Raw genomic sequence first — 144,179 nt, forward strand, 5'->3', positions numbered from 1 at the left:
TATCCAGGATCAGGATCATCACTGCTGAGAGAACCTGCTGCTGATCAAGTAAGTGCCTGTTCCCTCATGATACCCTTAACACTGTGCATTGCCTGAGGCCACAGCACCGGGTCAAGCCACCCGTGACATCTCCCTCAAGAGACAGAGCCCATTGGTCCGGTGCTGGGTACCCCGGTCTCCTGGGCGTCACATACACTTAAATCCCTGGAAAAATAAATAAATAAATAAAGGTTCAAAGACCGTAACTCAGGGAAAAAACAGTACATCCAAACATGGGCATCAAGGAAGCAGCATGCATGAACCAGATGACCGGAAATATAATTACACCAGTCTATCTTACATCTAAAGTGCAATAGTGCGTAGTAAGAGGTGCAGTGCTTACCAGCAGATGAGTGGGAACAAGGAGGGGGGTGGATGGAGGGTCCCGATGCGCGTTTCACGGCAACATGGGGCCGCTTTCTCAAGGGAGTGTGTCTCAGGTCCCTACAGGACCTTCAAATAACCCCATGAACTTGATTACATGGCCTGAAGTGGCCAATCAGGACAGCTAGAATCGGCACATGCACACTGCGGCCGTCAGGTCCTGAACTGCGGATAGGGCATCACGGAGAGTGCGCACACACCAGGAGTGAGCCCACCAGGCGGTGCACACGCCGTAGAGACGCCCACCCACAGACAGGAGATAGCGGGCCACAGTGTGATGTGCACAGCCATCAGAGCATGTAAAAGAGCAATTGACTGGATGGCGAAAACACTGTGTAACAAGAAAGAACATAGCTATATATAACTTAACATCACAAAAAACATATACAAGTAACAAGTGTTCAAATCATCCAAAGTCGCTGAGATGGCTGTAATTTTCCCATATGATATGATGAAAGTCCGGGGTCATTTTCGGTCCAAAGAAGGGGCCCAATAGAGGAATATATGAAAGCGTTGCAAATCAGCAGAGTCACAAGCACTAAATAAAGAAAATATAATGTTAAAATAAGATTAAAAACCCAAACACATCCGCGGGGTTGATAGACATGGGGGCATGGGGGAACAGGAGTCTAGGAAACCAAAGGCCAAATATCTGGAGAACTACAAAAAAGGGGCAAAACTTAAAGATTCATTGAGGCCTTTCGGTATCATGGTATCTAATTGGACGATCCACCTTGTCTCGATTTGTGCAAGAAGTTTTTTATTATCGCCCCCTCTTATACCAAGATGGAGGGCATCGATCCCCCTCACCTTCAAAATACTGTTGTCACTATTGTGATACAATTTGAAATGGCGAGGGATTGTATTCAATTCCGAAATGTCGGACACTGTCTTGGCCGCGCCAATGCCCCGCACATGTTCACGTACCCGTACTCTTAGTTCTCTTGTGGTAAGGCCCATATATATCTTGGGGCACGAACAGGTGGCGTAGTATATAACATTAGAAGTACCACAAGAGATACGTTGTCTGATTTTAAATTCCCTTGACCCATCTGATGAGGCAAAGGTAGAACAGCATAGGACATTGGCGCAGGCAAGACAGTGCCCGTATGCAAAAGATCCAAAATGAGGACCACTAGTGCCAAAGGGATTGCTGGGGGCTGGAACATAGTGGCTCCTAACCAGCAAGTCACCAAGGTTTTTAGATTTTTGGGGGGTCATCAAAGGGAGGCAGCCCAGGGAGGCCCTCAGGATGGAATCGGCTCCCAAAACGGGCCAATGTTTGTTTAGAATGGCACGCATATTATGCCACTTTATACAACTTTTTTGTCTTTACAGACAACTTCTATTTACAGAAGCGGGGCAAGGCCATGGGGGCGGCCTGTGCACTCTCGTATGCAAATCTCTTTCTGGGTGCCTGGGAGAGATGCATTTTTGGCGACGGGGGCCCACCGGCCGCCTTCCATGTGCTGTGCTAGTACCGATATATCGATTACATCATTATGTTGCGGGATCGATTGGCCTGCCAGCTCGAGGATTTCATGAGGATATTGAATGACAATGTCTTCAATATTCGACTTACATATGTGACGCCCAGGAGACCGGGATACCCAGCACCGGACCAATGGAGTCTGTCTCTTGAGGGGGATGTCACGGGTGGCTTGACCCGGTGCTGTGGCCTCAGGCAATGCACAGTGTAAGGGGTATTGTGAGGGGACAGGCACTTACTTGATCAGCAGCAGATTCTCCCAGCGGTGACGATCCCGATCCTGGATAGATGGCTATTGTCCAAATGAAAGACTGAGGCACTGAAACGTTTAACCAGTTTACTTTAACATAAAAGGATTTACAACCAGTCCTGTCACCGGAGTCTGTATGGGAACTCTGAGTTACTTTGACCCTGCCGGGGTCTTCGCCTCTTATTGTGCGCAATTTCTGTGTGGCCCTGCTGCTGTATGTGAACTGGCTGCCGGCCCAATCTGTCCCCTCCGGGTCCTGGTTCGACGGGCAACCCGAGTCCTTTTATCGGTTTACCCCCTCTGGGAGTACCGCTGAACTCTGTGTCTGTTGCTGCGTCCGGCCCTAATGAAGCTGATATCACCTCACGTTTTTCCGGTTGCTGTATTATATATAATGAATACAGCCACGGATCCGGTATCCGTCTTTGCGCCTGTTCTGGGTAGTGATTAATGCTACCCGGTTCTCACAATGTCCTTTTTCTCTATCCCTCTTCTCCTCAGGCCGGTGATTTAGGCCTGGTAACAGTCACAGGGCTGTTAGAGATTCAACTGTATTACCTCTCACTTTCAGCTCCTTAGCCCAACTGCCAGTTCTTCTCTCAGACCAGAATGGATCAAGGGGAGTCTCTGGAGCTCCCCCTTCTGGCCGGAGGTGGTAGTGCAGTCTTGCTATTTTAGTATTTGCATTTACTGTCAGTAACTATTTTTGTGGCAAATACCCCTAGGGGTGCCACATTCCCCCTTAGTTAAGAACAGTACTCCGGGACTGTGGGACAATAACATTTTGAAATAACAATTAATATGTACAGAGTCTTAAAAATGAAAAGTTACAAAAACCACTCGAGGAAACAAAAATATAGTTCTGTACAAAGTCACTTCAAATAGCGTCCATTAATACAGTTCTATCCTTGAAGGTACTAGGAAAGGCACTGCACTTTGTGTCCAGGAATTTATTTCCTTTTTTCCAACGGAGTTATCAATATAAAGTCTAAAGAAAGTTCAAAAAGAGCGAGGAGCAAAGTTCAAAAAGCAGTCTTTCCGGAGCTTTGATTTAGTGCCTCCGGGCTGATAAAAAGTTCAAGAATATGCAAGAAGTTCATACAGACAAGTCTCTGTAGGCACTGGGCTTAAACGTTGCAGACTGATAACAATGACTATACTACATTTTCTGTTTAACTATATACGGCATAACATATATACAATTCACATTATGAGCTTTATAGTTGGTAATCTGCATACCTGGCCGGTAATTGACCCTGGGTACTACGCTGTGATCTACGTAATAGCGGTGTCTCTTCATGTGGTGTACTACTGTCTACTGCGGATGTAGTATCTGCCCGCTCTGCTAAAGATAATTCCACGACTATGGAGTTGGCAAGTCCACCGTGAATGGGATTACTCTGACCAGGAATCTGTTCTTCCTGGCCTGGAACCTCCTGTAGTACGGGGTCAGCCTCTTCCTGTCTTGGGACTTCTGGTATTGGGTTCGGTGTTGGGTAAAAGGCCACCATGGGAACCACTACTGCACCATGGTATGTTAGTAGGGTTTTGGGAAAGTCTCCTATACAGGTGTGATACACTTCCTCTTCTTTTTCCTTTACTGGTTGAACCTGTATGGGTTGAATAACTTCTGGTTCTGGCTGGACAACGTCTGGCTCTTTCAATGCTTCCGGACACAATTTAAGATTGTCTCTTGACACTAGTACAGATGTTAAGCCTCCGTTTTTGCTAATGAGACACATTTTAGGATTATCCACTCTTGTTGGTAAAACTGTGTAGGGTACGGCTTCCCACTGATTGTCCAGTTTATTGGTTCGACGATTTCTCTTGAGCACTTGGTCACCCGGTCTTAATGGGGTCGCTAGAGCATTCTGGTTGAAAGTTCGCTCTTGTCTTTCTCTAGTTTGCTGAAGGCTTCTTTCCACACTCTCTTGCACTTGGCGATACTGCTTTTGCCGTATGATATCCCAATTGGAGTCTTGAACTTCTGCGTCTGGTTTCAGAATTCCCATTTCTAGATCGATTGGTAATTGGCCGGGTCTTGCACGCATAAGGTAAGCTGGGGTGCAGTTGGTGGAGCTCACCGGGACATGATTATACAGATCCACCAAGTCAGGCAATTTCTCTGGCCATTGATTCCTTTCTGTCTCAGGTAAAGTCTTTAGTAGGTCTATTACAATATGGTTCATCTTCTCGCATAAGCCGTTTGTTTGTGGATGATAGGCCGTCGTCCGGATCTTTTTGCAACCATACATATTACAGAATTCTCTGAAGATCTCTGATTCAAAGGCTGTACCTTGGTCGGTGAGAACCTGTTCCGGATATCCATGGGGTCTACAAAAGTACGTTTGGAACGCTTTGGCTGCTGTTTTTGCTGTCAGATCTTTTACGGGTACTACTACCAAGAAACGTGAATAATGGTCCACGATGGTCAAGGCATAGACATAGCCGGACCGGCTTGGTGTCAACTTCACGTGGTCCATGGCTACAAGTTCAAGTGGTTGTTTGGTGATTATGGGCTGCAGTGGTGCTCTTTGGTTCTTTTGATCGTTTCTTCTGAGGTTGCACGGGCCACAATTTCTGCACCATTGTTCGATTGATTTTCTCATCCCGACCCAATAAAATCTTTCTCTTAGAAGTACTTCTAACTTTTTCCAACCGAAGTGACCAGCACCATTATGGTAAGCTTCGAGGACCATCTTCACATCTTGTTTAGGCACAATAATCTGCCAAACCAATTCATGTGTTTTCGGATTGGTGTATCTTCTACAGAGCTTCCCTTGATACAGGAACATTTTGCCTCTCTCTTTCCAGAATTGATGCGTCTCTTCTGGGGCATCCTCATCGGGATATGCACTTTGCTCAGTCAACAGTTCCTTCACCAACTTCACAGCCGGATTGCTGTCTTGGGTGTCAGCCCATCTATGGTGTGCTAACAGATTAAAATTCACCTCTTGTTGTTTCTGATAGGTACTTGACTGATGATGTTTTGCCTTGGGACGATGGAAGGCTGGTAGTTCAATTTCTTCAAGCTCCCCCGTTTCCTCTTCTACATCTCTCAAGTGTGGCATCCGGGATAGGGCATCGGCATTTCCATTCTTGCGACCTGCTCGATACTTGATTATGAAGTTGTAATTAGATAACCGGGCTATCCATCGCTGTTCTAACGCACCTAATTTGGCTGTGTCCAGGTGGGTCAACGGATTGTTGTCAGTATAGACAATAAATTCTGCAGCGGCCAGATAGTGTTTGAAACGCTCCGTCACAGCCCAAACTACTGCCAGTAGTTCCAATTTGAAGGAGCTGTAATTTTCTGAATTTCTTTCAGTAGGCCGGAGCTTTCTACTTGCAAAGGCGATGACTTTCTCCCGACCTTCTTGCTTTTGTGACAGCACCGCTCCTAGTCCCACATTACTGGCATCGGTGTAGAGGATGAAAGGTTGATGGTAATCTGGGTATGCCAGAACCTCTTCTCCAGTTAGTGCCTTCTTTAGTTGTTCAAAGGAGTCTTCCCTTTCGTCGTTCCACTGAAAAGGAGGGTTTCGGTTTGAAGGTTTCTTCGTCTGCCCTACCAAGGTGTCTTGCAAGGGTGCTGCCAACTTGGTAAATCCTTTTATAAATCTGCGATAGTAACCCACCAATCCCAGGAATTGTCTCACTTCTTTTGCGCTGGTAGGTCTTGGCCAATCCCTTATGGCGCTTATTTTCTCGGGATCTGGTGCTACTCCCTCCGAACTCATGATGTGTCCCAGGTACTGTACCTTTGGCTTGAGAAGGTGACATTTGGATGGCTTGACTTTCATGCCATACCTGGATAAGGCTTCGAACACTTCTGCCAGGTCTATTAAGTGTTGTTCGTAAGTCTTTGAGTAGACGATCACATCATCTAGGTACAGGAGGACGGTCTCGAAGTTCTTGTGTCCGAGGCAGCATTCCATCAGCCGCTGGAAGGTACCGGATGCGTTCCAGAGTCCGAACAGCATGCGATTAAATTCACATAGACCCATTGGTGTGGTGAATGCCGTCTTTTCCTTATCTCTCTCAGCCACAGGGACTTGCCAATACCCGCTTGTTAAGTCTAAGGTGGAAAAATAATTAGCAGATTTCAAAGCAGTTAAGGACTCTTCTATCCTAGGCAAGGGGTAGGCGTCTTTATGGGTGATGTTATTAATCTTCCGGTAGTCTACGCACATTCTCATGGTTCCGTCCTTTTTTTTGACAATCACTAGAGGGGCCGCCCAGGGGCTACAGCTGTCTCTTATTACCCCGGCCTGTTTCATTTCCCTCAGCATATCTTTTGCACATTGATAGTGAGCGGGCGGTATGGGTCTATATCTTTCTTTTATTGGGGGATGGTCACCTGTGGGGATTGTGTGTTCTACCCCTTCTATCCGTCCGAAGTCCAATGGGTGTTTACTGAAGACTTGTTCATATTCCGTCACTAGCCTATACACCCCTTGTTTTTGATGGGTAGGTGTTGAATTTATGCCCACGTGTAGCTGTTGGCACCAATCCTCCATTTCTCCATCTGAGCCATTGCCTTCCACCTGACAGGTTGGTTCTAAGGGCTCAATGGTTGTGATGGCATTGTTGTCAACAGTATATAGCTTTGCCATTGTAGCATACCTTGGCAAAGTGACCTCTTCCTCTCCACAGTTCAAAAGTCGTACCGGCACTCGTCCCCGGTGTACCTCGACTATCCCTCGTGCTGTGAGTATAGTGGGCCTGCTGTCGGTGTACACTGGTTCTATTAAGGCTTGATAATCTCGTCCCTTAGTACCAATGGCTGCTCTACACCATACCAGCATTTCTGTTTTTGGTGGGATTACAATAGACGTTGGATCACTTACCCTCACACTGCCGATTTCTCCACCTGCAACTTCTACCTGTTGCCTTAACATCAATACTTTTATTTCCCTCCGGAGAACTCTCTGCTGGCAGGATTGGGCAGTTTCAGCAATTTGCTGTAAGACAGAAATGACTTCGGAAAAGCAGTTCTCTAACACATTCATTCCTATCAATACAGTTGGTTCACAGTTCCGCCGGTCAACATCAACAACAATTATACCCTGTTTCTTCAGTTCTACTTTACCAATCTTTATGGTCATCTCCCTGAATCCTAGTTTCGGTACCAACTTACCATTACTGGCCCATATATCTAGTTCAACATCAGAGGGCCCTTTATCAATATCTGCATCAGCCCAGTACCTCTTATAAAGGATATACGGTATAGATGAAATCTGGGAACCTGTGTCCAGCAAAGCGTTGAGGGGCATTCCGTCCAGCACGATAGGGATAATGGGTCGTCCTCCGATGTACCTGTCGTGCCAGGGTGTTGGGCCTTGAAAGTTCATTCCTGCGAAGCGGCCCGCATTCCCAGGGGATTCCCGTTTAAATCACAATCTCGTGCAAAGTGGCCCGGCTGCTGGCAACGGCGGCAAATGGGCTGTCCATCCGGTTGGTAGCGGTCGCGGGGTCGTCCTCTCCATGTCGGGTATCTCCGGGGTCTCATCCATGGAACATCCTCTCTACAGTTTGCCAACTCCATCTTGGGTCCTCTCATCTCCTGCATGGTTTTAGCCATTGAAGCAACAACATCAGCTAAAGAGTCAAGCTTTTGTTGAAGAGCCTCATTAGTACTGGGCCCCAGGGGCTTAGCAATGGCCCCAGACATAGCTGATGTCACTGGCACTCCCTGTTGTTGAGGTGCTTCTGCCATGGGTTGCGCAGGATCCTGATCCCGAGGTGCCTCTGCCAGCTGGAGACGTATAGCGCTCTCCTTTAATTGGGCAAATGTCAATTCAGGGTTCTTAAAAACAAGCATGCTCACATGCCCCCGGTGAGAAGGGGTGTAGAGTCCCTCAATAAATTGATCTCTTAGTAGTTTATCCGCTCCGGTGTTAAAAATGGGTTTAGCCAGTGTAAGTGATTTAAGGGCTTCCTGCAGGTTTAAGGCAAAGTCTCTCACGCCCTCATTAGCTTTTTGTTTGCAATTAAAGAATCGTATTTTAGCTTTGCTGCTGGCCGTGGTTTCAAATGTAGCTTTTAATCCAGCAAATATGCGTTCAACAGTGCCTTTTAGATCAGCTGCCCATGCTGTGACTTCTCGCTTAGCATGGCCACTTAACTGCATCATCAGGAGACTAACACGCTGAACTTCACCCACAGGGAACATGTCAAAATGGGCCAGCATCTTTTCTCTGAAATCGTCAAGGGTATTAGGCTCACCTTCATACATTGGAAGCCATGGGCCACCCGGGGTATATGGCATCAGCACCGGCATGATGGGCGCCACTCCTTGCACCGCTGCGCTGCCGGACTCTCTATTGACACTCTGTCTTTTAGCTGCATTAGCGTTGCCGGGTGCTGCGGCGTCTCCGTGCTGCGACATACTGTGCCCCCTTAGTTAATCCGGACCCTTCCGGTCCTCCGCTTCTGTCGGGATAGTGTAGATTCGTTCCGCTGTGCAGCAGGATCGATTTTCCCCTTGCTCTGATGTCAGAGCGCTCAGCTTGGTGCCGCCCACAATGACACGCCCCCTGCTGCTCCCACCCACCGCGCTCTGTAATGGCGGATTCTGAAGTTTTTCAGTTAGACTGGGGCTCAGGTGATGGCGTAGCTCAATTAACAGTCTCGTGCCTAATGGTTATGAAGTGATTACCTCAGGGGATGGCGGCCATCTTTACTCCATTATAACCAATGGGGAAAAGTCACTTTCAATAGTTTTCAATGGGGAATGGATTTTTCTTTAATAAAGTCAATTTTCAAGATTTTTCATCCCAGTTTTCACAGTTTTGGGCTCCAATCACGGCACACAATACCCGGTATACGGGCTGGCTAGATCCTGTTCGTGACGCCAATTGTGACGCCCAGGAGACCGGGATACCCAGCACCGGACCAATGGAGTCTGTCTCTTGAGGGGGATGTCACGGGTGGCTTGACCCGGTGCTGTGGCCTCAGGCAATGCACAGTGTAAGGGGTATTGTGAGGGGACAGGCACTTACTTGATCAGCAGCAGATTCTCCCAGCGGTGACGATCCCGATCCTGGATAGATGGCTATTGTCCAAATGAAAGACTGAGGCACTGAAACGTTTAACCAGTTTACTTTAACATAAAAGGATTTACAACCAGTCCTGTCACCGGAGTCTGTATGGGAACTCTGAGTTACTTTGACCCTGCCGGGGTCTTCGCCTCTTATTGTGCGCAATTTCTGTGTGGCCCTGCTGCTGTATGTGAACTGGCTGCCGGCCCAATCTGTCCCCTCCGGGTCCTGGTTCGACGGGCAACCCGAGTCCTTTTATCGGTTTACCCCCTCTGGGAGTACCGCTGAACTCTGTGTCTGTTGCTGCGTCCGGCCCTAATGAAGCTGATATCACCTCACGTTTTTCCGGTTGCTGTATTATATATAATGAATACAGCCACGGATCCGGTATCCGTCTTTGCGCCTGTTCTGGGTAGTGATTAATGCTACCCGGTTCTCACAATGTCCTTTTTCTCTATCCCTCTTCTCCTCAGGCCGGTGATTTAGGCCTGGTAACAGTCACAGGGCTGTTAGAGATTCAACTGTATTACCTCTCACTTTCAGCTCCTTAGCCCAACTGCCAGTTCTTCTCTCAGACCAGAATGGATCAAGGGGAGTCTCTGGAGCTCCCCCTTCTGGCCGGAGGTGGTAGTGCAGTCTTGCTATTTTAGTATTTGCATTTACTGTCAGTAACTATTTTTGTGGCAAATACCCCTAGGGGTGCCACATTTATATTTTTGATGAGAGGAAGGTTGACTTCCTGGACGTCCGCCTTGAGGTCAATAGTGACATGCGCATTCAGACGGCCCTCCCATTAGCTCCCACACTGTATAATGGCCCCGACACTTTATGATGGCCCCCACAGTGCTACCCACGCTGTATCTGCGCTCCCACATTGTACGATGGCCCCCAAACTGTATAGTGACCCTCTCATTAGCTCACATTCTGATATTCTGTGCATGCGCTGGTGACTCAGCCAATGCATCACCCTGCCGTTCTGTGGACGCAGGCTTAAAGCGACCTGTGGTCTACAAAACAGAGAGCAGTAGTGCAGGGTGATCGTGTCACTGCAGAGCTTATAAGGGAACCTGCCTTGTAAAGTAATGCTTTTAACCTGCAGATATAGAGTTAATCTTCAGGTTAATAGTGTTGTGACACTGTGCGGTGCCTGCACTGAGAGTCTCGCTGCTGGGAATAAATTAACTTTATTCCTCCCATCAGCCTTGCTCTTCCAGTCACAGGATATATTGATACACAGCACACTCTCTTGATATTTGTATGCAAAAATTATAAAGTTTTATTCACATAACATCAGTATGGGAGCAAAAAACGATATGTACAATGAGCGACCAAATTATATGTTTTTGACGTTTCGACCCTCCCGAGTCTTACTCATAAAGTCTCTTCAAAATGATGGTGTGGAATTGGGATAAATCCCTAAATCGATAAAGGGTTTGCTGCTGGTGTACAGTGGTATAGATAGACAATGTCTATCTATAGGACATATCTATAGGACAATGTCCAAATAGGTATAGGACCTTGTTTATGTTGTTGCTAAGCGGAACTCCCACGCCTTGCTGCTGTCTATCTATACTACTGTACACCCTGTCCCCCCTCTCCCACCCCAAACACCCATCTTCTCTCATTCACCCCCTAGTGCCCTGAGTCCTCCCCCCACAATACCCCCATCGTCTCACATTCACCCAACAGTGACCATGATATGCCTAAATTGAATTAACCTAATAAATTCAATCCATCCCCACTTACCGATGAAGTTTGCAGGCAGTGAGGCAGGACCAGGAAGTGTCCAGATAAATGCAAGGAGGGCACTAGGACCCAGTGTGCCTGAGTTTCTCACTGTGCAGGCTCTGATTGGCTAACTGCAGCTGCTGCCAGCCCAGCCCTGACGAAGCTCCTCTGGTAAGACAGCATCACATACTGCAAGCACTAAGGCTCTGCAGCTTGCCACTGTACAGAGTCTATCATACAGGGGAGCCGGCATTGTGCTGCTCTCTCCCTGATACCTCAGAATTGGCTCCTGGTGAGCCCCTTGTGATGGGGCCCAGGGCAATGCCCCCCTCTGCCCCCAATAGCTACGCTACTGAGTTGCAGGCTGTGGGAACTGCAGCTCTCTGACCTCTGCACTGTGAGAAAAAGTCTCACTGTGCAGAGTCGAGTTTACCGCAGTTCACCAAGAGAATTTCACTGCGGTGAATTCTCCTCTGCACCATGAGAGTTTTTCTCATAGTTCAGAGGTCACCGCAGTTCATTTGCCAGCTCGGAATGCAGCTTCAGTGACTGGCAGTAACCTTGATGAGGTCACCACTAGTCTCTGATGCTACGTTCACAGCAGCTCATTCACAAGTGGTTCTCAGCCTGGACGGCCACATCTTGGCACCATCAAGGTTGAAAACTATTTATCCCCAGACATAGATTATGGCATGGGACAGAACGATGGACAGGTAAGGGATATTGTTGTTTTTTATTTTTGTTTTATTACAGGAGATGGGGGATTCAGTGGAATTAGGTGTTAGGTGAGTATAACTGTGTTTGTTAGTTTTAAATAAAAATGAAAAAGTGTGTTTTGTTTTAATTCAAATAAAAGACTTTATACTGGGTGTGTGTTTATTTACAATATAACTATAAGATTAGTACTGGAAAGGCATCTTCCAGACATCTCTCCATTACTAAGCTGTGGACTTGATGTCACCTGACAATACAAAGGTGATATCAACCCCATAAATATGGCAAGTGGGAAGAGTTGGCCAAAGCACCGGAATTGGCGCATCTATTAGATGTACCTTTTCTGCGTGGATGCAGGCTGCTATTTTTAGGCTGGGGGGCAATATCCATGGCCCTTTACCAGCCTGAGAATACCAGCCCCCAGCTGTCTGCTGTAGCTTGGCTTGTTGTCAAAAGTGGGGGGACTTTTTTTTATTATTTTTATTATTTTATATTTTTTATATATTTTTTAATTATTTTATTATTTATTTAAATACATAATTAAAAAAATACGGCATGGGGATCCCTGTATTCTTGATAACCAACCTTGCTGAAGCTGACAGCTGAGAGTTGCAGCCCTAGCTGACAGCTGAGGGTTGCAGCCCACAGCTGTGAGTTTTGCCATGCTGGTTATCAAAAGTACAAGGGAACCAATGTCATTTTTTTTTAATTATTTATATACAGCGCAGGAGCCGGCTGATGAATACTATCATCATCCGCTCCTGCTCTCACTGTTATTAGCGGTGGAGCTGTATTCCCATCAACTGACACCAGTAACCGGAGGTAAACTTTATACCTCCGATCACAGCTGCACACTCATGCCGTCTTTTGACAGCTTGGGAACCGTGGCTGACTAACCAGCAGTGATAATTTTACCATCGATCACAAGCGGTGATTGCCGTGTTGTCATTCACATGACATTATGACAAAGTCTGGATGTTCGGGTCCCCCATTCTAATGAATGGGGTTCGGGTCCGGGTACTGTTCCGATACCCAAACCCGAACTTTTTGTAACTGTTCGGCTGAACCCACCGGACCCAAACATCAAGGAGTCCGCCCATGTCTAATTGTTAGGTAACATCAAGCCAGCAATTTAGTAATGGAGATGCATCTATAAGACGCTTATACATTGCTATCCTCATTATGATATTGAAAAAAAAAACAGCCAGAATAAAATCCTTTATTTGAAATAAAAATACTCACCATTTTTCTTTTTATTTTAAAATAAAAATCAAAGTTATACTTACAATACCATTCAAAAGTTTAGGGTCACCCAGACAATTTTGTGTTTTCTGTGAAAACTCATACTTTTATTAATCAAATGACTTGCCAAATGAATTGAAAATCTAGTCCAGAATTGACAAGGTTCGAAAAAAAGATTTTTATTTGAAATAATAGTTTTCTCCTTCAAACTTTGCTTTCATCAAAGAATGCTCCCTTTGCAGCAATTACAGCATTGCAGACCTTTGGCATTCTAGCATTTAATTTGCTGAGGTAATCTGAAGAAATTTCACCCCATGCTTCCAGAAGCCCCTCTCACAAGTTGGTTTGGCTTGATGAGCACTTTTTCCGTACCATATGGTCAAGCTGCTCCCACAACAGCTCAATGGGTTTGAGATCTGGTGACTGCGCTGGCCACTCCATTGCAGATAGAATACTAGCTGCCTTCTTCTTCCCTAAATTTTTCTTGCATAATTTGGAGTTGTGTTTTGGGTCATTGTCCTGTTGTAGGATGAAATTGGCTCCAATCAAGCGCTGTCCACTGGGTATGGCATGGCATTGCAAAATTGAGTGATAGCCTTCCTTATTCAAAATCCCTTTTAACTTGTACAAATCTTCCACTTTACCAGCACCAAAGCAACCCCAGACCATCACATTACCTCCACCATGCTTGACAGATGGCGTCGGGCACTCTTCCAGCATCTTTTCAGTTGTTCTGCATCTCACAAATGTTCTTCTGTGTGATCCAAACACCTCAAACTTGGATTCGTCTGTCCATAAAACTTTTTTCGAAATCTTCCTCTGTCCAATGTCTGTGTTCTTTTGCCCATATTAATCTTTTCCTTTTATTAGACAGTCTCAGATATGGCTTTTTCTTTGCCACTCTGCCCTGAAGGCCACCATCCCGGAGTCGCCTTTTCACTATAAACGTTGACACTGACATTTTGCATGTACTATTTAATGAAACTGCCAGTTGAGGACCTGTGTGTCATCAATTTCTCAAACTACAGACTCTAATGTACTTGTCTTGTTGCTCAGTTGTGCAGCGGGGCCTCCCACTTTAGTTTCTGCTCTGGTTAGAGCCTGCTTGTGCTCTCCTCTGAAGGGAGTAGTACACACCGTTGTAGGAAATCTTCAGTTTCTTGGCAATTTCTCACTTGGAATGGCCTTCATTTCTAAGAATAAGAATAGACTGTCAAGTTTCACATGAAAATTCTTTTTTTCTGGCCATTTTGAGAGTTTAATGGAACCAACAAATGTAACATTTCAGATTCTCAACTAGCTCAAAGGAAGGTCAGGTTTATAGGTTCTCTAATCAGCCAAACTGCTTTCAGCTGTGCTAACATACTTGCAGAAGGGTTTTCAAGGGTTTTTTAACCATCCATTAGCCTTCCTTCACAGTTAGCAAACACAAAGTATCATAAGAACACTGGGGTGATGGTTGTTGGAAATGGGCATCTATACACCTATGAAGATATTGCATTGCAAACTAGACGTTTGCAGCTAGAATAGTCATTTATCACATTAACAATGTATAGAGTGCATTTCTGAATCATTTAATGTTAGCTTCATTGGAAAAAAACTGTGCTTTGCTCTCAAAATAAGGACATTTTAATGTGACCCTAAACTTTTGAATGGTAGAGTACCTTATATTCATTCCATGGAAGCCATCATCCCCTGTAAAAAATAGAAAATAAAGATAATACCCACCTAGCACTGGTCTTCTGTAAAAAAAAAAAAACATATCCCTCACCTGTTCGACCTGCTGTCCCACGCTCTAATACATGTCTGTGATAAGTGGTTTTCAACCTGGACGGTGCCAACATGCAACCCTCAAGGCTAAAAACCAAGGGAGAATGAACTGCTTCCAGCGCAGCATCAGTGACTAGCAATGACGTTGAGGTTACCGCAGATCACTAAGGCCGATTTCACACGTCAGTGGCTCCGGTACGTGAGGTGACAGTTTCCTCACGTACCGGAGACACTGACTCACGTAGACACATTAAAATCAATGTGTCTCTGCACATGTCAGCGTGTTTTCACGGACCGTGTGTCAGTTTGGAAAACACAGAGACATGTCAGTGTTCGTGGGAGCGCACGGATCACACGGACCCATTAAAGTCAATGGGTCCGTGTAAAACACGTACCGCACACGGATGTTGTCCGTGTGCAGTCCGTGTGCTGTGCAGGAGACAGCGCTACTGTAAGCACTGTCCCCCTCGCGTGTGGTGCTGAAGCCCCATTAATTTCTTCTCTCCAGCAGTGTTTGCTGTAAAGAAGGAATGAATAATCTTTTTTTTTTAATTTTTTTTTTTTAAATAAAGTTGCCGGTAATCTGCCCCCTCCCTCCCCCTTTGTGCCCCCCACTGGCATTAAAATACTTACCCGGCTCCCTCGGCGCTTACATCCTCTCAGCATCGCTGCTTGTCCTGTATGAGCGGTCACGTGGTGCCGCACATTACAGTGATGAATATGCGGCTCCACCTCCGATAGGGGTGGAGCCACATATTCATTACTGTAATAAGCGGCCCCACGTGACCGCTCATACAGGAAGAGCTGCGATGCTGAGAGAATGTAAGCGCCGAGGGAGCTGGGTAAGTAATTTAATGCCAGCGTGGGGGCGCACAGGGGGTGGGAAGGGGCAGATTACCGGCAACTTTATTTTAACCCTTATCCGGCTGAATAGGTACAATTGTAACTATTCCGTTTTAAAATTGCAATAACTTTTTTTTTAAAAGACGTAGAGGGCTGAAATTTCGTGACATCTCTACATTTTTGGTCCAGAATATGTTGGCCAAATTTCAATAAAATATCTCCACCCGCTTCCGAGATAAGGGGTCGAGATCTTTTTGCATCCATAACAAGCTGCATAGGTACAAATGTACCTCATATATTTTGAATGAAGATAATGCAAGGGAAAAAGCATAAATTTTTTTTTAATGATAATGCTATTTAACTATTATAAACAAGTAAAAAACTGTTCATTTACATTATAAAAGAAAATGTAAGAAACTTTTTTTTATTGATTTTCTTTGCAAGTAATGCATGTTGGCTTTGCTACAGAGTGTTCATCGCAAATGGGTTTCACACAAACCACACAAGACTTTCTAGTCTTGCGTTGTTTTCGCCTCAGGTCTCTGCAGACATAGCAACTACCAACAACAGGGGAGGGTCCACGACTACCATGAGGTATTTTGGGGCCAGCTGCTGGCTGCGATGCTACCACAATGCATCGTCCAAGCACCATTTCTACTGCACCTCGAAGAAAATGGTTTCTCATTATCATTTTGTTTGTACTACGATCTTCAATTGCAATCATACACAGCTGATTTGCGAGATCTTTCAGGAACTTTCTTCGTTGATCCTTTGCCCTGAAGCTTGGATTGTGTTCTCTGTAGATGATGTAGGATGCTAACCCACTGACATCAATCATATTGTAGAAAAGTGCCAAAGTCCAACGTGATGTTCGTCGTTTCACAGTGTACTCTCCCAACATTTTATCCATAACATCAACGCCACCTTTTGTTATGTTGTAGTATTTTATTATCTCTGGCTTGGCTGCTAGTGTCTCTTCAACTTCTCCCGTCATGTGCATAGATGATAGAAGCACGACTGATTTGTTCTTCTTTGGTACATATGAACAGACTGTTGCATCATGATTGTAGGCAAAATTTGTCGAGTATACAGGCCTTTCTTTGGCAGGCTGCATGTTGTTAGGTAGGAACCTTTTGTTTTTTCTCACTGTACCAACTAGTGTCATGTTCCAGGAGTTCAATACCTTAGCTAGTTCCATGGTTGTAAAGAAGTTATCGGTGGTGACATTTCTTCCAGAGCCTTTATACGAGCTCACTAGGTCCAATACTGTTCGTTCTCCAATGTTTACTTGTCGAGGACCATCAGTTGGTTTCCCAGTGTAGAGCTGACCTTGTAAAGGGTAGGCATTTGATGAGTCACAAGCCCAGAAAATCTTTATGCCATATTTAGCTGGTTTTGAAGGTATATACTGGGTAAATTTAGTATGACCTCTAAATGGAAATAATTGCTCGTCGACGGTGATACAATGATATGGCTTGTAGGCTCTCTCCAGATTACTGTTCAGCATTGTCCAGATGTCCCGTATTGGTGCAGCTTTATCTGTTTGCACACGTTCTGTACGTGTATTTTCGTTGTCAAACCTGATAAATCTGAGTATCATCTTGAAGCGGTCACGAGACATGGCTGCACGTATAAGAGGCAGAGCAGCAACATTCCACATTTCCTCCAGATTCTCTTTGTTGGCTCTGTGCACACCAGCAGCAATCAGTATGCCCAAAAATGCATGAAGTTCAGTTTCAGTAAATTGCTTGAATGTTTTTTGTGGTGGCCGTTTGGAAGAATCAGGAAAACGTTGTACCAGTTCGTTGTTGTAAGCATCACAAACTCTCTTGGCCTTTCGATTCGTTTCCCGTAATATGATGTCACACATCTCGGGAGTCATGATGGACTTGAATAGCTCTTTTGCTGTATATAGGTTGCTGATTGCTGCAGGGCCACCTCTTTGTCGTAGGACATTACGAGATTTTGTTTGTGCATTTGGCAGTGGATTACTGCACCATTGAGTTTCATCCTTAGCAGTCCAAATGTCGCCTGCACTTTGAGGCACAGAATCATCCTCAACACTTTCGTCTGATTCGTATTCATTTTCATGCTCTATGACCATTTCTTGTTCAATGTCTGAATCTTCTTCAGTAACATCCACTTGTGGTACATAGTTTTCATCATCAGATGGAACATATGGTTCATCCTCATGCTCAGAATCAGATTCTTCTAGCATTCGCATTATTTCGTCAGACGTAAATCTGTAAATATGAAAAAATGTAAAATAAATAATTTTCCGAAATACTACATTATTGGCTTTTCACAAAATTATACTAACCTGCAAACACGTTTTCTTGGATTATGGCGGAAACTAGATCCAGCATTACTATCACTCATGATGACTTGCTAGATGAATTTTGGCTTCGTATTTTGTGCTGAATATAAATAAAACATCGTAAAACAATATGTAGATACTAATTATTATCCATTTTTCGTATAAAAATTATACCTATAGTGATAAGTTTCATACAAAATATATGTAAGCCAAGTCCAGGCTGAAAGACAATTTGACTGTTCTGTCCCCACATAATGAGAATAAAGGTATAACTGGCTGTTAGATGCTGTGAGACTTTCCTACCTTCGTTTCCAAGAAATTGAAGACTTCACAAGCCTAGAAATGTGTGCTCACAGCAATGAGATGAACAGCAAAATGGCTAATGAGAGGAGGGAGGCAGGAAGACAAGTAGAAGCCACTCCCAGTTTGAATTAACTTAATTGACAGCAACATAAGTGACCAGTAACAACACTGAACAATAGATATCAGCATAACATTTGTAGCTGAATGAACTTTAGTTTCTGAAACCAAGTAAAGTCTTCCCACAGTGGAGGTATATGTGAAGGTACAATTGTACCTATGCAGCCTGTTAAGGTTGTAAAATTATGCAGCCTGACAAGGGTTAAAAACAAAAATAATTTAAAAAAAAGATTATTCATTCCTTCTTTCCAGTGAACGCTGCTGGGAAGGGATGAATACCGGCTTCAGCACCACATGCAGGGGACAGCGCTTAACTCTAGCGCTGTCTCCTGCATGGTCCGTGTGGTCCTCAGTCGGCACACGGGCGGCACACGGCTGCCGCACGTGTGCCACACTAATGTTCAACGTAAGCACATGGACACATGGACACGGATAATTCTGGTACCGATTTTTCCGGTACCGGAATTATCTGGAAGTGTGAGACTGGCTTAAGGCTGCGTTACCATGCTCATTTCACTGCGAGCCAAGCCAATGAACTGTGGTGACCTCAGTGAGAAAAAAAATATACCCACCTAACCCTGAATCCTTGATGAACACATCAGCTTAGTCCTCTCTTATGCTAAGTGGCTAGGCACAGGTGGAGTAGGTAAGATCCTGCTATAATTAAAACCGCCACGGGCTGATCGGTGGAGTGCTTCGTCAGAGATCATCTGCAAACAAATATCAAAAGACTGACCATCACTTCCAAACAAAATATTGATCTGAACAGGTGCATACTAAGAGTAGCCATCTCCATATGTAACTAGCAAATAAATTTGCAATTTGTAACAACATGAAGACAGGATGGGCACTGTTTATAGAATGCCGCTATTTAAATCCTGAATAATATGTGGATATTGGTGCAGTGTTGACAAATATACAATACATTGTACATAATACACCTCAGCTGCTGCAGAACTTCAAAATACATGCCTAAGCTGCTACTGAACTTCATAGTACACACCTCAGCTAATGCAGAAGCTCATAATACACACCTCAGCTGCTGCAGGACCTCATAATACATAAATGAATGAATGAATAATTGAATGAACATTAAATGTTTCTGTTATATAAGCTATGTAAGAAAATGTTAGGATTTTTTCATGGCTAGATGAATTTCTTGGTTTGTGTCCTGGGTTGCAGTTAAGAGCCAGGTTTGTAAAAAATGCGAATTACTTCAGGCAGAAATTGAAGAGGATATGACAAGAAACTGATGAGAAAATTTGATTCATCCATTGTCATTACAGGTATTTACTGGAAGAACAGGTAACAGCAGTGTAGGTGGAAACACTCATCGCTTTCCATGCTTGTCTCCTTTTAAATCCTTGCTTCCCTGCTGGGCTTGCCTTAGGGATTTTGTCATAAAAGAGTAAAGCTCTTTGTGAGCTAATAAATGAATGGGTCCCGGGGCAGTCTACCCTCTGAACATTCAAGGTAGAGTACTATTGCTGTCAATTCCTTGCTGCTGCCCAAATGAAGTAATATCTATGTCTCTGCATTAAAAAAAAAGCATAATTTAGATAATAATTAAGACTCAGATGAAAGAAAATCACATGAGGTCTAAGGAGGTTAAGTATTTCTCTGCCAGGAATTTTACACTGTCATGTTGTTAGAATTTGCTCTGGTTTCAGTTTTTACTCGCTTTAGATTTAAGAAAGCTGATAATTACATTTTTGTATTAGACTCAAAACTATCAAGCCCTTAGAGGGGCAGTAATGCGTAAAAATATTTCACTGCATGGTGTTTGATTCTTTAATTGTCCAATACTGTGACATTTTCCAATATATGCCATATGTAGCATCACAAAGTATGATAGTAAAAGGAATAAGTTTTCTACAAGATCCCTTCTTATATATCCAATCATGACATATGTAATTAATAAAAAGGGTTTAGTGCCCTGTCTCTCTCTCCCCACAAGAACAGCACATGGTATTGGGGGATACGATGGCATCTACTGGAAACAATAGAAGTCAATGATTTTTAGTGGGATCCATGTTAAATTTTGTTTTCCCTGCGGCAGCACAGCAGGGTAAATGATCATTACTATTATGTCTCCCTGGAGGACAACAGTTGACTACGACGTCTTCTTGAAAGGAAATCACCGGTAACCAGTTACTAACTTCGTTGTCTGAAGGGTTGTCTAAACCACATCAGTCCTACTCCAATGATATCAAAGAAATTGCAGAAACTTCCTTCATCATGTATGTAAAGCTAATATGTAGCACTATGGCAGAAGGTTACTTCAAATATGTGTCATTGTTTCTTGCTGCAATTTGGTTTGAATGAAACTTAAAGAATTACATGTCCGGTTAGACTTTTTCAGAAAATGGGACTACGGTATATGCGCTGACCTCTGCTTCTGTGCAAAACTTTATATTCCAGTAAGAGTTAAAAAAAAAATCAGTAATCTGTTTCTAATGCCTGCCGATAGCAATGTGGCAGAAATAACCACACTACTTTTATGTGTACACTCAAGAATCATGTTGGAACAACGCACTGGTCTATTAACCATAAAGGTATTTTAATTACGAGAGAAGAGGAGGTAAAGGAAGTGAAACACCACTTCCGTGATCTACTGCTCCTGTACATTTAGTCAATAATAACACATTTCTGGTTTTCATGTAAAAACAAGTAACCTACTTTTCAGACATCGCCCAAACTAGAATTATTTTATTCAGTATATTTAACCATACAAGCCTGTTTCCTTTTGGTCTAGCAAAAATTGGGCTGAGAGTATTTGGCCATGGAAAGGATATGCTGTCATATTAAATTAGGACCAAAGAAGGTCCACACTATGGACGAAGGAAGTTCAGTTGTTACGTGGCTGATGTAGCAAGATGTTCTTTTCCACACTACGTTATTTCATGCGTGGTATAAACCAATGCTTTATTCTTTCTATACGCAAATAACATTTTCAGAGAAGAAGAGGTCTTTTACTCTAGCACCACCTATTTGTTGTAGTACCTCTGAGTCAATATCTACCTTTTAATGTGCCTTTCCACATGACTTAAGGTAAGAAAGCAAAAGCAAACCAGACACTCCATTTTCAGACACATGTTTCGGGGTTTGTGTCTTTCATCAGTGTAAAGCATGAGATCCAATTTGGTAGGTATGAGGCTTCTGACAGTGGGGCTGAGGGGAATTTTTATCCTTGTGAAGAGTGCCAAGCAATTTGGCAAGGCTTCTTAGAGGGTCGATATTGACTTTAGGACTGCTGCATCCAATTGGTGGTGCTAGAGTTCAAGTCCTCTTCCTTTCTGAAGAAGCAATTTGTATATTAAAATTCCCCAGAGGGGCATTCCATGGCCTATAAATCTCCATAGAAACATTCCCCCTTAGATACCGTGTTTATATAATAATAATAATCTTTATTTATATAGCGCCAACATATTCCACAGCGCTTTACAGTTTAACAGTTTCAAAACACAACAGTCATAAGCAACAACATTAACAATACAATAATTAGAGCAAAATAAGACGACCCTGCTCGTGAGAGCTTACAATCTACAAGTTCACAGATGTCTGTTTGTGCTTTAAGAGTTATGCCAATATTTTCGTTAATAGGGGATGGAAAGTGATGGTAAAGAATTTTGGTTTTACTTTATATTGATGGTGGAGAAAACTTCTTGCATAAGCCAGTAAAAAAGGAATAAAACTATTGGTCCACCTCTCCTCTATGAATACTCCTGATTTTAAATAACTATACAGTAGGATTGACAATAATTTGTATATCTGACTTGATTGATTTCAAATTGTGGCAGTCCAAAAGTCATTCTTGATGCTGCCCCTGTATCAATACAACATGCACTAATCGGGTGAATTTGAAGTACATGAATTAATCAGATTGTGTAAAAGTTGTTATAAATTCTGCTGTATTTTAGGTTGAATTTTCTATGATATGACATTTCTTTAAAATGGCATTAAAATAGCCAGATAATTGTCACTTTAAAATATTCTGGATTATTAAATTACTGGTTCTCGCTTCTCAATGTTAATATGTTTTAGAGAATGTACAAATAAATAAAATGTAATAATAAGTTGTGACTGTGAGCAGACACATGGTAGATGCCATGTCCAACACTGCGATTAAGATGATATATACAGTATAATTAGTGCTCATCACATACAAAGAAAATTATTATAATTAAAGAGGATTGTTAATTTACAATTAAAATTATACCGTCTGAGTATACCAGGACAAATGGGCGTGATTGTTTAATAAGCGTAATTTTAAAAAATTAAAAGAAAGCATGTAATGGAATAAAAGAAAAAACATATTTTAGCTTATTTTAATATTTTAAAATCACACTTTTTAGATAGAAAGAAAAGCCTAAAACTCTATTCTAAAAAAACAATTGTAATTTCCCTACGGAGAAAAAGAAGAATGTTTATTAAGTTATCTTTTCTTTGTTATCTTTCACACTAAAAATGAAATAAATCTAAAACTAAAGATGGCTTTTTCATATTTTAGTTCTACCGTTCTCTATTTGATTGTTAAAAAGTCAAGTATTCTGCAGAGTTTCGTGTGCTATTGTACGTACGTGCACATTTCACAATCTTGGTCAAAGTCTGAACCAATTTTAAACTTGTTTAACAAGGTATTAATACGTGTAATATTACTGTTTAATTTATCCACTAGGTATAATCAATGATCGGTCATCAAACTATAAGAAACAGAAATGTCATGCCTGCTGAGAGGGTTAATTCAGTGGCAATTTCCTTCAATTATAAGACAATTGTCCTTTAAAGTCCCCGTTACAGGATTAACACAGCAGGTTCATTTTCGCTGGATTTACTATGAGTGACATGTAGGGAGAGACATACTCTCCCGCTGGATAATGGGTCATAGAGCAATACCTTCTGTGAACCATTTTCAGCTTTTGGCTCTGTTGACCATGTCACCTCTTTTCAAGTGATCCAGGTGGAGGGCGCCTCTTGCTGTGATCCTTAGTGCTTTCCCCCTCCCTACAATCTCCTTATGCTTCTGATTCATTACTCTCCTTCCTTCTCCATTGTCTACTTATTTCTAGGGTGTGTAAGAGAACATATTCAGTGGATGACCCCGATTCTTTCTCGTGATGGGATCATCTCATGAGTTATGTTAGCCCGCTAATCCAGTAACATCTCCCACAGCTTGGAGGTGATTTCCGGAACTCCTAGGTGCTCCCTGAGGCAAGCATTTCCCATTTATCTAAAGAAGTTTCTGGTACAAAGAAAACAAAAACTGAAAACATGTTATGTATAAATATATCCTTAGTCGCTTTTTTTATTTCTGAATTGTCTCAGACTATTTCATTTTATAAAATTTATAAGAGATGGAAAAATCTAAACAGATCTAAACCACATAAAAAATACTACATTTCACAAGGAATACGTGTGAAAAAGTAAATATAAATTTTGCCCCGTTCACATGTAAAGCGCCATAGAATAAGTGGTGCTATAAAAATGTATAATCTAATATATAATTGCCTAGAATACTACTTCCTGCAATTTGTGCCAACTTCCTGTCCGGAGCTAATGTCCGGAGCTAATGTCCGGAGCTAATGTCCGGAGATAAGTGACGTCAACAGTGTCCAGTGTCTGATTGGTTGCCGCCTGCTGCGAGCGACCAATCAGAAACGTGCCGTACTGTGACACACTCCGCCCGCCATTTTGGTGTGATTTTTGAATTTTTACCTCACAGCAAGTTTCTACTGCGTGGAGGCGGGCCCAGTGACGTTGCTCTTCAAGCTCCTGCCGAATTTCGTCAAAAAAATGATAATACCATTTACCAAAACTATATATATTTAGTTGTGAAGTGGTTCAGTGACATTTTCACACCAATTTTGAACTTTTGTTTGGTGTTTTCTCCATATACTGCCTATTATTTTTGTTCTTTCTTACTATTGTTTATTAATTGTATTATTCTTACATTTGAATAAATAAAGTATATATGGATTCTAGACTCCCGATTCTTTAGAATCGGGCTGCCATCTAGTAATAATAATAATAATAATAAAAAATCTCCTTAGTAAATACAGTAAAGAACAATAAAAAAATAAAGCTTATATATTTAGCAAAATATTACCCCACCTAAATCACAGCCCCCAACCCAAATACCGTAAGCTACATCTACTAAATAATAAAAAAAAGCTATGAGAAAATTATTATGCAGATCATGGACTGATACAACTATGTGCTATCATTTATTCCTTTCTTCCCATTAGAGCATTAGAGTTTTAGAGCTTTGTGGAAGACAGAGAGTACCACCTAGTGGTAAAAATCCTAAATTAATGGCTACTTAAGCAAATAAAACTTCATAAACGATATTTAGGTATACCAGCCTCCTTGCAGTTCTGGACAATTTACCGAAAAATCATGAATATGAAATTACCCGAAGTTTGGAAAATCAGAATTTAATAAAGATGATATGTCTATAGCTCAGAATACTGTTACGAACACAGTAACGCCATTTACTGTGAACGGCACAATAATGGTAACTACAACCTCAGTACAAACTCCTTCAGCATTAAAAATGATCACAGAGTAAAATCTTTTTATTACACAGACTGGTCAAAAGTTTTCTATTTTGATGGGCCATTAGTACAAGCCTGAAATTATAGTAGTACATTATTTGGAAGGACAATTCATTTCCAGTGTCTGATGTGTCCTCAAATGCACAGGATGGGCATCACTAATCTAAAAATTACTATTTTCACATATGCACTGAAATATGATCATGCAAAGCTTCATTTATACTAAATATGAAATTGTTTAAGCTTTGTGGACTATAGGCGGTAACTGAAATCAGACAATGGAGGGTGGCTTGGTCTGCAATTACCATTTCTTATAATCAGTTTGCCTCACTGAGAAAAGATTTTACTAGTGATTTTATTGTGTCGTTTTTAGGTAGGAATGTTTTGCCAAGACTTATTCAAAAAAAGTTGTTTGGTGGCTTTTTTTAAATAAACAAACTGTTGTTGCATTAATTTAGGCATTTTAAAGTGCAATAAAGACACCTGAGGGCAAATGATTAAAAAAAGGCTGCACCTAAAGCAGGCTGCATTTAAATGAATATCAACCTAACACATGAAAAGTGAAAAATAAAAATACCAGGAACAAACAATAAACACTGGAAAAAATACTGATGATTCCTCTTGTGTACCAAAATCTACTTATTAAAAAAACATGTATAAACCTACAGCAAATAAAGGGGGAAACCAAAAACGGTGACAAATGCTAAAATCTATATTTATTGTTCAATGAAACATTACACATTAAATATCAAGATGACAGACCAAAATTTGGGTCTCTAGTGACACAGAGGTTGATACTTAAAAAATACCCCAACAAATATAGTGTCAATGCTAGAGCTTTATTAGAATGGATCCCAAACAGAAAGGAAGGAATGATGCAGTGGTTGTGAGCACGTCAAAGTAATGTTGCCGGGACGCAGTGGGGACAGTGTTCAGCGCTTGTGTCACAGGTCACGTGACCATGCCGTTAAGTCAAATGACCAGTTGCCCAAGAGGCATCGCATCATCAGCGCCTCTACATAGCACTGAAGCAGCGCCTGCTTTGTGCATTCTCCCACTTAGTTGTTCAAGATGAACATGTTTGGAAATAACTTAACCACCCTAGTGTCCACAGTATGCTAACTGCTACATGCATTAATACAGAAAAGTAAAAAAAAATGATTATTCATTGCAAAAATGTATAAGCAAAACCATAATTTGAAATAAGGTGCAATGAGTGGACTAATATTGTACATACCCAGAACACATACAGTGAGGAAAACAGTATTTAGTCAGCCACCAATTGTGCAAGTTCTCCCACTTAAAAGGATGAGAGAGTCCTGTAATTGACATCATAGGTAGACCACAACTATGAGAATCAAAATGAGAAAACAAATCCAGAAAATCACCTTGTCTGGTTTGGCAAGATTTATATTGCACATTATGGTGGAAAATAAGTATTTGGTCATTAACAAAAGTTCATCTCAATATTTTGTTATATATCCTTTGTTGGCAATGACAGTGGTCAAACGTAAGTCTTCACAAGGTTGGCACACACTGCTGATGGTATGTTGACCCATTCCTCCATGCAGATCTCCTCTAGAGCGGTGATGTTTGGGGCATGTCCCTCGGCAACACGGAATTTCAACTCCCTCCAAAGGTTTTCTATAGGGTTGAGATCTGGAGACTGGCTAGGCAACTCCAGGACCTTCATATACTTCTTACAAAGCCAGTGCTTCGCTGCCCTGGCAGTGTGCTTGGGATCATTATCATGCTGAAAGACGCATCCACGTTTCAACTTTAATGCTCTTGCTGATGGAAGGAGGTTTGCACTCAAAATCTCATGGCCCCATTCATTCTTTCATGTACACCGATCAGTCGTCCTGGTCTCTTTGCAGAGAAACAGCCCCAAAGCATGATGTTGCCACCCCCATGCTTCACAGTAGGTATGGTGTTCTTTTTATGCAACTCAGCATTCTGTTTCCTCCAAACACGACGAGTTTTGTTTCTACCAAACAGTTCTACTTTGGTTCCATCAGACATATAACATTCTCCCCATACTCTTCTTGATAATCCAAATGCTCTCTAGCAAACTTCAGATGGGCCCAGACATGTACTGGCTTAAGCAGGGGGACATGTATGGCACTGAAGGATCTGAGTCCCTGGCGGCGTAGTGTGTTATTGATGGTAGCCTTTGTTACGGTGGTCCCAGCTCTATGCAGGTCATTCACTAGGTCTCCCCGTGTGGTTCTGGGATTTTTGCTCACCATTCCTGTGATCATTTTGACCCCATGCGGTGAGAACTTGCGTGGAGCCCCAGATCGAGGGAGATTATCAGTGGTCTTGTATGTCTTCCATTTTCTTATTATTGCTCCCACAGATTCAGCCTTGCCAGCCTGGTGCAGGGCTACAATTTTGTTTCTGGTGTCCTTTGACAGCTCTTTGGTCTTGACCATAGTGTTGTTTGGAGTGTGACTGTTTGAGGTTGTGGACACGTGTCTTTTATACTGATAACAAGTTCAAACAGGTGTCATTACTACAGGTAATGAATGGAGGACAGAGGAGCCTCTTAAAGAAGAAGTTACAGGTCTGTGAGAGCCAGAAATCCTGCATATTTTTAGATGACCAAATACTTATTTTCCACCATGATTTGCAAAATAAATTTTGTCAAATCAGACAAGGTGATTCAATGGATTTGTTTTCTCATTTTGACACTCATAGTTGTCGTCTACCTATGATGTCAATTACAGGCCTCTCACTTTTTAAAGTGGGAGAACTTGCACAATTGGTGGCTGACTAAATACTTTTTTTCTCACTGTACTAGATTCATTATGAAATGTATTTGTTTACATAAAGGTAGACAAAGCATTACTGATAAATACGATGAATCCAGCAGGACTCAGCTCAACCTTTCCATGCAGGAACAGATCAGGAATAGCCGACACTCAGGTGAGCTGACTATTTGTGTGTGGTTTTTTAAAGCATTACTGATGGTATAATCAGAGTAGTGTATGGTATATATAATGACATATACGCTTGATAAGAAGGACAGAAGGAAAGCCCCTTCTGAAGTACATGTAGTTCGGCAATACCCAAGGATCTGGAGGAGATGTTGACCACTAATGATTCTGTTCCTTGGATCTCGTGATTCTCATCTGGTCCGGAGTGTTCCTTCTTTCTGTGGCTCCGTCTGGTTCTCTTTTTGGGAAGCGACGTCGTTGTCCTAAAAAAGGGGCCAAGGAGGAGGGGAGAGTGCTCTTGTCCTGCTCTGAGCCCGAGGTGGTTTAGTCGGTGGAAGATCTTTGATTGCGGTAGGGTTGTCATCTGGATGAGGAGTTCTCCTGCCATTGGTACACCTGGTTAGATTCGTAGTCTATCGTATCCCTGGAAAATTTACTGCGTTTGCGGTTCTCCGTGTCTCTCTTATGTAGGTCCATGCACTCCTGGATCTGAGCATAATTGGTAGGTCTTCAGTTATCTTATCCACCTAGCTCACCCGCTAGACTCACTCACTAATTATTAGCACACTGTTTTTCCTGCAGGCTTGAGCTGCCATCTAATTCTACTCTCTCAGTAGAGTCTCTAGTTTACCACATCCCTCTGTATGGTATGTCATTTCTATTGATTCTATTTGACTATGCCTCGATATGTTTATCTCTTCCATATCAACATTATCGCTATATATATATATATATATATATATATATATATATATATATATATATATATGTATGCAATTGCCACTATGAAAATATGTGAGATAATTTATATATTTTCTTGTACATACTTTGTTTTCCTTTTTTGTCTTATTTTTTGTAATTCTTGTCCTGCCTATATACTTGATATACTGTATATATATGTACATCTTTACAGTAATTGATGAAGGTCTCCGGTTGGGACCGAAACGTTTTTGAAACACACTGGGATTGAATAAAATCACCTTAATCTTACCGCAAAGTTAAGTGCTGGGTTCTGCTTTACACGAGCAAATGAGATGAGGCTGGCCTGGCTACAATATCTCTGTGTTATGTCTTCCTCCATCCCCAGCTGTTCCACATTTTAAGTAGACAAGGAAGCGGGATAGTTGTGCTCACTATGGTGTCATCGCCGCTCTCCATCTTTGTGGAATCTTCAAAGCAAAGTACTGAAAAACAGCATAAAGGTCAGACATCCATGCCCAAAATTCAGTTTTTATATGTGGAGGGTAACCAGAATGCCGAAGGGTGTGTTGGAGGTTTTGCTCATCTACTGGCCTCTTCTGCTCACAAAGCCTTGCCAGCATTTGTAGTGTGGAGTTCCAGTGTGTGATGATGTCGCAAACCAGTCAGTGAGCTGGCACTTGCATGCGCTGCAGTACTGCCAGACAAGTGGCAGCTGTTGCCATTTTGCGGAAATAGACTCTGACATGGCGTACCTTGTCCAGAAGCTCTGGCAAATCTGGATATGTTTTCAGAAACAACTGAACTACCAAGTGTCAAGCATGGTACTTGTGGGAGCTTGCCAAGCTTCACAGCCACCAACAGGTTACGCCCATCATCACACCGACCATGCCTGGTTTGAGGTTCAGCAGCAAAGACCACAGATCTGTCTGGTCTGTTATTCTTTTAAGTAACTCTGCCGTGGTGTGCAGTTTGTCTCAACAAATTTAGCTTCAGCAGAGCCTGTTTCCACTTCTGAGGCAGTGCTTCAGAGCGTCCAGCTTCTGGCTGATGTGGATGACATGCTCTGAGATGCCACATCGGAGATGGAGGATGAGGGGAGGCAGGAGGGGGTTCAGGAACTGCTATATGAGGTGGAGGAAACCCTGATAAAAGTAGGGCTAGCAATCCTTGGTGTCAGGAGCACATGCGCCGTGCCAATGTGTGACTCCGCTCCAGCTTCCACAATGTTCACCCAGTGTGCCATCAGGGAAATGTAGCGTCCCTGGCCACAATGCTTATCCATGTGTTGGTCATTAATTGGACAATGCTAGTATGTTCTTTGGTAAGGGCATGGGTGATATTCCTGAACGCATGCTGGTAAAAGGTGGGGATGCCATACTGGGAGAAAAAGTGGCGGCTGGGGATCAAGTGCTGAGGAACATCTGCCGCTATGAGTCGGAAATCCTCCGTGTCTACCAGCCTAAACGGAAAACATTTCCATGGGAAGCAGTTTGGAAATGTACCCATTTAGCATTTGGGCCTGTGGGTGGGTGGCTTGGAATTTTCTTTTTTGTTCCAAGGCCTTGGGTTGGGGCAGCTGAACGCTGTGCTGGCACAAGGATATGGAAGTGCCTGATGATGGTAAGTCAGAATGTGCAAGGATAGGTGCAGCGCCAGTATTTTGGACAGGGGATTGGGAAGCACCTAGCACAGGGGAAGAGCCTGTGGTGTCACCCAATGGCTCCAATTGTTGGCTCAGGCATTTGGCCCACCGAGCCAGGTGCTTAGATGACATGTGCCTGATCATGGTGGTGGTTAGGTTCTTAGTGGTCAGGCTTCTGCTGATTTTGGCATGGCACAAATTGGAACTGGCCATTTTGTTTTTCTCAGAACTCTCTTTAACCCCTTAGTGACAGAGCCAATTTGGAACTTAATGACCGAGCCAATTTTTACAATTCTGACCACTGTCATTTTATGAGGTTATAACTCTGGAACGCTTTAACAGATCCCTCTGATTCAGAGATTGGTTTTCCTTACATATTGCACTTCATGTTAGTGGTAAAATTTCTTCGATATTACTTGCGATTATTTATTAAAAAAATGGAAAGATGGTGAAAATTTTTTAAATTTTGCAATTTTCAAATTTTGTATTTTTATGCCCTTAAATCAGAGAGATATGTCACAAAAATAATTAATAAATAACATTTCCCACATGTCTACTTTACATCAGAACAATTTTGGAAACAACATTTTTTTTGTTAGGGAGTTATAAAGGTTAAAAGTTGACCAGCAATTTCTCATTTTTACAACACCATTTTTTTTTAGGGACCACATCACATTTGAAGTCATTTTGAGGGGTCTATATGATAGAAAATAACCAAGTATGGCACCATTCTAAAAACTGCACCCCTCAAGGTGCTCAAAACCACATTCAAGAAGTTTATTAACCCTTTACGTGCTTCACAGGAACTGAAACAATGTGGAAGGAAAAAATGAACATTTAACTTTTTTTGCAAACATTTTAATTCAGAACCATTTGTTTTTATTTTCACAAGTGTAAAAACAGAAATTTAACCATAAATTTTGTTGTGCAATTTCTCCTGAATACGCCGATACCCCATATGTGGGGGTAAACCACTGTTTGGGCGCATGACAGAGCTTGGAAGAGAAGGAGCGCCGTTTGACTTTTTCAATGCAGAATTGGCTGGAATTGAGATCGGATGCCATGTCACGTTTAGAGAGCCCCTGATGTGCCTAAACAGTGGAAACGCTCCACAAGTGACACCATTTTGGAAACTAGACCCCTTGAGGAACTTATCTAGATGTGTGGTGAGCACTTTGAACCCCAAAGTGCTTCACAGACGTTTATAACATACAGCCGTGAAAATAAAAAATCGCATTTGTTTACACAAAAATTATTATTTTGCCCACAAATTCTTATTTTCACAAGGGTAACAGGAGAAATTAGACAACAAAAGTTGTTGCACAATTTCTCCTGAGTACGTCGATACCCCATATTTGGGGGTAAACCACTGTTTGGGCGCACGGCAGAGCTTGGAAGAGAAGGAGTGCCGTTGTACTTTTTCAATGTAGAATTGGCTGGAATTGAGATCGGACGCCATGTCGTGTTTGGAGAGCCCCTGATGTGCCTAAACAGTAGAAACCCCCCACAAGTGACCCCATTGTGGAAACTAGACCCCTTAAGGAACTTATCTAGTGTGTAGTGAGCACTTTAAACCCCCAAGTGCTTCACAGATTTTTATATAGTAGAGCCGTGAAAATAAAAAATCCTTTTTTTTCCTCAAAAATGATTTTTTAGCATGCAATTTTTTATTTTCTCAAGGGCAACAAGAGACATTGGACCCCAAAATCTGTTGACCAGTTTATCCTGAGTATGCTGATACCCCATATGTGGGAGGGGCTCTGTTTGGGCACCTATCGGGGCTCGGAATGGAAGTAGCGCTGCTTGGAATGCAGACTTTGATGGGATGGTCTGCGGGCGTCATGGTGCTTTTGCAGAGCTCCTGATGTACCTAAACAGTAGAAACCCCCCACAAGTGACCCCAGTTTAAAAACTAGACACCCCAAGGAACTTATCTAGATGTGTGGTGAGAACTTTGAATGGCCAAGTGCTTCACATAAGTTTATAATGCAGAGTTGTGAAAATAAAAAATATTTTTTTTTCCACAAAAAAGATTTTTTAGCCCCAAGTATTTATTTTTACAAGGGTAACAGGAGAAATTGGACCCCAAAAGTTGTTGCTCAATTTATTCCGGGTACGCTGATGCCCCATATGTGGGGGTAAACCACTGTTTGGGCGCACGGCAGAGCTCAGAAGGGAGGGAGCACCATTTGACTTTTTGAGCGCAAAATTGCCTGTCGTGTTTGGAGACCCCCTGATGTACCTAAACAGTGGAAACCCCCCAATTCTAACTCCAACCCTAACCCCAACAGACCCCTAACCCTAATCCCAACCCGATGCATAATCCTAATCACAACCATAACAATAATCACAACCCTAACCCCAAAACAACCCTAATCTCAAACCTAACCATAACCCTAATCAAAACCCTAAATCCAACATGCCCTTAATCCTAATCTCAACCCTAATCTCAACCCTAACCCTAATCCCAATACACCCCTAACCCTAATCCCAACCCTAACCTTAACCCTAATCCCAAACCTAACCCTAATCCCGAACGTAGCCATAATGCCAACCCTAACCCTAATACCAACTCTAATCCAAACCCTAACACTAATCCCAACTTTAACCCTAACTTTAGCCGAAACCCTAGCCCTAACTTTAGCCCCAACCCTAGCCCTAACCCTAACTTTAGCCCCAACCCTAACCCTAGCCCTAACACTAAATTTAGCCCCAACCCTAACCCTAACCCTAGCCCTAACTTTAGCCCCAACCCTAACCCTAGCCCAACCCTAACCCTAGCCCTACGGCTACTTTCACACGTGCGTCGTGTGGCATCCGTCGCAATCCGTCGTTTTGGACAAAAAACGGATCCTGCAAATGTGCCCGCAGGATGCGTTTTTTGCCAATAGACTTGTATTGCCGACGGATCGCGACGGATGGCCACACGTCACGTCCGTCGTGCACTGGATCCGTTGTATTTTGGCAGAACGTCGTCACAAAAAAGTTAAATGTAACGATTTTTTGTACGCCGGGTCCGCTATTTCCGACCGCGCATGTGCGGTCATAACTCCGCCCCCTCCTCCTAAGGACATAGACTGGGCAGCGGATGCGTTGAAAAACTGCATCCGCTGCCCACGTTGTGCACAATTTTCACAATGTGCGTCGGTATGTCGGACCGACGCTTTGCGACGGCCCCGTACCGACGCAAGTGTGAAAGAAGCCTAACCCTAGCCCTAACCCTAAATTTATCCCCAACCCTAACATTAACCCCAACCCTAAATTTAGCCCCAACCCCAACCCTAAATTTAGCCCCAACCCTAACCCTAAATTTAACCCCAACCATAACCCTAAATTTAGCCCCAACCCTAACCCTAAACCTAAATTTAGCCCCATCCCTAATCCTAACCCTACATTTAGCCCCAACTCTAACCCTAAATTTAGCCCCAACCCTTACCCTAAATTTAGCTCCAATGCTAACTCTAACCCTAAATTTAGCCCCAAACTTAACCCTAAATTTAGCCCCAACCCTAACCCTAAATTTAGCCCCGACTCCTCTCTCCTGCCGGCCGGCAGATCATGGCAGGCGCACTGCGCATGCGCCCGCCATTTTCTTACCAATGAAGAAGCCTGCGGGCAGTAGAGGACGCAGGAGGACCCAGGGACACCGGTAAGTATAACAGGGTCCCTGAATCCCCCTATTTCTCTGGCCTCTGATGATGTGCGATCACATCAGAGGACAGAGAATTATATCGCTTTTTTTTTTGCGGCCGCCGGTAAAGTTAATTACTGGCGATTGCAAAACAGGAGTCGGTAAAAACCAACCCCGATCATGTTCTTTGGGGTCTCGGCTACCACAGGCAGCCGAGACCCCAAAGATCTTCCCGATGCCGGAGCAAGATGGTGGCGCCCATCGGGAGCCACAAGGAGCACCGGGGGAGACAGGTGAGTATCGGGGGGCTATCGGGGACCCCATTTCTCTGTCCTCTGATGTGCGATCACATCAGAGGACAGAGAAATTAGATGGGAATTTTTTTTTTGCGATTGCTGGTAAATGGTTAATTACCGAAGATCGCAACCCGGTGGTCTGTAAAAAAAAACCCGAATCGTGTTCTCTCGGGTCTCGGCTACCCCCGGCAACCGAGACCCCAGAGAAAATCCGACTCTGGGGGGTGCTATTCACTTTTTCCACAGCGCCGTATTAACGGCGCTTTTGTTTAAGTACCCTTAACTGCCGCCGTTAACCCCTTTCTGCCATTAGACGTACTATTCCGTCCATGTGGGGTGGGCCCTACTTCCCAAGGACGGAATAGTACGTCATAGGCGATCGGCCACGCTCACGGGGGGAGCGCGGCCGATCGCGGCTGGGTGTCAGCTGCTTATCGCAGCTGACATCCGGCACTATTTGCCAGGAGCGGTCACAGACCGCCCCTGGCACATTAACCCCCGGCACACCGCGATCAAACATGATCGCGATGTGCCGGCGGTGCAGGGAAGCATCGCGCAGGGAGGGGGCTCCCTGCGGGCTTCCCTGAGACCCCCGCAGCAACGCGATGTGATCGCTTTGCTTCGAGGGTCTCCTACCTTCCTCCCTGCAGCAAGTCACGGATACAAGATGGCCGCGGATCTGGGTCCTGCAGGGAGGGAGGTGGCTTACCAAGTGCCTGCTCAGAGCAGGCACTTGGTAACGCTGCAGCGCTCTGAGACAGATCGGTGATCTGTCAGAGTGCTGTGCAAACTGGCAGATCACCGATCTGTATTGTCAACCCCTGGAACAAAGTAAAAAAGTTAAAAAAATTTTTTACAAGTGTGTAAAAAAAAAAAAAATCCTAAATAATGAAAAAAAAAAAAAATAATATTCCCATAAATACATTTCTTTATCTAAATAAAAAAACAAAACAATAAAAGTACACATATTTAGTATCGCCGCGTCTGTAACGACCCGACCTATAAAACTGTCCCACTAGTTAACCCCTTCAGTAAACACCGTAAGAAAAAAAAAAAGAGACAAAAAACAACGCTTTATTATCATACCGCCAAACAAAAAGTGGAATAACACGCGATCAAAAAGATGGATATAAATAACCATGGTACAGCTGAAAGCGTCATCTTGTCCCGCAAAAAACGAGCCACCATACAGCAACATCAGCAAAAAAATAAAAAGTTATAGTCCTCAGAATAAAGCGATGCAAAAATAATTATTTTTTCAATAAAATACTTTTTATCGTATAAAAGCACCAAAACATAAAAAAAATGATATAAATGAGGTGTCGCTGTAATCGTACTGACCCGAAGAATAAAACTGCTTTATCAATTTTACCAAACGCGGAACGGTATAAACGCCTCACCCAAAAGAAATTCATGAATAGCTGGTTTTTGGTAATTCTGCCTCACAAAAATCGGAATAAATAGCGATCAAAATATGTCACGTGCCCGAAAATGTTACCAATAAAAACGTCAACTCGTCCCGCAAAAAACAAGACCTCACATGATTCTGTGGACTCAAATATGGAAAAATTATAGCTCTCAAAATGTGGTAACGCAAAAAATATTTTTTGCAATAAAAAGCGTCTTTCAGTGTGTGACGGCTGCCAATCATAAAAATCCGCTAAAAAACCCACTATAAAAGTAAATCAAACCCCCCTTCATCACCCCCTTAGTTAGGGAAAAATAAAAAAATTAAAAAAATGTATTTATTTCCATTTTCCCATTAGGGTTAGGGCTAGGGTTAGGGCTAGGGTTAGGGTTAGGGCTAGGGCTAGGGTTAGGGCTAGGGTTAGGGTTAGGGTTAGGGCTAGGGCTATTGTTAGGGATAGGGCTAGGGTTAGGGTTAGGGTTAGGGTTAGGGCTAGGGTTAGGGCTAGGGTTAGGGCTAGGGTTATGGTTAGGGCTAGGGTTAGGGCTAGGGTTAAGGCTACAGTTAGGGTTAAGGCTACAGTTAGGGTTGGGGCTAAAGTTAGGGTTAGGGTTTGGATTACATTTGCGGTTGGGAATAGGGTTGGGATTAGGGTTAGGGGTGTGTCTGGTTAGAGGTGTGGTTAGGGTTACCGTTGGAATTAGGGTTAGGAGTGTGTTTGGATTAGGGTTTCAGTTATAATTGGGGCGTTTCCACTGTTTAGACACATCAGGGGCTCTCCAAACGCGACATGGCGTCCGATCTCAATTCCAGCCAATTCTGCGTTGAAAAAGTAAAACAGTGCTCCTTCCCTTCCGAGCTCTCCCATGTGTCCAAACAGGAGTTTACCCCAACATATGGGGTATCAGCGTACTGAAGACAAATTGGACAACAACTTTTGGGGTCCAATTTCTCCTGTTACCCTTGGGAAAATACAAAACTGGGGGCTAAAAAATAATTTTTGTGGGGAAAAAAAAAGATTTTTTATTTTCACGGCTCTGCGTTATAAACTGTAGTGAAACACTTGGGGGCTCAAAGTTCTCACAACACATCTAGATAAGTTCGTGGGGGGGTCTAGTTTCCAATATGGGGTCACTTGTGGGGGGTTTCTACTGTTTAGGTACATTAGGAACTCTGCAAACGCAATGTGATGCCTGCAGACCATTCCATCTAAGTCTGCATTCCAAATGGCGCTCCTTCCCTTCCGAGCCCTCCCATGCGCCCAAACGGTGGTTCCCCCCCACATATGGGGCATCAGCGCACTCAGGACAAATTGGACAACAACGTTTGGGGTCCAATTTCTCCTGTTACCCTCGAGAAAATACAAAACTGGGGGCTAAAAAATAATTTTGGGGGGAATTTTTATTTTTTATTTTTACGGCTCTGCATTATAAACTTCTGTGAAGCTCTTGGTGGGTCAAAGTGCTCACCACACATCTAGATAAGTTCCTTAGGGGGTCTACTTTCCAAAATGGTGTCACTTGTGGGGGTTTCAATGTTTAGGCACATCAGTGGCTCTCCAAACGCAACATGGCGTCTCATCTCAATTCCTGCGAATTTTGCATTGAAAAGTCAAACGGCGCTCCTTCCCTTCCGAGCTCTCCCATGCGCCCAAACAGTGGTTTACCCCCACATATGGGGTATCAGCGTACTCAGGACAAATTGTACAACAACTTTTTGGTTCCAATTTCTTCTCTTACCATTGGGAAAATAAAAAATTGGGGGCGAAAAGATAATTTTTGTGAAAAAAAAAATGATTTTTTATTTTTACGGTTCTGCATTATAAACTTCTGTGAAGCACTTGGTGGGTCAAAGTGCTCACCACACCTCTAGATAAGTTCCTTAGGGGGTCTACTTTCCAAAATGGTGTCACTTGTGGGGGGTTTTAATGTTTAGGCACATCAGTGGCTCTTCAAACGCAACATGGCGTCCCATCTCAATTCCTGTCAATTTTGCATTGAAAGGTCAAACGGCGCTCCTTCCCTTCCGAGCTCTCCCATGCGCCCAAACAGTGGTTTACCCCCACATATGGGGTATCAGAGTACTCAGGACTAGAGTTGAGCGACCTTGACCTTTTTAGAGTCGAGCCGGGTTTTGCGAAACCCGACTATGTCCAAAGTCGGGTCGAGTGAAATCGGCCGATTATGACGTAAAGTCGGGATCGACCGAAACACGAAACCCAATGCAAGTCAATGGGGCAGCATAGTCGGCAGTGAGTGGGGGCCAGGAAAACACCTAGAGTGCCCATTTTAATGTCAAAACCATCCATTCTTCTTAATGAAGCTTGTCAAGCGTAATTTACCTTATAATAATTGGAAGGCATTTGAAATTGGGGGTCATTTGGCTAAAGTTGTGGGGGGTAGGGCTGGTTCAAGTAATTAGTGGGCCCAGGAAATCTGGACCACGTCACGGCAGTGGAGCAGGGAGAGGTAAGTATTTCAACTTTGCAAGTGCTGTGAACCTGAGCAAGCAGGGGGGGCCCACTCGTTGGCATTGGCACTGGCACAGGGCCCCTCAAAGTACAGCGGTGTGTTTGCACGGCGGGGGCGCCTCCCACCGGCAGCAACACTTTTGCGTACTATGAGAGGCCCTGTGCCAGTGACGTCGCCAACTAGTATTCCTCCCCCCACCTGATGAAGGAACCTGCACTTTCATCTGCACCTTCCTCTTTGTCCCCGTGTAAGGTGGTATGGTATGCGGGAAGAGCAACCTGACTTTCAGCAGGGTCACAATGTTGTTGTGTAGCGTGCACGGGGAATGTTGCGTTATGGGTCAATGTACCAGCAGACTCATCTATCACTGGCTGGGCAATGGGCAGGATGAGGAGGAAACACAGATATAGACCCAAAGAATAAAGTTGGCTAAATGCAGTTCAAAATTGGTAACACAGGAATAACCAGGGGGCATTGCAGTGGAGGACAACTGGAATGAGAGGCTGACACAGAGAGTAGGGCCAAATCAGTAAGTAGTCGAAATGCAGTTCAAAATTGGCAACCGTAGTAAACAGGCGGCACAGCTTTGTTCAGTGGAGGAGAACAGCAAGGAGTGGCAGACACCGATAGTAGGCCCCAACCCAACTAGTAGGCCAAATGCAGTCTAACATTAACAACTACTTAACGAGAGGCTGAAAATGGTATTTCAGGACAGGAAACCAGGAGAACAGCAAGGAGTGGCAGACACCGATAGTAGGCCCCAAACCAACTAGTACGCCAAATGCAGTTGTTCCATTTAACCACAATTTAATGAGAGCCTGAAGATAGAAGCTCAGGAAAGGCAACCTGGGGAACACCTTGGAGTGTAACACACCATCTCTCTCCACCCCATACCCATTTTGTAGGCCTAATGCTGTGTACTTTTCTACAACTACTAAACGAGAGTCGGAAGACCGAAGCAATGGCAAGGAAACCTGGGGAACACCTTGGAGTGTAACACACCATCTCTCTCCACCCCATACCCAATTTGTAGGCCTAATGCAGCCTACTTTCCGACACCTACTAAACGAGAGCATGAAGATCGAAGCTCAGGAAAGGCAACCTGGGGAACACCTTGGAGTGTAACACACCATCTCTCTCCACCCCATACCCATTTTTTAGGCCTAATGCAGTGTACTTTTCTACAACTACTAAACGAGAGTCGGAAGACCGAAGCAATGGCAAGGAAACCTGGGGAACACCTTGGAGTGTAACACACCATCTCTCTCCACCCCATTCCCCATTTTTTAGGCCTAATGCAGCCTACTTTCCGACACCTACTAAACGAGAGCATGAAGATCGAAGCTCAGGAAAGGCAACCTGGGGAACACCTTGGAGTGTAACACACCATCTCTCTCCACCCCATACCCATTTTGTAGGCCTAATGCTGTGTACTTTTCTACAACTACTAAACGAGAGTCGGAAGACCGAAGCAATGGCAAGGAAACCTGGGGAACACCTTGGAGTGTAACACACCATCTCTCTCCACCCCATACCCAATTTGTAGGCCTAATGCAGCCTACTTTCCGACACCTACTAAACGAGAGCATGAAGATCGAAGCTCAGGAAAGGCAACCTGGTGAAAACCTTGGAGTGTAACACAACCTGTCTCTACACCCCATACACAATTAGTAGGCCTAATGCAGCGTAGTTTCCAACAGCTACTAAACGAGAGCCGGAAGATCGAAGCTCAGGAAAGGCAACCTGGGGAACACCTTGGAGTGTAACACAACCTCTCTCTACACCACGGAAGGGCTGATTCTTAGGAAGGAAGGCTGTTGTAAATAAGCATTGCGCGTCCGAGGGTGATTATATTCTTATTCGGTATCTACTCACCCTCGGACGCGCCATGCTTCTTGATTTGTAATTAATGTTTATTTGCAATGTGCTTTTGACTTACTCAATTATTTTTTTAATTATTGATTTTATTAAATTAATAGTTTAACATCTTATTGGAAATAATTTAAAGGAGACGCGACAGGACAACACTCGGTGGATGCCATATCTGTGTTAACAACTCCAAAAAACTTTCAGTTAACTTCTTGCAGGAGAAAGAAATTGTAGCTGTTGGACCTTTGTAGTACAGTTCCAGATATTTGTTGTGTGTTTGTTTTGATTGTTAAAATGTCTGCATTTGAGATCTCAACACGATCTTATTTTTTATAATCAAATTAATTTTTTAAATATTTTATTAGGTTGGTTCAAGGGGTACACGGGCCGCAGTAGACAGGTCAGTGGAGGCCTAGTGGAAGGAGTGACCACAGACAGGCATCGAAGGCCTAAAATAATAACACATGGCTGTAGGCAATTTTAAATTGGTTCCAGGGGTACACGGGCAGCAGTGCCCTGGTCAGTGTAGTAGTAGTTGAAAGAATGGACCGCAGACAGGCATCGAAGGCCTAAAATAAAAAAATTGGGCTGGCTGTAGGCAATTTTAAATTGGTTCCAGGGGTACACGGGCAGCAGTGGTGTGGTCAGTGGAGGCCTAGTGGAAGGAGTGACCGCAGACAGGCATCGAAGGCCGAAAATAATAACACATGGCTGTAGGCAATTTTAAATTGGTTCCAGGGGTACACGGGCAGCAGTGGTGTGGTCAGTGGAGGCCTAGTGGAAGGAGTGACCGCAGACAGGCATCGAAGGCCGAAAATAATAACACATGGCTGTAGGCAATTTTAAATTGGTTCCAGGGGTACACGGGCAGCAGTGGTGTGGTCAGTGGAGGCCTAGTGGAAGGAGTGACCGCAGACAGGCATCGAAGGCCTAAAATAATAACACATGGCTGTAGGCAATTTTAAATTGGTTCCAGGGGTACACGGGCAGCAGTGCCCTGGTCAGTGTAGTAGTAGTTGAAAGAATGGACCGCAGACAGGCATCGAAGGCCTAAAATAATAACACATGGCTGTAGGCAATTCTAAATTGGTTACAGGGGTACACGGGCAGCAGTGGTGTGGTCAGTGGAGGCCTAGTGGAAGGAGTGACCGCAGACAGGCATCGAAGGCCTAAAATAATAACACATGGCTGTAGGCAATTTTAAATTGGTTCCAGGGGTACACGGGCAGCAGTGGTGTGGTCAGTGGAGGCCTAGTGGAAGGAGTGACCGCAGACAGGCATCGAAGGCCTAAAATAATAACACATGGCTGTAGGCAATTTTAAATTGGTTCCATGGGTACACGGGCAGCAGTGCCCTGGTCAGTGTAGTAGTAGTTGAAAGAATGGACCGCAGACAGGCATCGAAGGCCTAAAATAAAAAAATTGGGCTGGCTGTATGCAATTTTAAATTGGTTCCAGGGGTACACGGGCAGCAGTGGTGTGGTCAGTGGAGGCCTAGTGGAAGGAGTGACCGCAGACAGGCATCGAAGGCCTAAAATAATAACACATGGCTGTAGGCAATTTTAAATTGGTTCCAGGGGTACACGGGCAGCAGTGGTGTGGTCAGTGGAGGCCTAGTGGAAGGAGTGACCACAGACAGGCATCGAAGGCCTAAAATATTAACACATGGCTGTAGTCAATTTTAAATTGGTTCCAGGGGTACTTGGGCAGCAGTGCCCTGGTCAGTGTAGTAGTAGTTGAAAGAATGGACCGCAGACAGGCATCGAAGGCCTAAAATAAAAAAATTGGGCTGGCTGTAGGCAATTTTAAATTGGTTCCAGGGGTACACGGGCAGCAGTGGTGTGGTCAGTGGAGGCCTAGTGGAAGGAGTGACCACAGACAGGCATCGAAGGCCTAAAATAATAACACATGGCTGTAGGCAATTTTAAATTGGTTCCATGGGTACACGGGCAGCAGTGCCCTGGTCAGTGTAGTAGTAGTTGAAAGAATGGACCGCAGACAGGCATCGAAGGCCTAAAATAAAAAAATTGGGCTGGCTGTAGGCAATTTTAAATTGGTTCCAGGGGTACACGGGCAGCAGTGGTGTGGTCAGTGGAGGCCTAGTGGAAGGAGTGACCGCAGACAGGCATCGAAGGCCTAAAATAATAAAACATGGCTGTAGGCAATTTTAAATTGGTTCCAGGGGTACACGGGCAGCAGTGGTGTGGTCAGTGGAGGCCTAGTGGAAGGAGTGACCGCAGACAGGCATCGAAGGCCTAAAATAATCACACATGGCTGTAGGCAATTTTAAATTGGTTCCAGGGGTACACGGGCAGCAGTGGTGTGGTCAGTGGAGGCCTAGTGGAAGGAGTGACCGCAGACAGGCATCGAAGGCCTAAAATAATAACACATGGCTGTAGGCACTTTTAAATTGGTTCCAGGGGTACATGGGCAGCAGTGTATGGTCAGTGGAAGTCTAGTGGAAGGAGTGACCGCAGACAGGCTTCCAAGGCCTAACATAACAAACTTGGGCTGGCTGTAGGCACTTTTAAATTGGTTCCAGGGGTACACGGGCAGCAGTGGTCTGGTCAGTGGAAGTCTAGTGGAAGGAGTGACCGCAGACAGGCTTCGAAGGCCTAACATAATAACATAGGGCTGGCTGTAGGCACTTTTAAATTGGTTCCAGGGGTACACGGGCAGCAGTGGTCTGGTCAGTGGAAGTCTAGTGGAAGGAGTGACCGCAGACAGGCTTCGAAGGCCTAACATAATAACATAGGGCTGGCTGTAGGCACTTTTAAATTGGTTCCAGGGGTACACGGGCAGCAGTGGTCTGGTCAGTGGAAGTCTAGTGGAAGGAGTGACCGCAGACAGGCTTCGAAGGCCTAACATAACAAACTTGGGCTGGCTGTAGGCACTTTTAAATTGGTTCCAGGGGTACATGGGCAGCAGTGTATGGTCAGTGGAAGTCTAGTGGAAGGAGTGACCGCAGACAGGCTTCCAAGGCCTAACATAACAAACTTGGGCTGGCTGTAGGCACTTTTAAATTGGTTCCAGGGGTACACGGGCAGCAGTGGTCTGGTCAGTGGAAGTCTAGTGGAAGGAGTGACCGCAGACAGGCTTCGAAGGCCTAACATAACAAACTTGGGCTGGCTGTAGGCACTTTTAAATTGGTTCCAGGGGTACACGGGCAGCAGTGGTCTGGTCAGTGGAAGTCTAGTGGAAGGAGTGACCGCAGACAGGCTTCCAAGGCCTAACATAACAAACTTGGGCTGGCTGTAGGCACTTTTAAATTGGTTCCAGGGGTACACGGGCAGCAGTGGTCTGGTCAGTGGAAGTCTAGTGGAAGGAGTGACCGCAGACAGGCTTCGAAGGCCTAACATAACAAACTTGGGCTGGCTGTAGGCACTTTTAAATTGGTTCCAGGGGTACACGGGCAGCAGTGGTCTGGTCAGTGGAAGTCTAGTGGAAGGAGTGACCGCAGACAGGCTTCCAAGGCCTAACATAACAAAATTGGGCTGGCTGTAGGCACTTTAAATTGGTTCCAGGGGTACATGGGCAGCAGTGTATGGTCAGTGGAAGTCTAGTGGAAGGAGTGACGGCAGACAGTCTTCGAAGGCCTAACATAACAAAATTGGGCTGACTGTAGGCACTTTTAAATTGGTTCCAGGGTAACACGGCCAGCAGTGGCCTGGTCAGTGTAGTAGTTGTAGAAAGAAGGGACCGCAGACAGGCTTCGAAGGCCTAACATAACAAAAATGTCAAAACAATGGTATTGTCAGTGCCAGGCATTGAAGGATGTCAGCGCCTAGACTACACATTGGTGAAGCTGTGAGAGATAATTTTGCTAGTGGTAGAGCACTGTTTGAGCTGGGGGGGGGGAACTGTCTTGTGGCCGGCGGTACAGGCACAGGGCCCCTCATATTACAACGGTGTGTCTGACGTTGGGTGCGCACCACCACCGCCAGAGACACTTTATTGTACTATGAGGGACCCAGTGGCAGTGCCGTCGACCAAAAGCGGCCACACCCACCTCTTCAGACAAACAGCACTCTCAAGGGTCCAAGCGCAAAGTGGCGATAGCACGGCCCCGTGTGGGGAGTTTGGCCATTTCGTGAGGTGGAAACATGTCGTATGCTGGACAATCAGGTGAAGAAAATTACGAGATTGGAAAAGTCATTCAGAATAGTCCACAGGCAAGACCTTTTCATAGGAAAGCTAGGTGTCAGCCGGGCAGGGTGGGGCAAAAGATTTTGAAATCCAGTTGTGGTTCATTTTAATGAAGGTTAGATCATCTACATTTTGGGTAGCCAGACGAGTCCTTTTTTCTGTTAGTATTGAACCTGCAGCACTGAATACTCTTTCTGATAGGACACTAGCTGCCGGGCAAGCAAGCTCCTGCAATGCATATTCTGCCAATTCTGGCCAGGTGTCTAATTTGGATGCCCAGTAATCAAATGGGAATGACGGTTGAGGGAGAACGTCGATAAGGGATGAAAAATAGTTTGTAACCATACTGGACAAATGTTGTCTCCTGTCACTTTGAATTGATGCTGCAGTACCTGTCCTGTCTGCGGTCATAGAAAAATCACTCCACAACCTGGTCAGAAAACCCCTCTGGCCAACGCCACTTCTGATTTCTGCCCCTCTAACACCTCTGGTCTGCTGGCCCCTGGAGCTCGTGTGAGAACGATCACGGGCGCTGTGTGCAGGGAATGCCAGAAGCAAACGGTCAACAAGAGTTGATTGTTTTGTTGCTAATATTAGTTCCAAGTTCTCATGTGGCATAATATTTTGCAATTTGCCTTTATAGCGAGGATCAAGGAGGCAGGCCAACCAGTAATCGTCATCGTTCATCATTTTTGTAATGCGTGTGTCCCTTTTGAGGATACGCAAGGCATAATCCGCCATGTGGGCCAAAGTTCCCGTTGTCAAATCTGCGGTTGTGCTTGGTTGAGGGGCAGTTGCAGGCAAATCTACGTCACTTGTGTCCCTCAAAAAACCAGAACCCGGCCTTGCCACGCCACCAATTTCCCGTGCCCCCGGGAAAGCTTCCTCATTAAAAATATACTCATCCCCATCATCCTCCTCATCCTCCACCTCCTCTTCGCCCGGTACCTCGTCATGTACACTGCCCTGACCAGACAATCGCTGACTGTCATCAAGGCTTTCCTCTTCCTCTGGTGCAGACGCCTGATCCTTTATGTGCGTCAAACTTTGCATCAGCAGACGCATTAGGGGGATGCTCATGCTTATTATGGCGTTGTCTGCACTAACCAGCCGTGTGCATTCCTCAAAACACTGAAGGACTTGACACATGTCTTGAATCTTCGACCACTGCACACCTGACAACTCCATGTCTGCCATCCTACTGCCTGCCCGTGTATGTGTATCCTCCCACAAAAACATAACAGCCCGCCTCTGTTCGCACAGTCTCTGAAGCATGTGCAGTGTTGAGTTCCACCTTGTTGCAACGTCTATGATTAGGCGATGCTGGGGAAGGTTCAAAGAACGCTGATAGGTCTGCATACGGCTGGAGTGTACAGGCGAACGGCGGATATGTGCGCAAAGTCCACGCACTTTGAGGAGCAGGTCGGATAACCCCGGATAACTTTTCAGGAAGCACTGCACCACCAGGTTTAAGGTGTGAGCCAGGCAAGGAATGTGTTTCAGTTGGGAAAGGGAGATGGCAGCCATGAAATTCCTTCCGTTATCACTCACTACCTTGCCTGCCTCAAGATCTACAGTGCCCAGCCACGACTGCGTTTCTTGCTGCAAGAACTCGGACAGAACTTCCGCGGTGTGTCTATTGTCGCCCAAACACTTCATAGCCAATACAGCCTGCTGACGTATGCCAGTAGCTGCCCCATAATGGGAGACCTGGTGTGCAACAGTGGCAGGTGCGGATGGAGTGTTTGTGCGACTGCGGTCTGTGGACGAGCTCTTGCTTCTGCAGGAGGACGAGGAGGAGGAGGAGGAGGAGGGGGTGCGAACGGCTACAGACAACTGTTTACTAGACCGTGGGCTAGGCAGAACTGTCCCAAACTTGCTGTCCCCTGTGGACCCTGAATCCACCACATTTACCCAGTGTGCCGTGATGGACACGTAACGTCCCTGGCCATGCCTACTGGTCCATGCATCTGTTGTCAGGTGCACCTTTGTGCTCACAGATTGCCTGAGTGCATGGACGATGCGCTCTTTAACATGCTGGTGGAGGGCTGGGATGGCTTTTCTGGAAAAAAGTGTCGACTGGGTAGCTCGTAGCGTGGTACAGCGTAGTCCATCAGGTCTTTGAAAGCTTCGCTTTCAACTAACCGGTAGGGCATCATCTCTAACGAGATTAGTCTAGCTATGTGGGCGTTCAAACCCTGTGTACGCGGATGCGAGGCTAAGTATTTCCTTTTTCTAACCATAGTCTCATGTAGGGTGAGCTGGACTGGAGAGCTGGAGATCGTGGAACTAGCGGGGGTGCCGGTGGACATGGCAGACTGAGAGACGGTGGGAGATGGTATTGTTGCCGCCGGTGCCCTAGATGCAGTGTTTCCTACTACGAAACTGGTGATTCCCTGACCCTGACTGCTTTGGCCTGGCAAAGATACCTGCACAGATACAGCAGGTGGTGCGCTAAATGGTGGTCCTACACTGCCGGAAGGGATGTTGCGTTGATGACTAGCTTCATTGGCCGAGGGTGCAACAACCTTAAGGGACGTTTGGTAGTTAGTCCAAGCTTTCAAATGCATGGTGGTTAAATGTCTATGCATGCAACTAGTATTGAGACTTTTCAGATTCTGACCTCTGCTTAAGGAAGTAGAACATTTTTGACAGATGACTTTGCGCTGATCAATTGGATGTTGTTTAAAAAAATGCCAGACTGCACTCTTTCTAGCATCGGATACCTTTTCAGGCATTGCAGACTGAGCTTTAACCGGATGGCCACGCTGTCCTCCACCAGGTTTTGGCTTTGCCACGCGTTTTGGGCAAGATACGGGCCCGGCAGATGGAACCTGTGGCGATGTTGATGCCTGCTGCGGCCCCTCCTCCTCCTCTGCTTCAGAACTGCTGCCGCCTGCACCCTGTTCCCCCAATGGCTGCCAATCGGGGTCAAGAACTGGGTCATCTAATAACTCTTCTTGTACCTCCTGCGCAACTTCGTCTGTGTCACCGTGTCGTTCGGTGGTATAGCGTTCGTGATGGGGCAACATAGTCTCATCAGGGTCTGATTCTTGATCAGCACCCTGCGAGGGCAATGTTGTGGTCTGAGTCAAAGGACCAGCATAGTAGTCTGGCTGTGGCTGTGCGTCAGTGCACTCCATGTCAGATTCAATTTGTAATGGGCATGGACTGTTAACTGCTTCACTTTCTAAGCCAGGGACGGTATGTGTAAAGAGCTCCATGGAGTAACCCGTTGTGTCGCCTGCTGCATTCTTCTCTGTTGTTGTTTTTGCTGAAGAGGACAAGGAAGTGACTTGTCCCTGACCGTGAACATCCACTAACGACGCGCTGCTTTTACTTTTACCAGTTTCACGAGAGGAGGCAAAAGAGCTAGAGGCTGAGTCAGCAAGATAAGCCAAAACTTGCTCTTGCTGCTCCGGCTTTAAAAGCGGTTTTCCTAATCCCAGAAAAGGGAGCGTTCGAGGCCTTGTGTAGCCGGACGACGAACCTGGCTCCACAGCTCCAGACTTAGGTGCAATATTTTTTTCCCCACGACCACCTGATGCTCCACCACTACCACTACCCTCATTACCAGCTGACAATGAACGCCCCCGGCCACGACCTCTTCCACTAGACTTCCTCATTGTTTTAAAAACGTAACCAAACTAACGTTATTTGTTGCAGTCACACAACTTACACGGTGAGCTATAACTTCAGTATGATTTAGCTACCCCTTTACAGGTTGGTGAGACCACAGCGAAAATCAGGCCCAATGTTACACACTCTTTTTTTGGTGGCTGCAAATTAGAGAGATGCCCCACACGCAGGACTGTCACTGAAGCACAAATGTTAATATTAATGTCACACTATTATTTTTTTTTTATTTTTATTTTTTTCAGGAACACTTTAGAAACCCCCCCCCAAAAAAAAAATTGATTTTTGCAGGGAGAATTTAGAAAACAAATGTAACAAACTATATGCTTTCTATGGGCCACTGAGTGAGAGATGACGCACACAGGAATCAGGAGTGGCACACAAGCCCAGAGGCCAATATTTTTCTACCAATGATTGATGGAGTTATTTTCTCTGGTAGATTTTGGAACCCAAATCAAGGAAAAAAAATATAGGCTTTCTATGGACCACAATTGGAGAGAGAGAGAGAGAGAGAGAGAGAGAGAGAGAGAGATGGCACACCCAGGAGTCAAGACTGGCACACAAGCAGAAAGGCCAATATTAATCTCCCACTGTTTTTTTTGGTTGTTTTTTTTTTTTTTTTTTCAGGGAGACTTTAGAAAAAAAAATAATAAAAAAAATATGATTTTATCAGGAAGAATTTAGAAACCAAATAAAATAAAATGATTTTTTCAGGGAGAATTTATAAAACAAATAAAACCAAAAATAGGCGTTCTATGGCCCACTGACTGAGAGATGACGCACCCAGGAGTCAAGACTGGCACACAAGCAGAAAGGCCAATATTAATCTCCCACTGTTTTTTTTTTTTTTTTTCAGGGAGACTTTAGAAAAAAAAATAATAAAAAAAATATGATTTTATCAGGAAGAATTTAGAAACCAAATAAAATAAAATGATTTTTTCAGGGAGAATTTAGAAAACAAATAAAACCAAAAATAGGCGTTCTATGGCCCACTGACTGAGAGAGAGAGAGAGATGGAACGCTTAGTACTGGCACACAAGCCCAAAGGGCAATATTAATCTCCCTTTTTTTTTCCAGGGAGAATTTCTAAAACCCCCCCCAAAAAAAAAATTGGCTTTCTATGGCTCACTATTTGTGAGAGAGATGGGACGCTCAGGACTGGCACAGATGGCACGCTCAGGACTGGCACAGAAGCCCAGAGGCCAATATTAATCTCCCTTTTTTTCTGGGAGAATTTATAAAACCAAAAAAATATTTAAATAGGCTTTCTATGGCCCACTATTTGTGAGAGAGATGGCACGCTCAGGACTGGCACAGATGGCACGCTCACAACTGGCACACAAGCCCAGAGGCCAATATTAATCTCCCTTTTTTCAGGGAAAATTTATAAAACCAAAAAAAAAATTAAATAGGCTTTCTATGGCCCACTATTTGTGAGAGAGATGGCACGCTCAGGACTGGCACAGATGGCACGCTCACAACTGGCACACAAGCCCAGAGGCCAATATTAATCTCCCTTTTTTTCAGGGAGAATTTATAAAACCAAAAAAAAAATTAAATAGGCTTTCTATGGCCCACTATTTGTGAGAGAGATGGCACGCTCAGGGCTGGCACAGATGGCACGCTCAGGACTGGCACACAAGCCCAGAGGCCAATATTAATCTCCCTTTTTTTCAGGGAGAATTTATAAAACCCAAAAAAAAATAAAATAGGCTTTCTATGGCCCACTATTTGTGAGAGAGATGGCACACTCAGGACTGGCACACAAGCCCAAAGGCCAATATTAATCTCCCACTGTATTTTTATCAGGGAGAATTTATACACCCCACAAAAAAAAATACAGAAAAATGAAAAGGCTTTCTATGGCCCACTATGTGAGAGAGATGGCACACACAGGGATGGCACTCTAGCAGAAATGCCAAATTGCCAATCTTAATCTCCCACCAAAAAAAAAAAAAACAGGGAATGTCCTACAATTACTATCTCCCTGCCTGCAGTAATCTCAGCCAGGTATGGCAGGCAGCTACTATCTCCCTGCCTGCAGTAATCTCAGCCAGGTATGGCAGGCAGCAATAAGGAGTGGACTGATGCACAAATGAAATAAAAAGTGTGGACAAACAAAAAAGATAGCTGTGCAGAAAGGAAGGAACAAGAGGATTTGTGCTTTGAAAAAAGCAGTTGGTTTGCACAGCGGCGTACACACAGCAATGCAGCTATCAGGGAGCCTTCTAGGGCAGCCCAATGAGCTACAGCGCTGAGGGGAAAAAAAAAAAAAAAAAAACTTCCACTGTCCCTGCACACCGAGGGTGGTGTTGGACAGTGCAAATCGCTGCAGCACAAGCGGTTTTGTGGTTAATGGACCCTGCCTAACGCTATCCCTGCTTCTGACAAAGCGGCAGCAACCTCTCCCTAAGCTCAGATCAGCAGCAGTAAGATGGCGGTCGGCGGGAACGCCTCTTTATAGCCCCTGTGACGTCGCAGACAGCAAGCCAATCACTGCAATGCCCTTCTCTAAGATGGTGGGGACCAGGACCTATGTCATCACGCTGCCCACACTCTGCGTTTACCTTCATTGGCTGAGAAATGGCGCTTTTCGCGTCATTGAAACGCGACTTTGGCGCGAAAGTCGCGTACCGCATGGCCGACCCCGCACAGGGGTCGGATCGGGTTTCATGAAACCCCGACTTAGCCAAAAGTCGGCGACTTTTGAAAATGTTCGACCCGTTTCGCTCAACCCTACTCAGGACAAATTGTGCAACAACTTTTTGGTTCCAATTTCTTCTCTTACCATTGGGAAAATAAAAAATTGGGGGCGAAAAGATAATTTTTGTGAAAAAAAAATGATATTTTATTTTTACGGTTCTGCATTATAAACTTCTTAGGCACATCAGTGGCTCTCCAAACGCAACTTGGCGTCCCATCTCAATTACAGTCAATTTTGCCTTAAAAAGTCAAATGGCGCTCCTTCGCTTCCAAGCTCTGTCATGCGCCCAAACAGTGGTTTACCTCCACTTATGGGGTATCGGCGTACTCAGGACAAATTGTACAACAAGGTTTGGGGTCCATTTTTACCCTTGGTAAAATAAAACAAATTGGAGCTGAAGTAAATTTTTTGTGAAAAAAAGTTAAATGTTAATTTTTATTTAAACATTCCAAAAATTCCTGTGAAACACCTGAAGGGTTAATAAACTTCTTGAATGTGGTTTTGAGAACCTTGAGGGGTGCAGTTTTTAGAATGGTGTCACACTTGGGTATTTTCTATCATATAGACCCCTCAAAATGACTTCAAATGAGATGTGGTCCCTAAAATAAAATGGTGTTGTTAAAATGAGAAATTGCTGGTCAACTTTTAACCCTTATAACTCCCTAACAAAAAAAAATTTTGGTTCCAAAATTGTGCTGATGTAAAGTAGACATGTGGGAAATGTTACTTATTAAGTATTTTGTGTGACATATCTCTGTAATTTAATTGCATAAAAATTCAAAGTTGGAAAATTGCGAAATTTTCAAAATTTTCGCCATATTTCCATTTTTTTCACAAATAAACGCAGGTAATATCAAAGAAATTTTACCACTATCATTAAGTACAATATGTCACGAGAAAACAATGTCAGAATCACCGGGAACCGTTGAAGCATTCCAGAGTTATAACCTCATAAAAGGACAGTGGTCAGAATTGTAAAAATTGGCCCGGTCCATAACGTGCAAACCACCCTTGGGGGTAAAGGGGTTAAAAGGCGTATCGGCGGTCGTTAAGGGGTTAAAAAGTCCCAGACTGGAGAACACCTAACTCTGTCATGGAGAAATTCAGGAGTGTCGGTGCTCTGCAGAACAATTCCAAGCCTGCTCCCTCTGGTAACCCCACTGCCTCTTCCTATCTGTTTTGGTGCTGACAATATCTCCCCCTCAGCGCTGCTGGCCTCGCTCTGATTGCTAGCTCCTAAGGTAGTTCGGTGATTTTTGTCATCCACTATCTTGTCTTCTATTACTGCACACTGGTTCTACTGACTTTGTGACTTAACAACAACAAGACTTCGCAGCAACTTTGACTGATCATCGTCTTCCTCCTTATCTTATATTTGTAATTTCCCACCATCATGTTCCTATCGCTGCTCTAAGTTTTGTGCATCACTAAACAGCATGTTCTCCTGACCCTCTTGGAGCATGCAGGTTGAGAGGCCACAATCAGGAAATGTTGTGATAAAGAACTCCTCGGAGTGTTCTAATGGTTGATCACTAGCCTCCCGAGACTCAACATTGTGGGAGGAAGGAGAATCAGGGTGAAGATTAAGTGATCCAGACTTTAGGCTGGTGAGACTGGACAATGTAGAAGACTGTGTGGTGCTGCCAAGCCTGCTGGAAGCATTATCTGCTTTCCATCCGACCTCCTGCTTGCACAGATCTGGCTTCCCTGCAAAGTGGGGCAAGAACCTATGTGTCATGGATAGACATGTTTATTGTGCTCCAGCAACAGGCATAGTCACATCTGCCCCACTCGGCATCTGTATGCACTATCACCAGCACTTCCATTTCCCTGTCCCTTAACACACACCTTACGCATTTTGAAATTGCTAGGTCTCTTTTGTTATGGTTTAGAACTAGGAGAACTAAAGAAGGTGAACCCACTGGACAGCGAACCTCCCCAGGACGAGTGGAGCAGGTAGACCACCCCCTATACAGGGAGCGTTAGGAGCAGGCCCAGGAGAGACTACTGCATGACAGCTGGTACCAAAAGAAGAAGGGAAGGTACTGGGGCTAGGCAGGGACGACGAGGAAAACATAAAAGACCACGTGACGCGGATATGGGAGACTGACGAAAGACAGACGGACGATAAGAGACAAACCAGTAGACAAGATGAGAGCACAGGACTATGGATGAGCAGAGGACGGCGGCAGAAGGACTAAGTAGAGGAACAGGAGCACCGAGGAAAAGGAGACGCAGGAGGACCGGAGCTGAAAGGAAAAAAGGAAACAAAAAGTGGTAAGGCACAGGAAACAAAAGCAAGTAACAGAAGACAAGTCGCAGAGAGAACGCTGAGCACGCTTGAGCGGCGTGGGGCCAGAGACACTTGCTAGGAAGCAAATGATAATCAGGCACAGCCGAAAGGAAGAGGCGGCCTAATATGCAGAGCGGCAGCGTACCTTCCGGGTCAAGGTCCTCCAAGGGCATAGAGAACAGTGGAAGGAGCGGCTGATCATGGAAAATAGTGTACGGGTGCGCAGTGAGACATAGTGCGTGCGCGGGACAGGAAGCAGCAGCTGGAGGTGTGAGCAGAGGAGCCGGCGCTGGAGGGAGAACAGGAGCGCGCCGGGAAGTCGTGGAATGGTAAGTGTGAGCGACCAGCAGGGGCGGCGGTGGAGAAGGCTTGACCGGCGGCGACATGACATCTTGAAACCAAGTTTTATTTTTAATACTTATTTTTAATTTTTAAGAAGAATTGACCGCTTGCAGCAATCAAAGTGGGCTTTGGGAGTTTACTCTGTTGAAATATAATGTAAAAGCGTATGGATGACAATCAAATTCAATCCAGAGAAATGTTTCAATGCTTTTTTTCAGTTTCAGAGAGCACAGTAGAACACTGAAGAGTTGAGAAATAAAAGGCTACAAAATTTCTAAAAGCTTTTCATCAGTTTTAAAGATCACAGAAATGTTAACAGAGCACATAACACTGTAGGGTTGAAAAATGGAAGCCTGCAAAAATGTTAACATCTTTTTATCAGTTTTGGAGATCACAGAAATGGTCATAGACCATATAACACTGTAGGCCTGAGGAATGGAAGCCTACAACATTTTTAAAAGCTTTTTATCTATTTTAGAGATTACAGATATGTTTACAGACCAAGTAACACCTTAGGGCTTAGAAATTGAAAGATATAACATTTTAAAAGCGGTTTATCAGTTTTAAAGGTCACAGAAATGTTCGTAGACCAAGTAAGGCTATGTGAACACATTGCGGATTAGCCTTAGGAATTTCTTGTGCGGATTCTGCCTCTCCTGGCAGAAAACACAGCTGCGGATTTGTCGCGTTTTTTGTGCGGATCCTCAGCGTTTTTTGTGCGTTTTTGCTGCGATTTTCTTGCGGATTTGATGTGTTTTTTACCCCTGCGGATTTTTATAATGGAATGGGTACAAAAATGCTGCAGATTCTCAAAAAAGAAGTGACATGCTTCTTTTAAACCGCAGCATTTCCGCAGCGGATTTTGCGCAACGTGTGCACAGCTTTTTTTTTTCTCATTGATTTACATTGTACTGTAAATCAATTGCGGATCTGCAGCATTTCTGCAACCCAAAAAACGCTGCGGATCCACAGAGAATCTGCAACGTGTGCACATAGCCTCACACTGTAGACCTGAGAAATTGAAGCCTACAACATTTTTAAAAGCTTTTTATCCATTTTAGAGTTTACAGAGATGTTCACAGACCAAGTAACACCGTAGGGCTTAGAAATTGAAAGATATAACATTTCTAAAAGCTGTTTATCAGTTTTAGCGATCACAGAAATGTTCATAGACCACGTAACACTGTAGGCCTGAGAAATGGAAGCCTACAACATTTTTAAAAGCTTTTTATCCATTTTAGAGATCACAGAAATGTTCACAGACCACACATCAATGTAGGGCTGAAAACTGGAAGCCTATAAAAATTTTTGAAAAGGTTTTTATTAGTTTTAGAGACCACATAAATGTTCACTGAGCACGTAACACTGTAGGGCTGAGAAATGGAAGCCGAGAAAATTCTGTAAAGCTTTTTGTCCATTTTTAGAGATCACAGAAATGTTGACAGACCAGGTAACATTGTAGGGCTGAGAAATGGAAGCCTGCAACATTTTGAAAAGCTTTTTATCAGTTTTAGAGATTACAGAAATGTTCATAGTTCACGTAACACTGTGAGGCTCATAAATGGAAGCCTACAACATTTTGAAAAGCTTTTTATTAGTTTTAGAAACCACATAAATGTTCACAGAGCACGTAATACTGTAGGGCTGAGAAATGGAAGCCTACAAATTTTTTTAAAGCTTTTTAACAGTTTTAGAGATTACATAAATGTTGACAGACCAGGTAACAATGTAGGGCTGAGTAATGGAAGCCTACAAAATTTTGTAAAGCTTTTTATCAGTTTTAGAGATTGCAGAAATGTTCATAGCTCACTTAACACTGAGGCTCATAAATGGAAGCCTACAACATTTTGAAAAACTTTTTATCAGTTTTAGAGATTGCAGAAATGTTTTGGGCACTGGTGCTCAGGAAGGATATAATGGAACTAGAGAGAGTACAAAGGAGGGCAACAAAATTAATAAAGGGGATGGGAGATCTACAATACCCAGATAGATTAGCGAAATTAGGATTATGTAGTCTAGAAAAAAGACGACTGAGGGGTGATCTAATAACCATGTATAAGTATATAAGGGGACAATACAAATATCTCGCTGAGGATCTGTTTATACCAAGGAAGGTGACGGGCACTAGGGGGCATTCTTTGCATCTGGAGGAGAGAAGGTTTTTCCACCAACATAGAAGAGGATTCTTTACTGTTAGGGCAGTGAGAATCTGGAATTGCTTGCCTGAGGAGGTGGTGATGGGGAACTCAGTTGAGGGGTTCAAGAGAGGCCTGGATGTCTTCCTGGAGCAGAACAATATTGTATCATACAGTTATTAGGTTCTGTAGAAGGACGTAGATCTGGGGATTTATTATGATGGAATATAGGCTGAACTGGATGGACAAATGTCTTTTTTCGGCCTTACTAACTATGTTACTATGTTACTATGTATAGCTCACTTAACACTGAGGCTCATAAATGGAAGCCTACAACATTTTGAAAAGCTTTTTATCAGTTTTAGAGACCCCATAAATGTTTACAGAGCACGTAATACTGTAGGGCTGAGAAATGGAAGCCTACAAAATTTTGTAAAGCTTTTTATCAGTTTTAGAGATTACAGAAATGTTGACAAACCAGATAGCATTGTAGGGTTGAAAAATGGAAGCCTGCAAAATTTTGAAAAGCTTTTTATCAGTTTTAGAGATTGCAGAAATGTTCATAGCTCACATAACACTGAGGCTCAGAAATGGAAGCCTACAACATTTCTAAAAGCTTTTTATAAGTTTTAGAGATCACAGAAATGTTTACAGACCAGGGCTTGGTCCTGATTGGCTCCAGTAGAGGGACGTGGATTTTCCCAAGGCTCCTGGATTGGTGGGGCCTTACGTGACAGCTGTAATGGAGCCGTGTCCCATATAAAGTCCTGAGTGGCCGTGTACCGCTCAATCAGTCCCACCACCTTGTCCAGCATGCCCAGATCCCCTTGCCCTACCCAATGCTGTATGGCTACTGGCAGAGTACTCATCAGCTGGTTGACCACCACCCTCTCCACCATCTGTGCCGGAGTCAAAGTCTCAGGTTGGATCCACCTTTTGACAAGCTGCAGCAAGTCATAAACCTGAGACTGTTCAGGCTGGGCTTCCACAAAAGTCCATGAATACACCCGTTGGACTCTCATGTAAGTATTAGCCCCCAGTCGGGCAAGGATCTCACCTTTTAGCTTGACATATTCCTGGGCGTCCTCCCGACTGAGGTCAAAGTAGGCTTTTAGCGTGTCAACTCTCATGAATGGAGCCACCACTTCAGCCCACTGGGATGTTAGCAGGTTCTCCTGCTCTGCCGTGCGCTCATAGATGGTGAGGGAAGCTACCACATGGTCTTCCGGATTCAAATTCCGCAAAGCGGAGTGGACCTTGCCTCGGGCCTCGAAACGTTCCTGGGTCGGCTCTTTAGGTGCCTCATGCAGACTGCAATTTGCTGCAGCAACAGGTTATTGGTCTGTTGCTGTTGTTGCGGTGTGAGGACCAGCTACCTCAGGATTTCCTCCATTTTGTCCTGGGTTGCAGTGCGGCAGGCCTAATGACAGACATGCAGCTTGCTTTGGGGTATGCCTCAATTCACCCTTCCCGCATTCTACAACCAACTGTAGTGCAGTGGGGTTCATTCAGTGTGTCACACAGTGACCACAGGAAAAGTTCACAGCAAACGTGTTTAATGTCCACACTCACACAGTGTACAACACACTGTATTCTCTGGATCGCAGCCAGGAAACAAAACAGTCGGTGGGAGTTCGGGCAACAGCACCACCGTGTCATGTCGTGGGGTGCCAAGAGTTCACTCTACTGGATCTATGTTAACTCACACAGGCTGAGCTTCTGCAGAGCCGACTGCTCCACCAGTTGCAAACTCCAAACTGACACACACAAACCCTTCCTGCAGGGTTTTCTCTAAACTGGAATCTATGGCAATGGGCCACTTATAAGACCCGCCTGGAGGAAACAAACTGGCCCAACTACCTTCCTGCATTCTGTTTAAATTAAATATAAGTATTTTAAACAAATAATCCTTAATTCTCTATGATAACACAGATAAAACATTAAATTTATTAAATTCAAATATAAGATCATGAGTAGTGTTGAGCATTCCGATACCGCAAGTATCGCGTATCGGCCGATATTTGCGGTATCGGAATTCCGATACCGAATTCCGATACTTCCCGCGTATCGGATACCGGAATCGGAAGTTCCCAGAATTCAAACTGAACGCAGCAGCCAATGAGGAATGAATGGAAGTGTGGGCACATCCTGTTTAGCATGGTGGGCATGTAAGTACTGGCAAGGCTGTGATTGGCTGCTGAAATGATGTCACTCTGCACTATAAAAAACGCTGCCGCCATTTTGCGCTCACTCTGCTGTGATTTCAGTTAGGGACAGGACGCTGTGTTCTAACTGAGGGCCAGTTGAGATAGCTAATTGCTTTATTTTCCTTTCTCAAGGCTAATTTAGCAAAACGCTGTGTGTTCTTCACTGTTCACCTTGCTCTTGCCTTGCAGCGCTGTTTTAACAGCGTTCTGCAAGGTCTCTGTGTGTGTGTGTGTGTGTGCAGCTCACTCTGTAGTCTGTGTGCAGCCATATACCCGGTTGTATTCAGCTCAGGGGGGGTTCACACTGCCTCACACAGTTGTCCTTTTTTGCTCAAATTGCAGCCTGCTGCACATTTTTTCTCAAATTTCCTATTAGTGTTTTTCCACCCGTCTCCAGCTAAATTGTGGAAAAACACTACATAGGATAACCTAGAGGGGTTTTTTTGGGCCTTGCAACGCCATTTACGGCTGTCTGCACGGTCTCTGTGTGAGCGCAGCTCGCCCTGTAGTCTGTGTGCAGCCATAGCCGGTTGGATTCAGCTCAGGGTGCGTTACTGCCTCATACCTTGAAAAATTTTTTCCTTTTTTTCAAATAGTGCAGCCTGTTTAAAATTTAAAAAAAAAATTTCCTATTAGTGTCTTTCCACCCGTCTCCAGCTAAATAGTGGAAAAACACTACATAGGATAACCTAGAGGAGGGTTATTTGGCCTTGCAGCGCCGTTTACGGCTGTCTGCACGGTCCCCGTGTGAGTTAAACTTGCTCTGTAGTCCGATCTGCAGAAAAAAAAAAAAGGAAAGTTCACCAAACACAACTTAGCACTTGTGTAGGCCACATTTGAAAAATAATAAAGTTTAGTCCACACTTTACAACATTAGTGTTTCTTACACCTGTTAGGAGGAGCATTTCAAGAATAAGCACACTAAGGCCTTAGTACTTTTCTGCTTATCTTTATCTGTCAACCAAGATGAAGAGGGCAGGGAGTAAGGCACGTGGGCGTGGGCGCGGAGCAGGGAGAGGAGCAGGGAGAGGACGTGGTGATCCTGTGCCTGCTGCGGGCACCGGTGACTCGTCGTCACTCAGTTTCAGCAGGGAACAGTCCTTCATGCGCAGCTTTGTCGGAGAGCGCCGTGCACCGCTGCTGCGTGAAGACCAAATTGAAGCCGTTGTCGGGTGGATGGCAGCTAATGCCTCGGCATCGACTTCAGTTAGTGCCACATCCTCTCAGGCACAGAGCACTGGAGAGCAGCCATCTGTCTCTTCACCACCTGCCAAATTGGCCAGGCAGTCAGAGAGCCCAGGACAGGAGCCGTCTCTACTTCTGTTCTCTGAATCTCTTGGCTTGGAAACAGGGGGCCAGCCAAGCAGCATTGGAGAAATGGAAGAAGAGGCAGTGTGCAGTGATGCCCAACAGCTTTGTCTCTCTGACTCTGAAGAGGCGGGTGGGCCAGTGGCTCCGGTGACCACAGCGCAGTACGCATCTGATGATGAAACTCAGGTGCCGCTTTTTGGTGCGTACTGTGCTGCCGAGACTACCCAGGAGGAGCAGTTGGTGGCAGAGGGTAGTGGAGATGATGAGGTCGTTGACCCATCGTGGCGTGAGGAACAGGAAGGTGGTGGGAGCAGCTCTGAGGAAGAGATTCCCCTAACGGGCCAAAGAGGGAGAGGGAGGGGGAAGACTGCGGAGCCTGTAGCCTCCACTTTGGCACCCGTTAGGAGCCTGTCTCTTTCCAAAGCCAAAAAGGGCGCTCCCAAGACTTGCAGTGCCTGGTCCTTTTTTGACACAGTTGCAGATGACATTTGTTTTGTCAAATGCAAGCTGTGTCATCAGAAAGTAAAAAGAGGGAAAAATGTCAGCAACCTCAATACCACAAATATGTGGAAACATGTGCGGACCAGGCACGCGGTGGAGTTACAGAAACACACTGAAGATGTAGGCCAACCAACAGCGGCAGCTACCACCTCTTCAGCTCGTGTTGCCTCTTCCTCCAGCTCACGCACAGCTGGTTTGGCTTCCTCCCAGGATCGCCATAGAAGAACCTCTGGCACTGTTGTCCAGAGACCTTGTGTAATTCCACCCACAGCACCACCTTCCCAGTCATCCTCACACTCCCAGTCTACTCTACAGCCATCGGTAGTACAGGCATGGGAGAAAAGGCGGGCATTCTCGGCCAACCACCCCCGAGCACAGGCTCTGAATGCAGGCATTGCCAAACTGTTGTCCCTGGAAATGCTCTCATTCAGGCTGGTGGAGACTGACAGCTTCCGTGACTTGATGGCATTGGCAGTCCCACAGTACAAAGTGCCCAGCCGCTTTTACTTCAGCAGGCAAGCTGTCCCTGCCCTGCACAGGCATGTTGAGGGAAACATAAAACATGCGCTACTGAACGCCGTCAGTAGCAAGGTCCACCTCACCACCGATGCGTGGACCAGTCAGCATGGACAGGGGCGATACGTTTCCCTCACTGCCCATTGGGTTAATGTTGTTGAGCCAGGTACAGATCGTGCGAGTGGCGCAGGACGTGTCCTGCCCACTCCAAGGATTGCAGGAATCCAGTCTGTACGCATTGACTCCTCCTCTTACACAAGTTCCTCAGAATCATCTCTGCAGGAGCCGTCACAGTCCACCTCCACATGGACCCATGAACGTTTACCTATGACCGACATGAGCACAGCCGTGGCCAAACGTCAGCAGGCCGTCTTGAAAATAGTTTCATTGGGGAATCGAAGCCACACAGCGCAGGAGCTCTGGAATGCCATCAAGCAGGAGAGCGATGTGTGGTTACTGCCAGCGAATCTCCAGCCAGGCATGGTAGTGTGTGACAATGGCCGAAATCTGGTGGCAGCTTTGGCCCTTGGCAACCTCACTCACATCCCATGTCTGGCACATGTGCTCAATTTGGTTGTGCAGAGTTTTCTGAGGGACTATCCGGATCTTGATGCCCTGCTGCACAAGGTCCGCCTAGAGTGTGCTCACTTGCGGCGTTCCAGCTTGGCAAGATCCCGCATTGCTGCTCTGCAGCGCCGATTCCGCCTTCCGGAACACCGCATCATATGTGACCTACCTACCAGGTGGAATTCCACGTTACATATGTTGGAGCGGTTGTGTGAGCAGCAGCAAGCAGTTATGGAGTACCAGCTGCATCAGGCGCAAAGAAGTCGCAGTCAGCGCCGATCAGACTTCACAACCACAGAGTGGGGCAATATGAAGGACGTCTGCCAGGTTTTGCGTCCTTTTGATTATTCCACGCGGATGGCAAGTGCAGATGATGCACTAGTCAGCATGACTGTCCCCCTTATCTGCCTGCTTCAGCAAACTTTGCAAGGGTTAAGGGATGATGTTGTGGAAGAGGTGGAGGATGAGGAGTCACCTTTTCCATCAGCTTCTGGAGAGTCAGCGCCACGTGGTTCCTCACAAAGGGGTACGCAGGGGCCACTTTGTGAGGAGGATGAGGAGGAGTCAATGGAGGAGGAAGAGCTCCGTCCAGAGGAGGGAGCGACACAATTGTCCAGTGGTCAGTGTGTACAGCGAGGGTGGGGTGATGACGAGCGGGCAGAGATCATGTCTCAAGCAGGGGACAGCGTTTCTGGGCCAGTTGGCAGTCTGCAGCACATGGTGGATTTCATGCTGCAGTGCCTGAGAAACGACCGCCGCATCGACCACATTCTCAACATGCCTGATTATTGGGTGTTCACCCTCCTCGATCCTCGCTACCGGGACAACGTCCAAAACCTCATCCCAGCGTTGACCCGGGAGCGTAAAATGCGGGAGTACCACGACACACTGGTGAATTCCATCATCTTCTCCAGTCCAACTGACAGGAGTGCTGCTAATGCTTTACAAAGCAGCTCAGTGCGTCGAGGCAGTGGGGGAGGCTCTGCCCAAAGAGGGAGCAGAAGCAGTGCCTCTGCCCAAGGCAAGCCCAGTATGGCACAACTCTGGCACACTTTTGTGTGCCCGCCCCAAATGTCTACACCATCACCGGCGGCTCCAGTCAGCAGGAGGCAACGGTTCCGTCAGATGGTGACAGACTACATGGCTTGCCCTCTTACTGTACTCCCAGACGGCTCTTCCCCGTTCAAGTTTTGGGTCTCTAAGCTGGATACATGGCCAGAGCTAAGCCAGTATGCATTGGAGGTGCTGGCTTGCCCTGCGGCTAGTGTCTTATCGGAACGTGTCTTTAGTGCCGCAGGTGGTGTACTAACAGACCGTCGCATGCGACTATCCTCCGATAACGTTGACCGGCTTACTTTCCTGAAAATGAACCAGGCCTGGATCTCGCAGGAATTTGCCACTCCTCTGCCTGATTAAGTAATTGGGTGTCATCCAGGTCTCCTGCTGTGTTCATCTTTCTACCACCTGAACTGCTATTCCTGGGCTCCAACACCGCCAGTTGCGGCTCAGAAGTGCAGGCTGCACAGTAAAAACATACGACCCAGTGTTATTGGGTTTCAGTAACGTCAGCTGATCCCCAGCTGTGTAGCCGGCAATGTGTCCTGCGACCGCCACGCTGGCACAACAACCTAAATGTAAGGGAACCTGTCCCCCCCCCCCCCCCCCGTCGTTTGTTACTGAAAGAGCCATCTTGTGCAGCAGTGATGCTGCACAAGGAAAAGGTAGCTCTTTTATTTTAGCTCCTTGCACTCGCAGAACTTAACACTTATAAGATGTGTTCACTGATACCGTTATACCGTCCCGGAGCTGGGACTTTCCTTCGTAATGTGACGCAGCACAGCCGTCATTCCTACCCCCTTGGTGCCATGCGCTGCCTCCTCAGCGTTGTTTTAAGCTGTCACGGAGCCTGCGCTGTTCTGTTATCCCTTGGCCATGCCCTATTTGCGCTGCTTGTCTTCTGACATAATTTGGTGTCAGGCTGGCTGCGCCTGTGCGGCTGCGCTGCCTGAGATCCCGCCTCGCAGTGTCTTCTGATTGAATCACACTGCAGACCTGGGATCCATGGGCATGCGCAGTGCATATCTTCCCCTCGGGCTCTCGCTCATCTCCCTCCGCCTTCTTTAGACTGTGCGCCGTCAGCTGATCCCTAATAGCATGCCACGGCCGTGACACCGCACAGTCTGAAGAAGAGGGAAGGAGGGGAGTGAGAGTCGAGGATATGCACTGGGCATGCCCATGGATCCAAGGCCCACAGTGGGATTACGTTAGACGACACTGCGAGGTGGGATCTGGAGCAGTGTGGACGCACAGGCACTGACAGCCTGACACCAAATTATGTCAGAAGACAGGCAGCGCTAATTGGGCATGGCCAAGGGATAACAGAACAGCGCAGGCTCTGTGACAGCTTAAAACAACGCTGAGGAGGCAGCGCACGGCACCAAGGGGATAGGAATGACAGCTGTGCTGTGTCCCATTACGAAGGAAATTCGCACCTCCGGGACGGTTTTACGGTATAAGGGGACACATTTTTAGTGTTTACTTCTGTGTTTGCAAGGAGCATAATTAAAAGAGCAACCTTTTCCTTTTGCATCCTTAGTGCTGCACAAGATGGCTCTTTCAGCTACAAACGTCTTGGGGGGGGGGGTTAAAGGTTCCCTTTCAACTTGCTCCAATCAGGCTTCGGCCTACACTCTGTTCCTCTGCTCCTCCTGCTGTCCCTGGGCTCTAACACCGCCAGTTGGTGCCTGGAAGTGCTGTCTGCACAGTCAACAGTCGCTCCTCTGTTATTGGGGTTCAGTAACGTCAGCTGATCCCCAGCTGTGTGTGCGGCAATACCTCCAATCTGCTCCTCCTGCTGTCCCTGAGCTCTAACACCGCCAGTTGGTGCCTGGAAGTGCTGTCTGCACAGTCAACAGTCGCTCCTCTGTAATTGGGGTTCAGTAACGTCAGCTGATCCCCAGCTGTGTGTGCGGCAATACCTCCAATCTGCTCCTCCTGCTGTCCCTGGGCTCTAACACCGCCAGTTGGTGCCTGGAAGTGCTGTCTGCACAGTCAACAGTCGCTCCTCTGTTTTTGGGGTTCAGTAACGTCAGCTGATCCCTAGCTGTGTATCCGGCAACGTGTCATGCGACCGCCACGCTGGCACAACTAAAATGTAAGGGGACCTGTCCCCCCCCCCCTAGGCGTTTGTTACTGAAAGAGCCACCTTGTGCAGCACTAATACTGCACAAGGAAAAGGTCGCTCTTGAAATTATGCTCCTTGCAAACGCTGAACTACACACTCATGTAATGTGTCCCCTCACACCGTCCAACCGTCCCGGAGGTGGGACTTTCCTTTGTAATGTGACGCAGCACAGCCGTCATTGCTACCTCCTTGGCACCGTGCGCTGCCTCCTTTGCGCTGTTTGAGTCCGTCATGGACCCTGCGCTGTTATGTTATCCCTTGGCCATGCACAGTTTGCGCTGCCCGTCCTCTGACATCATTTGTTGTCGTCCTGGCTGCGCCTGTGCATCCACGCTGCCCGAAATCCCACCTCGCAGTGTCGTCTAATGTGATCCCACAGTGGGCCTGGTATCCATGGCCATGCGCAGTGCATATACTAGCCTCTCACTCCCTTTCTTCACGCTTGTTCAGACTAGGCGGCGTCAGCTGATCCCTAATAGCATGCCACGGCCGTGACGCCGCACAGTCTGAAGAAGCAGGAAGGAGGGGAGTGAGAGGCGATGATATGCACTGCGCATGCCCATGGATCCCTGGCCCGCAGTGGGATTACATTAGATGACACTGCGAGGTTGGATCTCGGGCAGCTTGGACGCACAGGCACTGCCAGCCTGACACCTAAATGATGTCAGAAGACGGGCACCGCTAACTGTGCATGGCCAAGGGATAACATAACAGCGCGGGCTCCGTGACAGAACCAAACAACGTTGAGGAGGTGGCGCACGGCACCAAGGGGGTTGGAATGACGGCTGTGCTGTGTCACATTACAAAGGAAAGTCCCACTTTTGACGGTGTGAGGGGACACATTATATGAGTGTGTACTTCAGCGTTTGCAAGGAGCATAATTTTCGGAGCCACCATTTTCCATGTGCAGTATTACTGCTGTACAAGATGGCTCTTTCAGCAACAAATGCCTGGGGGGGGGGTTAAAGGTTCCCTTTCAACTTGCTCCACTGCAGGCTTCGGCCTACACTCTGCTCCTCTTTGATTCCCTGGGTTTCAACACTGTCAGTTGCCACCTGGAAGTGTTGTCTACACAGAAAAAACACTAGCTGATGTGTCAGTGGGGTTCAGCACCGCCAGCTGTTCCCCTGCTGTGTAGTCGGCAACGTGTCCAGCACAAGCCACGCTGGCACAACAGAACAAAAGCTGCCACCAGTGCAGGCTTCGGCCTACACTCTGCTCCTCTCCTCCTGCTGCTGCCCCTGGGCTCAAACACCGCTAGTTTTGGCCCGGAAGTGCTAGCTGCACAGAGAAAAACAACAGCCAATGTGTTAGTGGGGTTCAGCACCGCCAGCTGTTCCCCTGCTGTGTAGCCGGCAACGTGTCCTGCAAACGCCATGCAGGCACCTGAACTGAAATTAAAGGGAACCAGGCCCCACCCCCCCAGGTGTTTCTATGTATAACAGCCACCTTGTACAGCAGTACTGCTGCATTTGTACAAGGTGGCTGACTTTTTCTCCTTGCCCACATTTAATTAAACACGTACTAAATGTGTCTCATTGAGACCATTCCACTGTCCCTGAGGTGTGACTTTCCTTTCTAATGATACGCAGCACCACCCTTGGTAGCGCTTCCCGTCTTTTGACATCATTGGTTAGCTGGCTGCGCCTGTGCGTCTGCCCTGCTCGAAACAACGCCCCTCGGTGTCTTATTTTTTTGGACAGCGAGGGTGTGATTGATGGGCATGTGCAGTGCATATGTTTGCCTGTGTTCACACATCTCCTTCCACCTTCTTCAGACTGGGTGGCCTCATGGCCGCGGCATGCGATAAGGGATCAGATGAGGCCGCCCAGTCTGAAGCAGGTGTAAGGACATGTGTGAGCGGCAAACATATTTACTGCACAAGGCCACGAATCCCAGCCACGCAGTGTGATTTTTTGAAAACACACTGTGGGTCTGGGATTCATGTCCATCGCTAACCGCAACGGCCGACATGAAATGAGGTCAGAAGACACGAAGCGCTCACAACGCATGGCCAAGGGATAACAATAGCGCAGTCTCCTGTACAGCAAATAACAACGCTCAGGAAGCTGCGCCCATGCACCAAGGTGTTATTTTGGACACCTGTGCTGCGTCTCCTTAAAAAGACAAGTCACGCCTCCACTACTGTTTGACAATATAATGGGCTAAATAGTGTACGTGTTTTATTCAGCGTGTGCAAGGAGCAAAATTAATAGAGCAACCTTTGACTTGTGCAGCATTAATGCTGCACAAGGTGTGGCTCTTGTACCTTGCTACACCTGAGGGGGGGTTAAAGGTTACCTTTAAAATTGGTTCAACTAGGCTTCGGCCTACACTCTGCTCCTCTCCTCCTCCTGCTGACCCTGGGCTCTAACACCGCTAGTTTTTGCCCGGAAGTGCTAGCTGCACAGAGAAAAACACCCGCCATTGTGTTAGTGGGGTTCAGCACCGCCAGCTGTTCCCCTGCTGTGTAGCCGGCATCGTGTCCAGCACAAGCCACGCTGGCACAACCGACCAAAAGCTGCCACCAGTGCAGGCTTCGGCCTACACTCTGCTACTCTCCTCCTCCTGCTGACCCTGGGCTCAAACACCGCCAGTTTTTGCCCAGACATGCTAGCTGCACAGAGAAGAACACCAGCCAATGTGTTAGTGGGGTTCAGCAACGCCAGCTGTTCCCCTGCTGTGTAGCCGGCAACGTGACCTGCAAACGCCACGCAGGCACATGAACTGAAATTGAAGGGAGCCTGCCCCCCACCCCCAGGTGTTTCTATGTATAACAGCCACCTTGTACAGCAGTAACGCTGCATTTGTACAAGGTGGCTGACTTTTTCTACTTGCCCACGTGGAACTCAACACGTACAAAATGTGTCTCATAGAGACCATTCCACTGTCCCTGAGGTGTGACTTTCCTTTCTAATGATACGCAGCACCACCCTTGGTAGCGCTTCCCGTCTTCTGACATCATTGGTTGGCTGGCTGCGCCTGTGCGTCCGCCCTGCCTTAAACAATGCTCCTCGTTGTCTTACTTATTTTGACTGCGAGGGTGTGATTGATGGGTACGAGCAGTGCATATCTTCGCCTGTCTTAACTCATCTCCTTCTGCCTTCTTCAGACTGTGCGGCCTCATGGCCGCAGCATGCGAGAAGGGATCAGCTGTGGCCGCCCAGTCTGATGCAGGTGTAAGGACATGAGTGACAGGCGAAAAAATTTACTGCGCAAGGTCACGAATCCCAGCCCCGTAGTGTGACTTAAACAAAAGACACTGTGGGTCTGGGTTTCATGGCCATCGCTAACCGCACCGGCCAACATGAAATGAGGTCAGAAGACAGGCAGCGCTCACAGCGCATGGCCAAGGGATAACAAGAGCGCAGACTCCTGTACAGCAAATAACAATGCTCAGGAATCTGCGCCCAGCACCTAGGTGTAAATTTTGACACCTGTGCTGCGTCTCCTTAAAAAGACAAGTCACGCCTCCACTACTGTTTGACTGTATAATGGGCTAAATAGTGTACGTGTTTTATTCAGCGTGTGCAAGGAGCAAAATTAATAGAGCAACCTTTGACTTGTGCAGCATTAATGCTGTTCAAGGTGTGGCTCTTCTACCTTGCAACACCTGAGGGGGGGTTAAAGGTAACTTTTGAAATTGGTTCAACTAGGCTTTGGCCTACACTCTGCTCCTCTCCTCCTCCTGCTGCCCCTGGGCTCAAACACCGCTAGTTTTTGCCCGGAAGTGCTAGCTGCACAGAGAAAAACACCAGCCAATGTGTTAGTGGGGTTCAGCAATGCCAGCTGTTCCCTGCTGTGTAGCCGGCATCGTGTCCAGCACAAGCCACGCTGGCACAACAGACCAAAAGCTGCCACCAGTGCAGGCCTCGGCCTACACTCTGCTCCTCTCCTCCTCCTGCTGCCCCTGGGCTCAAACAACGCTAGTATTTGCCCGGAAGTGCTAGCTGCACAGAGAACAACACCAGTCAATGTGTCAGTGGGGTTCAGCAACGCCAGCTGTTCCCCTGCTGTGTAGCTGGCAACGTGTCCTGCAAACGCCATGCAGGCACCTGAACTGAAATTAAAGGGAACCAGGCCCCACCCCCCCAGGTGTTTCTATGTATAACAGCCACCTTGTACAGCAGTACTGCTGCATTTGTACAAGGTGGCTGACTTTTTCTCCTTGCCCACGTTTAATTAAACACGTACTAAATGTGTCTCATTGAGACCATTCCACTGTCCCTGAGGTGTGACTTTCCTTTTTAATGACACGCATCACCCCCATTGTTAGCGCTGCCCGTCTTCTGACATCATTGGTTGGCTGGCTGTGCCTGTGCGTCCGCCCTGCCCGACACAACGCCCCTCGTTGTCTCATATATTATGACTGCGAGGGTGTGATTGATGGGCACGAGCAGTGCATATCTTCGCCTGTCTTCACTCCCCTCCTTCCGCCTTCTTCAGACTGTGCGGCCTCATGGCCGTGGCAGGCGATAAGGGATCAGCTGAGGCCGCCCAGTCTGAAGCAGGTGTAAGGACATGTGTGAGCGGCGAACATATTTACTGCACAATGCCACGAATCCCAGCACCGCAGTGTAACTTTATGAAAAGGCACTGTGGGTCTGGGATTTATGGCCATCGTTAACCGCACCGGCCAACATGAAATGAGGTCATAAGACGGCCTGCACTAACAGGGTATTGCCAAGAGATAACACAAGAGCGCAGTCTCCTGTACTGCAAATAAGAACGCTAAGGAATCTGCGCCCAGCACCTAGGTGTAAATTTTGACACCTGTGCTGCGTCTTCTTAAAAAGAAAAGTCACGCCTCCACTACTGTTTGACAGTATAATGGGCTAAATAGTGTACGTGTTTTATTCAGCGTGTGCAAGGAGCAAAATTAATAGAGCAACCTTTGACTTGTGCAGCATTAATGCTGTTCAAGGTGTGGCTCTTGTACCTTGCAACACCTGAGGGGGGTTAAAGGTTACCTTTGAAATTGGTTCAACTAGGCTTCGGCCTACACTCTGCTCCTCTCCTCCTCCTGCTGACCCTGGGCTCAAACACCGCTAGTTTTGGCCCGGAAGTGCTAGCTGCACAGAGAAAAACACCAGCCAATGTGTTAGTGGGGTTCAGCACCGCCAGCTGTTCCCCTGCTGTGTAGCCGGCATCGTGTCCAGCACAAGCCACGCTGGCACAACCGACCAAAAGCTGCCACCAGTGCAGGCTTCGGCCTACACTCTGCTCCTCTCCTCCTGCTGCTGCCCCTGGGCTCAAACACCGCTAGTTTTGGCCCGGAAGTGCTAGCTGCACAGAGAAAAACACCAGCCAATGTGTTAGTGGGGTTCAGCAACGCCAGCTGTTCCCCTGCTGTGTAGCCGGCAACGTGACCTGCAAACGCCACGCAGGCACATGAACTGAAATTGAAGGAAGCCTGCCCACCACCCCCAGGTGTTTCTATGTATAACAGCCACCTTGTACAGCAGTACTGCTGCATTTGTACAAGGTGGCTGACTTTTTCTACTTGCCCACGTGGAACTTAACACGTACAAAATGTGTCTCATTGAGACCATTCCACTGTCCCTGAGGTGTGACTTTCCTTTCTAATGATACGCAGCACCAGCCTTGGTAGCGCTTCCCGTCTTTTGACATCATTGGTTAGCTGGCTGCGCCTGTGCGTTCGCCCTGCTCCAAACAACGCCCCTCGGTTTCTTATTTATTTTGTCAGCGAGGGTGTGGTTTATGGGCACGAGCAGTGCATATGTTCGCCTGTCGTCACTCATCTCCTTCCGCCTTCTTCAGACTGTGCAGCCTCATGGCCGCGGCATGCGAGAAGGGATCAGCAGAGGCCACCCAGTCTGAAGCAGGTGTAAGGACGTGTGTGAGCGGCGAAAATATTTACTGCTCAAGGCCACGAATCCCAGCACCGCAGTGTGACTTTATGAAAAGGCACTGTGGGTCTGGGATTAATGGCCATCGTTAACCGCACCTGCCAACATGAAATGAGGTCATAAGACGGGCAGCGCTAACAGGGCATTGCCAAGGGATAACACAAGAGCGCAGACTCCTGTACAGCAAATAACAACGCTCAGGAAGCTGCGCAAAGCACCAAGGCGTTATTTGGGACACCTGTGCTGCGTCTCCTTAAAAAGCCAAGTCACGCATCCACTACAGTTTGACTGTACAATGAGCTAAATTGTGTACGTCTTTCATTCAGCGTGTGCAAGTAGACTAATTAATAGAGCAACCTTTCACTTGTGCAGCATTAATACTGCACAAGGTTTGTCTCTTGTACTTTGTAACACCTGTGGGGGGGTTAAAGGTTTCCTTTGAAATTGGTTCAACTAGGCTTCGGCCTACACTCTGCTCCTCTCCTCCTCCTGCTTCACCACGGGCTCTAACATCGCTAGTTTTTGCCCGCAAGTGCTAGCTGCACAGAGAAAAACACCCGCCATTGTGTTAGTGGGGTTCAGCAACGCCAGCTGTTCCCCCACTGTGTAGCCGGCAAAGTGTCCTGCAAACGCAACGCAGACACAAAGCTGCTTCCAGTGCAGGCTTCGGCCTACACTCTGCTCCCCCTGCTTACATTTGCTCCAACACCGCTAGTTGGGGCTCTAGGAAGACAATCTTTAATAGGCAACGCATCTGGGTTCCAGCATCGCCAGCTGGTTCTCGGCAGTGTTTTTGTCACGGGTACTCCCTCGTGCCCAGCCTGGTTCCAGCACCGTCAGCTGTTTCCGGGTACTGTCAAACTCACTGAGACGCCTATGCTTGCCCCGTCGTGTTGCGGTCGGGTTAGCCAACTCCAGGGTGCCTCCAGTTTAGGAGCTTCCTATGCGGGCTGCGTGAATTGGTAGTCAAGGCTGGTTCTGTAGTGCCAGTAGGCCCAGCTCCCCCTGTAGGACTGTTGGGGTTCGGTAACTGCGGCTGCCTCGCGGCCTAGCTGTTCTCTCCTCTCCTGTGGGCCTTCGGGTCCACCACCTGGTTCCAGCACCGTCAGCTGTTTCCGGGCCGAGCCTTTGGCTTAGATGCCTTCTCCTGGGTATCCGAGTTCCGCCAACGCCAGGCGGTCCCTGGTAGTGCTTTTAAGCGCGGGCACCTACAGCTTAGTAACCGGGTTCCAGCACCGTCAGCTGGTCCTCGGTCGTGCCATTGGCTCTTGCACACTGGGGCAACGCATCCGGGTTCCAGCACCGCCAGCTGGTTCTCGGCAGTGTTTTTGTCACAGGTACTCCCTCGTGCCAAACCTGGTTTCAGAACTGTCAGCTGTTTCCGGGTTGTGTCAAGCTCGCTGAGACGCCTATGCTTGCCCCGTCGTGTTGTGGTCGGGTTAGCCAACTCCAGGGTGCCTCCAGTTCAGGAGCTTCCTATGTGGGCTGCGTGAATTGGTAGTCAAGGCTGGTTCTGTAGTGCAAGTAGGCCCAGCTCCCCCTGTAGGACTGTTGGGGTTCGGTAACTGCGGCTGCCTTGCGGCCTAGCTGTTCTCTCCTCTCCTGTGGGCCTTCGGGTCCACCACCTGGTTCCAGCACCGTCAGCTGGTTCCGGGCCGAGCCTTTGGCTTAGGTGCCTCCTCCTGGGTATCCGAGTTCAGCCAACGCCAGGTGTTCCTTGGTAGTGCTTTTAAGCGCGGGCACCTACAGCTTAGTAACCGGGTTCCAGCACCGTCAGCTGGTCCTCAGTCGTGCCATTGGCTCGTGCACACTGGGGCAACGCATCTGGGTTCCAGCACCGCCAGCTGGTTCTCGGCAGTGTTTTTGTCACGGGTACTCCCTCCTGCCCAGCCTTGGTCCAGCACCGTCAGCTGTTTCCGGGTACTGTCAAACTCACTGAGACACCTATGCGTTGCCCCGTCGTGTTGCAGTCGAGTTAGCCATCTCCAGGGTGCCTCCAGTTTAGGAGCTTCCTATGTGGGCTGCATGAATTGGTAGTCAAGGCTGGTTCTGTAGTGCCAGTAGGCCCAGCTCCCCCTGTAGGACTGTTGGGGTTCGGTAACTGCGGCTGCCTCGCGGCCTAGCTTTTCTCTCCTCTCCTGTGGGCCTTCGGGTCCACCACCTGGTTCCAGCACCGTCAGCTGGTTCCGGGCCGAGCCTTTGGCTTAGGTGCCTCCTCCTGGGTATCCGAGTTCCGCCAACGCCAGGCGGTCCTTGGTAGTGCTTTTAAGCGTGGGCACCTACAGCTTAGTAACCGGGTTACAGCACCGTCAGCTGGTCCTCGGTCGTGCCATTGGCTCTTGCACACTGGGGCAACGCATCCGGGTTCCAGCACCGCCAGCTGGTTCTCGGCAGTGTTTTTGTCACAGGTACTCCCTCGTGCCAAACCTGGTTTCAGCACCGTCAGCTGTTTCCGGGTTGTGTCAAGCTCGCTGAGACGCCTATGCTTGCCCCGTCGTGTTGTGGTCGGGTTAGCCAACTCCAGGGTGCCTCCAGTTTAGGAGCTTCCTATGTGGGCTGCGTGAATTGGTAGTCAAGGCTGGTTCTGTAGTGCCAGTAGGCCCAGCTCCCCCTGTAGGACTGTTGGGGTTCGGTAACTGCGGCTGCCTCGCGGCCTAGCTGTTCTCTCCTCTCCTGTGGGCCTTCGGGTCCACCACCTGGTTCCAGCACCGTCAGCTGGTTCCGGGCCGAGCCTTTGGCTTAGGTGCCTCCTCCTGGGTATCCGAGTTCCGCCAACGCCAGGCGGTCCCTGGTAGTGCTTTTAAGCGCGGGCACCTACAGCTTAGTAACCGGGTTCCAGCACCGTCAGCTGGTCCTCGGTCGTGCCATTGGCTCTTGCACACTGGGGCAACGCATCCGGGTTCCAGCACCGCCAGCTGGTTCTCGGCAGTGTTTTTGTCACAGGTACTCCCTCGTGCCAAACCTGGTTTCAGCACCGTCAGCTGTTTCCGGGTTGTGTCAAGCTCGCTGAGACGCCTATGCTTGCCCCGTCGTGTTGCGGTCGGGTTAGCCAACTCCAGGGTGCCTCCAGTTTAGGAGCTTCCTATGTGGGCTGCATGAATTGGTAGTCAAGGCTGGTTCTGTAGTGCCAGTAGGCCCAGCTCCCCCTGTAGGACTGTTGGGGTTCGGTAACTGCGGCTGCCTCGCGGCCTAGCTGTTCTCTCCTCTCCTGTGGGCCTTCGGGTCCACCACCTGGTTCCAGCACCGTCAGCTGGTTCTCGGCAGTGTCTTTTGCTCTTGTACCTTCTGCTCCCCATCCTGGTTCCAGTACCGTCAGCTGGTTCCGGGCAGAGCCTTTGGCTTAGGTGCCTCCTTCTGGGTATCCAAGTTCCACCAACGTCAGGTTGTCCTTGGTAGTGCTTTCAGGCACGGGTACCTCCTGCTTAGTAACCGGGTTCCAGTAACGTCAGCTGGTCCTCGGTAGTTCCATTGGCTCTTGGACCTTCGGCTACCCATCCGGGTTCCAGTACCGTCAGCTGGTTCTCGGCAGTGTCTTTTGCTCTTGTACCTTCTGCTCCTTATCCTGGTTCCAGTATTGTCAGCTGGTTCCGGGCAGAGCCTTTGGCTTAGGTGCCTCCTTCTGGGTATCCGAGTTCCGCCAACGTCAGGCGGTCCTTGGTAGTGCTTTTTAGCACGGGTACCTCCTGCTTAGTAACCGGGTTCCAGTAACATCAGCTGGTCCTCGGTAGTTCCATAGGCTCTTGAACCTTCGGGTAGCCATCCGAGTTCCAGTTCCATCAGCTGGTTCTTGGCATTTTCTCAGCCTTCTTGTACCTTCTGCTACATTTCCAAGTTGAAGACCCTAAAGTCGACGACCCGGAAGACCACCCCGATGACGACGACGACGACCCGGAAGACCACCCCGATGACGATGACGACGACGGCGGAGACGACGACGGCGGAGACGACGACGGCTGAGACGACGACGGCGGAGATGACGACACTGGAGACGACGACCCTGGAGACGACGACATGGAAGACCGAGAAGCAGAAGAACAAGAGGCTGCAGAACAAAGAGCAGAAGAACATTAAGCATAAGACTTAATATCAGAGCAAAAGATATTATCTAAATTATATGCAGAAGAAGACTAAGCAGTGTATGGGGGTGAGTCCGTTCCTCCTCGTGGTGCCCCTGGATAAAGCCTGATGCTGCAGGCCAAACTGAACGCGGACAAATGTAACTTTTGTGACTGGCAGAACGGAAGGTGTAATCTTCCAACTTTTATAGATAACAACTACAGGAATGCCTGTCACAAATGAGAATATGATGAAGAAGTAGAATAGGAAGAATAATAACAGTTGAATAAAATGAATATGTAGAATAGGAAGAATAATAATAGTTGAATAAAATGAATATGAAGAATGTAATAAAAAAAAAAAAAGGTAAAGGATGAAGAAGAAGCTGAATAAGGTGAAGAAGAAGTTGATGTCAAAGATGCTGATGATGATGAAGATGAAAGTGTGGGAAAAGTAAAAAAATAAGAAGGGGAAGGGCGTGGAATAGTGAAACATCAATATCTGACAAAATAAAAAAAAAATTTACATAGTCAATATCTTTGTCACTCCGAACGTCTTTAAAAAAAAAAAAAACATGCTATTCTATTTGATTGGGCTAAACCTCTATGACTTTAATGTCTCCGCCACCTCCCCAAATACATCCTGCATTATTCTTAGTTGTTTTCCTTCATGTAGAATGAACCTACAAGGAAAGAAAGGGTTTATTTTATTTCCGATATTTTGGTCCCATTGACTTGCATTGGGATCGGGTATCGGTATCGGCGATATCCGATATTTTTTGAATATCGGCCGATCCTATCCGATACCGATACTTTCCGATATCGGAAGGTATGGCTCAACACTAATCATGAGACAACTACAAACAGATGTACACATAAAGACACACAACCGTGCACTCTAAGATTTACCCTACTGATAAAGCCTAATAACCAACACCTGCCTAGCAGAGGAGGTTGGCACCCTACACACAAATACGAGATTGGCGCCCCCGCTCACCGTCGTCTGACCCTATGACTCCTACAATGCACCCTATATAGGTGTCACTTATGCTCCAACATTTATACTCAGCCGGAAAAAGGAGAGATAGGCATGGCTAAAGGAGCAGTCAGTATATATACATTAATGCATATATGCATATAGATGTTGGCTAAATTGTGGCAGGGTGAAGTACATGGACTAAGACAAATAAGTGTAAAAACAAAAAAGTGCTCCTGCTTAAAAGTATAAACCTCACTACCTCTGTCCCCTGCTGATACAAAACCTGCCTGACAGTGAAGGTTGGCACCCTACATTACAGCGGATATGTTGCCCCCACTCAACGGCGGCTGACCCTGGGACTCCCTGCTGATAACTAGTAATAGTCCTCGGTTAATTTGTGGCCAGTAACCATACCACACATATAGGCAGGGCAGAAAAGACAAGAAAAACCAGCTTTGATCTTCAGCTGAAGATAGAATTATACTGTATATATACGCCATGATGACAGAGGGTGAGAAACGATACTTATCAGAGATGATGTTTTGTACGCCTCAACGTGTTTCACCACAGCGGATCATCAGGAGGCCATGATATGTAGATGCTGCATGGAATCAGACCTGCTCTCCTTATATACATGTATTAGAATGCTTATGGGCGGTGTCTTAGCAAAACCACTTGAGCTCAAATAGATGCCGCCATGATATCGAAGCCTCACTATTTGTGCCAGAAATACCTGCTGCTGGTCAGTCAACTAGTGGCCACAAACCATGATTAAAGACATGCATGCTAAAGCGGCGCACAAACCCGCTAGTGGAGATGAATTGTCAGTGACGTGTATCATATGGCTCACCTATCCATATCATGCTGTTCAGCAGGAAGTTCTCTCGGCGTGCGTGTCAAGTGGCGCGCCATAGACTGCGCATGTCAAGAAATTACTGTGCGCCCAGCGAGTGCGCATGTCGACCGATGATGACAAATGGTGGCATCAGTTTGTGGAGGTCTGGCACAGATTTATTGATGACATCTTTGTCATATGGCAGGGTACAAAACAAAGGTTCGTTGACTTTGTCCAAGAACTCAATATTAACAATATTGGAATGAAGTTCACCTTTGAGATTGATGATAAGACCCTGCCATTCTTGGACGTGCTAATTCAGAAAAGGGCTGATGGTAGCCTGAAAAGTCAGATTTACCGCAAACCTACCAGTACTAATAGTTTACTTAGGTGGGATAGCCATCACCCTAGAGCCTTGAAACGCGGTATCCCCAAAGGTCAATTTGTGAGGCTGAGAAGGAACTGCTCGGATGTTGAGACGTTCATTGAGCAGTCAGGCGATATGAGGAAGAGGTTATTGATTCTGGATTCTGTCAGTCTCCCTTCTCCTGCAACTCTCTCTCCCTATGCTAAATACAGATTGTATGTGATACAAACCGCAAAGCAAACGATTAGCACTTTCGAGGGGCTGTTAGTATGATTACTTAACTTCAGCACCAGTATCAACACAACAGGCCTCTGATTCGTTATACTGTACACCAGCACTCTCTCTCCAATACGAAGTGTCACAGAGCTGTACAATGGCTTCAGTGTGCTGAGCTGGGTGGAGCCTGTCATTTTACAATGCTTGATGATGTCTTACGGCCAGCCAATCAAAGTAATGCCACATCCAAGATGGCTACAGAATTACAGTGAGTCACAGGCAATGCCCACGTGCTTATTGGCTGCATAACAGGCACGAATTATGTGCGGCCCAGATTTGAGTTTTACATCGAGCACCACCTAGTAACGAGCACATCCTAGCACCGTGATACTTGAGTGATAACCAAGTATCACTGAGCATATTCGCTCATCACTATTCATCAGCTTTTGTCAAATTTTGAATGCTGGACTGTACTGCTGCTGATGTCAGAGCTGACATTGCTGGCCATAAACTGGCAAGCATCTCTTCACCTGCCCCTTCTATTTCTAACATGCTGCTCCTGCTGCAACCACTGCACAGCCATGTCAGCCACACACCTCCTAGCTTCCCACTGTATTTCATACTACTTGACTATACTACTGCTGCTAAGGCTGCTTTTGTTGGCCATAAACTGCCAAGCATTTCCTTCCCTGCCCCATCTTAACTCTCTATCATGCTGCCCCTGTTGAAGCTATTGCACAGCCATGCCAGTCACACACCACCTGGCTGCCCACTGTTTTATAGTACATGATTGTACTACTGATTTTGGGAAGCATACTCCCATGTCAAGATATGAGTTTGAAAATAGGGCTAATTTTTTAAAAGGCTTGATGACACTGTTCTTTCTCCAGAAATAAGGGGATAATTTTTGTACAACTTAATAAAAGACCTTTGTAACTTCCTAATGATTTTTGTGATTAACAAACCAGTTGCAGACCACAAAAAAGGTTTTTCACTTCTAGTTGAGAGGCCATTAGTTTTTCACATTCAAAACAGTACAGTACACAACTTTGGTCTCCCTATGAACCGCTTCGAGACCTCCCACAGTATATAAATATTGATGCTTTCTGGGCTCTTTGCAGCGCCGAAATTTATGGTCCTGCAACTGCTGCGATTCCTGTGTAGAGCAGTAGCTCTGACAGGTGACATCATCGCAACCTGATTGGATCAGGTCCCAATGATGTTAACCCTTTGCTATCTTCTAGATGCCATGATCGCGGCATTTAGAAGATAGCAGAGGTAGACCACTGCTATACTCACCTCTCCGACACCCCCCATGATGAGATCTGATCACATCACAGGGAATCCCGCATTGTCCCGGCAGCCGGAGGTCACGTGATTACTTCTGGATCTGCCAACTACAGTGGCTTGTTAGACTCAGCCAGCAGCTGAGTCTAAGACTATGTCCCCACAGTCAGTAATCGGCAACGCTTTGGATGCAGCACATGTCCACTCCGTCCAAAGCGCTTCCGGCTTTTGAACGCAGGTGATTCCGTTTGTGTTCATTGAACCGTGCGGAATCACTGCGCCCAACACATTGGACTGGTGATATTAATCTTGCGGAGACTGAGCATCTCTGCAAGATAAATAGACATGCTGCAGTCTAGAAAGACGCACTGTATGTCCCAGAGGCGTAGCTAGAGCTTTTGCCGCCCGGGGCTGTTCCCGAGTTTGGCCCCCCCCCCCCCCGGCTCAATACACACAAAGGTTACCAAAAACGGTTTTCCTGTTTTGTAGAACTTAAACTGGGCCTAATGGTGTCACCCCCACATGCCACACCTGTGACTTAATACCACCACACCATGACCAGGCCACATAGTGACCGAATAATACTACATACAAGGGACAAATACCACAACACCATTTCCAGACCACATATTACCACCACATAGTGACTGAATACTACAATACTGATCAGTAATAAAAAAAAAACCACAATACTATCACCATAAGTGCCAGTATTCACAGGAGATCTGTACTTAGTATGCAGTGTCTGTGTAGAGGTAATACAGAGATCACTGGTGACATTATACACAGGACCTCTATATAGTATACAGTGTATAGTGTCAGTGTATAGGTAACACTGACTCACCAGTGACGTCTCTAGGTGAAGTCCTTCATCTTTCATCCAGCACAGACCGCCATCATTCCTTCCAGCCAGGACTCGTTTCTGCAGGAAATAACACAGTTATCTCGAGCTCCGCTTGCAGAACACATTACTTAATTTTTCACAACTTCTACATTACATCACATGAAGAAAAAAAGGTGATATAGTGTCACTCTGCACAGTAACAGGACCGCCCCCCCATTTAAAACAGTATACTCAAAAAATAAAATAAATACATCACTGCAGTAATAATATCCCTTACTTAGCCCCTATGGTAATAATATTCCCCACCCTGGCCCCGTTTCTCATTCCTGGCTCCAGCCATATGTTCTCGCATCCTGCCCTCATGAGTATCCATTCTACCCCATATGATCTCCACATCCTGCCCCACCAGCCTCCATCGTATCCGTCCTGCCCCATGATCCAATCCTGCCCCGTGTCTCCAATCATGCCCCGTATCTACATTCTGCCCATGCCTCAAGTCCTGCCCCCAATGTGTCCAGCATATTACCCCCATGTTGTCCAGCAATCTGCCCCAGTGTGTCCAGCATATTACCCCCATGTTGTCCAGCAATCTGCCCCAGTGTGTCCAGCATATTACCCCCAGTGTGTCCAGCAATCTGCCCCAGTATGTCCAGCACTGCCCCCAGTGTGTCCAGCAATCTGCCCCAGTGTCCAGCCTTTCCCCAGTGTGTCCAGCAGTCTGCCCCAGTGTGTCCAGCATATTACCCCCAGTGTCCAGCATTGCCCCAGTGTGTCCAGCATATTACCCCCAGTGTGTCCAGCAATCTGCCCCAGTGTCCAGCATTGCCCCAGTGTGTCCAGAAGTCTGCCCCAGGGTCTCCAGCATTGCCTCAATGTGTCCAGAAATCTGCCCCAGGGTCTCCAGTATTGCCCCAGTGTGTCCAGCAATCTGCCCCATAGTCTCCTGTATTGCCCCAGTGTGTCCAGCATTCTGCCCCATGGTCTCCAGTATTGCCCCGGTGTATCCAGCAATCTGCCCCATGGTCTCCTGTATTGCCCCAGTGTGTCCAGCATTCTGCCCCATGGTCTCCAGTATTGCCCCGGTGTGTCCAGCAATCTGCCCCATGGTCTCCAGTATTGCCCCAGTATGTCCAGAAGTCTGCCCAGGGTCTCCAGCATTGCCTCAATGTGTCCTGAAATCTGCCCCATGGTCTCCAGTATTCAGTGTGTCCAGCAATCTGCCCCATAGTCTCCTGTATTGCCCCAGTGTGTCCAGCATTCTGCCCCATGGTCTCCAGTATTTCCCCAGTGTGTCCAGCATTCTGCCCCATGGTCTCCAGTATTGCCCCAGTGTGTCCAGCAATCTGCCCCATGGTCTCCTGTATTGCCCCAGTGTGTCCAGCATTCTGCCACATGGTCTCCTGTATTGCCCCAGTGTGTCCAGCATTCTGCCCCATGGTCTCCAGTATTGCCCCATTGTGTCCAGCAATCTGCCCCATGGTCTCCTGTATTGCCCCAGTGTGTCCAGCAATCTGCCCCATGGTCTCCTGTATTGCCCCAGTGTGTCCAGCATTCTGCCACATGGTCTCCTGTATTGCCCCAGTGTGTCCAGCAATCTGCCCCATGGTCTCCAGTATTGCCCCAGTGTGTCCAGCAATCTGCCCCATAGTCTCCTGTATTGCCCCAGTGTGTCCAGCAATCTGCCCCATGGTCTCATGTATTGCCCCAGTGTGTCCAGCAATCTGCCCCATGGTCTCATGTATTGCCCCAGTGTGTCCAGCAATCTGCCCCATGGTCTCCAGTATTGCCCCAGTGTGTCCAGCATTGCCCCAGCCCCAGACAGTCAAACATAAAGAAAAAAAAAAAAAAGTAAAATCCTCACCTCTCCCGTTCCTAGCGCAGGTCCGGTGCAGTCAGCGTCTCTCCGGCTCTGCGACGCTCAGGACAGAGAGGCAGAGCGTCGCGCACAGTAGTGACGTCATCGCGCCCTCTGCTCTGAGACGTCGCAGAGTCAGAGGACGCTGTAGCTGCCGGCGCCGCAGGAACCAGGAGAGGTGAGTATAGAGCGGGGGGCGGGGTCCGGTGGTGGGGGGAGCTGGCCCTGGTCGTGGCGGCGGACGGCGCCGCCCGAAGATTTAAAGGGGAGTCTTTTTTTTTTTTTTCTTCTCCTGCAGCGCCGGCCGCCCCCCGCATTGTGCCGCCCGGGGCGGACCGCCCCCCCCGCACCCCCCTTCCTACGCCACTGGTATGTCCGTCTCTGCAGGGAAGCTGGAGGCGTCCGTGCATGCAACGTGAAGATGGGATTCCTTGAAAATCACATCCACTATACTGTAACATATGGCCGGTGCGGGTTGGACTCTGTGGATGTACGCAGCATCCAACCCGCAGAGTTTACTGACCATGGGAGCATACCCTAACAAGCGAACTGCCTGTGTAACACTGTCAGGTTTCAGACAATGCAATACATGCTTATTGCATTGTAGAAGACCAGTGATCAGAGAAATAAAAATTGAAGTCCCATACAGGGACTAAGTAAAAAAGTAAAAAAAAATGTTTTAAAACTGTAAAAAAATACAAAAATAAATAAAAAAAAGAAGAAAAAATATTAAACCAACAAATGCATATATTTATGTAAAAACTAAAAAGTACACATATTTGGTATCGCCACATGTGGAAAGAGCTGACCTATAAAAATGTCACACTAAGTAACTCAGCTAACTAGCTATCTTCAGTGCAGACTGTAAAAAAAAGCATTAAAAAAATGGAGCAAAAACCTTTGCTTTTTTAACCTTTTGCTGAACAAAAAGAAGAATAAAGCGCGATCAAAAAGTCAAATCGAAATAAAAATGTTAGCAATGAAAATGTAATCTTTTCCCGCAAAAATCAAGCTGCCATAAAGCTCCGACAGCATAAAATAAAAAAGTTATAACTCTCAGAATAAAGCGATGCAAAAATAATTTTTCTATAATATAGTTTTTACTGTGAAAAAGCAGCAAAACATGAAAAAATACATAAATATGGTATCGCTGTAAAGCACTGACCCGAAGAATAAAACTGTCTTATCAACTTTACCACATACGGAACGGCAATTAAAAAAAACTCCCTAAAAAACAATTGCTGAATTGCTGGTGTTTGATCATTCTGTCTCCCAAAAATTGGATTAGAAAGTGGTCAAAAAATGTCATGTGCCCAAAAATGGTACCAATAAAAATGACAACTTGTCGTGCAAAAAACAAGCCATCACATGACTCTGTCAGCCAAAATATGGAGAAATTATAGGTCTCAAAATATCGTGATGCAAAAACTTGTTTTTGCAATAAAAAGTGTCTTTTAGGCTGTGTGCACACGTTCCAGATTTTTCGCTTTTTTTTGTGTTTTTCGCTATAAAATGCAATAAAAACACTTAAAATACGTATACATATGCATCCCATAATTTAGAATGCATTCCGCAATTTTTGTGCATATGTTGCGTTCTTTTTTTTTTACGTGAAAAAAAAACACATTGTGGAAAAAAACGCAGCATGTTCATTAATTTTGCAGATTTTTTGTAGATTTCCCACTATATTATTGCATCCCTGAATCTCTGGAAAAAACACAAAAAATCTGCAAAAAAAGTGCAAAAAACGCGAGAAATATGCAAAAAAAACGAGAAAAATTTGCATGCAGATTTCTTGAAGAAAATATCCAGCTTTGTTCAGGAAATTTCTGCATGAAATCCTGACGTGTGCACATAGCCTTAGTGTGTAACAGCAGCTAAACATAAAACCCTGATATAAATCTGGTATAGTTGTAATCGCACCAACGCAAAGAATAAAGTCGCCTAATCACTTTTACTGCACGAGGAACTATGTGAAAAATAAATAAACCATTTCTTAACTTGCTGTTGATTTGTTCATTTTGCGTCACAAAGATCACAGGAAGGCTCTGTGTACATTTATCCTGCACCCTGCGCTGAGCTCTTCCACCGAGGTTTCCGTGTAAATCTCTGAAATAAGTGATTCAGATGGAACCCCTTGGAGAAAATAATCCTACAAGGAGGCAGATGGAGGCAACGTGGACGCCATCTGACCTGTGATCTTTTTAGTCATACATAAAAGCGTGGTCCGCCAGTTTTGTGCACCTCTGAAAAGGACACCTAAAACAGAGACCAGATGGAGTCCAGAGTAACTCTGCTACATCATTATAGTGAATGGATCCCTTGCTTGGAGGTTTCATCTGAATCACGTTACTCAGAGATTTAGATGGAAACCCGAAAGTACGTGCTCAGTGTGGAGCGCCAGATTAATGTGAACACAAATGTAATGCAAAATGTTCCCAATAAAGTCTTCAACTCATTCCACAAAAAAAGAAAGTCCTCACTCCGGTCTGTCATCTGTTAATGGAAATATAGTGGGCTTCTATGTTACTTGTAGCACAAAGGCTCTGGAAAAGCGAAATGGCTCCTCACCCTCCTAAAAGAAATTCATCAAATTCTGGGCTCCCAAATTCAAATGCCCCCTCCCTACTGAATCCCAGTGTGTTTAATCCAAATTTAGCATCCACATGTTTGGCATTTCTGTAGCAATGAGAACCCGCCTAATTTATGGACTCATGTCTCCAGATGCCTGGGCTTCGCATAATATGCAGGTCACTACAGCGTACTGGTCACTACAATGGCAGTTTGCAATTTTCACTCAGCAACATCCACTGCTGCTTGTTTCTGGAAAACACTTATGGAGTCAAAATCGTCACTACACCTATAGATAAATTGCCAAAGGGGTGTCATTTCCAAAATGGGGTCACGTGAGGGGGGATTCTGCCTTTCCGGCATTAAGGGGCTCTGTATATGGAGTCCAAAAACTATTCTATAATAATTTATTCTCCAAGAGTCAAATAGCGCTCCATCCCTCCCGAGTCTCTCTGTGTGGCAAAGCAGTACTGTACAGTCACATATGGGGTATTGCAGAAATTGTGTAACACATTTTGGCACCATTTTTACCCATTTCCCAGTGTGAAAATATAAAATCTGGGGCTAATACATTTTTTTTTGTGGTAAAAATGTACCGTATATACTCGAGTAAAAGCCGACCCGAGTATAAGCCGACCCCCCTAATTTTGCCACAAAAAACTGGGAAAACTTATTGACTCGAGTATAAGCCTAGGGAGGAAAATGCAGCAGCTACCGGTTAATGTCAAAAATAAAAATAGATACCAATAAAAGTAAAATTAATTGAGACATCAGTAGGTTAAGTGTTTTTGAATATCCATATTGAATCAGGAGCCCCATATAATGCTCCATACAGTTCATTATTGCCCCATAGATGCTCCATATAAAGCTGTGCCCCATATACAATGCTCTGCACCGTTCATTATTGCCCCATAGCTGTGCCATATAGTGCTCTGCACCGTTCATTATTGCCCCATAGCTGTGCCATATAGTGCTCTGCACCGTTCATTTTTGCCCCATAGCTCTGCCATATAGTGCTCTGCACCGTTCATTTTTGTCCCATAGCTGTGCCATATAGTGCTCTGCACCGTTCGTTTTTGTCCCATAGCTCTGCCATATAGTGCTCTGCACCGTTCATTTTTGCCCCATAGCTGTGCCATATAGTGCTCTGCACCGTTCATTTTTGTCCCATAGCTGTGCCATATAGTGCTCTGCACCGTTCGTTTTTGTCCCATAGCTCTGCCATATAGTGCTCTGCACCGTTCATTTTTGTCCCATAGCTCTGCCATATAGTGCTCTGCACCGTTCATTTTAGTCCCATAGCTGTGCCATATAGTGCTCTGCACCGTTCATTATTGCCCCATAGCTTTGCCATATAGTGCTCTGCACCGTTCATTTTTGCCCCATAGCTGTGCCATATAGTGCTCTGCACCGCTCATTATTGCCCCATAGCTGTGCCATATAGTGCTCTGCACCGTTCATTTTTGCCCCATAGCTGTGCCATATAGTGCTCTGCACCGTTCATTATTGTCCCATAGCTCTGCCATATAGTGCTCTGCACCGTTCATTTTTGCCCCATAGCTGTGCCATATAGTGCTCTGCACCGTTCATTATTGCCCCATAGCTGTGCCATATAGTGCTCTGCACCGTTCATTTTTGTCCCATAGCTGTGCCATATAGTGCTCTGCACCGTTCATTTTTGTCCTATAGCTCTGCCATATAGTGCTCTGCACCGTTCATTATTGTCCCATAGCTCTGCCATATAGTGCTCTGCACCGTTCATTATTGCCCCATAGCTCTGCCATATAGTGCTCTGCACCGTTCATTATTGCCCCATAGCTGTGCCATATAGTGCTCTGCACCGTTCATTATTGCCCCATAGCTCTGCCATATAGTGCTCTGCACTGTTCATTATTGCCCCATAGCTCTGCCATATAGTGCTCTGCACCGTTCATTTTTGCCCCATAGCTGTGCCATATAGCGCTCTGCACCGTTCATTATTGCCCCATAGCTGTGCCATATAGTGCTCTGCACCGTTCATTATTGCCCCATAGATGTGCCATATAGTGCTCTGCACCGTTCATTTTTGTCCCATAGCTGTGCCATATAGTGCTCTGCACCGTTCATTATTGTCCCATAGCTCTGCCATATAGTGCTCTGCACCGTTCATTTTTGCCCCATAGCTGTGCCATATAGTGCTCTGCACCGTTCATTATTGTCCCATAGCTCTGCCATATAGTGCTTTGCACCGTTCATTTTTGCCCCATAGCTGTGCCATATAGTGCTCTGCACCGTTCATTTTTGTCCCATAGCTGTGCCATATAGTGCTCTGCACCGTTCGTTTTTGTCCCATAGCTCTGCCATATAGTGCTCTGCACCGTTCGTTTTTGTCCCATAGCTGTGCCATATAGTGCTCTGCACCATTCATTATTGTCCCATAGCTCTGCCATATAGTGCTCTGCACCGTTCATTTTTGCCCCATAGCTTTGCCATATAGTGCTCTGCACCATTCATTTTTGTCCCATAGCTGTGCCATATAGTGCTCTGCACCGTTCGTTTTTGTCCCATAGCTCTGCCATATAGTGCTCTGCACCGTTCGTTTTTGTCCCATAGCTCTGCCATATAGTGCTCTGCACCGTTCATTTTAGTCCCATAGCTGTGCCATATAGTGCTCTGCACCGTTCATTATTGCCCCATAGCTGTGCCATATAGTGCTCTGCACCGTTCATTATTGCCCCATAGCTGAGCCATATAGTGCTCTGCGCCATTCATTATTGCCCCATAGCTGTGCCATATAGTGCTCTGCGCTGTTCATTATTGCCCCATAGCTGTGCCATATAGTGCTCTGCACCGTTCATTTTTGCCCCATAGCTGTGCCATATAGCGCTCTGCACTGTTTATTATTGCCCCATAGCTGTGCCATATAGTGCTCTGCACCGTTCATTATTGCCCCATAGATGTGCCATATAGTGCTCTGCACCGTTCATTTTTGTCCCATAGCTGTGCCATATAGTGCTCTGCACCGTTCATTATTGTCCCATAGCTCTGCCATATAGTGCTCTGCACCGTTCATTTTTGCCCCATAGCTGTGCCATATAGTGCTCTGCACCGTTCATTTTTGCCCCATAGCTGTGCCATATAGTGCTCTGCACCGTTCATTTTTGCCCCATAGCTGTGCCATATAGTGCTCTGCACTGTTCATTTTTGTCCCATAGCTGTGCCATATAGTGCTCTGCACCATTCGTTTTTGTCCCATAGCTGTGCCATATAGTGCTCTGCACCGTTCATTTTTGTCCCATAGCTGTGCCATATAGTGCTCTGCACCGTTCATTTTTGCCCCATAGCTGTGCCATATAGTGCTCTGCACCGTTCATTTTTGTCCCATAGCTGTGCCATATAGTGCTCTGCACCGTTCGTTTTTGTCCCATAGCTCTGCCATATAGTGCTCTGCACCGTTCATTTTTGTCCCATAGCTCTGCCATATAGTGCTCTGCACCGTTCATTTTTGTCCCATAGCTGTGCCATATAGTGCTCTGCACCGTTCATTATTGCCCCATAGCTGTGCCATATAGTGCTCTGCACCGTTCATTTTTGCCCCATAGCTGTGCCATATAGTGCTCTGCACCGTTCATTATTGCCCCATAGTTGTGCCATATAGTGCTCTGCACCATTCATTTTTGCCCCATAGCTGTGCCATATAGTGCTCTGCACCGTTCATTTTTGTCCCATAGCTGTGCCATATAGTGCTCTGCACCGTTCATTATTGCCCCATAGCTGTGCCATATAGTGCTCTGCACCGTTCATTATTGCCCCATAGCTGAGCCATATAGTGCTCTGCACCGTTCATTATTGCCCCATAGCTCTGCCATATAGTGCTCTGCACCGTTCATTTTTGTCCCATAGCTGTGCCATATAGTGCTCTGCACCGTTCATTATTGCCCCATAGTGTGCCATATAGTGCTCTGCACCGTTCATTTTTGCCCCATAGCTGTGCCATATAGTGCTCTGCACCGTTCATTATTGCCCCATAGCTGTGCCATATAGTGCTCTGCACCGTTCATTTTTGCCCCATAGCTGTGCCATATAGTGCTCTGCACCGTTCATTTTTGTCCCATAGCTGTGCCATATAGTGCTCTGCACCGTTCATTATTGCCCCATAGCTGTGCCATATAGTGCTCTGCACCGTTCATTCCCATCATCCGGCTAATGTGTTGAATGTAAAAAAAAAAAAACATACATGCAACATACTACATACATACTGCATGTATACATACAACATACTACATATATACATACAACATACATACAACATGCCACATACATACAACATGCATACATACAACATACATACTACATACATACAACATACATACAACATGCTACATACATACTGCATACATACATACAACATACTACATATATACCTACAACATACATACAACATACCACATACATACAACATGCATACATACAACATACATACTACATACATACTACATACATGCTACATACATACTACATACATACATACATACAACATACATACTACATACATACAATATAGACCAAAAGTTTGGACACACCTTCTCATTTAAATATTTTTCTGTATTTTCATGACTATGAAAATTATAAATTCACACTGAAGGCATCAAAACTATGAATTAACACATGTGGAATTATATACTTAACAAAAAAGTGTGAAACAACTGAAAATATGTCATATTCTAGGTTCTTCAAAGTAGCCACCTTTTGCTTTGATGACTGCTTTGCACACTCTTGGCATTCTCTTGATGAGCTTCAAGAGGTAGTCACCGGAAATGGTTTTCATTTCACAATGAAAACGCTCTGTCAAGTTTAATAAGTGGGATTTCTTGCCTTATAAATTAGGTTGGGACCATCAGTTGTGTTGTGCAGAAGTCTGGTGGATACACAGCTGATAGTCCTACTGAATAGACTGTTAGAATTTGTATTATGGGAAGAAAAAAGCAGCTAAGTAAAGAAAAACGAGTGGCCATCATTAGTTTAAGAAATGAAGGACAGTCAGTCCAAAAAATTGGGAAAACTTTGAAAGTGTCCCCTAGTGCAGTTGCAAAAACCATCAAGCGCTACGAAGAAACTGGCACACGTGAGGACCGCCCCATGAAAGGAAGACCAAGAGTCTCCTCTGCTTCTGAGGATAAGTTTATCTGAGTCACCAGCCTCAGAAATCACAGATTAACAGCAGCTCAGATGAGAGACCAGGCCAATGCCACACAGAGTTCTCTACAGCAACTGTTAAGAGGAGACTTTGTGCAGCAGGCCTTCATGGTAAAATAGCTGCTAGGAAAACACTGCTAAGGACAGGCAACAAGCAGAAGAGACTTGTTTGGGCTAAAGCACGCAAGGAATGGACATTAGACCAGTGGAAATCTGTGCTTTGGTCTGATGAGTCCAAATTTGAGATCTTTGGTTCCAACCATCATGTGTTTGTGAGACGCAGAAAAGGTGAACTTAAGGACTCTACGTGCCTGGTTCCCACCGTGAAGCATGGAGGAGGTGTGATGGTGTGGGGGTGCTTTGCTAGTGACACTGTTGGGGATTTATTCAAAATTGAAGGCATACTGAACCAGCATGGCTACCACAGCATCTTGCAGTGGCATGCGATTCCATCCGCTTTGCGTTTAGTTGGACCATTTATTTTTCAACAAGACAATGACCCCAAACACACCTCCAGGCCGTGTAAGGGCTATTTGACCAAGAAGGAGAGTGATGGGGTGCTACGCCAGATGACCTGGCCTCCACAGTCACCAGATGTGAACCCAATCGAGATGGTTTGGGGTGAGCTGGACCACAGAGTGAAGGCAAAAGGGCCAATTGCTAGCTTCTCTGGGAACTCCTTCAAGATTGTTGGAAGACCATTTCCCGTGACTACCTCTTGCAGCTCATCAATTGAATGTCCGACGGCCGGGGGACAATATCTGATCATACAGACTTGTTCACTGTGCAAGTAGCCCATGTGTTCCTGTTTCCATAATTGTTCTCTTGTGTCTACAAGACTGGGGAGTTCCACCACTCCTCTTGGGCTATCTGCACAAAAGCTGTTCTACCCTGTATGCACACATGGATTTTTCCTCTCTGAACCCTGTTCACACAGGTTATATACAGATGATCAGGTTTTTAAATACATCAGATAGGGATTGCATACATTAGTTAGGACTGCTCTGATAAGGGTATACCGTGAAGATTGGTAGAGCAGCTTAGTATACATTTTTTGCAAAAAACGTATCAACCAAATACCCTGTTTTTTACATCTTTTACTAGCACTTGCGGATTACTGCAACATTTTTTCAAACTGAGTGTTTTTGGTTTTACTATTCTCTTTTGTGTCTTCAGGTTTCTTGGTGGTGTGTGAACATGATCATACAGACTTGTTCACTGTGCAAGTAGCCCATGTGTTCCTGTTTCCATAATTGTTCTCTTGTGTCTACAAGACTGGGGAGTTCCACCACTCCTCTTGGGCTATCTGCACAAAAGCTGTTCTACCCTGTATGCACACATGGATTTTTTCTCTCTGAACCCTGTTCACACAGGTTATATACAGATGATCAGGTTTTTAAATACATCAGATAGGGATTGCATACATTAGTTAGGACTGCTCTGATAAGGGTATACCGTGAAGATTGGTAGAGCAGCTTAGTATACATTTTTTGCAAAAAACGTATCAACCAAATACCCTGTTTTTTACATCTTTTACTAGCACTTGCGGATTACTGCAACATTTTTTCAAACTGAGTGTTTTTGGTTTTACTATTCTCTTTTGTGTCTTCAGGTTTCTTGGTGGTGTGTGAACATGATCATACAGACTTGTTCACTGTGCAAGTAGCCCATGTGTTCCTGTTTCCATAATTGTTCTCTTGTGTCTACAAGACTGGGGAGTTCCACCACTCCTCTTGGGCTATCTGCACAAAAGCTGTTCTACCCTGTATGCACACATGGATTTTTCCTCTCTGAACCCTGTTCACACAGGTTATATACAGATGATCAGGTTTTTAAATACATCAGATAGGGATTGCATAAATTAGTTAGGACTGCTCTGATAAGGGTATACCGTGAAGATTGGTAGAGCAGCTTAGTATACATTTTTTGCAAAAAACGTATCAACCAAATACCCTGTTTTTTACATCTTTTACTAGCACTTGCGGATTACTGCAACATTTTTTCAAACTGAGTGTTTTTGGTTTTACTATTCTCTTTTGTGTCTTCAGGTTTCTTGGTGGTGTGTGAACATGATCATACAGACTTGTTCACTGTGCAAGTAGCCCATGTGTTCCTGTTTCCATAATTGTTCTCTTGTGTCTACAAGACTGGGGAGTTCCACCACTCCTCTTGGGCTATCTGCACAAAAGCTGTTCTACCCTGTATGCACACATGGATTTTTCCTCTCTGAACCCTGTTCACACAGGTTATATACAGATGATCAGGTTTTTAAATACATCAGATAGGGATTGCATACATTAGTTAGGACTGCTCTGATAAGGGTATACCGTGAAGATTGGTAGAGCAGCTTAGTATACATTTTTTGCAAAAAACGTATCAACCAAATACCCTGTTTTTTACATCTTTTACTAGCACTTGCGGATTACTGCAACATTTTTTCAAACTGAGTGTTTTTGGTTTTACTATTCTCTTTTGTGTCTTCAGGTTTCTTGGTGGTGTGTGAACATGATCATACAGACTTGTTCACTGTGCAAGTAGCCCATGTGTTCCTGTTTCCATAATTGTTCTCTTGTGTCTACAAGACTGGGGAGTTCCACCACTCCTCTTGGGCTATCTGCACAAAAGCTGTTCTACCCTGTATGCACACATGGATTTTTCCTCTCTGAACCCTGTTCACACAGGTTATATACAGATGATCAGGTTTTTAAATACATCAGATAGGGATTGCATACATTAGTTAGGACTGCTCTGATAAGGGTATACCGTGAAGATTGGTAGAGCAGCTTAGTATACATTTTTTGCAAAAAACGTATCAACCAAATACCCTGTTTTTTACATCTTTTACTAGCACTTGCGGATTACTGCAACATTTTTTCAAACTGAGTGTTTTTGGTTTTACTATTCTCTTTTGTGTCTTCAGGTTTCTTGGTGGTGTGTGAACATGATCATACAGACTTGTTCACTGTGCAAGTAGCCCATGTGTTCCTGTTTCCATAATTGTTCTCTTGTGTCTACAAAACTGGGGAGTTCCACCACTCCTCTTGGGCTATCTGCACAAAAGCTGTTCTACCCTGTATGCACACATGGATTTTTCCTCTCTGAACCCTGTTCACACAGGTTATATACAGATGATCAGGTTTTTAAATACATCAGATAGGGATTGCATACATTAGTTAGGACTGCTCTGATAAGGGTATACCGTGAAGATTGGTAGAGCAGCTTAGTATACATTTTTTGCAAAAAACGTATCAACCAAATACCCTGTTTTTTACATCTTTTACTAGCACTTGCGGATTACTGCAACATTTTTTCAAACTGAGTGTTTTTGGTTTTACTATTCTCTTTTGTGTCTTCAGGTTTCTTGGTGGTGTGTGAACATGATCATACAGACTTGTTCACTGTGCAAGTAGCCCATGTGTTCCTGTTTCCATAATTGTTCTCTTGTGTCTACAAGACTGGGGAGTTCCACCACTCCTCTTGGGCTATCTGCACAAAAGCTGTTCTACCCTGTATGCACACATGGATTTTTCCTCTCTGAACCCTGTTCACACAGGTTATATACAGATGATCAGGTTTTTAAATACATCAGATAGGGATTGCATACATTAGTTAGGACTGCTCTGATAAGGGTATACCGTGAAGATTGGTAGAGCAGCTTAGTATACATTTTTTGCAAAAAACGTATCAACCAAATACCCTGTTTTTTACATCTTTTACTAGCACTTGCGGATTACTGCAACATTTTTTCAAACTGAGTGTTTTTGGTTTTACTATTCTCTTTTGTGTCTTCAGGTTTCTTGGTGGTGTGTGAACATGATCATACAGACTTGTTCACTGTGCAAGTAGCCCATGTGTTCCTGTTTCCATAATTGTTCTCTTGTGTCTACAAGACTGGGGAGTTCCACCACTCCTCTTGGGCTATCTGCACAAAAGCTGTTCTACCCTGTATGCACACATGGATTTTTCCTCTCTGAACCCTGTTCACACAGGTTATATACAGATGATCAGGTTTTTAAATACATCAGATAGGGATTGCATACATTAGTTAGGACTGCTCTGATAAGGGTATACCGTGAAGATTGGTAGAGCAGCTTAGTATACATTTTTTGCAAAAAACGTATCAACCAAATACCCTGTTTTTTACATCTTTTACTAGCACTTGCGGATTACTGCAACATTTTTTCAAACTGAGTGTTTTTGGTTTTACTATTCTCTTTTGTGTCTTCAGGTTTCTTGGTGGTGTGTGAACATGATCATACAGACTTGTTCACTGTGCAAGTAGCCCATGTGTTCCTGTTTCCATAATTGTTCTCTTGTGTCTACAAGACTGGGGAGTTCCACCACTCCTCTTGGGCTATCTGCACAAAAGCTGTTCTACCCTGTATGCACACATGGATTTTTCCTCTCTGAACCCTGTTCACACAGGTTATATACAGATGATCAGGTTTTTAAATACATCAGATAGGGATTGCATAAATTAGTTAGGACTGCTCTGATAAGGGTATACCGTGAAGATTGGTAGAGCAGCTTAGTATACATTTTTTGCAAAAAACGTATCAACCAAATACCCTGTTTTTTACATCTTTTACTAGCACTTGCGGATTACTGCAACATTTTTTCAAACTGAGTGTTTTTGGTTTTACTATTCTCTTTTGTGTCTTCAGGTTTCTTGGTGGTGTGTGAACATGATCATACAGACTTGTTCACTGTGCAAGTAGCCCATGTGTTCCTGTTTCCATAATTGTTCTCTTGTGTCTACAAGACTGGGGAGTTCCACCACTCCTCTTGGGCGATCTGCACAAAAGCTGTTCTACCCTGTATGCACACATGGATTTTTCCTCTCTGAACCCTGTTCACACAGGTTATATACAGATGATCAGGTTTTTAAATACATCAGATAGGGATTGCATACATTAGTTAGGACTGCTCTGATAAGGGTATACCGTGAAGATTGGTAGAGCAGCTTAGTATACATTTTTTGCAAAAAACGTATCAACCAAATACCCTGTTTTTTACATCTTTTACTAGCACTTGCGGATTACTGCAACATTTTTTCAAACTGAGTGTTTTTGGTTTTACTATTCTCTTTTGTGTCTTCAGGTTTCTTGGTGGTGTGTGAACATGATCATACAGACTTGTTCACTGTGCAAGTAGCCCATGTGTTCCTGTTTCCATAATTGTTCTCTTGTGTCTACAAGACTGGGGAGTTCCACCACTCCTCTTGGGCTATCTGCACAAAAGCTGTTCTACCCTGTATGCACACATGGATTTTTCCTCTCTGAACCCTGTTCACACAGGTTATATACAGATGATCAGGTTTTTAAATACATCAGATAGGGATTGCATACATTAGTTAGGACTGCTCTGATAAGGGTATACCGTGAAGATTGGTAGAGCAGCTTAGTATACATTTTTTGCAAAAAACGTATCAACCAAATACCCTGTTTTTTACATCTTTTACTAGCACTTGCGGATTACTGCAACATTTTTTCAAACTGAGTGTTTTTGGTTTTACTATTCTCTTTTGTGTCTTCAGATTTCTTGGTGGTGTGTGAACATGATCATACAGACTTGTTCACTGTGCAAGTAGCCCATGTGTTCCTGTTTCCATAATTGTTCTCTTGTGTCTACAAAACTGGGGAGTTCCACCACTCCTCTTGGGCTATCTGCACAAAAGCTGTTCTACCCTGTATGCACACATGGATTTTTCCTCTCTGAACCCTGTTCACACAGGTTATATACAGATGATCAGGTTTTTAAATACATCAGATAGGGATTGCATACATTAGTTAGGACTGCTCTGATAAGGGTATACCGTGAAGATTGGTAGAGCAGCTTAGTATACATTTTTTGCAAAAAACGTATCAACCAAATACCCTGTTTTTTACATCTTTTACTAGCACTTGCGGATTACTGCAACATTTTTTCAAACTGAGTGTTTTTGGTTTTACTATTCTCTTTTGTGTCTTCAGGTTTCTTGGTGGTGTGTGAACATGATCATACAGACTTGTTCACTGTGCAAGTAGCCCATGTGTTCCTGTTTCCATAATTGTTCTCTTGTGTCTACAAGACTGGGGAGTTCCACCACTCCTCTTGGGCTATCTGCACAAAAGCTGTTCTACCCTGTATGCACACATGGATTTTTCCTCTCTGAACCCTGTTCACACAGGTTATATACAGATGATCAGGTTTTTAAATACATCAGATAGGGATTGCATAAATTAGTTAGGACTGCTCTGATAAGGGTATACCGTGAAGATTGGTAGAGCAGCTTAGTATACATTTTTTGCAAAAAACGTATCAACCAAATACCCTGTTTTTTACATCTTTTACTAGCACTTGCGGATTACTGCAACATTTTTTCAAACTGAGTGTTTTTGGTTTTACTATTCTCTTTTGTGTCTTCAGGTTTCTTGGTGGTGTGTGAACATGATCATACAGACTTGTTCACTGTGCAAGTAGCCCATGTGTTCCTGTTTCCATAATTGTTCTCTTGTGTCTACAAGACTGGGGAGTTCCACCACTCCTCTTGGGCTATCTGCACAAAAGCTGTTCTACCCTGTATGCACACATGGATTTTTCCTCTCTGAACCCTGTTCACACAGGTTATATACAGATGATCAGGTTTTTAAATACATCAGATAGGGATTGCATACATTAGTTAGGACTGCTCTGATAAGGGTATACCGTGAAGATTGGTAGAGCAGCTTAGTATACATTTTTTGCAAAAAACGTATCAACCAAATACCCTGTTTTTTACATCTTTTACTAGCACTTGCGGATTACTGCAACATTTTTTCAAACTGAGTGTTTTTGGTTTTACTATTCTCTTTTGTGTCTTCAGGTTTCTTGGTGGTGTGTGAACATGATCATACAGACTTGTTCACTGTGCAAGTAGCCCATGTGTTCCTGTTTCCATAATTGTTCTCTTGTGTCTACAAAACTGGGGAGTTCCACCACTCCTCTTGGGCTATCTGCACAAAAGCTGTTCTACCCTGTATGCACACATGGATTTTTCCTCTCTGAACCCTGTTCACACAGGTTATATACAGATGATCAGGTTTTTAAATACATCAGATAGGGATTGCATACATTAGTTAGGACTGCTCTGATAAGGGTATACCGTGAAGATTGGTAGAGCAGCTTAGTATACATTTTTTGCAAAAAACGTATCAACCAAATACCCTGTTTTTTACATCTTTTACTAGCACTTGCGGATTACTGCAACATTTTTTCAAACTGAGTGTTTTTGGTTTTACTATTCTCTTTTGTGTCTTCAGGTTTCTTGGTGGTGTGTGAACATGATCATACAGACTTGTTCACTGTGCAAGTAGCCCATGTGTTCCTGTTTCCATAATTGTTCTCTTGTGTCTACAAGACTGGGGAGTTCCACCACTCCTCTTGGGCTATCTGCACAAAAGCTGTTCTACCCTGTATGCACACATGGATTTTTCCTCTCTGAACCCTGTTCACACAGGTTATATACAGATGATCAGGTTTTTAAATACATCAGATAGGGATTGCATACATTAGTTAGGACTGCTCTGATAAGGGTATACCGTGAAGATTGGTAGAGCAGCTTAGTATACATTTTTTGCAAAAAACGTATCAACCAAATACCCTGTTTTTTACATCTTTTACTAGCACTTGCGGATTACTGCAACATTTTTTCAAACTGAGTGTTTTTGGTTTTACTATTCTCTTTTGTGTCTTCAGGTTTCTTGGTGGTGTGTGAACATGATCATACAGACTTGTTCACTGTGCAAGTAGCCCATGTGTTCCTGTTTCCATAATTGTTCTCTTGTGTCTACAAGACTGGGGAGTTCCACCACTCCTCTTGGGCTATCTGCACAAAAGCTGTTCTACCCTGTATGCACACATGGATTTTTCCTCTCTGAACCCTGTTCACACAGGTTATATACAGATGATCAGGTTTTTAAATACATCAGATAGGGATTGCATACATTAGTTAGGACTGCTCTGATAAGGGTATACCGTGAAGATTGGTAGAGCAGCTTAGTATACATTTTTTGCAAAAAACGTATCAACCAAATACCCTGTTTTTTACATCTTTTACTAGCACTTGCGGATTACTGCAACATTTTTTCAAACTGAGTGTTTTTGGTTTTACTATTCTCTTTTGTGTCTTCAGGTTTCTTGGTGGTGTGTGAACATGATCATACAGACTTGTTCACTGTGCAAGTAGCCCATGTGTTCCTGTTTCCATAATTGTTCTCTTGTGTCTACAAGACTGGGGAGTTCCACCACTCCTCCTGGGCTATCTGCACAAAAGCTGTTCTACCCTGTATGCACACATGGATTTTTCCTCTCTGAACCCTGTTCACACAGGTTATATACAGATGATCAGGTTTTTAAATACATCAGATAGGGATTGCATACATTAGTTAGGACTGCTCTGATAAGGGTATACCGTGAAGATTGGTAGAGCAGCTTAGTATACATTTTTTGCAAAAAACGTATCAACCAAATACCCTGTTTTTTACATCTTTTACTAGCACTTGCGGATTACTGCAACATTTTTTCAAACTGAGTGTTTTTGGTTTTACTATTCTCTTTTGTGTCTTTATATTTCTTATAATATGTAAATAATACGACTACTGCTGATATATTTTCTATAGAATGCTAATAATGTCTTGTCATATGCTGTGTTTACTGATCTGGGGTTACTAGGCAATAGTTAAGGTAAGTATACCTCAGCGCCCTCTCCCCCACACCCACCGACCCTGCCGCCGACCGTGACTCGAGTATAAGCCGAGAGGGGCACTTTCAGCCAAAAAATTTGGGCTGAAAATCTCGGCTTATACTCGAGTATATACGGTAATTATTTTTTCTTCACTGCCCAATGGTATAAAATTCTGTGACCCACTTGCGGTGTTAATATAATCACTGCACCCCTAGATGAACTCATTGAGAGATGTAGTTTGTAAAATGGGGGCACTTACGGGGTTTTCTGCTGTTCTGGCACCTCAGGGGCTCTGCCAATATGACATGGCACCCTCAAACCAGTGCAGCAAAATCTGCACTGTAATATGCTGCTCCTTCCCTATTGAGCTTTGCACTGTGCCTCAAAATAGTTTTTGACCACTTATGGGGTATTGATGTACTCAGGAGAAATTACATAACAAATTGTACTGTTCGTTTTCTCCTATTACCCCTTTTGAAAATTCTCCCAAAAATTTGTGCAATAAAAGACAATATTCTCATAAATAAATTTGATGTTTTATTGAAAATGATAATAAAGTGTATTAAAATTAATTTACAGCTGATAATAGAAGCACATATAGTAAAGGTACAATGAAAGCCCAACAATTAATAATATAATATATCATGCTAGATAATGCATAAAAATTGTGTAAAAAAAAAATATATATATATATGCATGTATAAAAATGTTAAAAAAATACAAAAACCTTGTGAAATGAACAAAGCTGTGCCCCATATACAATGCTCTGCACCGTTCATTATTGCCCCATAGCTGTGCCATATAGTGCTCTGCACCGTTCATTATTGCCCCATAGCTGTGCCATATAGTGCTCTGCACCGTTCATTATTGGCCCATAGCTGCCATATAGTGCTCTGCACCATTCATTTTTGTCCCATAGCTCTGCCATATAGTGCTCTGCACCGTTCATTATTGCCCCATAGCTGTACCATATAGTGCTCTGCACCGTTCATTATTGCCCCATAGCTGTGCCATATAGTGCTCTGCACCGTTCATTTTTGTCCCATAGCTCTGCCATATAGAGCTCTGCACCGTTCATTATTGCCCCATAGCTGTGCCATATAGTGCTCTGCACCGTTCATTATTGCCCCATAGCTCTGCCATATAGTGCTCTGCACCGTTCATTTTTGCCCAAAAATTTGGGCTGAAAATCTCGGCTTATACTCGAGTATATACGGTAATTATTTTTTCTTCACTGCCCAATGGTATAAAATTCTGTGACCCACTTGTGGTGTTAATATAATCACTGCACCCCTAGATGAACTCATTGAGAGATGTAGTTTGTAAAATGGGGGCACTTACGGGGTTTTCTGCTGTTCTGGCACCTCAGGGGCTCTGCCAATGTGACATGGCACCCTCAAACCAGTGCAGCAAAATCTGCAGGGTAATATGCTGCTCCTTCCCTATTGAGCTTTGCACTGTGCCTCAAAATAGTTTTTGACCACTTATGGGGTATTGATGTACTCAGGAGAATTACATAACAAATTGTACTGTTCGTTTTCTCCTATTACCCCTTTTGAAAATTCTCCCAAAAATTTGTGCAATAAAAGACAATATTCTCATAAATAAATTTGATATTTTATTGAAAATGATAAGAAAGTGTATTAAAATTAATTTACAGTTGATAATAGAAGCACATATAGTAAAGGTACAATGAAAGCCCAACAATTAATAATATAATATAATATATCATGCTAGATAATGCATAAAAATTGTGTAAAAAAAATAAATATATATATGCATGTATAAAAATGTTAATAAAATACAAAAACCTTGTGAAATGAACAAAAAATGTTCTAAAAATGTCATACACTATAATTTCTATTGATATTACAAATATCTAGTGTATAGACTTAAATATGTGACAAATATTATATAAATCCTGTCAAAATGTGCAACAGTGCAAGAAAATGTTCAAAAAGTGCTATTGCCACAATTTCACAAAGGTGTAAACCAAATCACAAAGTGCAATAAAAATAAAGTTTACACTAAGTGTATCCCAGTTAGGAGTCACTTAAACCAAGCACTACTGAGCAACAGATAATATAAAGTGCCCTAGTGCCAAAATAAATAAAGGTAAATATTATCAAACATGTACAGGGCTCCTCATACCTAATGTGCTCCTGATCCCATTGATGATGTTTTTGTAGTGTAGGAAAGTGAATTGTGTGAGCTCCTTGAGTTCCATCAGGAGCTTAATGGGGTTTTCCCTGAATTGGGCTTTACAATGACGCACTCAAGTGAACGTGTCCAATTTTTGGACACTATGGTCTATAGAGAGGGCCTATCATTGAAGACAGGTTTATTTGTTAAGAATACTGACAGGAACAGTTTATAATAAGAAGGGCGTCAGTATAAAAGTGCTCAAAACACATATGGCGACTCATAAAGCAAATAACAATATCAGGAGAACCAAGAGTCCAAACTGGCCAAAACGTCACATGAAAATTATATTTATTAGAAAAATCAATTACATAAATACAATAGACAACAATCAATAGTGTATGATAATAATGGCAACTGTATCCAAGTACATCCAAGCATCCAGGTACACTAAACAGGACCAATACGGTAAAAAGTCATATAGTCAAGATGTCTGTATCTATACTATCTGCACATGAGTAGATAGATGTGTGGCAATCAACCTAAATAATATACTCCCAGTGGCCGTATATCGATGGTCACCGCACATCCCACAAGCATAAGTGACATAATCTAAATGGATTAAAGCCATATGAATATATTACCCATGTGTGCAGAGTGGTCCTGAATGGGTCCTGAATGGCGTACCCCAGGAACAGTTTGTTGCATTTTAGTAGTCACCATCCAAGGAAGATGGTTGAGTCACTTCCTTGGAGCCAAATGATGAGGGTTCGAAGAATAGTAGCAGATGACTCAGTCATTACTTGATCCTAGATTGGATGAGATGTGTAAAAAATTTACTAACAGAGGTTACTCGGATAATGAGGTGACAGACTATAAAAATAGGTTAAAGAGTTTGACAAGATTGGACGTAAGAAGGAAGTGTTGTAGTATATATGATAGTATGGCCATGTGGGCGAGACAACTATGGAGGTCCAAGCACGTATTGGTAAACACAAAAGTCCCATTAGGACTAAATTGGTGGAATTACCAATCCCTAAACACTTTATTGACAGTAAACATTCAGTGAGTCAATTGAGGTTAAAGGTACCGTCACACTAAGCGACGCTGCAGCGATACCGACAACGATCCGGATCGCTGCAGCGTCGCTGTTTGGTCGCTGGAGAGCTGTCACACAGACAGCTCTCCAGCGACCAACGATGCCGGTAACCAGGGTAAACATCGGGTTACTAAGGGCCGCGCTTAGTAACCCGATGTTTACCCTGGTTACCATCGTTAAAGTAAAAAAACAAACACTACATACTTACCTACCGCTGTCTGTCCTCGGCGCTCTGCTTCTCTGGTCTGGCTGTGAGCACAGCGGCCAGAAAGCAGAGCGGTGACGTCACCGCATTGTTTTCCGGCTGCCCGGAAGTGTACAGATGCTGAGAAGGGGAGGAGACAGAATTAAATTGTTAAAACAAAAGGAACTTAAGTGGATATCTAAGTTGGGTTCACTTCACCCAAGGGGCTTAAATGTTGACTATAATCTGCAGATATGTGCTTGTTGAAGCGTTGAGATAGTGGATGTGGCTCGTGATTGTTTTTAACTACTTGTTTTATGTAATTTTTTTGATATTTTGGTATTTTTATTTATTTTTTTGTTCGTTGGTTATAGGTTTTAAACGTGTGGATGACGTAGGGACAAGGGGACTTTGTGTCCTGAATTTTTTCCGGGATGACCTGGCCCCCCTGCCCCTGCTCGCTCCTATTGGATCCGTTATATTTATGATTTGTGTTACAATGTGTCACTATGGTGTTGTTTTTCTTCTTTTTCCCCCTTCCTTCCTTTTTTTCTAGATATAGCTGTTGATTATATGATCTGATTTGCTTTTATAGTCCCTATATATTGCAAATATTATGGGTTCTACTACTGTGATTTGCTGTTATATTTCTTATAATATGTAAATAATACGACTACTGCTGATATATTTTCTATAGAATGCTAATAATGTCTTGTCATATGCTGTGTTTACTGATCTGGGGTTACTAGGCAATAGTTGCCATGGATATGGCTATATACTTTTATCTGATAGGTTTAAGTGATGCACTAGAGGGTGTGCGCTTCCTCCTCGTTGGTGCGGCGGCTTCAAGTGGCTTGACACGTGATGCTGTTCTTCCCTTGCGAGTTGGGATTCTAGCGCGCCTGTGTGCGGGCTCCAGGGAGGTAGCAGCGGACATGTGATCTCTCTAGCTGGAGTGGCGGCATCACGTGGTTAGTAGTGTTGAGCGATACTTTCCGATATCGGGATCGGATTGGATCGGCCGATATCCAAAAAATTTCGGATATCGCCGATACCGATACCAGAAACCAATGCAAGTCAATGGGACACAAATATCGGAATGAAAATAAGCCCTTTCTGTCCTTGTACATCCTGTTCTGGAGGGGGGAAGAATGTGGATGGTGCGTGGGCGGAGACTGCGTGTCTGTGTGGGACCGTGTGGGTTCTGTGCGTGCCTCTCAGAGGTCTGTGTGGGCTGCCGGGGGTCTGTGCGGTCCTGCCGGGGGTCTATGCGGCCTGCCGGGGGTCTGTACGGGCCTCTCGGGGATCTGTGCGGCCTGCCGGGGGTTTGTGTGGCCTGCTGGGGGTCTGTACGGGCCTCTCGGGGGTCTGTGCGGCCTGCCGGGGTTCTGTACGGGCCTCTTGGGGGTCTGCGCGGTCTGCCGGGGGTCTGTACGGGCCTCTCGGGGGTCTGTGCGGCCTGCCGAGGGTCTGTGCGTGCGGACTGCTGGGGGTCTGTACGGGCCTCTCGGGGGTCTGTGCGGCCTGCCGGGGACTTTGTGTTTGTGTGCAGGCATCGTCCGATGGGACTACAAGTCCCATCGGGCTATGCCTGCTACAATGGCAGTGATTGACACATTAGCCAATGATGGGACAGTAGTATTCCCATCATCCGGCTAATGTGTTGAATGTAAAAAAAAAAAAACATACATGCAACATACTACATACATACTGCATGTATACATACAACATACTACATATATACATACAACATACATACAACATGCCACATACATACAACATGCATACATACAACATACATACTACATACATACAACATACATACAACATGCTACATACATACTGCATACATACATACAACATACTACATATATACATACAACATACATACAACATACCACATACATACAACATGCATACATACAACATACATACTACATACATTCAACATACATACAACATACTACATACATACTGCATACATACATACAACATACTACATATATACATACAACATGCATACCACATACATACAACATGCATACATACAACATACATACTACATACATACTACATACATGCTACATACATACTACATACATACATACATACAACATACATACTACATACATACAATATAGACCAAAAGTTTGGACACACCTTCTCATTTAAATATTTTTCTGTATTTTCATGACTATGAAAATTATAAATTCACACTGAAGGCATCAAAACTATGAATTAACACATGTGGAATTATATACTTAACAAAAAAGTGTGAAACAACTGAAAATATGTCATATTCTAGGTTCTTCAAAGTAGCCACCTTTTGCTTTGATGACTGCTTTGCACACTCTTGGCATTCTCTTGATGAGCTTCAAGAGGTAGTCACCGGAAATGGTTTTCATTTCACAATGAAAACGCTCTGTAAAGTTTAATAAGTGGGATTTCTTGCCTTATAAATTAGGTTGGGACCATCAGTTGTGTTGTGCAGAAGTCTGGTGGATACACAGCTGATAGTCCTACTGAATAGACTGTTAGAATTTGTATTATGGGAAGAAAAAAGCAGCTAAGTAAAGAAAAACGAGTGGCCATCATTACTTTAAGAAATGAAGGACAGTCAGTCCAAAAAATTGGGAAAACTTTGAAAGTGTCCCCTAGTGCAGTTGCAAAAACCATCAAGCGCTACGAAGAAACTGGCACACGTGAGGACCGCCCCATGAAAGGAAGACCAAGAGTCTCCTCTGCTTCTGAGGATAAGTTTATCTGAGTCACCAACCTTCAGAAATCACAGATTAACAGCAGCTCAGATGAGAGACCAGGCCAATGCCACACAGAGTTCTCTACAGCAACTGTTAAGAGGAGACTTTGTGCAGCAGGCCTTCATGGTAAAATAGCTGCTAGGAAAACACTGCTAAGGACAGGCAACAAGCAGAAGAGACTTGTTTGGGCTAAAGCACGCAAGGAATGGACATTAGACCAGTGGAAATCTGTGCTTTGGTCTGATGAGTCCAAATTTGAGATCTTTGGTTCCAACCATCATGTGTTTGTGAGACGCAGAAAAGGTGAACTTAAGGACTCTACGTGCCTGGTTCCCACCGTGAAGCATGGAGGAGGTGTGATGGTGTGGGGGTGCTTTGCTAGTGACACTGTTGGGGATTTATTCAAAATTGAAGGCATACTGAACCAGCATGGCTACCACAGCATCTTGCAGTGGCATGCGATTCCATCCGCTTTGCGTTTAGTTGGACCATTTATTTTTCAACAAGACAATGACCCCAAACACACCTCCAGGCCATGTAAAGGCTATTTGACCAAGAAGGAGAGTGATGGGGTGCTACGCCAGATGACCTGGCCTCCACAGTCACCAGATGTGAACCCAATCGAGATGGTTTGGGGTGAGCTGGACCACAGAGTGAAGGCAAAAGGGTCAAGTGCTAGCTTCTCTGGGAACTCCTTCAAGATTGTTGGAAGACCATTTCCCGTGACTACCTCTTGCAGCTCATCAATTGAATGTCCGACGGCCGGGGGACAATATTTGTAGCCTGCTATGAATATCAGCCCGCATCTGTCTGCGTAGCCTTTACTGGCTATTAAAATAGGGGGACTCCAAAAAAAATGACGTGGGGTCCTCCTATATTTTATAGCCAGAAAGGCTACTCAGACAGCTGCGGGCTGATATTCATAGCCTAGAGAGGGGCCCCCCTGGCTACAAATACCAGTTCGCCGCCGCCCCAGAAATGGCGCATCTGTAACATGTGCCAATTCCAGCACTTAGCCCCTCTCTTCCCACTCCCGTGTAGCGGTGGGATATGAGGTAATAGGGGGTTAGTGTCACCTTGCTATTGTAAGGTGACATTAAGTCGGGTTAATAATGGAGAGGCGTCAATAAGATGCCTATCCATTATTAATCCAATACTAGTAAATGGTTAATAAAACACACACACATTAGGAAAAAAGTATTTTAATATTCTTCATTTAACCATACTTACCATACTTCAGCGCCTGCAAAAAACGTAAAATAATAAACCGTATACTACCTGTCTGCCATAGTCCAATTAATAACGAGTAGTGTTGAGCGATACCTTCCGATATCGGAAAGTATCGGTATCGGATTGGATCGGCCGATATTCAAAAAATATCGGATATCACCGATACCGATACCCGATCCCAATGCAAGTCAATGGGACCAAAATATCGGAATTAAAATAAACCCTTTCTTTCCTTGTAGGTTCATTCTACATGAAGGAAAACAACTAAGAATAATGCAGGATGTATTTGGGGAGATGGCGGAGACATTAAAGGCATAGAGGTTTAGCCCAATCAAATAGAATAGCATGATTTTTTTTTTTTTTTAAAGACGTTCGGAGTGACAAAGATATTGACTATGTAAATTTTTTTTTATTTTGTCAGATATTGATGTTTTACTATTCCACGCCCTTCCCCTTCTTTTTTTTTACTTTTCCCACACTTTCATCTCCATCATCATCAGCATCTTTGACATCAACTTCTTCTTCACCTTATTCATCTTCTTCTTCATCTTCTACCTATTATTTTTTTGGATTACATTCTTCATATTCATTTTATTCAACTATTATTATTCTTCCTATTCTACTTCTTCATCATATTCTCATTTGTGACAGGCATTGCCGTAGTTGTTATCTATAAAAGTTTGAAGATTACAACTTCTGTTCTGCCTGTCACAAAAGTTACATTTGTCCGCATTCAGTTTGGCCTGCAGCATCAGGCTTTATCCAGGGGCACCACGAGGAGGAACGGACTCACCCCCATACACTGCTTAGTCTTCTTCTGCATATAATTTAGATAATATCTTTTGCTCTGATATTAAGTGTTATGCTTAATGTTCTTCTGCTCTTTGTTCTGCAGCCTCTTGTTCTTCTGCTTCTCGGTCTTCCATGTCGTCGTCTCCAGGGTAGTCGTCTCCAGGGTCGTCGTCTCCGCCATCGTCGTCGTCTCCGGCGTTGGCGTCGTCGTCATCGGGGTGGTCTTCAGGGTCGTCATCTCCAGGGTCGTCGTCATCTCACTGGTTGTCGTCTCTGGTGTCGTCGTCATCTTAGGGGTGGTCTTCCGGGTCATCATCTTTAGGGTCTTCAACTTGGAAATGTTGCAGAAGGTACAAGAAGGCTGAGAAAATGCCAAGAACCAGCTGATGGAACTTGAACTCGGATGGCTGCCCGAAGGTTCAAGAATCAAGAGCCTATGGAACTACCGAGGACCAGCTGACGTTACTGGAACCCGGTTACTAAGCAGGAGGTACCCGTGCTAAAAAGCACTACCAAGGACCACCTGACGTTGGCGGAACTCGGATACCCAGAAGGAGGCACCTAAGCCAAAGGCTCTGCCCGGAACCAGCTGACGTTACTGGAACCAGGATGGGGAGCAGAAGGTACAAGAGCAAAAGACACTGCTGAGAACCAGCTGACGGAACTGGAACCCGGATGGGTAGCCGAAGGTCCAAGAGCCAATGGAACTACCGAGGACCAGCTGACGTTACTGGAACCCGGTTACTAAGCAGGAGGTACCCGTGCCTGAAAGCACTACCAAGGACCACCTGACGTTGGTGGAACTTGGATACCCAGAAGGAGGCACCTAAGCCAAAGGCTCTGCCCGGAACCAGCTGACGTTACTGGAACCAGGATGGGGAGCAGAAGGTACAAGAGCAAAAGACACTGCCGAGAACCAGCTGACGGTGCTGGAACCAGGTGGTGGACCAGAAGGTCCACAGGAGAGGAGAGAACAGCTAGGCCGCGAGGCAGCCGCAGTTACCGAACCCCAACAGTCCTACAGGGGGAGCTTGGCCTACCGGCACTACAGAACCAGCCTTGACTGCCAATTCACGCAGCCCACATAGGAAGCTCCTAAACTGGAGGCACCCTGGAGTTGGCTAACCTGACCACAACATGACGGGGCAAGCATATGCGTCTCAGTGAGCTTGACACTACCCGGAAACAGCTGACGGTGCTGGAACCAGGCTGAGCACGAGGGAGTACGCGTGACAAAAACACTGCCGAGAACCAGCTGGCGGTGCTGGAACACGGATGCGTTGCCTATTCAAGATTGTCTTCCTAGAGCCCCAACTAGCGGTGTTGGAGCAAAGGGTAAGCAGGGGGAGCATAGTGTAGGCCGAAGCCTGCACTGGAGGCAGCTTTGTGTCTGCGTTGCGTTTGCAGGACACGATGCCGGCTACACAGCAGGGGAACAGCTGGCGGTGCTGAACCCCACTAACACATTGGCTGGTGTTCTTCTCTGTGCAGCTAGCACGTCCGGGCAGAAACTGGGGGTGTTTGAGCCCAGGGTCAGCAGGAGGAGGAGAGGAGCAGAGTGTAGGCCGAAGCCTGCACTGGTGGCAGCTTTTGTTCTGTTGTGCCAGCGTGGCTTGTGTTGGACACGATGCTGGCTACACAGCAGGGGAACAGCTGGCGGTGCTGAACCCCACTAACACATTGGCTGGTGTTCTTCTCTGTGCAGCTAGCACGTCCGGTCAGAAACTGGCGGTGTTTGAGCCCAGGGTCAGCAGGAGGAGGAGAGGAGCAGAGTGTAGGCCGAAGCCTAATTGAACCAATTTCAAAGGTAACCTTTAACCCTCCCTCAGGTGTTACAAAGTAGAAGAGCCACACCTTGTGCAGCATTAATGCTCCACAAGTGAAAGGTTGCTCTTTGAATTTTGCTCATTGCACACGCAGAATGAAAGACGTACACAATTTTGCCCATTGTACAGTAGAACTGTATTGGAGGCGTGACTTGTCTTTTTAAGGTGACACAGCACAGGTGTCCAAAAATAACGCCTTGGTGCTGGGCGCAGCCTCCTGAGCGTTGTTATTTGCTGTACAGGAGTCTGTGCTCTTGTTATCCCTTGACCATGCGCTGTGAGCGCTGCCTGTCTTATGACCTCATTTCATGTTGGCCGGTGCGGTTATCGATGGCCATGAATCCCAGACCCCCAGTGTGTTTTAAATAATTCACACTGCGGGGCTGGGATTCATGGCCTTGTGCAGTAAATATGTCCGCCGCTCACAAATGTCCTTACACCTGCTTCAGACTGGGCTGCCTCAGCTGATCCCTTAACACATTGACTGGTGTTCTTCTCTGTGCAGCTAGCACGTCCGGGGAGAAACTGGCGGTGTTTGAGCCCAGGGTCAGCAGGAGGAGGAGAGGAGCAGAGTGTAGGCCGAAGCCTAATTGAACCAATTTCAAAGGTAACCTTTAACCCACCCTCAGGTGTTATAATGTAGAAGAGCCACACCTTGTGCAGCAGTAATGCTCCACAAGTGAGAGGTTGCTCTTTAACTTTTGCTCATTGCACACGCAGAATGAAAGACGTACACAATTTTGCCCATTGTACAGTAGAACTGTATTGGAGGCGTGACTTGTCTTTTTAAGGATACATTTCAAAAACCTGACCGGCACATCCAAACATAGACTAAGTGTGAACAGGTGCTGAACCTAGAGTCGCCAACTCGTATATAGTTATGTAAATAAGGCAGCACACTGCAGCGCTAGAACATAGAAACTTGAAATACAAAATTTGAACTGCATTACTGCACTAGAAATATGACAAATGAGAGGGTTTAGCGCATAAAAATGGCCAATTTTATGTGTACCTGGTAGCCCCTTTACAGCATCTCTCTTATACCAGGTCCTACACTTGCCTTACCTCACTGAGAATAAACGTCTCCATCTGAATGGGTACATGTGAAACCTCTTCCTAGACTCAAATTCTCTCTCTCTATGGAGGGGTATTGGACCTGCTGTAATTAAAACACCTGTGGCTAGGAGGCGGAGTGCACCATCAGAAGGCTAAAGAATACATTTCAAAAACCTGACCGGCACATCCAAACATAGACTAAGTGTGAACAGGTGCTGAACCTAGAGTCGCCAACTCGTATATAGTTAAGTAAATAAGGCAGCACACTGCAGCGCTAGAACATAGAAACTTGAAATACGAAATTTGAACTGCATTACTGCACTAGAAATATGACAAATGAGAGGGTTTAGCGCATAAAAATGGCCAATTTTATGTGTACCTGGTAGCCCCTTTACGGCATCTCTCTTATACCAGGTCCTACACTTACCTTACCTCACTGAGAATAAACGTCTCCATCTGAATGGGTACATGTGAAACCTCTTCCTAGACTCAAATTCTCTCTCTCTATGGAGGGGTATTGGACCTGCTGTAATTAAAACACCTGTGGCTAGGAGGCGGACTGCACGATCAGAAGGCTAAAGAATACATTTCAAAAACCTGACCGGCACATCCAAACATAGACTAAGTGTGAACAGGTGCTGAACCTAGAGTCGCCAACTCGTATATAGTTAAGTAAATAAGGCAGCACACTGCAGCGCTAGAACATAGAAACTTGAAATACGAAATTTGAACTGCATTACTGCACTAGAAATATGACAAATGAGAGGGTTTAGCGCATAAAAATGGCCAATTTTATGTGTACCTGGTAGCCCCTTTACGGCATCTCTCTTATACCAGGTCCTACACTTGCCTTACCTCACTGAGAATAAACGTCTCCATCTGAATGGGTACATGTGAAACCTCTTCCTAGACGCAAATTCTCTCTCTCTATGGAGGGGTATTGGACCTGCTGTAATTAAAACACCTGTGGCTAGGAGGCGGAGTGCACGATCAGAAGGCTAAAGAATACATTTCAAAAACCTGACCGGCACATCCAAACATAGACTAAGTGTGAACAGGTGCTGAACCTAGAGTCGCCAACTCGTATATAGTTAAGTAAATAAGGCAGCACACTGCAGCGCTAGAACATAGAAACTTGAAATACGAAATTTGAACTGCATTACTGCACTAGAAATATGACAAATGAGAGGGTTTAGCACATAAAAATGGCCAATTTTATGTGTACCTGGTAGCCCCTTTACGGCATCTCTCTTATACCAGGTCCTACACTTGCCTTACCTCACTGAGAATAAACGTCTCCATCTGAATGGGTACATGTGAAACCTCTTCCTAGACTCAAATTCTCTCTCTCTATGGAGGGGTATTGGACCTGCTGTAATTAAAACACCTGTGGCTAGGAGGCGGAGTGCACCATCAGAAGGCTAAAGAATACATTTCAAAAACCTGACCGGCACATCCAAACATAGACTAAGTGTGAACAGGTGATGAACCTAGAGTCGCCAACTCGTATATAGTTAAGTAAATAAGGCAGCACACTGCAGCGCTAGAACATAGAAACTTGAAATACGAGATTTGAACTGCATTACTGCACTAGAAATATGACAAATGAGAGGGTTTAGCGCATAAAAATGGCCAATTTTATGTGTACCTGGTAGCCCCTTTACGGCATCTCTCTTATACCAGGTCCTACACTTGCCTTACCTCACTGAGAATAAACGTCTCCATCTGAATGGGTACATGTGAAACCTCTTCCTAGACTCAAATTCTCTCTCTCTATGGAGGGGTATTGGACCTGCTGTAATTAAAACACTTGTGGCTAGGAGGCGGAGTGCACGATCAGAAGGCTAAAGAATACATTTCAAAAACCTGACCGGCACATCCAAACATAGACTAAGTGTGAACAGGTGCTGAACCTAGAGTCGCCAACTCGTATATAGTTAAGTAAATAAGGCAGCACACTGCAGCGCTAGAACATAGAAACTTGAAATACGAAATTTGAACTGCATTACTGCACTAGAAATATGACAAATGAGAGGGTTTAGCGCATAAAAATGGCCAATTTTATGTGTACCTGGTAGCCCCTTTACGGCATCTCTCTTATACCAGGTCCTACACTTGCCTTACCTCACTGAGAATAAGCGTCTCCATCTGAATGGGTACATGTGAAACCTCTTCCTAGACTCAAATTCTCTCTCTCTATGGAGGGGTATTGGACCTGCTGTAATTAAAACACCTGTGGCTAGGAGGCGGAGTGCACGCTCAGAAGGCTAAAGAATACATTTCAAAAACCTGACCGGCACATCCAAACATAGACTAAGTGTGAACAGGTGCTGAACCTAGAGTCGCCAACTCGTATATAGTTAAGTAAATAAGGCAGCACACTGCAGCGCTAGAACATAGAAACTTGAAATACGAAATTTGAACTGCATTACTGCACTAGAAATATGACAAATGAGAGGGTTTAGCGCATAAAAATGGCCAATTTTATGTGTACCTGGTAGCCCCTTTACGGCATCTCTCTTATACCAGGTCCTACACTTGCCTTACCTCACTGAGAATAAACGTCTCCATCTGAATGGGTACATGTGAAACCTCTTCCTAGACTCAAATTCTCTCTCTCTATGGAGGGGTATTGGACCTGCTGTAATTAAAACACCTGTGACTAGGAGGCAGAGTGCACGATCAGAAGGCTAAAGAATACATTTTAAAAACCTGACCGGCACATCCAAACATAGACTAAGTGTGAACAGGTGCTGAACCTAGAGTCGCCAACTCGTATATAGTTAAGTAAATAAGGCAGCACACTGCAGCGCTAAAACATAGAAACTTGAAATACGAAATTTGAACTGCATTACTGCACTAGAAATATGACAAATGAGAGGGTTTAGCGCATAAAAATGGCCAATTTTATGTGTACCTGGTAGCTCCTTTACGGAATCTCTCTTATACCAGGTCCTACACTTGCCTTACCTCACTGAGAATAAACGTCTCCATCTGAATGGGTACATGTGAAACCTCTTCCTAGACTCAAATTCTCTCTCTCTATGGAGGGGTATTGGACCTGCTGTAATTAAAACACCTGTGGCTAGGAGGCGGAGTGCACGATCAGAAGGCTAAAGAATACTTTCAAAAACCTGACAGGCACATCCAAGCATAGACTAAGTGTGAACAGGTGCTGAACCTAGAGTCGCCAACTCGTATATAGTTAAGTAAATAAGGCAGCACACTGCAGCGCTAGAACATAGAAACTTGAAATACGAAATTTGAACTGCATTACTGCACTAGAAATATGACAAATGAGAGGGTTTAGCGCATAAAAATGGCCAATTTTATGTGTACCTGGTAGCCCCTTTACGGCATCTCTCTTATACCAGGTCCTACACTTGCCTTACCTCACTGAGAATAAACGTCTCCATCTGAATGGGTACATGTGAAACCTCTTCCTAGACTCAAATTCTCTCTCTCTATGGAGGGGTATTGGACCTGCTGTAATTAAAACACCTGTGGCTAGGAGGCGGAGTGCACCATCAGAAGGCTAAAGAATACATTTCAAAAACCTGACCGACACATCCAAACATAGACTAAGTGTGAACAGGTGCTGAACCTAGAGTCGCCAACTCGTATATAGTTAAGTAAATAAGGCAGCACACTGCAGCGCTAGAACATAGAAACTTGAAATACGAAATTTGAACTGCATTACTGCACTAGAAATATGACAAATGAGAGGGTTTAGCGCATAAAAATGGCCAATTTTATGTGTACCTGGTAGCCCCTTTACGGCATCTCTCTTATACCAGGTCCTACACTTACCTTACCTCACTGAGAATAAACGTCTCCATCTGAATGGGTACATGTGAAACCTCTTCCTAGACTCAAATTCTCTCTCTCTATGGAGGGGTATTGGACCTGCTGTAATTAAAACACCTGTGGCTAGGAGGCGGACTGCACGATCAGAAGGCTAAAGAATACATTTCAAAAACCTGACCGGCACATCCAAACATAGACTAAGTGTGAACAGGTGCTGAACCTAGAGTCGCCAACTCGTATATAGTTAAGTAAATAAGGCAGCACACTGCAGCGCTAGAACATAGAAACTTGAAATACGAAATTTGAACTGCATTACTGCACTAGAAATATGACAAATGAGAGGGTTTAGCGCATAAAAATGGCCAATTTTATGTGTACCTGGTAGCCCCTTTACGGCATCTCTCTTATACCAGGTCCTACACTTGCCTTACCTCACTGAGAATAAACGTCTCCATCTGAATGGGTACATGTGAAACCTCTTCCTAGACTCAAATTCTCTCTCTCTATGGAGGGGTATTGGACCTGCTGTAATTAAAACACCTGTGGCTAGGAGGCGGAGTGCACGATCAGAAGGCTAAAGAATACATTTCAAAAACCTGACTGGCACATCCAAACATAGACTAAGTGTGAACAGGTGCTGAACCTAGAGTCGCCAACTCGTATATAGTTAAGTAAATAAGGCAGCACACTGCAGCGCTAGAACATAGAAACTTGAAATACGAAATTTGAACTGCATTACTGCACTAGAAATATGACAAATGAGAGGGTTTAGCGCATAAAAATGGCCAATTTTATGTGTACCTGGTAGCCCCTTTACGGCATCTCTCTTATACCAGGTCCTACACTTGCCTTACCTCACTGAGAATAAACGTCTCCATCTGAATGGGTACATGTGAAACCTCTTCCTAGACTCAAATTCTCTCTCTCTATGGAGGGGTATTGGACCTGCTGTAATTAAAACACCTGTGGCTAGGAGGCGGAGTGCACCATCAGAAGGCTAAAGAATACATTTCAAAAACCTGACCGGCACATCCAAACATAGACTAAGTGTGAACAGGTGCTGAACCTAGAGTCGCCAACTCGTATATAGTTAAGTAAATAAGGCAGCACACTGCAGCGCTAGAACATAGAAACTTGAAATACGAAATTTGAACTGCATTACTGCACTAGAAATATGACAAATGAGAGGGTTTAGCGCATAAAAATGGCCAATTTTATGTGTACCTGGTAGCCCCTTTACGGCATCTCTCTTATACCAGGTCCTACACTTGCCTTACCTCACTGAGAATAAACGTCTCCATCTGAATGGGTACATGTGAAACCTCTTCCTAGACTCAAATTCTCTCTCTCTATGGAGGGGTATTGGACCTGCTGTAATTAAAACACCTGTGGCTAGGAGGCGGAGTGCACCATCAGAAGGGTAAAGAATACATTTCAAAAACCTGACCGGCACATCCAAACATAGACTAAGTGTGAACAGGTGATGAACCTAGAGTCGCCAACTCGTATATAGTTAAGTAAATAAGGCAGCACACTGCAGCGCTAGAACATAGAAACTTGAAATACGAAATTTGAACTGCATTACTGCACTAGAAATATGACAAATGAGAGGGTTTAGCGCATAAAAATGGCCAATTTTATGTGTACCTGGTAGCCCCTTTACGGCATCTCTCTTATACCAGGTCCTACACTTACCTTACCTCACTGAGAATAAACGTCTCCATCTGAATGGGTACATGTGAAACCTCTTCCTAGACTCAAATTCTCTCTCTCTATGGAGGGGTATTGGACCTGCTGTAATTAAAACACCTGTGGCTAAGAGGCGGACTGCACGATCAGAAGGCTAAAGAATACATTTCAAAAACCTGACCGGCACATCCAAACATAGACTAAGTGTGAACAGGTGCTGAACCTAGAGTCGCCAACTCGTATATAGTTAAGTAAATAAGGCAGCACACTGCAGCGCTAGAACATAGAAACTTGAAATACGAAATTTGAACTGCATTACTGCACTAGAAATATGACAAATGAGAGGGTTTAGCGCATAAAAATGGCCAATTTTATGTGTACCTGGTAGCCCCTTTACGGCATCTCTCTTATACCAGGTCCTACACTTGCCTTACCTCACTGAGAATAAACGTCTCCATCTGAATGGGTACATGTGAAACCTCTTCCTAGACGCAAATTCTCTCTCTCTATGGAGGGGTATTGGACCTGCTGTAATTAAAACACCTGTGGCTAGGAGGCGGAGTGCACGATCAGAAGGCTAAAGAATACATTTCAAAAACCTGACCGGCACATCCAAACATAGACTAAGTGTGAACAGGTGCTGAACCTAGAGTTGCCAACTCGTATATAGTTAAGTAAATAAGGCAGCACACTGCAGCACTAGAACATAGAAACTTGAAATACGAAATTTGAACTGCATTACTGCACTAGAAATATGACAAATGAGAGGGTTTAGCGCATAAAAATGGCCAATTTTATGTGTACCTGGTAGCCCCTTTACGGCATCTCTCTTATACCAGGTCCTACACTTGCCTTACCTCACTGAGAATAAACGTCTCCATCTGAATGGGTACATGTGAAACTTCTTCCTAGACTCAAATTCTCTCTCTCTCTATGGAGGGGTATTGGACCTGCTGTAATTAAAACACCTGTGGCTAGGAGGCGGAGTGCACCATCAGAAGGCTAAAGAATACATTTCAAAAACCTGACCGGCACATCCAAACATAGACTAAGTGTGAACAGGTGCTGAACCTAGAGTCGCCAACTCGTATATAGTTAAGTAAATAAGGCAGCACACTGCAGCGCTAGAACATAGAAACTTGAAATACGAAATTTGAACTGCATTACTGCACTAGAAATATGACAAATGAGAGGGTTTAGCGCATAAAAATGGCCAATTTTATGTGTACCTGGTAGCCCCTTTACGGCATCTCTCTTATACCAGGTCCTACACTTACCTTACCTCACTGAGAATAAACGTCTCCATCTGAATGGGTACATGTGAAACCTCTTCCTAGACTCAAATTCTCTCTCTCTATGGAGGGGTATTGGACCTGCTGTAATTAAAACACCTGTGGCTAGGAGGCGGACTGCACGATCAGAAGGCTAAAGAATACATTTCAAAAACCTGACCGGCACATCCAAACATAGCCTAAGTGTGAACAGGTGCTGAACCTAGAGTCGCCAACTCGTATATAGTTAAGTAAATAAGGCAGCACACTGCAGCGCTAGAACATAGAAACTTGAAATACGAAATTTGAACTGCATTACTGCACTAGAAATATGACAAATGAGAGGGTTTAGCGCATAAAAATGGCCAATTTTATGTGTACCTGGTAGCCCCTTTACGGCATCTCTCTTATACCAGGTCCTACACTTGCCTTACCTCACTGAGAATAAACGTCTCCATCTGAATGGGTACATGTGAAACCTCTTCCTAGACGCAAATTCTCTCTCTCTATGGAGGGGTATTGGACCTGCTGTAATTAAAACACCTGTGGCTAGGAGGCGGAGTGCACGATCAGAAGGCTAAAGAATACATTTCAAAAACCTGACCGGCACATCCAAACATAGACTAAGTGTGAACAGGTGCTGAACCTAGTCGCCAACTCGTATATAGTTAAGTAAATAAGGCAGCACACTGCAGCGCTAGAACATAGAAACTTGAAATACGAAATTTGAACTGCATTACTGCACTAGAAATATGACAAATGAGATGGTTTAGCGCATAAAAATGGCCAATTTTATGTGTACCTGGTAGCCCCTTTACGGCATCTCTCTTATACCAGGTCCTACACTTGCCTTACCTCACTGAGAATAAACGTCTCCATCTGAATGGGTACATGTGAAACCTCTTCCTAGACTCAAATTCTCTCTCTCTATGGAGGGGTATTGGACCTGCTGTAATTAAAACACCTGTGGCTAGGAGGCGGAGTGCACGATCAGAAGGCTAAAGAATACATTTCAAAAACCTGACCGGCACATCCAAACATAGACTAAGTGTGAACAGGTGCTGAACCTAGAGTCGCCAACTCGTATATAGTTAAGTAAATAAGGCAGCACACTGCAGCGCTAGAACATAGAAACTTGAAATACGAAATTTGAACTGCATTACTGCACTAGAAATATGACAAATGAGAGGGTTTAGCGCATAAAAATGGCCAATTTTATGTGTACCTGGTAGCCCCTTTACGGCATCTCTCTTATACCAGGTCCTACACTTGCCTTACCTCACTGAGAATAAACGTCTCCATCTGAATGGGTACATGTGAAACCTCTTCCTAGACTCAAATTCTCTCTCTCTATGGAGGGGTATTGGACCTGCTGTAATTAAAACACCTGTGGCTAGGAGGCGGAGTGCACCATCAGAAGGCTAAAGAATACATTTCAAAAACCTGACCAGCACATCCAAACATAGACTAAGTGTGAACAGGTGCTGAACCTAGAGTCGCCAACTCGTATATAGTTAAGTAAATAAGGCAGCACACTGCAGCGCTAGAACATAGAAACTTGAAATACGAAATTTGAACTGCATTACTGCACTAGAAATATGACAAATGAGAGGGTTTAGCGCATAAAAATGGCCAATTTTATGTGTACCTGGTAGCCCCTTTACGGCATCTCTCTTATACCAGGTCCTACACTTGCCTTACCTCACTGAGAATAAACGTCTCCATCTGAATGGGTACATGTGAAACCTCTTCCTAGACTCAAATTCTCTCTCTCTATGGAGGGGTATTGGACCTGCTGTAATTAAAACACCTGTGGCTAGGAGGCGGAGTGCACCATCAGAAGGCTAAAGAATACATTTCAAAAACCTGACCGGCACATCCAAACATAGACTAAGTGTGAACAGGTGATGAACCTAGAGTCGCCAACTCGTATATAGTTAAGTAAATAAGGCAGCACACTGCAGCGCTAGAACATAGAAACTTGAAATACGAAATTTGAACTGCATTACTGCACTAGAAATATGACAAATGAGAGGGTTTAGCGCATAAAAATGGCCAATTTTATGTGTACCTGGTAGCCCCTTTACGGCATCTCTCTTATACCAGGTCCTACACTTGCCTTACCTCACTGAGAATAAACGTCTCCATCTGAATGGGTACATGTGAAACCTCTTCCTAGACTCAAATTCTCTCTCTCTATGGAGGGGTATTGGACCTGCTGTAATTAAAACACTTGTGGCTAGGAGGCGGAGTGCACGATCAGAAGGCTAAAGAATACATTTCAAAAACCTGACCGGCACATCCAAACATAGACTAAGTGTGAACAGGTGCTGAACCTAGAGTCGCCAACTCGTATATAGTTAAGTAAATAAGGCAGCACACTGCAGCGCTAGAACATAGAAACTTGAAATACGAAATTTGAACTGCATTACTGCACTAGAAATATGACAAATGAGAGGGTTTAGCGCATAAAAATGGCCAATTTTATGTGTACCTGGTAGCCCCTTTACGGCATCTCTCTTATACCAGGTCCTACACTTGCCTTACCTCACTGAGAATAAACGTCTCCATCTGAATGAGTACATGTGAAACCTCTTCCTAGACTCAAATTCTCTCTCTCTATGGAGGGGTATTGGACCTGCTGTAATTAAAACACCTGTGGCTAGGAGGCGGAGTGCACGATCAGAAGGCTAAAGAATACATTTCAAAAACCTGACCGGCACATCCAAACATAGACTAAGTGTGAACAGGTGCTGAACCTAGAGTCGCCAACTCGTATATAGTTAAGTAAATAAGGCAGCACACTGCAGCGCTAGAACATAGAAACTTGAAATACGAAATTTGAACTGCATTACTGCACTAGAAATATGACAAATGAGAGGGTTTAGCGCATAAAAATGGCCAATTTTATGTGTACCTGGTAGCCCCTTTACGGCATCTCTCTTATACCAGGTCCTACACTTGCCTTACCTCACTGAGAATAAGCGTCTCCATCTGAATGGGTACATGTGAAACCTCTTCCTAGACTCAAATTCTCTCTCTCTATGGAGGGGTATTGGACCTGCTGTAATTAAAACACCTGTGGCTAGGAGGCGGAGTGCACGCTCAGAAGGCTAAAGAATACATTTCAAAAACCTGACCGGCACATCCAAACATAGACTAAGTGTGAACAGGTGCTGAACCTAGAGTCGCCAACTCGTATATAGTTAAGTAAATAAGGCAGCACACTGCAGCGCTAGAACATAGAAACTTGAAATACGAAATTTGAACTGCATTACTGCACTAGAAATATGACAAATGAGAGGGTTTAGCGCATAAAAATGGCCAATTTTATGTGTACCTGGTAGCCCCTTTACGGCATCTCTCTTATACCAGGTCCTACACTTGCCTTACCTCACTGAGAATAAACGTCTCCATCTGAATGGGTACATGTGAAACCTCTTCCTAGACTCAAATTCTCTCTCTCTATGGAGGGGTATTGGACCTGCTGTAATTAAAACACCTGTGACTAGGAGGCAGAGTGCACGATCAGAAGGCTAAAGAATACATTTTAAAAACCTGACCGGCACATCCAAACATAGACTAAGTGTGAACAGGTGCTGAACCTAGAGTCGCCAACTCGTATATAGTTAAGTAAATAAGGCAGCACACTGCAGCGCTAAAACATAGAAACTTGAAATACGAAATTTGAACTGCATTACTGCACTAGAAATATGACAAATGAGAGGGTTTAGCGCATAAAAATGGCCAATTTTATGTGTACCTGGTAGCTCCTTTACGGAATCTCTCTTATACCAGGTCCTACACTTGCCTTACCTCACTGAGAATAAACGTCTCCATCTGAATGGGTACATGTGAAACCTCTTCCTAGACTCAAATTCTCTCTCTCTATGGAGGGGTATTGGACCTGCTGTAATTAAAACACCTGTGGCTAGGAGGCGGAGTGCACGATCAGAAGGCTAAAGAATACATTTCAAAAACCTGACAGGCACATCCAAACATAGACTAAGTGTGAACAGGTGCTGAACCTAGAGTCGCCAACTCGTATATAGTTAAGTAAATAAGGCAGCACACTGCAGCGCTAGAACATAGAAACTTGAAATACGAAATTTGAACTGCATTACTGCACTAGAAATATGACAAATGAGAGGGTTTAGCGCATAAAAATGGCCAATTTTATGTGTACCTGGTAGCCCCTTTACGGCATCTCTCTTATACCAGGTCCTACACTTGCCTTACCTCACTGAGAATAAACGTCTCCATCTGAATGGGTACATGTGAAACCTCTTCCTAGACTCAAATTCTCTCTCTCTATGGAGGGGTATTGGACCTGCTGTAATTAAAACACCTGTGGCTAGGAGGCGGAGTGCACCATCAGAAGGCTAAAGAATACATTTCAAAAACCTGACCGACACATCCAAACATAGACTAAGTGTGAACAGGTGCTGAACCTAGAGTCGCCAACTCGTATATAGTTAAGTAAATAAGGCAGCACACTGCAGCGCTAGAACATAGAAACTTGAAATACGAAATTTGAACTGCATTACTGCACTAGAAATATGAGAAATGAGAGGGTTTAGCGCATAAAAATGGCCAATTTTATGTGTACCTGGTAGCCCCTTTACGGCATCTCTCTTATACCAGGTCCTACACTTGCCTTACCTCACTGAGAATAAACGTCTCCATCTGAATGGGTACATGTGAAACCTCTTCGTAGACTCAAATTCTCTCTCTCTATGGAGGGGTATTGGACCTGCTGTAATTAAAACACCTGTGGCTAGGAGGCGGAGTGCACCATCAGAAGGCTAAAGAATACATTTCAAAAACCTGACCGGCACATCCAAACATAGACTAAGTGTGAACAGGTGATGAACCTAGAGTCGCCAACTCGTATATAGTTAAGTAAATAAGGCAGCACACTGCAGCGCTAGAACATAGAAACTTGAAATACGAAATTTGAACTGCATTACTGCACTAGAAATATGACAAATGAGAGGGTTTAGCGCATAAAAATGGCCAATTTTATGTGTACCTGGTAGCCCCTTTACGGCATCTCTCTTATACCAGGTCCTACACTTGCCTTACCTCACTGAGAATAAACGTCTCCATCTGAATGGGTACATGTGAAACCTCTTCCTAGACTCAAATTCTCTCTCTCTATGGAGGGGTATTGGACCTGCTGTAATTAAAACACCTGTGGCTAGGAGGCGGAGTGCACGATCAGAAGGCTAAAGAATACATTTCAAAAACCTGACCGGCACATCCAAACATAGACTAAGTGTGAACAGGTGCTGAACCTAGAGTCGCCAACTCGTATATAGTTAAGTAAATAAGGCAGCACACTGGAGCGCTAGAACATAGAAACTTGAAATACGAAATTTGAACTGCATTACTGCACTAGAAATATGACAAATGAGAGGGTTTAGCGCATAAAAATGGCCAATTTTATGTGTACCTGGTAGCCCCTTTACGGAATCTCTCTTATACCAGGTCCTACACTTGCCTTACCTCACTGAGAATAAACGTCTCCATCTGAATGGGTACATGTGAAACCTTTTCCTAGACTCAAATTCTCTCTCTCTATGGAGGGGTATTGGACCTGCTGTAATTAAAACACCTGTGGCTAGGAGGCGGAGTGCACGATCAGAAGGCTAAAGAATACATTTCAAAAACCTGACCGGCACATCCAAACATAGACTAAGTGTGAACAGGTGCTGAACCTAGAGTCGCCAACTCGTATATAGTTAAGTAAATAAGGCAGCACACTGCAGCGCTAGAACATAAAAACTTGAAATACAAAATTTGAACTGCATTACTGCACTAGAAATATGACAAATGAGAGGGTTTAGCGCATAAAAATGGCCAATTTTATGTGTACCTGGTAGCCCCTTTACGGCATCTCTCTTATACCAGGTCCTACACTTGCCTTACCTCACTGAGAATAAACGTCTCCATCTGAATGGGTACATGTGAAACCTCTTCCTAGACTCAAATTCTCTCTCTCTATGGAGGGGTATTGGACCTGCTGTAATTAAAACACCTGTGGCTAGGAGGCGGAGTGCACGATCAGAAGGCTAAAGAATACATTTCAAAAACCTGACCGGCACATCCAAACATAGACTAAGTGTGAACAGGTGCTGAACCTAGAGTCGCCAACTCGTATATAGTTAAGTAAATAAGGCAGCAAACTGCAGCGCTAGAACATAGTAACTTGAAATACGAAATTTGAACTGCATTACTGCACTAGAAATATGACAAATGAGAGGGTTTAGCGCATAAAAATGGCCAATTTTATGTGTACCTGGTAGCCCCTTTACGGAATCTCTCTTATACCAGGTCCTACACTTGCCTTACCTCACTGAGAATAAACGTCTCCATCTGAATGGGTACATGTGAAACCTCTTCCTAGACTCAAATTCTCTCTCTCTATGGAGGGGTATTGGACCTGCTGTAATTAAAACACCTGTGGCTAGGAGGCGGAGTGCACGATCAGAAGGCTAAAGAATACATTTCAAAAACCTGACCGGCACATCCAAACATAGACTAAGTGTGAACAGGTGCTGAACCTAGAGTCGCCAACTCGTATATAGTTAAGTAAATAAGGCAGCACACTGCAGCGCTAGAACATAGAAACTTGAAATACGAAATTTGAACTGCATTACTGCACTAGAAATATGACAAATGAGAGGGTTTAGCGCATAAAAATGGCCAATTTTATGTGTACCTGGTAGCCCCTTTACGGCATCTCTCTTATACCAGGTCCTACACTTGCCTTACCTCACTGAGAATAAACGTCTCCATCTGAATGGGTACATGTGAAACCTCTTCCTAGACGCAAATTCTCTCTCTCTATGGAGGGGTATTGGACCTGCTGTAATTAAAACACCTGTGGCTAGGAGGCGGAGTGCACGATCAGAAGGCTAAAGAATACATTTCAAAAACCTGACCGGCACATCCAAACATAGACTAAGTGTGAACAGGTGCTGAACCTAGAGTCGCCAACTCGTATATAGTTAAGTAAATAAGGCAGCACACTGCAGCGCTAGAACATAGAAACTTGAAATACGAAATTTGAACTGCATTACTGCACTAGAAATATGACAAATGAGAGGGTTTAGCACATAAAAATGGCCAATTTTATGTGTACCTGGTAGCCCCTTTACGGCATCTCTCTTATACCAGGTCCTACACTTGCCTTACCTCACTGAGAATAAACGTCTCCATCTGAATGGGTACATGTGAAACCTCTTCCTAGACTCAAATTCTCTCTCTCTATGGAGGGGTATTGGACCTGCTGTAATTAAAACACCTGTGGCTAGGAGGCGGAGTGCACCATCAGAAGGCTAAAGAATACATTTCAAAAACCTGACCGGCACATCCAAACATAGACTAAGTGTGAACAGGTGATGAACCTAGAGTCGCCAACTCGTATATAGTTAAGTAAATAAGGCAGCACACTGCAGCGCTAGAACATAGAAACTTGAAATACGAGATTTGAACTGCATTACTGCACTAGAAATATGACAAATGAGAGGGTTTAGCGCATAAAAATGGCCAATTTTATGTGTACCTGGTAGCCCCTTTACGGCATCTCTCTTATACCAGGTCCTACACTTGCCTTACCTCACTGAGAATAAACGTCTCCATCTGAATGGGTACATGTGAAACCTCTTCCTAGACTCAAATTCTCTCTCTCTATGGAGGGGTATTGGACCTGCTGTAATTAAAACACTTGTGGCTAGGAGGCGGAGTGCACGATCAGAAGGCTAAAGAATACATTTCAAAAACCTGACCGGCACATCCAAACATAGACTAAGTGTGAACAGGTGCTGAACCTAGAGTCGCCAACTCGTATATAGTTAAGTAAATAAGGCAGCACACTGCAGCGCTAGAACATAGAAACTTGAAATACGAAATTTGAACTGCATTACTGCACTAGAAATATGACAAATGAGAGGGTTTAGCGCATAAAAATGGCCAATTTTATGTGTACCTGGTAGCCCCTTTACGGCATCTCTCTTATACCAGGTCCTACACTTGCCTTACCTCACTGAGAATAAACGTCTCCATCTGAATGAGTACATGTGAAACCTCTTCCTAGACTCAAATTCTCTCTCTCTATGGAGGGGTATTGGACCTGCTGTAATTAAAACACCTGTGGCTAGGAGGCGGAGTGCACGATCAGAAGGCTAAAGAATACATTTCAAAAACCTGACCGGCACATCCAAACATAGACTAAGTGTGAACAGGTGCTGAACCTAGAGTCGCCAACTCGTATATAGTTAAGTAAATAAGGCAGCACACTGCAGCGCTAGAACATAGAAACTTGAAATACGAAATTTGAACTGCATTACTGCACTAGAAATATGACAAATGAGAGGGTTTAGCGCATAAAAATGGCCAATTTTATGTGTACCTGGTAGCCCCTTTACGGCATCTCTCTTATACCAGGTCCTACACTTGCCTTACCTCACTGAGAATAAGCGTCTCCATCTGAATGGGTACATGTGAAACCTCTTCCTAGACTCAAATTCTCTCTCTCTATGGAGGGGTATTGGACCTGCTGTAATTAAAACACCTGTGGCTAGGAGGCGGAGTGCACGCTCAGAAGGCTAAAGAATACATTTCAAAAACCTGACCGGCACATCCAAACATAGACTAAGTGTGAACAGGTGCTGAACCTAGAGTCGCCAACTCGTATATAGTTAAGTAAATAAGGCAGCACACTGCAGCGCTAGAACATAGAAACTTGAAATACGAAATTTGAACTGCATTACTGCACTAGAAATATGACAAATGAGAGGGTTTAGCGCATAAAAATGGCCAATTTTATGTGTACCTGGTAGCCCCTTTACGGCATCTCTCTTATACCAGGTCCTACACTTGCCTTACCTCACTGAGAATAAACGTCTCCATCTGAATGGGTACATGTGAAACCTCTTCCTAGACTCAAATTCTCTCTCTCTATGGAGGGGTATTGGACCTGCTGTAATTAAAACACCTGTGACTAGGAGGCAGAGTGCACGATCAGAAGGCTAAAGAATACATTTTAAAAACCTGACCGGCACATCCAAACATAGACTAAGTGTGAACAGGTGCTGAACCTAGAGTCGCCAACTCGTATATAGTTAAGTAAATAAGGCAGCACACTGCAGCGCTAAAACATAGAAACTTGAAATACGAAATTTGAACTGCATTACTGCACTAGAAATATGACAAATGAGAGGGTTTAGCGCATAAAAATGGCCAATTTTATGTGTACCTGGTAGCTCCTTTACGGAATCTCTCTTATACCAGGTCCTACACTTGCCTTACCTCACTGAGAATAAACGTCTCCATCTGAATGGGTACATGTGAAACCTCTTCCTAGACTCAAATTCTCTCTCTCTATGGAGGGGTATTGGACCTGCTGTAATTAAAACACCTGTGGCTAGGAGGCGGAGTGCACGATCAGAAGGCTAAAGAATACTTTCAAAAACCTGACAGGCACATCCAAGCATAGACTAAGTGTGAACAGGTGCTGAACCTAGAGTCGCCAACTCGTATATAGTTAAGTAAATAAGGCAGCACACTGCAGCGCTAGAACATAGAAACTTGAAATACGAAATTTGAACTGCATTACTGCACTAGAAATATGACAAATGAGAGGGTTTAGCGCATAAAAATGGCCAATTTTATGTGTACCTGGTAGCCCCTTTACGGCATCTCTCTTATACCAGGTCCTACACTTGCCTTACCTCACTGAGAATAAACGTCTCCATCTGAATGGGTACATGTGAAACCTCTTCCTAGACTCAAATTCTCTCTCTCTATGGAGGGGTATTGGACCTGCTGTAATTAAAACACCTGTGGCTAGGAGGCGGAGTGCACCATCAGAAGGCTAAAGAATACATTTCAAAAACCTGACCGACACATCCAAACATAGACTAAGTGTGAACAGGTGCTGAACCTAGAGTCGCCAACTCGTATATAGTTAAGTAAATAAGGCAGCACACTGCAGCGCTAGAACATAGAAACTTGAAATACGAAATTTGAACTGCATTACTGCACTAGAAATATGACAAATGAGAGGGTTTAGCGCATAAAAATGGCCAATTTTATGTGTACCTGGTAGCCCCTTTACGGCATCTCTCTTATACCAGGTCCTACACTTACCTTACCTCACTGAGAATAAACGTCTCCATCTGAATGGGTACATGTGAAACCTCTTCCTAGACTCAAATTCTCTCTCTCTATGGAGGGGTATTGGACCTGCTGTAATTAAAACACCTGTGGCTAGGAGGCGGACTGCACGATCAGAAGGCTAAAGAATACATTTCAAAAACCTGACCGGCACATCCAAACATAGACTAAGTGTGAACAGGTGCTGAACCTAGAGTCGCCAACTCGTATATAGTTAAGTAAATAAGGCAGCACACTGCAGCGCTAGAACATAGAAACTTGAAATACGAAATTTGAACTGCATTACTGCACTAGAAATATGACAAATGAGAGGGTTTAGCGCATAAAAATGGCCAATTTTATGTGTACCTGGTAGCCCCTTTACGGCATCTCTCTTATACCAGGTCCTACACTTGCCTTACCTCACTGAGAATAAACGTCTCCATCTGAATGGGTACATGTGAAACCTCTTCCTAGACTCAAATTCTCTCTCTCTATGGAGGGGTATTGGACCTGCTGTAATTAAAACACCTGTGGCTAGGAGGCGGAGTGCACGATCAGAAGGCTAAAGAATACATTTCAAAAACCTGACTGGCACATCCAAACATAGACTAAGTGTGAACAGGTGCTGAACCTAGAGTCGCCAACTCGTATATAGTTAAGTAAATAAGGCAGCACACTGCAGCGCTAGAACATAGAAACTTGAAATACGAAATTTGAACTGCATTACTGCACTAGAAATATGACAAATGAGAGGGTTTAGCGCATAAAAATGGCCAATTTTATGTGTACCTGGTAGCCCCTTTACGGCATCTCTCTTATACCAGGTCCTACACTTGCCTTACCTCACTGAGAATAAACGTCTCCATCTGAATGGGTACATGTGAAACCTCTTCCTAGACTCAAATTCTCTCTCTCTATGGAGGGGTATTGGACCTGCTGTAATTAAAACACCTGTGGCTAGGAGGCGGAGTGCACCATCAGAAGGCTAAAGAATACATTTCAAAAACCTGACCGGCACATCCAAACATAGACTAAGTGTGAACAGGTGCTGAACCTAGAGTCGCCAACTCGTATATAGTTAAGTAAATAAGGCAGCACACTGCAGCGCTAGAACATAGAAACTTGAAATACGAAATTTGAACTGCATTACTGCACTAGAAATATGACAAATGAGAGGGTTTAGCGCATAAAAATGGCCAATTTTATGTGTACCTGGTAGCCCCTTTACGGCATCTCTCTTATACCAGGTCCTACACTTGCCTTACCTCACTGAGAATAAACGTCTCCATCTGAATGGGTACATGTGAAACCTCTTCCTAGACTCAAATTCTCTCTCTCTATGGAGGGGTATTGGACCTGCTGTAATTAAAACACCTGTGGCTAGGAGGCGGAGTGCACCATCAGAAGGGTAAAGAATACATTTCAAAAACCTGACCGGCACATCCAAACATAGACTAAGTGTGAACAGGTGATGAACCTAGAGTCGCCAACTCGTATATAGTTAAGTAAATAAGGCAGCACACTGCAGCGCTAGAACATAGAAACTTGAAATACGAAATTTGAACTGCATTACTGCACTAGAAATATGACAAATGAGAGGGTTTAGCGCATAAAAATGGCCAATTTTATGTGTACCTGGTAGCCCCTTTACGGCATCTCTCTTATACCAGGTCCTACACTTACCTTACCTCACTGAGAATAAACGTCTCCATCTGAATGGGTACATGTGAAACCTCTTCCTAGACTCAAATTCTCTCTCTCTATGGAGGGGTATTGGACCTGCTGTAATTAAAACACCTGTGGCTAAGAGGCGGACTGCACGATCAGAAGGCTAAAGAATACATTTCAAAAACCTGACCGGCACATCCAAACATAGACTAAGTGTGAACAGGTGCTGAACCTAGAGTCGCCAACTCGTATATAGTTAAGTAAATAAGGCAGCACACTGCAGCGCTAGAACATAGAAACTTGAAATACGAAATTTGAACTGCATTACTGCACTAGAAATATGACAAATGAGAGGGTTTAGCGCATAAAAATGGCCAATTTTATGTGTACCTGGTAGCCCCTTTACGGCATCTCTCTTATACCAGGTCCTACACTTGCCTTACCTCACTGAGAATAAACGTCTCCATCTGAATGGGTACATGTGAAACCTCTTCCTAGACGCAAATTCTCTCTCTCTATGGAGGGGTATTGGACCTGCTGTAATTAAAACACCTGTGGCTAGGAGGCGGAGTGCACGATCAGAAGGCTAAAGAATACATTTCAAAAACCTGACCGGCACATCCAAACATAGACTAAGTGTGAACAGGTGCTGAACCTAGAGTTGCCAACTCGTATATAGTTAAGTAAATAAGGCAGCACACTGCAGCACTAGAACATAGAAACTTGAAATACGAAATTTGAACTGCATTACTGCACTAGAAATATGACAAATGAGAGGGTTTAGCGCATAAAAATGGCCAATTTTATGTGTACCTGGTAGCCCCTTTACGGCATCTCTCTTATACCAGGTCCTACACTTGCCTTACCTCACTGAGAATAAACGTCTCCATCTGAATGGGTACATGTGAAACTTCTTCCTAGACTCAAATTCTCTCTCTCTCTATGGAGGGGTATTGGACCTGCTGTAATTAAAACACCTGTGGCTAGGAGGCGGAGTGCACCATCAGAAGGCTAAAGAATACATTTCAAAAACCTGACCGGCACATCCAAACATAGACTAAGTGTGAACAGGTGCTGAACCTAGAGTCGCCAACTCGTATATAGTTAAGTAAATAAGGCAGCACACTGCAGCGCTAGAACATAGAAACTTGAAATACGAAATTTGAACTGCATTACTGCACTAGAAATATGACAAATGAGAGGGTTTAGCGCATAAAAATGGCCAATTTTATGTGTACCTGGTAGCCCCTTTACGGCATCTCTCTTATACCAGGTCCTACACTTACCTTACCTCACTGAGAATAAACGTCTCCATCTGAATGGGTACATGTGAAACCTCTTCCTAGACTCAAATTCTCTCTCTCTATGGAGGGGTATTGGACCTGCTGTAATTAAAACACCTGTGGCTAGGAGGCGGACTGCACGATCAGAAGGCTAAAGAATACATTTCAAAAACCTGACCGGCACATCCAAACATAGCCTAAGTGTGAACAGGTGCTGAACCTAGAGTCGCCAACTCGTATATAGTTAAGTAAATAAGGCAGCACACTGCAGCGCTAGAACATAGAAACTTGAAATACGAAATTTGAACTGCATTACTGCACTAGAAATATGACAAATGAGAGGGTTTAGCGCATAAAAATGGCCAATTTTATGTGTACCTGGTAGCCCCTTTACGGCATCTCTCTTATACCAGGTCCTACACTTGCCTTACCTCACTGAGAATAAACGTCTCCATCTGAATGGGTACATGTGAAACCTCTTCCTAGACGCAAATTCTCTCTCTCTATGGAGGGGTATTGGACCTGCTGTAATTAAAACACCTGTGGCTAGGAGGCGGAGTGCACGATCAGAAGGCTAAAGAATACATTTCAAAAACCTGACCGGCACATCCAAACATAGACTAAGTGTGAACAGGTGCTGAACCTAGTCGCCAACTCGTATATAGTTAAGTAAATAAGGCAGCACACTGCAGCGCTAGAACATAGAAACTTGAAATACGAAATTTGAACTGCATTACTGCACTAGAAATATGACAAATGAGATGGTTTAGCGCATAAAAATGGCCAATTTTATGTGTACCTGGTAGCCCCTTTACGGCATCTCTCTTATACCAGGTCCTACACTTGCCTTACCTCACTGAGAATAAACGTCTCCATCTGAATGGGTACATGTGAAACCTCTTCCTAGACTCAAATTCTCTCTCTCTATGGAGGGGTATTGGACCTGCTGTAATTAAAACACCTGTGGCTAGGAGGCGGAGTGCACGATCAGAAGGCTAAAGAATACATTTCAAAAACCTGACCGGCACATCCAAACATAGACTAAGTGTGAACAGGTGCTGAACCTAGAGTCGCCAACTCGTATATAGTTAAGTAAATAAGGCAGCACACTGCAGCGCTAGAACATAGAAACTTGAAATACGAAATTTGAACTGCATTACTGCACTAGAAATATGACAAATGAGAGGGTTTAGCGCATAAAAATGGCCAATTTTATGTGTACCTGGTAGCCCCTTTACGGCATCTCTCTTATACCAGGTCCTACACTTGCCTTACCTCACTGAGAATAAACGTCTCCATCTGAATGGGTACATGTGAAACCTCTTCCTAGACTCAAATTCTCTCTCTCTATGGAGGGGTATTGGACCTGCTGTAATTAAAACACCTGTGGCTAGGAGGCGGAGTGCACCATCAGAAGGCTAAAGAATACATTTCAAAAACCTGACCAGCACATCCAAACATAGACTAAGTGTGAACAGGTGCTGAACCTAGAGTCGCCAACTCGTATATAGTTAAGTAAATAAGGCAGCACACTGCAGCGCTAGAACATAGAAACTTGAAATACGAAATTTGAACTGCATTACTGCACTAGAAATATGACAAATGAGAGGGTTTAGCGCATAAAAATGGCCAATTTTATGTGTACCTGGTAGCCCCTTTACGGCATCTCTCTTATACCAGGTCCTACACTTGCCTTACCTCACTGAGAATAAACGTCTCCATCTGAATGGGTACATGTGAAACCTCTTCCTAGACTCAAATTCTCTCTCTCTATGGAGGGGTATTGGACCTGCTGTAATTAAAACACCTGTGGCTAGGAGGCGGAGTGCACCATCAGAAGGCTAAAGAATACATTTCAAAAACCTGACCGGCACATCCAAACATAGACTAAGTGTGAACAGGTGATGAACCTAGAGTCGCCAACTCGTATATAGTTAAGTAAATAAGGCAGCACACTGCAGCGCTAGAACATAGAAACTTGAAATACGAAATTTGAACTGCATTACTGCACTAGAAATATGACAAATGAGAGGGTTTAGCGCATAAAAATGGCCAATTTTATGTGTACCTGGTAGCCCCTTTACGGCATCTCTCTTATACCAGGTCCTACACTTGCCTTACCTCACTGAGAATAAACGTCTCCATCTGAATGGGTACATGTGAAACCTCTTCCTAGACTCAAATTCTCTCTCTCTATGGAGGGGTATTGGACCTGCTGTAATTAAAACACTTGTGGCTAGGAGGCGGAGTGCACGATCAGAAGGCTAAAGAATACATTTCAAAAACCTGACCGGCACATCCAAACATAGACTAAGTGTGAACAGGTGCTGAACCTAGAGTCGCCAACTCGTATATAGTTAAGTAAATAAGGCAGCACACTGCAGCGCTAGAACATAGAAACTTGAAATACGAAATTTGAACTGCATTACTGCACTAGAAATATGACAAATGAGAGGGTTTAGCGCATAAAAATGGCCAATTTTATGTGTACCTGGTAGCCCCTTTACGGCATCTCTCTTATACCAGGTCCTACACTTGCCTTACCTCACTGAGAATAAACGTCTCCATCTGAATGAGTACATGTGAAACCTCTTCCTAGACTCAAATTCTCTCTCTCTATGGAGGGGTATTGGACCTGCTGTAATTAAAACACCTGTGGCTAGGAGGCGGAGTGCACGATCAGAAGGCTAAAGAATACATTTCAAAAACCTGACCGGCACATCCAAACATAGACTAAGTGTGAACAGGTGCTGAACCTAGAGTCGCCAACTCGTATATAGTTAAGTAAATAAGGCAGCACACTGCAGCGCTAGAACATAGAAACTTGAAATACGAAATTTGAACTGCATTACTGCACTAGAAATATGACAAATGAGAGGGTTTAGCGCATAAAAATGGCCAATTTTATGTGTACCTGGTAGCCCCTTTACGGCATCTCTCTTATACCAGGTCCTACACTTGCCTTACCTCACTGAGAATAAGCGTCTCCATCTGAATGGGTACATGTGAAACCTCTTCCTAGACTCAAATTCTCTCTCTCTATGGAGGGGTATTGGACCTGCTGTAATTAAAACACCTGTGGCTAGGAGGCGGAGTGCACGCTCAGAAGGCTAAAGAATACATTTCAAAAACCTGACCGGCACATCCAAACATAGACTAAGTGTGAACAGGTGCTGAACCTAGAGTCGCCAACTCGTATATAGTTAAGTAAATAAGGCAGCACACTGCAGCGCTAGAACATAGAAACTTGAAATACGAAATTTGAACTGCATTACTGCACTAGAAATATGACAAATGAGAGGGTTTAGCGCATAAAAATGGCCAATTTTATGTGTACCTGGTAGCCCCTTTACGGCATCTCTCTTATACCAGGTCCTACACTTGCCTTACCTCACTGAGAATAAACGTCTCCATCTGAATGGGTACATGTGAAACCTCTTCCTAGACTCAAATTCTCTCTCTCTATGGAGGGGTATTGGACCTGCTGTAATTAAAACACCTGTGACTAGGAGGCAGAGTGCACGATCAGAAGGCTAAAGAATACATTTTAAAAACCTGACCGGCACATCCAAACATAGACTAAGTGTGAACAGGTGCTGAACCTAGAGTCGCCAACTCGTATATAGTTAAGTAAATAAGGCAGCACACTGCAGCGCTAAAACATAGAAACTTGAAATACGAAATTTGAACTGCATTACTGCACTAGAAATATGACAAATGAGAGGGTTTAGCGCATAAAAATGGCCAATTTTATGTGTACCTGGTAGCTCCTTTACGGAATCTCTCTTATACCAGGTCCTACACTTGCCTTACCTCACTGAGAATAAACGTCTCCATCTGAATGGGTACATGTGAAACCTCTTCCTAGACTCAAATTCTCTCTCTCTATGGAGGGGTATTGGACCTGCTGTAATTAAAACACCTGTGGCTAGGAGGCGGAGTGCACGATCAGAAGGCTAAAGAATACATTTCAAAAACCTGACAGGCACATCCAAACATAGACTAAGTGTGAACAGGTGCTGAACCTAGAGTCGCCAACTCGTATATAGTTAAGTAAATAAGGCAGCACACTGCAGCGCTAGAACATAGAAACTTGAAATACGAAATTTGAACTGCATTACTGCACTAGAAATATGACAAATGAGAGGGTTTAGCGCATAAAAATGGCCAATTTTATGTGTACCTGGTAGCCCCTTTACGGCATCTCTCTTATACCAGGTCCTACACTTGCCTTACCTCACTGAGAATAAACGTCTCCATCTGAATGGGTACATGTGAAACCTCTTCCTAGACTCAAATTCTCTCTCTCTATGGAGGGGTATTGGACCTGCTGTAATTAAAACACCTGTGGCTAGGAGGCGGAGTGCACCATCAGAAGGCTAAAGAATACATTTCAAAAACCTGACCGACACATCCAAACATAGACTAAGTGTGAACAGGTGCTGAACCTAGAGTCGCCAACTCGTATATAGTTAAGTAAATAAGGCAGCACACTGCAGCGCTAGAACATAGAAACTTGAAATACGAAATTTGAACTGCATTACTGCACTAGAAATATGAGAAATGAGAGGGTTTAGCGCATAAAAATGGCCAATTTTATGTGTACCTGGTAGCCCCTTTACGGCATCTCTCTTATACCAGGTCCTACACTTGCCTTACCTCACTGAGAATAAACGTCTCCATCTGAATGGGTACATGTGAAACCTCTTCGTAGACTCAAATTCTCTCTCTCTATGGAGGGGTATTGGACCTGCTGTAATTAAAACACCTGTGGCTAGGAGGCGGAGTGCACCATCAGAAGGCTAAAGAATACATTTCAAAAACCTGACCGGCACATCCAAACATAGACTAAGTGTGAACAGGTGATGAACCTAGAGTCGCCAACTCGTATATAGTTAAGTAAATAAGGCAGCACACTGCAGCGCTAGAACATAGAAACTTGAAATACGAAATTTGAACTGCATTACTGCACTAGAAATATGACAAATGAGAGGGTTTAGCGCATAAAAATGGCCAATTTTATGTGTACCTGGTAGCCCCTTTACGGCATCTCTCTTATACCAGGTCCTACACTTGCCTTACCTCACTGAGAATAAACGTCTCCATCTGAATGGGTACATGTGAAACCTCTTCCTAGACTCAAATTCTCTCTCTCTATGGAGGGGTATTGGACCTGCTGTAATTAAAACACCTGTGGCTAGGAGGCGGAGTGCACGATCAGAAGGCTAAAGAATACATTTCAAAAACCTGACCGGCACATCCAAACATAGACTAAGTGTGAACAGGTGCTGAACCTAGAGTCGCCAACTCGTATATAGTTAAGTAAATAAGGCAGCACACTGGAGCGCTAGAACATAGAAACTTGAAATACGAAATTTGAACTGCATTACTGCACTAGAAATATGACAAATGAGAGGGTTTAGCGCATAAAAATGGCCAATTTTATGTGTACCTGGTAGCCCCTTTACGGAATCTCTCTTATACCAGGTCCTACACTTGCCTTACCTCACTGAGAATAAACGTCTCCATCTGAATGGGTACATGTGAAACCTTTTCCTAGACTCAAATTCTCTCTCTCTATGGAGGGGTATTGGACCTGCTGTAATTAAAACACCTGTGGCTAGGAGGCGGAGTGCACGATCAGAAGGCTAAAGAATACATTTCAAAAACCTGACCGGCACATCCAAACATAGACTAAGTGTGAACAGGTGCTGAACCTAGAGTCGCCAACTCGTATATAGTTAAGTAAATAAGGCAGCACACTGCAGCGCTAGAACATAAAAACTTGAAATACAAAATTTGAACTGCATTACTGCACTAGAAATATGACAAATGAGAGGGTTTAGCGCATAAAAATGGCCAATTTTATGTGTACCTGGTAGCCCCTTTACGGCATCTCTCTTATACCAGGTCCTACACTTGCCTTACCTCACTGAGAATAAACGTCTCCATCTGAATGGGTACATGTGAAACCTCTTCCTAGACTCAAATTCTCTCTCTCTATGGAGGGGTATTGGACCTGCTGTAATTAAAACACCTGTGGCTAGGAGGCGGAGTGCACGATCAGAAGGCTAAAGAATACATTTCAAAAACCTGACCGGCACATCCAAACATAGACTAAGTGTGAACAGGTGCTGAACCTAGAGTCGCCAACTCGTATATAGTTAAGTAAATAAGGCAGCAAACTGCAGCGCTAGAACATAGTAACTTGAAATACGAAATTTGAACTGCATTACTGCACTAGAAATATGACAAATGAGAGGGTTTAGCGCATAAAAATGGCCAATTTTATGTGTACCTGGTAGCCCCTTTACGGAATCTCTCTTATACCAGGTCCTACACTTGCCTTACCTCACTGAGAATAAACGTCTCCATCTGAATGGGTACATGTGAAACCTCTTCCTAGACTCAAATTCTCTCTCTCTATGGAGGGGTATTGGACCTGCTGTAATTAAAACACCTGTGGCTAGGAGGCGGAGTGCACGATCAGAAGGCTAAAGAATACATTTCAAAAACCTGACCGGCACATCCAAACATAGACTAAGTGTGAACAGGTGCTGAACCTAGAGTCGCCAACTCGTATATAGTTAAGTAAATAAGGCAGCACACTGCAGCGCTAGAACATAGAAACTTGAAATACGAAATTTGAACTGCATTACTGCACTAGAAATATGACAAATGAGAGGGTTTAGCGCATAAAAATGGCCAATTTTATGTGTACCTGGTAGCCCCTTTACGGCATCTCTCTTATACCAGGTCCTACACTTGCCTTACCTCACTGAGAATAAACGTCTCCATCTGAATGGGTACATGTGAAACCTCTTCGTAGACTCAAATTCTCTCTATGGAGGGGTATTGGACCTGCTGTAATTAAAACACCTGTGGCTAGGAGGCGGAGTGCACCATCAGAAGGCTAAAGAATACATTTCAAAAACCTGACCGGCACATCCAAACATAGACTAAGTGTGAACAGGTGATGAACCTAGAGTCGCCAACTCGTATATAGTTAAGTAAATAAGGCAGCACACTGCAGCGCTAGAACATAGAAACTTGAAATACGAAATTTGAACTGCATTACTGCACTAGAAATATGACAAATGAGAGGGTTTAGCGCATAAAAATGGCCAATTTTATGTGTACCTGGTAGCCCCTTTACGGCATCTCTCTTATACCAGGTCCTACACTTGCCTTACCTCACTGAGAATAAACGTCTCCATCTGAATGGGTACATGTGAAACCTCTTCCTAGACTCAAATTCTCTCTCTCTATGGAGGGGTATTGGACCTGCTGTAATTAAAACACCTGTGGCTAGGAGGCGGAGTGCACGATCAGAAGGCTAAAGAATACATTTCAAAAACCTGACCGGCACATCCAAACATAGACTAAGTGTGAACAGGTGCTGAACCTAGAGTCGCCAACTCGTATATAGTTAAGTAAATAAGGCAGCACACTGGAGCGCTAGAACATAGAAACTTGAAATACGAAATTTGAACTGCATTACTGCACTAGAAATATGACAAATGAGAGGGTTTAGCGCATAAAAATGGCCAATTTTATGTGTACCTGGTAGCCCCTTTACGGAATCTCTCTTATACCAGGTCCTACACTTGCCTTACCTCACTGAGAATAAACGTCTCCATCTGAATGGGTACATGTGAAACCTTTTCCTAGACTCAAATTCTCTCTCTCTATGGAGGGGTATTGGACCTGCTGTAATTAAAACACCTGTGGCTAGGAGGCGGAGTGCACGATCAGAAGGCTAAAGAATACATTTCAAAAACCTGACCGGCACATCCAAACATAGACTAAGTGTGAACAGGTGCTGAACCTAGAGTCGCCAACTCGTATATAGTTAAGTAAATAAGGCAGCACACTGCAGCGCTAGAACATAGAAACTTGAAATACAAAATTTGAACTGCATTACTGCACTAGAAATATGACAAATGAGAGGGTTTAGCGCATAAAAATGGCCAATTTTATGTGTACCTGGTAGCCCCTTTACGGCATCTCTCTTATACCAGGTCCTACACTTGCCTTACCTCACTGAGAATAAACGTCTCCATCTGAATGGGTACATGTGAAACCTCTTCCTAGACTCAAATTCTCTCTCTCTATGGAGGGGTATTGGACCTGCTGTAATTAAAACACCTGTGGCTAGGAGGCGGAGTGCACGATCAGAAGGCTAAAGAATACATTTCAAAAACCTGACCGGCACATCCAAACATAGACTAAGTGTGAACAGGTGCTGAACCTAGAGTCGCCAACTCGTATATAGTTAAGTAAATAAGGCAGCAAACTGCAGCGCTAGAACATAGAAACTTGAAATACGAAATTTGAACTGCATTACTGCACTAGAAATATGACAAATGAGAGGGTTTAGCGCATAAAAATGGCCAATTTTATGTGTACCTGGTAGCCCCTTTACGGAATCTCTCTTATACCAGGTCCTACACTTGCCTTACCTCACTGAGAATAAACGTCTCCATCTGAATGGGTACATGTGAAACCTCTTCCTAGACTCAAATTCTCTCTCTCTATGGAGGGGTATTGGACCTGCTGTAATTAAAACACCTGTGGCTAGGAGGCGGAGTGCACGATCAGAAGGCTAAAGAATACATTTCAAAAACCTGACCGGCACATCCAAACATAGACTAAGTGTGAACAGGTGCTGAACCTAGAGTCGCCAACTCGTATATAGTTAAGTAAATAAGGCAGCACACTGCAGCGCTAGAACATAGAAACTTGAAATACGAAATTTGAACTGCATTACTGCACTAGAAATATGACAAATGAGAGGGTTTAGCGCATAAAAATGGCCAATTTTATGTGTACCTGGTAGCCCCTTTACGGCATCTCTCTTATACCAGGTCCTACACTTGCCTTACCTCACTGAGAATAAACGTCTCCATCTGAATGGGTACATGTTGTCGTAGCTGTTTTTCATTCTGACCCAAATGTCAGCTGACAGATCACCAGTGAGACCAAATTGTGGAGTTACACCCGTCATTTTACAAGCGCGCTTGGAGACAAAAAGACACCTCACACATATCCTGTGAGCAAGTCACTTTTATCTGAAGTAATAGAGCAAGAAGCAATATTTTATACCATTCACACATAATGCATTTCAATGTAACTCATGTAGCGCCCACCATCACCCAGGGTCATACTGACCTTTATTCTCTAACGTACCCGGAGCATGTTGTGACTGAATATTGGGAACATACATGATAAGAAGTACAGTCTCCTTGAAGTAGAGACACTAAGACTACTGCATCAACAGATTCTAGTAATTCTAACAATTAAAGGCAAGGTAGTTAAAGGCAAACTATTAACCCTTCTATATCAATTTCCCCCTTTTGTAAATGGTATAACCTCTGCTACGGGGTCAGCTGATGTCCACAAAGGAGCTACTGTCTCATGGGTCTAGTACCCACAAGGGGACTTCCTACCTGCTTCACCCATCCACCCTCAGTGTGGACACTCACCTCCCCCGTCAGCAGTGGCCATACGGGGCCTATGATATACTACAGAAGGTTCAGCCTTAGGGTTTTTTTCTACACATACATTATTCCATAGCTTAGGTAATACATATATTAGCGCTTTTACGGCTACATAAAACAATAAGCAAAGCAACAAAATTTGCATACAAGTCTGTAAAATACCAAAAATAATCCATCCGCTAGGCCGCTAAGCCAATTGGCTGGATTTAAAAAGGAGTCTCTATATTGTATTAGTCTCATTAAGAGCCTTAAGGAACCACGAAAATCTGAGTCCAAGTCTCACTTGTGCATGCAGTGGGGTGTTAATACCTTCCTTGGCTCCTGGGGTAAGGCTAAGTACAGCATAGTCCTTGCAGATACTGGGCTGTGTGCACAGATCCAACAGTCCAGCAGTTTTTGTCCTTCTGCGTCTTTTATAAGAAAAGCAAGATGTTGAATAAGTTTGTTTATCCAGTGTCTCTGTAAGGTGCAAACATCCTACCACTGCCAGCAAGGTGATTAGGACAACAGTCATTCTGCTGGTGAAAATATCTTTTTGCAGTGACTGGCATGGATCCAGGTGGGCTTTCCCTCAAGTTTCCCTGAGGTGAATGTGGTCAGCTGGACTTTAAAACGGGCCGTCAAACCGTGGATCTAGGCTCCTTCTCACGTGTCTGTGTATGACCACCAATCACCTGGATTCAGCTGATGTACGTCTGTGTATGACCACCAATCACCTGGATTCAGCTGATGTACGTCTGTGTATGACCACCAATCACCTGGATTCAGCTGATGTACATCTGTGTATGACCACCAATCACCTGGATTCAGCTGATATACGTCTGCACTGGCATTAGGATCTGGAATGGATGAAAACACATGTTTATGCACCACATTAAGTCTTTTCTGTAAGGCCTGGACATGGGCTGTCATAGCACCGTGTTGCTTTTGTAGCACCTGTGGAAAGTACAGACCAGCCTCTGGCAAACTACTAAACAGGACTTCAAAAGGACACAAGCCTGTCTTTCTATTTGGAGTGTGTGTGACTGAAAAGAGTGCAAGAGACAAGCACTCTACCCCGCTCTTTCCTTTGTCTGCCGTGGCCTTTGATTTTCCAGTTTAAGTGTCCCGTTTAGTCTCATCACTTTCCCACTACTTTGTGGTCTATATGGTGCATGATATGCTTGCTGTACTCCCAGGACCTGCATGACTTCCCTCATTATTTCTCCCGTGAAGTGTGTGTCCCTATCGCTGTCTATGGTTTCTAGGACACCATACCTGCAGATCAGTTTTTTTTTTTCATGAGTTTGTCTGCAGTCGCTTTAGTATTTGCACATTTTACAAAATAGGCTTCCTGCCAACCAGAGAAGAGATCTACACATACTAGGATATTTTTCACACACTCCTACCTTGGGTAGCTGTATGTAGCCAGTCTGCAGTCACTGAAACGGGTAGAGAGGCCTGAGTGTCGCTTTCTTAGGGATTTTTACTGTTTTACCTGGGTTGTGCTGTGCACAGATGAGGCATCACCGTACGAGCTCTGCGGCTGCGTAACTGAAACCAGGAGCGATCCAGAAGGCATCTTGTGTTGCTTGCGCCATGATTGGGAGCAGGGATCTTGGTATATACGATTTATCCTGATTCTCCCATACTCTTTCTGAGTTCAGCTCAGCTCCCATTCTCCCAGTGTTCCTTCTCTGTTTGGGCAGCTGGAGGGATTTCAGGACATCTAGGCTCAGTGTGGCTGGAATACGCTGACTCCCCGCCACCATCCACTGCTCCCTAGGCTGCCTTGCTGCTACTTTAGCAGCCTCGTCCGTCCTTCTGTTGCCCTTTTCCTCCACAGAGTCACCGTCCGTGTGTGCTTTTTACCTTGACGATGCCAACCTGGACTGATAACGTCAATGCCTCCACTAATTGTTTCACCAGCTCTGCATTTTTAATGGGCTTACCGGCTGATGTAAGAAACATTCTGCTTCTCCAGATAGGGCAATAATCATGGAATATTCCCCATGCACAATTTGAATCTGTGTAACTGTTAGCGACTTTACCTGCAGCAACTCTACACGCCTCAGTGAGTGCCTTCAACTCTGCCTCCTGCACCGACATGTGAGGAGCGAGTGGTTCAGCTCGGATTACCTCATGTGAGGATACTACTGCATATCCAATGTAGAGTCGCTCATTCTGGTGGTATCTGGAGCCATCTACAAAAATAAAAAACCTCAAAATATGCATTAGGAACAGGTTTTTTTTTTCTTCCCATGAACATATGTAAAACCCACTGTCTCCTGACTCATCAGTTCCTATGCAGTCATGTTTGTGCGTCATGTCAACGTCATGTCATGTTCTCTTTCCCACCTGCCAATGCTGTCACCAATTCCCCCTTTTCTGAATCCACAGGCAGATGAGTGGCTGGATTCAGAACATTACATCTTTTGAGGGTGACATATTCAGGAATTAGTATTAGAGCACATTCAAGTCTGATCTGTCTGATCTGCCTATCCATGGGAGGCCCGGGTACAGGTATTTTGGTTGAACTTGTACGAGTATGGCATTAATGTCACGTGGGGAACAAATTGTCAAAAAGAAAAAGTCAGTGTGATCTCACATGCCTTTCAGTAATACAGCAGCTCTTACAGCACGTACACATGTAGAAGACCCTCTAATCACTGGGTCTAATTGTGCTAGTAAGCTATCGGTCTCTGTTTCTCTCCATGTTGTAGTGTCAGTACTGCGGTAGCTCTGTGCAAAATAAGAAAAATGGCTGATCATAGTTTGGAATGTCTGACACAATGAGCAGCTTGAGAGAGTGGAAGAAATCAATTGCTTCTTGAGTGAGATTGTAGGGGTCTGATGGCAAACAGTCATAGAGTGGGTGCATCATTTGTGAAGCAGACCTTATCCAAGGCCTACAGTAGGTCACCAAACCTAGAAAAGTGCGTAGATGCTGGTGTGACCTGGGTAAAGGGAGATTTGTATTGCCTGTTTTCTGTCTTCAGTCAGGTGTCTTGTACCTTCAGCAATACAATGTCCTAAAAATGTCACCTTTTGTTTGCAATCACGTGAGACTCTGCAACCCTTTTCTGCCAAAAAAAAACACAGCAAGGAAACTGTAGCTTCCGGACATCTGGTTCGGGAAGCAGAGCAAGAGGTCATCCACGTACTGTAATAGTACAATCTGTGGATGAGGTGGTTTCCACTGCTCAAGAATCCCTACCATCGCTGTTGAATAGATGGTTGGGGAGTTCTTTCCCCCTTTGTGGGAGGACCGTCCAACAGTATTGTTTACCTTCGTGAGTGAAAGACAAGAGATACTGACAGTCAGAGTGCAGTGGTACAGAGAAGAATGCATTTGCCAAATCAATACCTGTGAAACATTTGGATGTCGCTGGGATTTGTGACCGTACGGTGTGTGTATTAGGGACTGTTGAGGTCACACTCACTGTAACATCATTAATAGCTCGTTAGTCATGAACTATTCTGTAAGTGTCAGGGGAACCCTTGGGTCCCTTTTTTTCTTAATGGGATACAAAGGGGTGTTGCAGGGGGAATATCTCTGCACTAGAACCCCTGCCTTAACATACTCTTTAATATTCCTGCTCAGGGCCATTGATTTGACTAGACTTAAGGGGTATTGCCTTAACCAAAGAGGAGTGATTGCTTCTCGTGATTTATCATGACAGGGAGAATGGGCAGCCGACCCATATCAGATTTTCCCCTTGCCCAAACAGTGTCTGGTACCTGACTCTTTTCCCTGTCCTCAGACATTCTGGTGTCAGGTGTGACTTTCACTACTCTTGCCATATACACCATTTCTGCAATATTACACAAGTGTTTATATAAGTCACACATTAATGTCCAAATATTTATACCCGTATTTGATTGGGTAGAGTACCCCTTAAAAAAAAACTAAATTTGATTCACAAAATGTTACCAAAAGAAAATTATATATATATAATTACGAAAGATACTAAGTCATAAAACGGGGGAGCACAATGCCATAGGCCACAGCAAAGCACAAGCTTATTCTAAGAAAGTAGCAGCCCTATATAAATCCATAACTAACAGTTCCAATTACAAAAAGAAGGGATTTGAAAAATACCAAATATCAATGCCAGTTGCCTGCGATAAGGTATAAGAACTGGAAAAGACAAATAAACAGTGACTATGGTTTGAGCCAATATAATGAATGGCTAAAAAAACTATATATCATATGAAGACAACCTAGAAATAGACGGTAACTATACCATCTTGTGTAAGGAAACTACTAAACTGGTAAATGAATGGAATTAAGTATAACTACAATAGGGCATGATTTACCTGTGGTATAATGTGCACGTGGAAGACCCTGGCGTCCCTCTGCCACAAGTGTTTATATGAAAGTGGACTTGTGACTGTAATACCCTCAGGAGAGTACTGTATAGTGCCTAGACAGCACTCAACTCTGCTCCCAGCAAATTCATAGGGGTATTGTCACCAACAATAAGTTTGTCAGCACCTCTTGGCTGTCTCGTGACTCTAGTCTTTTCTTGTTTAGTCATAGGGGCTTCAGTCGCTTGTCCCCCTACCCTCACGTATTCCACAGTCTCGTCAGTAATAATGTCTGGCAGTATCAAGCCTTTGTGTACTAGTCCCAGCTGCCCCAGTGTCGGTCAAGAATTCTGTCTATTTTCCTCCCAGTATTGGTATGGTGGTCATCAAGGCAGGACCAGGTCCGGAGGGGACAAGAACAGGGCACACATTTGTCACTGGGTTGTCAGTTTCCTAGTCTGAAGGTGAAGGAGGTGGAAGATTGGTCTGAGTGTCCATTTTCTCCACAATTCCAGCACTTCACTGTTTCTAAGTCCTTAGGTCCCTTACTACGTCTCTACTGTTTTCCTTGTACTTCAGCATACATGACACGTCGTCTTATCGTCCTAGTTTCTTCAACTCCTGAGCAACCTTCAGGAGGTCTTTGGATCTACATTTCTCCATTTAGGTCTGGCTGTCTGTACTGCCTTACCAATTTAGGTCTGGCTGTCTGTACAGCCTTACCAATATTTTAACATCGAGTGGGTTTACTGGACTGTACCCCATGTCTGCCCATTTCAGCTGTAACCGTCCAGAGTACATCTCTACTCTCTCTCCTTTAGTCACATCTGTAAAAGTCTTAATTTGCATCCTAGTACGTCACCTGCTTTGGTGCTCACCAACTCTCTAGGTCTGCTCAGGTGCACTTATACGTCCATCATATTGTCTTTGTCTGTAAAATGGGAAAGGTTTGTTCTCAGGGTCAGCCAATCATTTTAGCGTAGCTAGCTAGTCAGAGGGCTTCCAGGGATAATACTCCTGTATCTGTCTTACACTACCTGATTACATCACAGATCATACAAGTATTTCTCCAGTCTGGGTTTGTCTGACCGCAATGTTTACAAGTCCATCTGTCTTGTCTTGGTCTCTGGTTATACAAATGTATGACCGTAGCAGTAGTGTGTCGGTCATAGTCGGACTTTTGAGCATCAAAACATTCATAATACACCTTACTACTGTCCTGCTGCACTCTCTCAGATGCCATTTATTCACATGCTATTTTCCTCATTTGTCTGTGCCTTTTTGAACATCCAAACATCCATCCACTCACTGGCATTTTTGCCTGTTTCAATATTGGTCTCACATCTTTTACTGCTTCCTTTCCTTCTCTGTCTTTTACAATCTCTATAGCGGTTCTGGATCCCATTGGGGGCCCTGACTGCACACAGAATAAGTTGCCCATGGCTTCAACTTATCCGCTCAGACACTCACCTCTAAAAATGCCCTTTTTTTTTAGTGTGCCTTGCCTTAAACCAGGGTTGCAACACGTGACAAGTCAGAGTGAGTGTCAAGATTTAGCGGGAAAGGTTACACCACCTATTTCCCGGTAGACCTAAAGGATTCTAGCAAGCAGGTTAACCACCTACCACTCGGTAGATCAGCTGGCTAGCACAGCTCCATGGAACGGCAAGGTTACACCACCAATTTGCCGTAGACTGACTGTAGCAGGTTACACCACCTATTACATTAGCCGTGCAGTTGGCTACCTCCTCTGCTGATCCTCAATTTGCTATATCAATCACTCAACTTGAAGCAGGTGAATCTTTTACCAATCTTTTCAATCACTTACAAGCTTCCTCTAAAACTAGGCACAGCTCTTTTCACTTTCAAATTCCAACTTGAACTTACGATATTTCTTTCTACTTCAATACATACAGTACTATTGCTTTAAACACAAATTTCTTAGCGCGTACTGAACCAAGGACAGAATATGCACAGCTCCATATTCTTCAGCGCAGCTGCATGGACCCCCCTTTCTCTGGCCCGCATCACAAGGAGGAGAAAATCAAAAACAATGCGCGCAGGGGTTCGCCCCTCCCATCAAGTGTAAACACAGATAAGAGCTTGTCTTACACACACAGAAACAGAATGCAGCAGTTTTCAGACTTAATCTCTACAAAACATTCATTCTCTCGGAATTAAAAACAGTTTCTCTATACAGGCAGATCACTGCATAACTTGAATAAGCTGATTCTGACCGCGTCCGGCCAAAACACATATAGAAACCTATCCAATGTCAAACCACACATAACACGGGTTTCACTGAATCTCAGATGTAAATTAAATGTACATTAAAAATATCCACAACTCATTCATCCTGGACAATTAACAACAGTTGGATAAGTAATGATACTTATGTGATCACTCATACATACATGCTCATTCAGGGATTGTTGTTTCTTTTCCTTTCACTTTCAGTTGATTTTTACAAGAAGAAAATCCCTTATCTCAATCACTCCACCTAATTCAGCTCAACCTGCGCTGAATAATGTCTTCTGTCACATACAGAGGACCACACCTAACGGAACCCCTCATCTATCAGGGATTTATGTTTATTCCTTATACTCATTTACTCACCTGTCATCTCATTCAGAGGTTCTCATAGACAAACATACATACAAGGTTACATACAAGGTTCACACAGCCTGCCTATTTTGCACTTTGGAATTAACACAACTCTATATAACAAAAACTGCAGCAGTGTCCACTGACACTCTGAAAGCACTTTAAGGCCAAACAACAAAAACCACAGCCTTAATACAAAATACAGCTTCATATAATGTACTGCCAATCCAAAATGACCAAAATAACAACACTGCACAGAGTCTATCCCAGCTCTGTATTACACACTACGCAAATACACAACCAATTAGGATACTGACAAATGATACAGATAACAATTATCATCTTATAACTCTATTATTCAACTCTCATACGGACATAAATAGACAAAACATAAAACTCACTGGTGATGTGGATTCTTTGAACCATGTTCGCAGCCTTTTACCCAGAGGTATGGAGAGATCCAGATGAGAGATTGCAAGTGCAAAACAGGTTTGTAAGAATAATATTTCTCACCTTGCTGCAGCTGGTGTTTTGCATACCAATCTCCCAGAAGCTCCCCCATACGGATTCCAAATAAGCTGGATACACGGCCCCGGTCGGGCGCCAAAACTGTCGTAGCTGTTTTTCATTCTGACCCAAATGTCAGCTGACAGATCACCAGTGAGACCAAATTGTGGAGTTACACCCGTCATTTTACAAGCGCGCTTGGAGACAAAAAGACACCTCACACATATCCTGTGAGCAAGTCACTTTTATCTGAAGTA

This window comes from Ranitomeya imitator, chromosome 4 (assembly GCF_032444005.1).
Source record: "Ranitomeya imitator isolate aRanImi1 chromosome 4, aRanImi1.pri, whole genome shotgun sequence".
In the NCBI taxonomy this organism is placed as follows: Eukaryota; Metazoa; Chordata; class Amphibia; order Anura; family Dendrobatidae; genus Ranitomeya; species Ranitomeya imitator.